We start from the raw sequence: 144,179 nt of genomic DNA on the forward strand, positions 1-144,179 counted from the left end.
TAAAGATAACCCAAGATAATCTCCTTCTTGTGAAATACCTGATTAGAACCTTTATTCCCTATTTGCCATGTAATATAATACATTCACAGGTTCTGGGCTTTAAAGCATGGAGATCTTTGGGAGGCTATTATTTTGTCTACCACACCCTCAATACCTTTTCCTCTGATCGAGATACAAAATGTAATTGTAGGTTTATATTAATTGAGATCCTATAAATACATGAGAATCTGTTAATGTTTTATTAACATGACAACAACTAAATGATAGCAATTGCAGATCTTGTTTCATTATTTGTCCTACAAAGAGGTCCTTTCTCTTCTGTTCTTTTGAAGAAACAGGCTTAGGCACCCATGTTTGTATCACATGATCTTTGTGCATCGCCACAGTGGATTTGACCAGGGGTAGCCGCCTGACCTATGGGGAGTCAATTAATTGGCTTGTCAGCATCACATTACAATTTTTCTTAAGAAATCAAGGTAAGGGGCACAGATAACTATAATTAGTTGTTGCTGCACTGTGGAGCCAAAAAGGATTATAGAATTAGAACTGGAGTTAGCATTATAGTAATTCAATGTCACATGCAAGTTAGAGTTTGGAAGGAGGAAGAGCCAAAGCACATGCAGAGGGGAAGAAGGTCGGCGGAGAAGACAGCTGAGCACCATGTACAGAGAGAAGCTGAGATGTGACACTTTCCAGCCCCCCAAAGAGAGATGCTTCCATTTTTAGTAAATTTCTGTTCCTATAATTTGGGCTATATTTTGGGAAATAATGTTTTGAAAAAGTATTAGAACTAGAACTTGTGATGACAAAGCAAATTAAATTAGTTCTGATGATTTTTATAAGATCACCATAGTTTTCTCTTATCCTTGTAGCCAGGAAAATGGAGAAAAGAAAATAAAAAATAATCTTAAAATCTCATCATATTATTGTTCTTGATCTTCTATATTTTACAAATTACAACACAGAAAGTTCTATAGAGAAGGCAAGTACATCAGTTAGAAATGTTTTTGGCAAAAATTAACAGCAAAACAGGTTTATGGCAGCTACACTCAAAGGACATCTAATTTTACTTAATAAGAAGTCTGGAGGTGACTCCAGGGTTTGTTCTAAGGCTCCATGATATCGTCAAGGACCCCTGACCAAAGAAGAACATTCTCAGCTACTGGCTTCTCATTCTTGTTTTCCTTACTTCATGGTCACAAGATGGCTGCTGCAGCTTTACGTATTTTGGCTTCACATCAGCCTTTCGAGGTAGGATGAAGGTGGGGGTGGAACATAAAGGCATTATCTCTCTGAGGTTCTATCATTTTATCTGAGATGGGAACTCCTCATCCAACTTCCCCTTGCATGTCTTTGGCAGAACAGACTCATATATCCACCTCTCACCCAACACTACCAACGGAGAATGGGGTACCATGATGGTTTAGACCAATTATAATTAATTGTCCGTGACTGGAACAGATGTCTCCCTTCCTGAGAAGAATAGATTTCCACTGGTTGATGTTCTGTTAGCAGGGAAGAAGTGAGGTGACTTTTTGTTTGGTAGACAAACTGTCTGCAGCAAGCAAGCAATGAAATGGCTGAAAGGAGGAAGAAGAGGAGAAATAGGACTTAGGAAACCACGAACGTCTTGGTTTTGCAAGAAAAGAGCGTAGGCTACATCTATTACAGCAACTCTGGCTGAGGCCACAAGAACCACATCAGAAATGCATTTTTCCTGTATTCTAAAGGAATCTTCCAGATTCTGGGTTGAAGGCCTTGCCTGGGATTCACTTGCTGCTCTTTACCTTTAAATGTCATTTGAGAAGTTCCTGGCAAGGGTAAATGGCAGTTAACACCACAAGTTCTAAGGACCCCAAGTGATTCAAAAGAAACACAAAGTCCAGCTCATAACCTCCAAAGTTTCCCTCATAACTACCACTTACTTTAATAATTTTGTTGATTTGTTTTTTAAAATAACAATATCAACTTTTTCAAAGCTTCTATTTTTTTTGCTGTTTTATTTTTGGTGATTGAAACTTTTTTTTGTCTCCTTTTGGGTAAAAAAGTATTACTCATGAAAATTCTCTAGCCTTATATGTCATCCCTGAAACCTAAGATAATATAAAAAAGTAGTTCATCATTGCAGTATACTGAAAGTTAACTCAAACCATGCAAGGGTCCAGGCAAGTCTCTACTCAACTTAAATAGCTAAGTCAGCTTATATAAAACACACAACACACAGTTTGACACATGGTGAGCTCTTCATAAAGTGTTTGTTGTTGTTGTTGTTATAGATCTCAAAACTCTTTTGAAATGAAGAGAGATCGCAGAATTTACACAAAGATAGTATGCTAAAAAGAGAGCAATGGAGAGAAGGGAAGGTAAGAAAACTAACACTTTTAGATCATCCTAGGTGCAGGAAGACGATATACATACATGTGTTATTATATTTAATCTTTACAACCAACCCCATGAGGTAAATATTATTACCATCACTTGACCAATGAGAAAATTGAAGCTCAGAAAGTTGAAGTGACAAATCTAACTCAGGTCTGTCTCAGATGGGTTGTACTCTTCTTAAGAAAACATGCCTGCTCATTTTTTTCTTTTTCGATAGATTTGTAGGACAACATATTTGTTATATGGATAAAAGCTTTAACTGTTCATAAAAAAGAGCACCAATCCACTTGAGCTGGATTGCTATTGATGTATCTAGAGGCAAATGTGGTATTAGCTTTTTTGAAGTTAAAAGGTAAAAAAAAAAAAAAAAAGTAATTACTGTCCTCAGGTAATTTACAGAGAGTGGAGAAACAGAAATGCAAACAAATTATTAATATTCAGTATGATAACTGCTCCAATGGTCACATATTCAAAATAAAGGTAGATTGTGGAAAAGAAAGTCCCTACTAAGAAGGGTATTAGAGAAAGATTTAAGGAGAATATGGTTTTGGTACAAGACACTGGCTTAAGGAAAAATAGGAGTTTGCCAGGCAGATAGTTTGTGGGAAGGCATTCCTGGCAGAGAGGACAGTCTATGAAAAGGTAGGGAGATTTAAGAGAGTTCTGGGAGTTACAAGTAGTTTAGTGTTGATGGCTTGTGAAATTTAAAGGTAAGAGTGGCAGAAAATGAGTCCCTAGAGGAAAGTAATGCCCGACCCTTCTAAAAGTGTTCAGCTTCCATTTTTTTAGGATAAAAATAATAATTATGTAGTAATGTGATATCACTAAATAAGAGGTGACCTGAAAACACAGAGATCCAAAAGTAATTGATATTTTAAATATTCATGTCTGTAAAGATTGGAGATGACCTAAATGTCCACCAAGAGAGGACTAGTTAAATAAATTTTGCATATACGTAAATGAAAAACTATGCAGCTATTTAAAAAATGAGGCAGATTTATAGTGTCCTAGATCAAATTCTCTAGAAAGCAAAGCTAAAAATTTATCTGGGAGGCACAAACCCAGGATGGTGAGGGTGAGGCAAAAGGAAGGTAAGTCAAGGGACAGTGCAATGCAATAGAGTGTGTCATCATGCTGACTAGATCGATATGTTGGAAAGAGATAGTGTTTCACTTAGCAGAGAGATGACAAGTAGGAACCACCTCAGAGTAGTTCACAGAGGAGAAAAAAGGAGGGAGAAGTCCAATGCTTGGCCTCTCCTGTCTCTTCCTTCTAATTGGTGGCGGGTCACACTTGCCAGTTATGTCATCTGGCCCTTAGCAGCACACAGGAAGCTGTGACCCATACCTTCCTGTGTGGTGTTTCATCCAGGTCCCGGAGTAGAGGGGCAGCCAGTTGCGGGAGCAGCACTGGCCAGGTGAGAAAGAAGGAGATTCTTGAGGGAATTTAAAAAGGCATATATTTTTATTGCTATACAAATAATACTGCCTGGCCATAACACCTAGAAGTACTATCACATATTGTATATCAATAAGCTATGTGTTAAGAAAAACATTTCTTATGTTTCTAGACTTGATGGCCACTCTGTGTTGGTATAAAACAAGTTCCAAAATGTGCTCAACATGAAAAAAAAAAAAGTACATATCATTGTGCACAATATGTTAACTTCGGGTAAAATAAAGAATACTCGTATGCTTATTTCTGCATATTATTTCTCTGGAAACAGACACAAGAAACCAATAGCATTATTCGTCTTTGGGAGGACCAGTTGGGTGGCTGGGGGACTGAGTAAGAGAGACAGTCACTTTTACCATATACTTTTTGTGCATTTGTAAGTTTGAACCACGTCAAGGTAAAAACTTACATTATCCTGAGAAAACCATTATTAATGTTAGGAAGATCACACCGGCAGTAGTAAAGAGTATTTTGAAGGAGAGCATTTAATTCACAAATATATATATATGAGCATCAAGATAGCAGGATGGATACTGAAGTGAACATGGCAGATCCTGCCCCTATCCAGACAGAGTTTACAATCAAAGAGAGAGGACAATTAGACAAATGTGAAGGCAACCACAAGGGCTCTGAAACCCTAAGTGACGACAACAAATCCTTGCTCTTGGCACACAATTTTTAGTGCTAAAAAAATGATTTTTGTGGCAAAATCCCTATATAGCAAGCCTCAGTTCCTCTTTTTTAAATTGTTGATGTTGAGCTAGGATGCAGATGCACAAATATTTTCGTAAAGAGCAGATGGTAGGTATTTTAGGCTTTGCAGGCAAGGCAGTCTCCGTCACAACTACTTAATTCTGTTGTTATAGCATGAGGCAGCCACAGCCGATATCTAAGCAAAGGAGCATGGCCGTGGGCCAATAAAACTACTGGAAGTTTTGCAAGTCTATTGGACATTGCAGAAGAACTTTGAATGTCATATAATTTAGAAATGTCATAACATATTCTTCTTCTTTTAATTTTTTTTCAACCCTTTAAAAACACAAAATTCCTTCCCTAACTGTACAGAAATAGGCAGTGGGCCCTATTTCACTGCGGGCCGCAGTATGCACACCCATAAGTTAGACTATTGCTCCCATGTTAAAATTCCAAGTCTGTTCCTGTAAAGTCTCAATATTTCTTCAAACAGTAGCTGGCACTCTGAGCTAGCTCTACTAGCCTACGAAAGGTTTATGATTCTGTTGCTAATTGCTTGATTTGCATTTCATTTTGATTAAACTTTGTGTTTATTCTCCCAGCTCCTGCCACGCTTATTCTTGCTGCATTGTGTGCTGATTTGAAATGGAGTTCTGCACTGCAATAAAGGTCACGAGAGAAGATTTAATTCCTCCATGACTGTTGGTTAATTCATTTCTGGACGTTAGAACCACTTTTTTGAGCCCCATGCCAAATGCCATATGGAATATCATTATGAGCTCCCTAGAGCTTCTGTTATGGCCATCTGTCTGTGACTTCCTGTGTGGTTTCTTTGACAGAGGGGATTCATCAATCCCAAAGGCTTCCATAAATTAAGTTTTAAAAACCCAATTCTAAACATCTGTCTCTGAAATTAGATGTACATTCTCAAGGTTTAAATGCCAGAAGCATATTACTAATGATCTTTATTGTGAAACCACAGTTGAAAATTATGAATGTATTGTAGCCTGTCACCAGGGTAACACCCAGCTATAAGCACTGCCAACCCTACAAAACCTTCCATAAGTAAATCTCTAAAATCTCCCATTATGAGGACTCTCACATGTTAGTCAGAACCTTGGCCTTCTGCCTAAACTAGGCCTCTGTTCTCAAACACATTCAGAATTTTCTAACAGTAGAAATTGTGTTTGTTCATTTTGTTTTTGTGCCCCCAGTATTAAATGCAACACCTGGCACTTAGTAGGAGTTCAATGAATTTGTGTTTATCTGAATCGATATAGAGAATTACACACCATGAGTTTCTAGGTCATATCTTCATGCAATATTAACAACAGGATTTTTACTCAGTGTGACACTGGTGATTGGTTGCAAAGAAAATGAACTGTTATGTTGTCTTGGTGTCTGTATATTTATAAAATGCATATTTGTATTCTGAAGATGAATGAAATACTCAGAATAAAGCATTTTTAGGTCTTCACATAGTGTAGATCCAAGTTAGAAACTTAGAATAACAGAGTTTTTATAATTGTTTTATGACATTTCTCTTAACACTAATTATCAATGAAGTAAGTGGTGAGCTAGATATTTCACACTTATGAAAACTGGCCACCAGACAGTTTAGGGATTTGATAGAATATTTTGAATGTTATTTTGCACATATGGGATAGTCTTGGATCTAGAATCTATTTCTTTTACCCAAAGATAATAAAAATTTAGCTAAAATTTTACAGAATAAATTGTTAAAACTGGCTGTTAATGAACTATTTAAAATGAATTATTTTAGATTAGAGTTAATAAATATCTTGAGTATGTTAAAACTGCTGTACATCTCTATTCCATTTCTGTCAACATATTATGACACTGGTTTGCCTACTCTGAGTGTTAGTGAGATAAAGTATAGCAGTTTAGAATTATCCTCAGTAAGTAGTGCTGTCACCAATCTAACCTACATTAGCTAAATGAACAAGAAAGAAGCAGCTCATTTTTCCCATTAAAAACTTTAAATGTTGACATGCATATAAGTATTCAAAATGCTTTTTTATTTGCATAGAGGTATTTAATAGGAGAAATCATTCTTCATAACTTTTTGGGGCTATAATTGCAGTGAGCAGTGTGTGTGTGGGGGGGTGCTGTGTGCAAACTTTTGGGAGCAGGTAGAAGGATTAGGTTATATATAAACTGAATTCAGTCAAGTGAACCATGTGACATTTTTCACCCCTTGAAGTTGAGGAACCACTGGCACAGAAACTTCAAATAGACTCAGAATGTTTTAAAAAAAAAAAAGAAAGAAAGAAAGAAAAAAATGAAGTACGAAAACCCAGACAGTAGCCCAGTTGGGTCATTTTGTAACCTCAAGCAAGCAAACAACTTCAAAAAGTACATGAAAAGGTAATCACTCTTCCCTTCAAATTAAAATAAAAGACATTTCTTAGTGGGTAAGCGTCTCTCATCCTTGGGAAGATTTAGAATTAAGAAGAGAAATGTTCAAGAGAATGAAGCACTTAAATTTCATATTGTAATGTGGAGGAATTAATACAGATTCAGAAGAAAGACAGAGACACCATCTTTCTCTACCTCTCCCCCTTCTGGTGGAAGAGATTTCCCTTGGCCCCCTGGAGTACTTAAGAGCTTGGCTTCAGATTCAAACGAGCAAGGGTTTTAACTGTGCCAGCATCACTTCCAGAGGCATGATCCGTAATATGTTTTTTGCTTCTCTTGACCTTGGTTTTCTCATTGATGAAGAACTACCCACGTGTAGAATGTTGGTGCAGAGACGTGCTTAATAAAGAGTAGCTGCTTCAGTTATCTATTGCTGAGTAACAAAACACATCAGCCTTTGCAATGTATAACCACAACCTTTTTATTTTGCTCATGGATTCTGTGGACCAGGAATTCTTACAACAAGACCTTTCTTGTGCGTTGAGCATCTTCAGATCATGGCAACTTGGGGTAATCAAGCTTCTTACTGGCAGTTCAGAGCCGTTATCAAAAGCTGCTGTGGCAGTTTTAAAACATGGCCCCAAATTCCAGATACTCCTTCCATCAAGTAATCTTTGATGAGCCTTTGAAGAAAAGAATGCATGAATACTATAAAACCTCCCAAAGTCTGGCATTTACCATGTACTTAATGCAGTAAGAGGAGGAGTAATAGAAGAAATTATCAAAATTTCTTAGGTGGGCAACGTAAAAATTTGTGCTTTAAAGATTTAATAATTTAGGTATGGGTCCCTAATTATTCTTTGCTCGTAGTGATTCTTGGATATGTCCATTCCAAACCTCTCCCTGCCTCTTCCCATCACATAGCTTCTGTCTCCTGGAGCACTTTCTGCATTTGCTCTGGCCACTCCTGCTCCAGCCGGCCCTCTGGCTTTCTGATCTAAAAGACTTCTTACCTACTGCCCTGACTCCTTCTCTGCCTACATACAGTTCATTCAGGCTGTCTGTTTTCTTCTGAGTCCACAATAATGGGAAAAACAGGCTAGAGATTTGTTACAAATGCAAAGAATGATGATATGAGTAAATATTGCTATAACCTTTACCACGAGGTTAGCCGAAGTAAAATTATATTTGTTTGTTAAAACAAAAATATCTTGAAGACACCGAAGACTTAAAAAAGTAGAGTGCTGTCATTTTGCATATGCACACTCGTGTACCTTTACATATGATAGTTCTTTAATGAAGACTGTCATTCATTTTATTATTTTTCTTCTTCCTGGCAGGCATCATTGGCTTATATTGCTAGCTAGTTAACTATGAAAAGGCATTTCTATCTGGTTTATTAAAAGATTGAATAGCTTCAAAGAGTTAAGGCAATTTCCTCTCTGAACCCAGTGTGGGTAGAGGATATTGGGAATGTGAACAAGGTCACAGGCATTTGATGCTGCTGCCTCCTGGTCACCTTGGGAACTCCTGGCTCTGCCTGGCTCATTTTCAGGTGACTATTTGTTGTTTAGCCAGAAGAATCAAGCGGCTAACTGGGTGAGTCTTTACAAACCATTACCACATCTGAGGACTCAGCCCTGTGTACCCAGCATCTATCATCAGGAGATAATTGGCAGTGGGGAGCCTAGAATTCAATGGGAACTTTTCCCTATAGCTTTGCTTTTTTGTGTTCTTTCGGCACGTATCAATTTTTGCCTCTTAGCTTGTTAAGCACCAGCATTGTGAGCCTCCTTTATTTACTTTGTAATTTTTATGGCGATTATAAATGAGCTTCGTAAAACCTCCTCCAATCCTGTAGACTTTTGGCTATTATTTCTGTTTGAGGTTAGGTTTAGGAGCTTCTTCCGCAGACATATTTTACTTTAGAAGTTATTTCGGAATTCCTCTGGAAACCACACGCTGAGTCAGAATGAAACCATTTTAGAACATCTCCCTAAAGTGAACGAGGTCAGAGAGCTAATCCCTCCCAGGGGCTTGAGGATCAAGGTTTGATTACTGTTCAACTCCATATGGGTTTTTGTTCTGCTGAGTGGACTATGCAGGCTGAGGACAAAACTTGAATTGCATAGGGATTTTTAGAAGCTGCCTATATTGGAGTAGGAATAGAAGATTGAGGGGCAATGGAAACAGAGAACAGAAACTTGGTTGAGAGGGCACAGAACAAAGTGTCTGGAAAGAGAACAGAGAGTTAATGGAGAAAGATAATTAAGCTTAGCTGGAAAGTGTAATATAATTTTTATGTAATGCATTTCTTAGAGATATAGGGAAGAAAACCACTATAAATATTTATATTAGTGCATTTAATTAAATAAAGAGGTTCTTTTGACAACCAGTGTATTATTTTGAGTGTTATTCTCATAGGAAAAAAGGGAGCAATCAGTCTTAAATTTTTGTTAAATTTTCAGCTTTGTGTGGAGATATTACAGGCGTAATTTTTTATCTTCTTCATATTTTTGTATTTTCTAAACCCAACATGTATTAATTTTGCAATCAGAAAACTGATGCTATGCTGAACATTCAACTTCCATTTAAGCAGTTGTACGTTCTATCTTGTTTGCAATACTTCCATAAAGATTTCCAATAACATCATAATAAGTGCCTTACCTCTACTGACAGAGCATCTTTCTTCTGAGAAACTTCAACATCGTCTATTTAGACCTTATGAAAATCCTTGTGAGATCATACCTTTGCCTACCACTGAGAGCTGTATAGATCAGAAGATGGAAAGACTGGCAGGTTTCATCCTATTTGATAGACTGGAAAATGTGGCTCTGGAGATCAGCAGTGATTCATCGAGGGCTAAGCAGAGAGTACAAGAGCTGGGATGAATCCCAAGAAGCCCCAAGTTCCAGTTGAATAAGCAGATGTCTAGACACGGTGTCCAGAATGTCCACATCAGTGTAAAGTGAATACTCAGAGACAGCCAGTCAACAAATACTGACACATCTGCAGTATAGTGTGTGACTTATTACAGGGCAATAGTTGAAAATCAATTGCAAGTGGAAAGAGTTGCTCAAAAACATTTTTTTCTGGCTCCTAATATATAATTATATTTATTTGTTGGAAAATCCACCAATTTATTTGTGGTTAGGACATTATAATAAAAGATCCCCATTGTATCTAGGTTGCAGTATATTAATAAATTAGTATCTCTAACAGAGATAATTCCGTATTAATAATTTAAACATTTCTTATGATCTTAACATTTAAAAAATAGATACAAGCTTGATTTCCATGCATGATATAGCAAGGAAACTAAGAATTATTCATTTGAATCCTTGACTATAGTATTTTTGTATTTGATGGTAATTATAATTGTTATTATGCTCTAAGTCCCTTTGTTTTGCTGAGTTAAACAGTTTATATTAGAATTTACCATGGAAAATTAGAGTATAAGTAGGTAAAAATAATTTTCACTGATTCTCAAATTTGAAAATATTCGTAGATCCATCTGATTCTAAACAGATCTTCAGTATATTAAAATTACTTAAAGTTATTTTTCTTATTTTGCAAATATCAGAGCACATCACTGCATTTCTAGGAAATGAAATGTATAGTATGATCATAGTATATTCAGATTTTGGTGGCAGCCTGATTTTGTGCCTATCCTCAAATGATTGACGTCTTTGCAGCACATAAGACTTTTCTTATTAATAACACTGAAAGGTGCCCACAACCAGGCATTGTGGAGACTTGCCAAGTGCAATTTTGAATCGTGTGTATTTTTTTTTGATTCAAGTAGAGTACATTCGGTAGCTCAGCATTTCCCCTTCACTATCAGTGTGACCTTGTCCCCAAAAGCCTCTCATCAATAATTGACACTAGAAAGGGGTGAGATTGATCTAGGGTACGTGGATGATCCTATTCTACCAATTTTATTCTGTAGTTACAGACACTGGAACCAGAAACTACTACACCACCAGGGGTCTCCTTGGTAACATCTTGAGTACTGAAGTTTAAAAGAGCGTGCATTCTTAGAATGGAGTATTAGAGAAAAGAGGAATGGCTCCTTGCAGGCATTGTGACCTACTGAGCCTGTCTGCCCTAGAGGAACACCACAAATCCATAGACAGCAGCACAACTACTAATTAGGCCTAATGTAAGCATCATGGCGCTGAATAATGATCCTAGTTATGTGCTGTCAAGATTTGGGCAAGGCTCAGTAGGGAAGGCTTTGCTCTGTTTCACATGGCATTAGCTGGGGCAGCTCAAACGTGAGCAGGAACATTTGCTCCCAAGACAACTCACTCACATGCTGGCAAGTTGATGTGGACTGTCCGCCTTGGTTCCTACCTATATGTATTCCTCTATATGGATTATATTTCCTCACAGTATAGTGGTTGAGTTCCAAGGGCGAATGTCCTAGGAGAGATGGAAACTGTGTGGGTTTTTACGGTCCATCCTCAGAAGTCCCGTAGCATTGATTCTGCCATATTGTATTAGTCAAATTGTCACAAAGGTCCACCCAGGTTCAAGGGAAGTACATAAATTTGGGGCAGTGGCGAGATTCTGAATGAGCATATGAGATGAGAAATATTATCACAGACATTTCTGGAAAATACAATCTGGTATGCTTTCCTTTTAATCCTCCTAATAGTATCTTGCAGTTAATAAGAGTTCTTGATTTTAGTGAAGTCCAATGTATCAATCATTTTTTTTAATCGCTAATTCTTTGTGCGTGCTAGTTAAGAAAGCTTTGCCTATTTTAAAGTTACATGATTATACTTAATTCTCATCACTATCCTATAAGGTAGGTACTCATGGTACTATGGGCCTCAGTTTTTACAGAAGAGGAAATTGAAGCACAGAGAAGTTAACCACTTGCTCAAAGACTGACTCCAAAGTTCATGTTTTTGTTTTTTAAGCAGGCTCTCTTGGCATCCTAACACTTAGAGTGAACCCCTCTTCCTGCTGAACCTATTCTGATCAGGCCTATCTTGGGACATTTTAGAGCTGACTCTTCTTTTAGCATAGGGATCTCCAACTGGTACCAGTCTGTGACCTGTTAGGAACTGGACCACACAGCAGGAGGTAAACGGTGGTCAAGCAAGCAAAGCTTCGTCTGTATTTGCAGCCACTCCCCAGCGCTAGCATCACTGCCTCAGCTCCACTTCAGATCATTGGGCATTAGAACCTCATAGGAGCACCAGTCCCTGGTGCCAAAAGGGTTGGGGACCTCTGATCTAGAAGCCTATTTACCTATCTATATTTTCCTTCCATGCATCTGAAACAAACACTCCATGGAAAGCAAACTCTCTCTAATTCCTAGGTGATCTTACGAGAAATCATAAAAGAGAAGGCAGTTTCTTGGATACATTGGACTGAAATTAGGTACAAACTCAAAAGGCTTTTGTTTTGTTTTGTACGTTTGCTGTTACTATTATTGTTTGGTTTGGTTTAGGTCTCCAAGTGGAAAAATAGCAGAAGGAAAAAAGAACTGCGTGGTTCTAGTCCAAATGGCCATAAAAGTGGGTCCTATTTTTAGGACCGAATATAAATAGCTAGACGATCTTAAGCCTAACGATGAACAGGTCTGTAGATATAAGATGAATGTAAACTATCTGTTCCATATGCTTCACCAGATTATTGTGAGAATCGAATGAGCTAATGGACAGAAATCAACTCTAAGAGGAGTGACTATAATGCTTCTTCACTCACACTAAAAGCTGCAAATCCCTGCCGAGAGGCAAGCCCGCAGACAGAATAGAGAATGCTACTTTGTTCTTGATGCCATTCATAAGCCAGAGCATATCTTAAGAAAACTTTGTGATCCCAATAATGTCATCATACATAAACACCTATATTTTTATCTCAAATGTGTTACCAGGCATTTGGAAGCCTGCCAGCTTTTTGCAGTTGTTCCTTTCCTCACATGAGCTACTAGGTAATTTAAGTGACTCATTGGTGGAGGGAGGAGGCAACTCAGGACTGTGCTAGTTCATTCTGCATGTTTCCTGTTAATATAGGTAAGAGGTGAGAAGTAGGATCGTGTTTTACAAGATAATCATCCTTTGCCAATTCAGAACAATTTCAGTCCTGAATTAGTGATGGCCTTTAACAAAACAAATAAGTCGTTTCCTTTAACTTCTGGCTTTACTTAAAGTGACAATATGAGAGAATTATTATATTTAATAATTGCTAAATGGCAGACTCAAAAAAAAGAAATCCTGACATCAAAAGAAAGTATAAGCTCTAAACAGGACTGAATTGGAAAACAGGCAATATTTATTGAGTGCTTCCCATCACTGCTTTATGAATAAGATATGATCATTTCTCTAGTCTATCGATATGGAAAATGAGGCCCAGGGAGGTGTGGATATACAGAATTTCAACCAGTGGGCATGGATGCTGGAATCCGCCCTCAGAATCTTATGTTATACCATCTTTCTATAAAATATAAGATTGCATGTTAAAACTGATATTTCAAAATATCAACCTAGAGATAGCTTATTCCTGGCTGATAGCCTGAAAGTTAAATATGAAAAAACCCTCCAGTTCTATAGCAGGAGAGGATGGATGTTTTTTAGGGCTAGGATAGGTGGGTCTGAGAACCAATCACATCTGCAAAGAGGGAGGAGCTAACTCCAAATCTCATCCAATCCTCTCCCTTCCCTAAATCTGGGTAGGTATAATGTCTTTGTTCTTGATGCCACTCTAAAAGCAACTACAGTAAAACAAATATGAGCAAAATGGTAACTGTGCAGGCATTTCAGAGACAGTGTTCATCAGAGGAAAGCAATTCTCCTTAGACCTTGTCAGTGAAGTCACTGAAACATTGCAGATGGAGAGATATTCTACACAATAACATTACAAGGTGATACAATGTGTTACTACTCCAAGGCCAACAAGCTGGTACCCGAATTGCAATGAAACCCAAAAAGGGGTCAGCAAATGGTATAGCACCAAAGCGTTTAAAGGGTGACAAAGATGAGCCTTCGACCACATCTGAAAAAAGGTTCCTTCCATTCTCTAATATAGAAACCTGGGAATGACCATCAGAACCAGACAGTACATTAGTTATGGTGGATGTAAATGTAGCTCCATTCTTATTCCTTTGGAGCTCTTATTTCTTATCAGACTTTCAACTTCCAGAATGTGCAACTCCTCGTCTAAGCCCTAAGGGCTTTCCTGAGTATCCAGAGTTGCTGGAGAATTCTCCACCACCATCAGCAGCACTCCCGCATACACACACTGTCCAACCTGTGGCAGAAGGGAGATGGCGGGTACTAATCCTCCTCCCTCCTCTCTCAACAGGAAACTCAGGTATGCTTTTCACTGTCCCCTAGAGTCCCTAGTCACACTGAGCTCCAGTAACTCTGCAGAAACTTGCCTGGAAACATATAATTTATTGACTTCCTGTGTCACTTCCCTATTCTCCTATCAGCATTTCCTGGGATGAGCTCCCAATTAAACCAGTTGTCTTAGAGTCTGTGTCTAGGGCAAACCAAGAAAAGAAAAATTAAGGTAGCTATGAATAAATCTAACAAAGTTGGACAAAAGCTTCAGAAAGAAAATTATAAAAATTTATTGAAAAACATAAAATAAGGCCTAAATAAATGTAGAGATATATCATATTAATGGCAATGAAGACTTAATATAGTAAAGATGTCAGATTTCCACAAATTTTATCTATAGAAAACTCCAATTCAATCCAAATTCTAATAAGCTTTTCATGGTTTTTGACAACCAGATCTTAAACTTAAATGAAAAAAACAACAAAAACAAATTGATAAGAATAATCATGATATTTCGGAAGGAGAACAAATGTGGATACTTGCTACGATAGATATTAAACTTATTATAAACCTACAATTATGATATTCTATTGCTGGCACAGAGATTGATAGAGACCAGTGGAACAGAATAGAAAGCCCAGGTACAGCTAAAACAAGGATGGAAATGTAACATATGACAGTTGCAGCAAGTTAGATCAGTGAGCAAAGGGGAGTGTATTCCATTAATGGTGCCAGGATATGGTGTATTTCCATATGGGAAAAAGTCAAAGCTGAATCTCTGTTTCATATCAGATATACAAATCAATTTCTGATATATAATAAGCCAAATGTCAAAAGCAAAACTTTAAACATATTAAAAAATATATATAAGGAGATAGTCTAATGATGTGGAACATGAAAAGATACCATAAATAAAAATTTAAAAAGCATACACACCACCAAAAACACAAGAAAATAATAACGAATTAATTATAGTAAAGAAAAATAGTAAAAAGAAGGATAAAAACTGAAAGAATATAAAGCAAAGGGAACTGCTAACACAAAAGTGGTCCAAACTGGTATATCCACTTTGAAAAGTCAGTTGCCATTATTTATAAAGCGGTTGTGACTCCAGATGACATTTTCTGTGCACATGAGCAGAGTGCTGCTTCCTGCACTAACACTGATGTGGAAAAGCAGTGATTATGAAAGATTATTTGGAAGGATGGGTATAAAGTAACAATGTACATCAAACACAGGAGAGCTGCATTTCTCTCAAGTGCCTCAATTATTCTCCGATGTAGAGAAGGCTATCCTTTTTAGAGACCAGGGTTGCTTTTAACTTGCAATCAATCAGCTCATATCTCTCATAAGCCTTGAACTGTGCTGGATGATCAGGGTACAAGAACATATGAGTACGTACCTAAGAGAATTGAAAACATATATTCACACGAAAACATACAAAAATGTTCATAGCAGCTTTAGTTACAGTTGCAAAAAGGTGGAAATGATCCAAATGAACAGCAGCTGAAAAATGAATAAACAGCATGTGGTGTATACATACAGTAGAATATTATTCAGTCATAAAAAGAAATGAATGAACCTTGCTACATGCTGCAACATGGATGAACCTTGAAAACATTATACATCATGAAAGAAGCCAGACACATATTGTATGATTCCACTGATACAAAATGAATGCCCGTAAGAGGCAAATCAACAGAGACAAATTGATTGATTAGTGGTTATCACAGGCTGCAGTAAACAGGGGGTGATGGAAATGACTGCTGTTGGATATAGGCGGTTTCTTTTAGAAGTGATAAAAATGTTTGAGAATTAGTGATGATGCACAGCTTTGTGGATATATTAAAAACTACTAAATTTTATACATTAAAAGATTAATTTTGTGGTATATAAATTATGACTAAAAGAAAAAACCAATACATTCTATTAGGCAGGATAGCAGTCACTGGTGGTGGGTGGGGGGCGGGGACTGGAAGAGAGCATGAAAGGACTTTGGGGTGCTGATCACATTCTATTTCTTGATCTGGGTATTGGTTACATGGCTCAATTCACTTTGAGCTGGAACTGAGAAGTTAAATATACATGTTTGGATATATATTGTTTATAATTGAATTGTTTTCTTCAAAAAGATATGTTCGACTCCTCCTACCACAGGATGTGACCTTATTTAGAAATAGAGTCATTGCAAATGTAATTAGTTAAGATGAGGTCACACTAGAGTAGAGTGAGAACTTAATCCAACATGACTGGCATCCTGGAAGAAGAGAAGACGAGAAACACACAGAGGATACAGCCATGTGCAGATGGAGGCAGGGAGTAGAGTTATGCTCCCACTAACCAAGAAAAGTCTGGGGTTACCAGAAGCTGGACGAGGCAAGAAAGGATTCTCCACTAGAGGCCTGTAAAAAATATGGCCTCGCCAACATCTGTGTATCAGACTTTCAGCCTCCAGAATCATGAGAGAATAAATTTCTGTTGTTTGAAGCCACCAAGTTAGTGGTGCTTTGTTACAGCAGTCCTAGCAAACCTAAACACATATTATGAGTAAAGTCTTTAGTGTTAAAAAAGAAGAAGCATAGAGGGCTTGTTCTTTCATCAAATAGAAGTCGCAGGAAGGCAGTCCTGTGTGAAGGCTTCCCTGGGGGTTGATGCTTGAGCCGAAGTTTGCAGGATTGGCGGGAGTCTGCCAGGTGTGGAAGGAAGAACTGTCACAAGACTCATGCTTCTTAATAGGCAAAGCTATTCTTTTAATGAGGAAGTTTGGTAGAAAACAAACGAAGGAACGAATAATGAATTACGCATTGTGGTAATTACAATGTAGAGCTCACAATTCTGACAGCATCCTCATTTCACTAGACTGATAGGGGCCCTGTCACAGATGTGCACCCTCCTGCAGCCTGGTGTCTGGAGATCACTGATAAAGTGGACAGACCACTTGACAGAGAAGCTCGATCCCTTCGTTCTCACCCATATGCTGTGTGGCTTGGACAAGTCTTCTCACTTCTCTGATTCTCACTTCCTGCACCTGAAAAAAGAGATGGCAGGAAAAGGGTGTATCTAAATTGCATTCTCATTCTAATTTGGTGAAATATGTTGTTATATAAAGAGCTACATAATTTGATCAACTAAAGCAGAATTTATGAGATAGAAGTAAAACAATGAAGTGATTAAGATAATGGTAAATTTCGCAGCACTCCATGCGGACTTTTAAAAGGTGTTTAAATGGAGCTGTTACATTATAAACTATTAAGAAGGGAAGCTGCAGTCTGCTGTCTTATTTTTTGAGATTGGAGAGAGAGTAGTAATTCACTCTGAATGAGAAGAGCGTTTGGCTTGTAGAGATAGCTACATTCTTGCATTTATCTCTTCTGTGGCTGCTGCTGTTTTCATTGCAGTCCTGTTCTTACTGGAATTGCTTTCATTGTTCGTGTATCTTAGGCTAGGGAAATAGAGATGAATGCTCAATGCCTGCCTAGAAAGAAAAATGGAGGGCAGCTGTCATGTAATAAAAAGAACTCTGGACTTAGAGTCAGGGACCTGACTTCAAATCCCACTTCTCCCACCTCTTAGCTGTCTCTGAACCTCACTTTCCAAGTTCATAGTGGGGATGAAAACTCACTCTTCACATTGCATTTGTGAAGATTAAATTTATTCACATATTCATCAAATACTTAAGGAGCACCTATTATCTATCTATCTGTCTGTCTGTCTATCTATCTATCTATCTATCTATCTATCTATCTATCTATCTGTCTGTCTGTCTATGCCCTGCAGTTATAACAATGAAGAAAACAACATAATCCATGGTCCCCAACCTCAAGGAATTTCTAGAGTAGAGGAGAATAACAAGTAAGGAGAAAAACTGAATAACAAGTAAGGAGTGCAAAGAATGTTATTTACTTCCAGCTCCCTAGGGTTAGAAGATGAACAGAAGTCATCTCTTTCTTTAAAACAAAGGTGTTAGGAGGCAGGAAAAGTGTTCAAAGTGGGACAACGTAAGATGATGCTGTGTTGGCTGACTCAGTAGTGAAGGAGTTGGTGATAGGAATCGAATAAGTGTGAATTAGGTAAGATCATATTTCAGAGGCAGTTTTTTTTCCCTGAAATTGTGTAACTTAGTAAGTTTTTTCCTAAACATAGGCATAAGCCAAAAATCTCATTTAATTGCTTTTTCGATGTGAACTAAGAACTAAAAATCAGGGTGATTTTTGTGCTTTCTTTTCGAGAACGTGGAACACTTAGCAATACTCGGGGGTAATTTGTCTTTTAAATCTCTCTAGGGTTCTGAATCATGCCATATTTTATCACATCTCAAGCCACTTCTGAAAATCTGAATGACATAATTGGTCTTTGTCAAACATAATTTCTTAAGCGTCTTTTGATCTTTTGTGGTTATTAAAATCACCATAACTTCTATAAGGTAGGTACAAGTTGTCTAGGTTGTTACATATTATTTTATACTACTATTCATCAAAACCTGTTATCAAGCTAAATAAGGGGCAGAAGAGGGGTGCCTTAGCTAAGAAATTAGGGTTTCAAATGCCAATAGAGAGAATGTGGATTTTGCACTTAAAGCAAAATTTAAGATTTTGGTATACTCCAGATACAATAAATACATTCTTCTTTTTCCCAGTGTGCTGTTCAATATGGTCACCACTAGCCACACGTAGCTATTTAAGTTTGATTTTAAATAATTAAAATGAAATAAATTGTAACATTCAGTTTCTCATTCTCGCTAGCCACATTCAAGTGTTCTATAGCTATATGTGGCTAGTGGCTACATATAACACAGTACAGATATGAAATATTCTTGTCATTACCAAAAGTTCTTTCAGCTAGCATTGCTGTCCAAAGGGCTAGTCAGTAAAAAGAACTACGAAGCATCCTTACACAAGACTGGATGAAATAGGTTTTCCTTTATTTCTGTGTCTAGAGGAACATTAGAAATCCTTAAAGTTACTTCTAGAAATTCATCCTTTAAATGTAGCTATGCAGCTAATGGTTAATGAACAAGACTGCTTCTCATGTCACCATCGTAGGAATTAATATAGACGTCAACAGGAAAAGAATAGTTAATGGTTTACAGTTACTAAAATTATGTGTATACAGATAATTTAATGACATGAGAAAATGCTAATGATACTGGAAAAAAAGACCTACAAATAAATATGATAACAAAATGTACTCAGCATGGTAATTTCTAAGAGATTGGTTTATGGTGGTTTTTATACTTTTCCATATTTGTTTTCAATGAGCATACTACTTACTAAATTTACTTACCAAAAAAATTTTTAAAAAGTACAAATGTTTGAGGTTTGAATAAAATCTAAAGCACAAAGCAAATCATGGGTGGACTCCTTTTCTGGTTCAGGGGTAATTGAAAGGTTGGTGATATTAAAAGCATTTTGAGAGCAATCTGCAGGTCTAGGATCTGTCTTCAGGTTGTGTTTATTCTTGTTACCCACCAGGGATCTAATAAGTGTGATTCAGATAACAAGTATGTGGGCGGGGGACTCAGAAAGGTGATATTAAAGCAAATAGCAACACACCAGGCCATCTGCAGACCACAATAAGAAAATGGTTTCAAACACAGAGAAACCAAAACGTCGTGGCATAAAAAACAAGTTATCTCAAAACCTCGCCTTTATTGAATTAAAGACAATCAAGTCATTTTAAAAATTATTTTCTTTTCTTAATTTTGATGATTTTAAAATTTACCGTCATAACTTTTTACAAGTAATATTGATATAATCAGTTTTCAAGCACTTCTCAATGCTTACCTATTATTTTGCAAATAAATCAAATCAGCCTTGTTGAAATTTTAGCACTTGTATAAATGACCTCACACACTTTACATTTTAGATATATTTGTAACACACATCCACATGTATAAAGATTTCTATAAGGACAAATAAAATATGCACATATATAAGTACTTTAATGCTAGCTGTTATAATAAATCGAACACCATGTAATTTTGCCCAACCTTTTCTTTTCAATGACTTAATCACATATATGGACATTTGTAGTTACCTAGTGAATGTAAAAAAGTAGTCAGTTGCAAACATTATTAATTAGGGGACTGATTTAAAGGTTAAACTCCTAACGAAAATAAGAATACCTTTTGGGAGAACTGACAGTCAATCACTGAATCACCTTTTATTTGGTCGAAACAAGTAGCATTGGCTTTTGAGTTAAAGGGTGGGAAAAAGTACAATTATGCGCTGGGGACAGTTTTTGAGGGTAGGCAGGGAAATGATTGGAAGAGAGTAAATCGAGCAATTCGTGAAGGCACTAAAAGCAAATTTCATCACTTTGCAATGGTGCCCCAAACCATGATGGATGAAATTCCCTACCACGATCCTAAAAATCATCTTTCCTTGGGGCTTCATGTTTGGCTACTCGGAGTGTGCCACAGAGCAGTCAAAGGACCCATCGATTGAGAGCCTGCCAAGTCTCCTCAGGTCATTTGATGATCAAATAATTTTAAGTTTTTATTTTAATCTCCCTGTGGAGATGTTTGTTGCATTTTACAATATTTTGTATCTAAAACAATATTCTAATACCCCCTCTTCCCCCACCATCTCCAATTTAGCTGCCAAACTGCTTAAGAAAAGTCCAGGAACAGAGTTCTCCAAGTGGCATTTTAATCTACTATTTTGCTTCTTTGTGGCCATGACTAGGCTGCTTATCAGTCCTGACAGTCCTCACCTATAAGACAACCAAACGGCACTAAGTTTGCAAATGTCAATTTTAAATATAAAGCTTTAATCAGCAAAATGCAGATGTCAGGAATATTGGAACTAATCTTTTCATTATGTTTCCAACTCAGAAATTATGATATGATTCAATAGAGAAAACATGCGTTATTCATCCGTTTTATACTTCCCTAGAACTTGGCATAATGATCTTGGCTTAGATTGTCATTTAAATTCACGTGGCTTATTGCAGAATTGCTGAATTTATTCATATCACAAAGAAAGTCTAAGATAGTATGTCAACACATTTATTGAGTGCGTAATGAGTCTACAACATTGTGTTCAATACCAGGACTACATTACAGATATAACCAGCTTCGGCGTTTGTAACCTCATACTGTTTTTCTAATAAATTGGATGACACAGTATGGGGACCATCTTCCAATTCCTTGGGGGCGGGGAGGAGAGTGGGAGAGAGAGAGGATCTGGTAAGTGCAGCTATACCTTTGTTTTGGTCCTTGCATCAGTACTGATGATGACTGGACTCTTTGAAAGTTGTGGATGCCTTTCCAGGACTCTTGCAAGCCCTTGCTGGTCTAGACCCTCACTACACTGATGTTGTTCAAGGGTAATAGCTTTCAGTTCATGTTTACACACCCAGACATTATTTTCAAAGTAAGGACACATGGGGCTAGGATCAAGCGGTTTTCAGTCTTGCCTCTCTCCATGAACCCTCTAGGAACCATTGTATGGGGGTTGAATTACCCAGCTGTATTAGTTTCTGGTTGCTGCTGTAACAAGTCACCATAAATTTAGCAACTTACACAATACGAATTTATTATCTTACAGTTTTGTATGGTAGAAGAAGAAAACAGATCTCTCTGCACTAAAATCGAGTGTGAACAGGGCTCACTTTCTTTCTGGAGGCTCTGGGGGAGAATCTGACTCTTTGATCTTTCTAGCTTGTAGCCATCTCCTACATTCTTTGGCTCACAGCCTCCTTCTTCCATCTTTAAAGCCAGCAACGTTGCATCTCTCTGTGTCTTTCTTCCACAGCCGCATGTCCCTCTGATTGATGTTATTGTTCGGCCACCCTCTTTTACTTTTAAGTACCCTTCTGACTACATTGGGGCCACCTGGATAATCCAAGATAATGTCCTTATTTTAAGGTCAGTTGATTGACAACCTTAATTCGATCTGCAACTTTAATTCCTCTTTGCCATGTTACCTAACATATTCACAGGTTCCAGTGATCAGGACATGAACATCTTCAGGAGGCAATTATTCTGCCTGTTACACTAGCGCAAATTCTCTCTCCCCGCAGAGTCATCTTCTCTTTCAGCCTATTTCATTCTTTTTTACCGTGGCAGGTGGGCTCTTAGAGAGCCGCCAATGATCTCTGTCTCCTGGTATTTATCCACTTGTGTAATTCCCTTCCCCTGAGTGTGGATAGAACCTGTGACTTACTTCTAACCAGTAGGATAGCAATGGTAATAGGGTGTCATGCTCATGATTATGTTCTATGAGATTGTAACTTCTATTTTTTAAATAGCCTTTATTTTTTAAGAGTAGTTTTAGGTTCTTAGCAGAGTTGAACAGAAGGTACAAAGACTTCCCATATATCCCCCTGCCCCCATACACTCATAGCCTTCCCCATTGTCAATGTTCCCTCCCATGGTGCCACATTTGTGTCACTTCTGTCTTGATACAGACTCTTTCTATTGCCTCCTTCTTTTGTACACTCAATAACGCAAGCAGCCATGTTGGAGGGGCCCACACGGCAAGGAATTGAGAAAGGTCTCTGGCCAACCTGCCACAAGAAACTGAATTCTACCAGCAACCACGTGGACTGGAAAGTGGATCTTTCCCCAGTCAGGCCTTCAGAGGAGACCCCATCTTGGCTGACACTTTGACTGCAGCCCCCCGAGAGACCCCGAAGCAGAACACTACCACAGGTACGAATTGCTGTTTCAGCTAAGGCATCACAATGTAACCACATTCCGAAGTGATACCACAAGATACCACCTTCCGAAGTGAGGTGTGGGCCGCTGCTTTACCAGTGAGGTAGTCGAAAACCAGTGGCATGACTGAGTTCCTCACCCACACTGGAGGTATAAAAAGGTTGGAATGAATGGAAGAGGAGGAGGGAGGAGTTTTAGAGAGAGTGGCTGGTGTGCTGTGGGCATGAACTCATCGCCCCTCCCCCACCCGCCCACGGACAGGGAAGGGTGCTCCTCCTCCTTTTCTTCAAGGCAAGGGGGACCCTTTGGCAGCATCATGAAGCTTAGTGTGTGTCCTCTTCCTGGTCTCCTTCTTCTCCCTGAAAAGTCTAATCGATGAGGAATGGCATGGTCAGCCGTTTGGAAAGTGGGGAAGGAGAGGCTGTGAGTCCCCGAGTTCTCCTGAGCAGAGAACGTGTTTATGTAGCACAGGCCTGGCAGGGGTTCTTAGGTCCACAAGGGTGGTCTAGACAGGCAAACGGCCCTGGGCAAAAGAAGTTAGAGGTGCCACTGGATGCCTAGAGCTTGAGGAAGACGTGAGGAGACTGCCAGAAAGAGGCCCTCCCTCTCTGAAGAGAATTGAGAGAGATAGATTCCCAGGGGTGCGGGCAGCAGTAGCGGGTGGGGAGTGGCTGGAAGTGTCTTTAAAGAACTCATGAAAATTCATGCAACTGAAAAGTCTGCTTTTAATGCTTTCCATTACCGTTTAGCTCTGACAGCTCTGAGGAGAGTCCTAAAATAGAACTTTCTTGCTCGTACTCTTTCTCCTCTCTCTCAGCCCAAGCCTGTGAAGATACAAAAGTAGTAAGCAAGATGGGGAATGAAGAGCAGGACCTGACAGGAAAGGAGAGAAGAGGATTGGGTTCCCCAGGATACTGACCCTGAGGTGGAGATTTGCATGCAGAAGGCTTATTAGGTAGCGCTCCCAGATTGACTTTGTGTGTGTGTGGCGGGGGTTTGGGGAGTGGGACTGGGCAGTTTTGAACTGGACTGCAGTTGCTACAGAGGCCGCAGACTTTCTCATGGGGAGCTCTAGACCCAGTGGCCCTTTTGCCATTGTCCCTCCGTGGAAGAGGGTGCTCTACATTCCCTTTCTCCCACTAAGCAGTCATTGGGTCAAGGCTGACCCTGGGGAGGTGGCATGACTTTGAGGCAGCTTCCTTTTGCTGAGGGCAATTCCAAAGAGCCACTCAGCTGAGAACCTTCAGGGCCATTCCTCCAGCAGTAGGGGGGACAAATGAGGCAAATGGCTCTGCCCACTGTCACTTCAGTGATGACACTACCTTCCCAGGGGAGGCATCCTCCTACAAGGGCACAAACAAGGGAGAGGAGGTGTTTTTAACTATTGCAAGAGACTAGATTTTTCATTAGTGTCCAGAGTAGCTTTCATTACCTTAAATATTGCAGGAAAATCATGGAATTGCTCTGTTTTTCATCCATAGGCAAAGAAAGAAATAATCCCCACAGGATAAATTTGCAGAAATTTATGTGTATAGCTAACTAACTGGATAAATTTACTTATATCCCCTAAGCCTCAGCTCTAACTGCAGCTGTTTCTAGAAAAGCATCACCAGGGAAGATAATCTTTGCATAGGGAAATTTTCTCAATGGATGTGATTATGTAAAGGCAGGTCCTGGAGTGGCAGTTCTGAGTTTTTATATACGTGTGCACTTTGGATCCATTTGGTGGTTTGGCATAGCCTACGGAAGCTTTTCTCAGAGTCGTATTTTCAAATACATTAAATAAAATACTTAGTGTTATGAAGAAAACCAATTATATTGAAATATTGTTACTGAAATATTTTTTAAGATGTGATATGTGTGCCACTTCACACATTAAGCAAGATTTAAAATAAAGTCTTGTCATTTAAATAAAATCTTGTCATTTAATGTGTAATTTTAAATTTCAAGGTAACTTCAAAATAATACTGGGCATAAGGAATATTTTGAGTACTTGTCCCACTATGATGCAGTATGAAAATGTCTTTGATTTCCACTGGTGCCAGCCAGTACTGCAAGCACTGTGATTTGTTGCCTACATTCACAGTTGAAGAAAATGCTAAATTTCACTTCAAGATTATTGCAAATAAAGATGGAAGGACCTTATACCTGGAACCATCCCCTAAGCTTCCTGCTTCATTTCCCCCACCCCTGGGCTGCTAGGCACAGTTAAAGAGCATTGTTCCATCTTGCAGACTGGCCCATGAAAAATTCATGGGCTCCCACCTCAGCTCTACCCTCTGAAATGCACAGCAGTGCACATACTGGGCTGCTCTCCTGTTCCCTTCAGTGACAATGCAAACCTTTACCGCTCACAGAATCTCTGAGAATCAACAAAAAGTTCCCCTTCCTCCAGTTGGTTGGTTCTGATATTATTGCACAATCTAGAGAGCTCTGCCTGGAGGGAAGGGGAAACAAGAGTCCCGGGGGAAGCATCCCTGGCCGCACACATATATGCCCAAATTCTTACCACCTGTGCACCGACTTTGGGTCCTCGCAGTGTCAGCGGCCTCACATTCTCTGCTATCTCTGTTCCCCATCCCTAGGAAAAGAAAAGCAGGGTTGGAGTCTGGTTGGCATGAGTCAGGCTTCTATGGGTAAGAGAAGAAATCTCAAGTGATGCTCAGAGCATGATGAACATGAGACACAGTTGTGCATGCACATGCGTGTGTGTATGTGTGCATGTATAAACGCACACCATTAAGAATGTACGTGTATACTCTTCCAAGTGTGTGCATGGCCTTATGTGCAGTGTGGCTTTCTATACAGGAGGAGGGTCTCTTCTATTTTTCCAAGATTTGACCAGGAGGCCAGAACCTTTTGCCTCTACATTCTGGATAAATAAATATATGACGTCCTTGTGCAGTACATGACCCAGACACCTGTACTGATTCTCTGACCATGGTGTCTTCAAAACCCTTAGACCATGCTCATCCTTTCCCTGGTCAGAGGATGGCGTTGCCTCCATTAATATAAACCTCCTCAACTTTCTATTTTCTACCTGCAAATATATGCACATCATGCCTTTCTTTGCCTTTTCCCTTCAATTCCAGAGCATGAGGTGTCTGCCTTTTGTGCAAGGTCAACAACTCCTATGCTCTTGACCCCTTCGGAGTCTCCGCTGCACCTTGCTGCGTTAGTCGTCCCCTCTTCACATCTTTTCCTGTTGTCCCATAAAATCAATTCCATTTCATAGGAGCCTTCTCTTGACTCGAATGTCCCCTGCTACTACTTTTTCTCTCTTCTCTCTCAGCCAAGCTTCTGGAAAGAGAACTCTCTATGACCCTTCTCACTTCTTCACCAACTACACTCTCGCCTCCCCCACTATCATTCCCCATAATGTCCTTTCACAAAATCCTCAGTAACCTCCATGTTGCCTAATTTGCTGGGTAACTTTTCAGTTCTAATTTTACCTGACTACTCTGCACATTTGACATTGATGATCACTCTTCTTCCTTCAGGAAACCGTTGACTATATTGGCTTCCATGATATCTCCTCAAAGAGAACCTATCAGTGAGTGTGAGACCCACGTTTAATGTCCCTGTCTAGGAGGAACAGCTATACTCAGAGTCCCTGGCTAGGCAGCCTCATGTTCTCCTGAGACACAGAAACTGAGCCACAGACAGTCCGTGAAGGTCATGCTGAGCAAGGCCTAGGTGGAAAGCAGCCATGGGAGGCCCCGGCCAAGACAAATAAGTAATAAAATAATCAGAAGATGGGAGAGAGAGAGAGGGAGAGAGAGAGTGTGAGACAGAGACAGAGACAGAGACAGAGAGTGAGACAGAGATAGAGACAGAGAGAGACAGACGGAGGGAGATAAAGGGACAGAGGGAGATAGAGAGACAGAGAAGAAGCACGTACTTGCTAAGAAGTAGAAGTGAAAACTACGTGTCAGCCCCCGGAAATGGAGAGAGTCACCTCACTTACTATTTACTATTTACTGTTCTCAGTTCTGAATTGTTTGAGGACTTGAGGCCTGGCCCTTTTTATAGCCGTGAGAGTGCTTTTACTCTTATAATAAATTTACTGTTTATTGAGCTAGTGTTTAGGTTTCTGTTAATTATAATCCAAAGGAAGCTTGTCTAAGACAGACACCATGTACCTAGTATAGTTTTCCTCTTGAAATGTCCATTTGTGGGTTTTATTTGTCCAGAACCACGTGGTTCCTCACTGTAATTCTTTCTTGCTCTTGACTGAGAAAACACATAGCAACGTTTATACACCTGATTTTGAGGCTCTGCCAGAAAATGGTCTGAGTTTCTTAATGTGAAATTTTCAGGAGAACATGTGCCCATGAAATAATATCCAATGTGGTGGGCCAGGGAATGAGGCAGAGATTATGGACACCACTGCTAACCTAACAGCCAAATTCTTCTGACGTCTCTGACCATGTCAGCAAAATAAAGACTTCTCTAATTGCAGCTTCCTGATTTATAAATAAAAAAATCTAATTGCATAATGGAAACTTATCTCACCACCCCGAAAAAGATCTATTTTGGTGATAGAATCATTTATTATAATTTATGGTAATTCTGGGTCATTCGAAGTTCTCAGTTCTTCAAGACTATTATGCTCAGCTGTGACCCACTATTGCTGACCCATTCTCTCCTCTCTCTCATGCACACTCATCACCATGCAGCCTACAGCATGTTAATTCTTTCACTGTATACTCATACACTCTCCTCACCTCTCCATTAATACCCACGCTTCCTTTAGACTCAGCTCAAATTGCACCTTCTCCACGAAGGCTTGCTCAGAGCCTCCAGTGGCAATTCTTATAATCTTCTTGTAATTCCTGCCCAGTGGTTCTCAACTGAAGTCAATTTTGTCTCTCAAGGGACATGCGGTAATGTCTAGAGATACTTTTGGTTGTCACAACTGGTGGGGGTGGGGAGAGTGCTACTTACATGTAGTTGGTAGAGGCCAAGGAATGCTGCTAAACATCTTACAATACACAGAACAGCCGCCCAACAAAGAATTATCCAGCCCGCAATGCAGATGATGTTGAAAAGCCCTACAGCCCAGCCTATCTTTGGCACATGAACCTTATCATCCTAATTATGGTGTAGACTCTTAGGGCTGGATTGAAACCTTTAGAAATCAGTCTGTGGCCCTTTGAATTTTATGGATAAGAAGACTGGCAGAAGAGAAGCTGCTGAAAATCACATTGGCAGGGCTTTATCCCCTGACCCTTGGGCCTTTGATCAGTTCCATTTTACTATGCTCTTATTTCCTTTCTCCTAGGCAGGTTTAAAAAGTTTCTATAAGTAAGGGTAGGATCTTTATTAAATGTGCAGTGACCCTCCCTTCCAACCTCCTACCCTCCGCCCAGTTTTAAGAATACAGTACATACTTGTTGTCAGGTTAAAATAACTTTATATTTTATAAAATAGCATTTTATTCCCCTGCAAATGTATTTTTCTTAAGGAACTGTAAGCTTTTCTCCTGGATATAACCTCTCAAAAGGAAAGATGACTACATCTAAATCACAGAAAGAAAAAATTCTACAGAGACCTTCTGCGGAAGTATTCTCAACATTAATTAGAGTAAATACCAGTCAACCGAGTCTTAAACATTTAAATGATGGTGATGAAAATTACCACTTTGGCAGCATAGAGGAAAACAGGAAAGGTTTCTACTAAGGGAATAATTAAATTCGTAAACAGAAACAAACAAACAAAAAAAGAACAAACAAATCAACAAAATACAGAACTTTTATTTATAGCCCATTCCCAGAAATAAACAAATAATTTACTCTCCTTAGAGGAAAAAACAGGTAAGCAATTGTTGACAGAATTCAAAAAGACTAAGTTAAGTGTGTAAAAACAGAATAAGACTTTATATTGGAAAAGGAGAGCTGATTGGCTAGTATTCTACATTTCAGAGGCAGAATAGTATAAGCAGAAGTTCAAGTGCAGGCCTGGAGCAGGCTGATTCTGGATTTGGGTCCTGGCAGCACTGCAGAGCAGCTGCGTAACTTGGGTAAATGTCTTAATTCCTTAAATCTTAGTCTCCACATCTTTGAAGTGAGGATCAGTAACAATAGTTCCCCAAATATAAAATTGTGATAATTTGATAAAGTAACACATGAAAAGTGCTCACCACAGGATCGAGCTAAATCTAAGGGATAAATAAATGAGAGCTATTGTTGCAATGATTTCTACCTACTATCTTTTAATTTTATTTCTGAAAAAATGGGCAGATCACTTAGTCTTGTGATGTCAATTTTTATTTTCTTGGAAGAAATATGACATTCCCTTCCTAATATGGATAGAACTTCTATGACATCAGAGTCTTCACATTTCAAATAAAAAATAAGCAATAACTTTTAGATACACATATGTGGGGCTTTTAAATTGTGCAAATAAATCTGTAGTGGTAAGTACAGGAAATTAATTTAAGCTTTTTCTCCCTTCCTTTCCTTCCTTCCTTCCTTCCTTCCCTGTCTTCCTTCCTCTCTTTCTCCATGCCTATAACAAGATGCACACATGCACGTATATGGGGTTATGTGATGGTAAAATATCTATAGAGAACATGTCAAACACCTAAATGCTAGAGAAAAGTCTGAGAAGGAAAATTTCAGAACCTTTGGTTCCAATTCTGGCTTATATAAGGTATGAGATATCAGGCAAATCACTTAACAATCTCTCACCTGGAAAGTAAGGGGCTTGGTAGATGATTACTTAGGTTTTCTCCAGTTTTAGTTACCAGATACATATTTTTATTTCTAGAGCCTCGTAAGCAGACACCCAATTTAAATATGTTGTTAAAAATGATTCTGAAATCATTTTTAATAGTAAGTTTGGTCTGTGAGGAAATAGTGAAACGTCATTTGATTTTAAAATAATATTTTACATTTTGAATAGATTAAGCATTTTGTCACATTTTAAGTTCTCAAATGGCTTTATGGGTGTAGTTGCACAGGAACCCATTCTTAGAAGGGCTCCACAATCTGATTTAATGCTCTGTTATTGTCATCTTGAAATTCTTAATAATGTTTGAACAAAAGGCCCAGCATTTTCATTTTATGTTGGGCTCTGCAATTTATGTAACGGGTTCTGGCTATAACTTAGAATTTACAGTGTAATTTCTAGGCTCAGGATTCTCTTCTTTAGTTAAAAACCTACACCAACCTCTTTCCTCTGCAGCCATCCTCAGTTTTTATATTGCTATAAAACTGCTTCACTGGCCAGACTGCAGGATGTGCAGACAACTGTACACAGGATGCACAGCATCCACCTTTGGCTTCAAAGGGCAGAGGCTGCATCTTTTAGCCCCGCCATGTGTACTAGTAGAGCTTCTGTCAGTGGCAATTCCCACTTCAGTGCAAATGTTTGTAAGAGTCTAGTAAACTGCACGGAGTCCTCCTCTGAAAATTGAAGGCTATCAGGCCAAGGAAGAGCCCCATTTTGTGAACACTCCTAGCCTCCATTTCCTGGATTTACTGGTTTTCTTAGCCTTTGCTCAAGGCCTGATCATCCTCTTTCAAGAATCTCTAAAGTGCTGTTAAGAGGGGACTACTCAGAGAAAGACTCTGTGTCCAATCAATGTTTGTGATGATTCAACTTCAAAAACCATTTTTGACCTCTTAGTGCACGCTGTCATTGAGCCAGGCATTGAGGGCACAGCAGTGAGCCGACACAGTGAAGACCAGCTAAATCCAATTCATCGCCATGGCCGAGCCATCGTGGGTTTACGCCCTGGCCTGTGAAATGGGATACTACTCACCTCACAAGGCTGATGTGAGCATACAAGGAGATATGTGACTAGACACTTGAAGAGCTACTTTATGGAAGTATTTGCAAGGTGCAATGTAGGCACATTATTTATTTATTTATTTTTAAAAAAGCAATGTTCCTAGAGGTATGTAGGGGTTTTGTTCCCCAATAGGAGTTGCTTAACTGGAAGCAGAGATAGGAAGAAATTTAAATGATTTGCCTTCTCTCACTTTTCAAACACTGGAACTTGACGTCCAGCGCAGCGCCCCTCCTGGACCAGTCATCGAGCGAATGCCCAACCGAATAGAGATGCCGATGGAGAATAAAGATCGTGCCCACTCCGATGCTGGCCATTGTCTGCACCCCGAGCTTCCTGCCCCGCTCTCTGCTTTCCTCTTCCCACGCTCGCTGGTGCCAGAGCTGGGGAAGACAAGCCTAGGCGACCGTGCCCCGCCCCGGGCCCGCGCTATACTGGCGGTTGCGGTAAAACCGGGCTGGGAAAGGAAGCGGGAGCAGAGAGAAGAGGAGGAGCCAGGCCAGGTGGGCGGGGAGAGGCGGGGCCCGGAGGCCAGGGCGGAAATGGGAGAACACGGCTCATCCCCTGGCGGTTGAAGCTGAGACAGGACTTGGAGAGGAAGCGGGCGCGAAGGGGAGAGGCGGGGACAGGGTCAGGTGGGTGGGTCAGGGAGCGGGGCCACGTGGTAGGCCTCACTCTCCTGCAGGCGGCGCCGGGGTTCGGCGGGGAGGGGCAGGGCGGAGCCGAAGCGGATGGGTGGGGGAAGGACCCACGGCGGGGCGGGGTTCGCAGCGCGCGGGGGCCGAGCCCTGCCGCTCCGCGGTCCGCCTGCTCCAGAGCTGCGCCGCCCGCCAGCACCCGGGACGCGGCGCCCCGGGGGAGGAGGGCGAAGAAACGCGGTGATGGCCCCGCGGGGACTCCCGGGGTCCGCCGTCCTCGCCGCTGCTGTCTTTGTGAGGGGCGCCGTGAGTTCGCCGCTCGTGGCCCCCGGTGAGTACCGTGTCAGGGCCGGGGCGCGCTGGAGGAGGCAAGGGGTCGGGACTGCAGCCCTGCTGCGCCCCGAGCTGCTCTCGTCCTGGCGCAGCTGCGGGGTCCCCGCGCTGAACTTCTGGCTGTCCGGGCCCGGGCGCGGCGCGAGGCGATGCCTCGGGTACCTCCCTTCCCGCCCGCCCGGCTCCCGCCTTCACTCCTCTCGCTGGCTCCTCTGAGGACCTGTTACCCCCAACCCCCACCGCTGGGCTGTCTGGGGTGTAGGGACCCGGCCTGGTCTTGACTTCCTCCAGTGCGCTTCCGCTGGGCACCTCGGAGCCCTGCTAACCCCCTTTCTGACGCCCTTGTCCTCAAAGGCCCCGCGAGCGGAAGATCGTGACACGGGACCGGGTGCGCTGTTGCCGCCCACCCCCCCTTTTATATCTTAAAATCTTGGGGAGTTCAATGTCTTTCCTTTCTAAGTTTCTCTTTATTTTAGTGGTCGATGGATTCTTGTGACAGGTAGGGAATTTCAGATTCCTTCGCACGTATCTTGTATAAACCGGGCTTGTAAAAAGAAGACGCGTTTGTAAATTTACATTTTTCTTTTCTTTGAGTCGATTCCTGTCACCACAAAAGAAACCTGTGGTCACAGCAGGAAGCCACTAGCTGAGATGATGAAGTATCGTCCCCAATGATGAACTTGGGGCAGGAGTTTTTAATTGAAATCTAAGAGGACATGTAACTTTAACAAAAGTCCTTTCTCACACTTGTTTTTATAACCATAAACACCAGGGATTCTTTACCACTGTTCCCCCTCCTTAATTGCCACCTTACTGCAGTAATTTAAAAATAATAATAAACCTGTACCTTCTTGGCCAATTGGGGTTACCAGGGCCTGGAATCTTACGTCAGCAAGCTCTTCTAAGCTTGAGCCGCTCCTCTTCAGGTCCAAATAATAACCAACTGGAAGCTTTCCAACTGTAACTATCTCCTCCATGAAAACACATACACTGCTCTTCACTCCTGAGAAGATTCCAGTCATTTACAGCCTTTAAACTGACTTATCCCTTTGGCCTTCACTTTTTCACAGAAACCAGAACATGTTAGGAAGGGAACAGGATGGATAATACATCTCCTGAGTCTTTATTAGCAGACCTGTATTTCCTTCAGCCATCTCCTCCACCCCCCCACCCCTCCCCGGGGAGATGACAACTAGTGACGTGTATTATTGAATGGGAGATTTTGGTTTTCGGCCTGCGTTTTATTGCTGAGACAGGTAGGTGCATAGTCAGGTTCAAGTTGGACCAGAGGTTGTAGACGATACTTTAGAGGGTTAGTCAGTTGCTCCAGAATTCAAAGAGCTTAAGTTGGGAGAACAATTGTTGAAAATTCAGCACATGATGCATGTAATCAGCCATCAGCTGAAGAAATCCATCCCTAGGGTAAGTTTGTGTGTCCATGGATCTCTCCCAGCTCTCAAGACTGGAATGTGATGAAGAAAGCTTCATCTAATTCACAGTAACCTTTTTGATGAAAGTGAACACTTTAGAAGAATGAGGTATGTGGAAAGGAAAGGGTATAGAGTGCCAGCGTGACATGAAGCCTGTGTGAAGGTGCCTGACCAGTCAACATCTGGTCTCCCCTTGAAGTCTAAGACAGTGTTAATATTTGTAGGGAATGTGTTGGGGAAGTAGGGAGAAAGAAATGGGAAGTAATGCTGAGCATCAGCTGTGTGCAAGCTGTAAGTTGGGCACTTCATGTGCATTTTTCCACTTATTTCTTATAACCCTAGGAAATTTTTATTTCCAGTGAGGCAACTGAGACCCAGAGAGAAACATATTGGCCCAACATCACATGACTAGTATATCAGTCAGCATTTAATCGGAGGAGGAGAACAACTAAGAGGTGTGTGTGTGTGTGTGTGTGTGTGTGTGTGTGTCTCTATATGTATCTTTCTTTATCTTTGATAACCTAGCAGCTTGATTCCAGAGTTCATTCTCTTTGCTTATCAGAAGGTGGGAAGCAGAGAAAAGAATAGATAACTTCACAGATAACTTCACAGCAAGTAGTGGCAATGCCTTTTACTCCCTGCCTAGTAGGAGAATCTCATTAAATTTCTGTCTCTTAGTAACAGCATTTGAAACTATATACCCACAAGCACCAGAAGGGATGATTTTCCACATCTTGGCTTATTTATGTTCTTAAGTTCTCTGGTTACTCAACCTTTGGGCTTATTAGTTTCTCTACCAGACAGTGGGCAGGGCCTTCTACAAAGGAGTGGGCAGAAAAGGCCCAGGGGCTGGTGAATGAAGTGCCCTCCCTGGGCTCTGTGGGCTGCCCTGCAGACTCCCGACTCCTCATTTGGATGCTCAAGATAAGCTTTATTAAATTCTAGGATCCCCTTGTCCAGGTAGCTACCCAACTGTACATTCCTATAATACATAGTAAACAGAATATTTTGAGAATGCACTCCTTGGAGCTTGGGCTTCCATGTGCAAACTTAATTTAAAGAGGAAATGAAAAATTTGAGAAGTGCCTGTCACTCCCTTTCTTCCTCTCCCTCCCCCCACTTCAAAGAAATTAAACAACTATTTGAGAGTTTTAATAGCTGAATTTGAATGAGAGAGGCCAAAGCCCCAGGTGATAAGAGCAAAAATTTCATTGTTTTTTCTAAAGAACTGTTTAAGTCTGATGTTGAAGTTTAATTACATACCGAGAGATTATTTAAAACTGACAAAAATGATTTAAATTGTCATTGGTTCAAACTATTATGTTGAGTGGTTTCTAATTATTTTAGGCCACTTCAGTAATTAGTAAAGATTTGGTGGGCTGCTGAAAGCAGGTGGAACAATGAGTGTGGTGAGTCTACCAAGGACTAAAATGGAACTTGGAGTTAGTTCCTAGTCAACACTCTTCTTTTTTGGAGGAAGGAATGCAGTGCTTATTATACCTGTTTTGTGGCAGAATCTGGTCTATGTATTCAGGTCATTTAATTTTTATAATACCCTGTCCTGTAATAAATACAGGAATAATTTAATTATTCCTGTTTCTATAGATAAGGAACTTGAGCCTGAGAAGTTAGCTTGCAGAAGTCACTCACATGTGTAATTTAGATTTTGACCTTGAGTCAGATCTGTGCAATTCTGAAGCCTGTTCTTATTATCACTAAATCATTTGGTTTTTCTGTCAAGTGAGAAATTTCTTTTGATTCTGTTTATAAAGAACCACTAAGGGTAATGGCAAGATAGAGTGGAAAGAGCATCAGACTCCAAGTCAGAGCCCTGGACTTGAAGTCAAAAGTCAAGAAGAGCCCCTGCCACTTTTGGAATTGTGGCTCTCTCTGCCTCCATTTTCTTACTGTAAAATGGGCATGTGTCAGCTCCTATCTTTATCAGCCTACTGGCTGCTAGTAGGGATCAGATGAGCTATTGTCTTTGAAAGATCTTAGCAAATGGTAAAGTGGCATATATCTTTTATCCTGTGTGTCTTTTTTTTCTGTATTTTTACTCCAAAGTTCCCTTTAGGTTGGACTTATATTACAATTTCAACCGAACTATCTAATAGATGTATACCACTCATACTGTAAGGTTTTAATTCTAGAGGAGTTGATGGTTTTGCAACGATGGGTTCATTGTAAATATTTTAACAGCCCAGAGTGATGCCTCGGATTCATGAGTTTGCTGCTGTTGACTGGGAGTTAAGTAGCCAAGCCTTATTTCTCGTTTTCCCTCAGCCAAAATGTAATGCTGTTGTATTTTTGGAAAATTCCCCACAAGATTTAAAGTTTGGAGAGAAAAGGAGAGAATCAGTCTTGGTCTCATTACTCCAAGGTACTCAGCATTGGTGGTCTATTTCATTCTAGTCTCCTCTCTATATGTTTTACTGGAATAGGATCATAATACAAATATAAATTTTTTTGTGTCCTGTGTTTTTCACCTAACATTGCATATCAGAGTTTCTCTATTTACCTATACGCCAAAAAAAAAAAAAAAAAAAAGGCTGCTTTATGTTCTGTTATATGGATTCATTGCATTTATTTCATTTTGCCTCCATTTTAGGAGATTTCAGTTGTTGCTGATTATTTTCCAATAAAATGTAAAGCTCTTGTTTCAGTGAACATCTATGCATAAAGCTTGTCTAGACCTTGATGACGTCCCAGAAAATGGGTTCCCGAAAAGGCATTTTTGGGGTCAGAGGTACTCATGTTTTTGAGGCATTGATGACATCAATATTGGTGACCTGAAGGTTGTCCCAGTTTATTTTCTCACAGCAATGGTCAAAGGACTCCCTTTTCACATCGTTGCCATTTTCTCTGAAAAATTTATTTGCCAATTTGTAAGGCCATAATTGGTACCTTGATTGTTTTAATTTGTATGTCTTTGATTACTAGTAGGTTGACTATTTTTTCTAATATTTGAGTCATTTTCACATGTCTGTAATCCTTTGTGGACAATTCTGAAATCCAAAAATCTCTGAAAACAAGTTTTTTTTTGAGGGTTTTTGCATACTCCATTGGTGGTAAACCCTAACCTGAACCAATGTGAGATTCTATAGTATATATTTATCTCATTTAGTGTGAATATTGCTAAGTTTTGCTGAAGTTATATTAATGAGTTGATTTCTGAGTGTTACATAATGTGTGCTAAATGCATTACATTAATTTTCTAGAATCACTAAGTCTGAATTTCGAGGCATCTCTGACCTCCTAAGCAAATCTGACCTCCAGGTTTTCAGATAAGGGGTTGTGGCCCTGCATTTCTTTTCCGTGACATATCTCTTCAAGTCTGTGGGCAGCCATATGTAAAACTGCTCAAAATAATAAAATGTCTTATGGAAAAAATAACTCCTTGAATAAGTGGCACTTCATGAAAAGAAGCACTATTTCTGTATTCTAGTGTGGAGTATAGTAAGATAAAGATATGTGGGAAAAGCTGAGGTTTAGTTAATTCTAGGTGTCTATAGGGATGGGTGCCTGTTTTAATGGTAACTTGATGGAGGAGTTGGGCCAAATTTTTCCTCTGCCAGTTATTGACGCAACTCCCTTTGTGAGGGAGAAAAGAAATGGAATCCACCCAAGGGACTTTTGGGAGAGGGAGAGATGGGGAGAGGGTGGCAGATACCCCAGGCAAACTGAGTTCCTGTGCCTAGTCATCTCTCCTTATGGATCCTTTTGCCAAACTAGTTGAATTTTGGGGAACCGGTTTTCTATTCCCGCTTCGAGATATCCCGAGACCCCACCTTCTTGTCTTTGCTCATCCCAAGATCCCAAACCGCTGCCAACTCTTCCTGACTCACCCCATTTTGTTTGTACTTCCCTATGTATAATTGTGTTGTAACCACTAACGCCTGTTGTACAGAGGGAAAAAAATCTTTAAACCATTTTCCTCATTTGTATTATGGAGAAAATATGGTAGAGTTGCCTCATGGATTATTGTTTCAAGGTAAAATATGCAGTGCCTACGGCCATACCAACCTGAACATTCCCAGTCTTGTCTGACCTCAAAAGCTAAGCAAGGTCAGGCCTGGTTAGTAGTTGGATGGGAGATAAAACATGCATGACACAGGTTTTGGCACATAGTAAGTGCTAAAAAAAGTATATTGTTATTATTTTTTCCTTAACCAGATACCAACCACTCATTAACCTGTCACAGGTATCATATGGGACAAGACTCTTAACTGCTCCAGAATTTTCCTTTCCGATCCCCTCTCTCATCTTGCTCTTGAGCCCCAGATGCTGAGGTGGGATGTAATGGGCAGGGGGCTTTGAGGAGGTGGTGTGGGTAGTGCCTCAGATTCTGTGGGGATAAAGAGTAGGGACTAGTGGGCTTGGCAGGGAGTTCTCTTGGGACACAGCGGATATGTGGGGCTGAGCCATTTAGGTATTAAATTTAGGTGAGAAAGGAGAGAAATAAAAAAGGAAAGAAACCATTACCTTTATAAGGATATAAGGTGACATTTTCTTTTGGAAGCATTTTGGAAGATTCATCAATTGGTTTACCTCTAGCCAGTCCACCTGTAGGTATAGTCACAAAGTTTTGAGTTTTTCTTGAAGATTTAATGTAATTATTCTACTGGCATGCTCTTTGATTATCCAAGGTATCTTTTTGAGTATATGCTAATGAGGTGACCTAGGGTGGTACCCGTAGATAGCCTCAAGATGGGGCTAGTCACTCTGAAAATGAAAGTGATTAGAAGGTTGGACCTTTCAGCCTCATCCATTGGGAAGAGGGAGGGTAGGAGGCTGCCAGTTAAGCTCTATAAAAACTCTTGACTAAGACTTGATGTGCTTCCAGCTTGGTGAACATGTGGAGATGAGGGGAGAGTGATACGCTTGCCCAGGAGAGCATAGAAGCTCCTCACCGTTTCCCCATACCTTGCCCTATGCATCGCTTTCCTCTGGCTGTTCTTGAGTTGTAGCATTTTATAGTAAACCAGCAGTCTAGTAAGTAAAATGTTCCCTTGAGTTCAGTGAGGTGCTCTAGCAAATTCATCGAACCTGAAAAGGGGTCTTTGGAACCTGTGATCGATAGCCTGTTGGTCAGAAGCACAGGTGACAACCTAGACTTGGGATTGGCATCTGAAATGTGTGTGATGGGGCAGTCCTGGAGATCTGATTCCTTACTGGGGGGTCTGATGCTGTCTCCAGTAGGTAACATCAGAATCGAGTTGATTGCTTGGTGGTGTTGGAAAAAACACAAATTAAAATGAGAAATAGAATCCTGTAGCCTTAGGGCTGGAAGAAACCTTGATCATCTCCTCAAAGCCTCTTACTTAGTAGATGAGAAACTGAGCTAGCAAAGCCAGGACTTAAGTGGTATTTCTTTAATCTGTCCAGGAACCTTCCCAAGGTGTTAGATAGAGCTGGCTCTCCTGGCAGAGGTCCTTGCCCTCAGTTGCCCTTGGTCCTTATGCCTCCCGGGTCTGGTGTTTTAGGTCCAGATCTAGGGTGAGCAGGCCTTGAGAAGAATACCTTTGGCTAACCAATTTCTGAGACTAATTGTGTTGTTCTTAGTTGTATAATTTTAGAGTCAGAGGGGCTTGGTGGTCAGCTTGTAATTATCCCCTCTCTTTGCATGTGGGGGAACTGAGCTTGAGAGGTTCAGTGGCCTGTGGAAGTCAGGAAGGGCCGCAGAAGTAGCAGAGATGCAGACCATTAGGTTTGGTGAGGGAGGGCCCGTGTGTGTGTTTTGGTCACCGTCCAAGGCTCAGATCCAAGCACAGGACCCGGAACAGAGCAGACACTTAAATATTGGAAGGAAGGAAGCCAGAGCTGGAATCCTGATGTTCTGGCATGGCCTGAGGCTTTTTCTTTATAATAAAGCAAAGAGTTAGGCTTTTTAATATTCAGCCATAAATCTTAGCTGTAGTCTCCTTTCCCTGTCTCTTCCCAAATTGGTGAGAGGCTGCTTTGTCTGCCAGCCTCGATGAGCCATATTGCCCCAAAAGCCTGAGGTGGAAAAGCCTGGTCATGGAGAAATAAAGAATGACCATAAAAAGTAAACAAGTATGCCTTATCAGGTGAGTATAGTATGACATTGATTTGTTTGGAATTGTTAGTGAAAAGGTTTTCAAAACCAAAATTTATTCATGAAGCTCTTTTGAAAGACAAACTAAACTCAGTCGTGTTTCTATAGCCAGTAAGTACTTCAGATGCACCTATTAATTGTATATATATCATATTCCACAATATTTTATACCTTTCCTTTATACCTTTGTTTTAAGGGTTAATTTTTTAATTTATTATTTTTTAATTCAGCGAATATTAGTGGACTGCCTTACTGTGTGCAAGGCACTGGGGTAAAGGGATGTGAACCAATAGACTCAGTGCATGCCTTTAATGGAGCTGACAGGTTATCAGGGAAGATGATTAAACAAGCAATAATGATAAAGTGTCCTGGGTACCTTGATAAAGAAGATTTGGCACAGGGCCAGAGTGCCTAACCTGGGGCACTCTGAGTGCAGGTTGAGCAAGACTTTTTGAAGAAAATGAAATTTAAACTTGTAAAAATGTCAGTGTTAGCCATGTGCAGAAAACTAGCCGTGATGGAGGAGAGGAACAAGAGGCCAGCAAAGCTACAGCAGTGGTTCCCAAACTTGAGCACATCAGGATTAACCAGAGGGCTGGTTAAAACACAGATCTCTGGGCCTCACCCTGGGGTGTTTGAGTCATTAGGTCTGGGAAGTAACTGAGGAATTTGCTTTTCTAGCACATTCCCAGGTGATAGTGCCTGAGGATCTGATGTGAGTGGGGGAGATAAGAGAAGGAAGAAATAGCTGGGTCCTGTTTCTCAAGCGGGAAGTCCCTTCCCTCCTATCCATAGGGGGCTATCCATACCCTGTTCTCCATCCATCCTTTGCGCTGAGATCGAGGGTAACATTTCCAGGAACTCTTTCCTAGGTATTCTCACTGATTTTATTTCCTTCTGTGAATATACATGTGAGTCCATGAATACATGTTGCATCCATTCCATGTCGTTTAATAGATAATTATATGCAGTTATTTCCACTGTGTTTGGTCTAACCAGAGCTCCTTGGGGCAGTGGCACACATAAAACATGCTCGAATATTTCATTGTTTGATCAGATTTACTTCTTGTATAGTTGCATGAGAATCAGATTGCTAAAGTCTCTGTTTTGTAGAACTGAGGAAACAGACTTAGAGAAGACTAGCCAAGACAAAAGAAAAGTGAAATGTCTCACTGAAGTCACAGATGAGGGGAAGCCAAGGCTGGATGGATGCTCATTGTTCTCAAATGTTCTTTGTGTTATGTGAAATTACCTGTAGTCTGTGCTCAGCACCACTGGCAAAAGGAAGGTTTTATATTTATTTATTTTTTTACTTTTTTATTATAGATTCATCTACTTAAAGAGAAAACCAAAGCATCTTATAAATTGAATGTAGATTTTATTTTTAGTAGAAAATGAGCAATTATCCAAGGAATTCTTCAGAAATTGTCCATTTGCTATTAAAGTAAATATTTGAAGGGAGTAATTCAATTTACATGTCATTATGTTTACAAATGATTTTTATAAAATTTTGGCATGAGGTAGATATTAAGGAAAAATCGATTTCAGTTTCCTGAAAAGACGCAAATAAGACAGTTTATGTTATTACCCTTTCTCGACTAGCCAGATGAGTTTAGCCGAGTGGCTGAAAATTTGTACAGAACCTATATATTAAATGCCACGTGTTAAGTAGGGTTAAAAACAAACAAAATTTTTTTCGACACCTGTAACATGCCAAGCCTTCCTCCCCTATGCATATTTACAAACAGGATGTGATTTTCTGAGACTCCTGTTAGGGGTAGAAGTTTGAAGAATTCACTGAGCTTTCTGTCTCACAATATAACTCGGTGACGCTAATTTTCAAATGTTCTAACAGCTCTTCCTAGCTGGAAGTCTCCAACACAATCATGTGAATTATTCACATTATAAAGAACGTCAGCCCGGAATTTCCTGGCATTGGTCAAGTGGCAGATGGCTAATGAACAGGCATCCCTTTGCTTTTCTTTGCATGTTTGTGCTATACGCGTATATGGCCTGAATGCTTCTGCTGCTTCCTCAATTCTTTCCATCCTCCTCCCCCTCTGTTAAAGGCAAAACACAAAACAAAGCAAAAAAGAGATAGAAAAAAAAGAGGCCTTGGACATTGCTTAAAACTAGGGGATAAAGCCAAGAAGCTGGATATTAAAGGTTAAACTCATTTCTCTTACATAGTTGCCAACTCGGTGTTTAAGTAGTCTTTTCAGATAGAACTTGTAGTTATTTCCTATACTCAGCATGTAATTTGTTTAAAAATGAGGGCCTTAATCAGAGTCACCGTTGGGTGTTGGGTAGGTATGTAAAATGAACAACAGATTTGGTTTCTATCCTCCACAAACTTGCAATTGTGAAGGGGAAGATAAGCTATGAGTGAAAATCATGGAATAACGGAGATTGTGTTTTATATAATCAGAAAACTATAGAAAGTGCTGCATGGGATCTCAGAGGAGACCTTTTGATGCTAGGGATGGGAAAGACCGAGCACCCTACAACGTGGTATTTTAAATAGACCTTAAAGGGAGTGTTGAGAAAAAGAACAGCCTATGCAAAGGTGTGGAGGCAGGAAGGGAAAAGTCAGTCGTAGTATCTGTATGGGGGTGGGACGGGAGGGGGAGACTTAAAGAAGGAAAGAGGATTACTTTGCTCGAACCCTATGGTAAAGTAGTTGATCTTTCCCACACTGTTCAGTACTTCTCTTGACATATAAATTAGTAAAGACTCTTGGCTTCGAGTCAGTGTGGTATAATAATATATATATATGTGTATATTTGTGTGTGTATAATATATATAAATATTATATATATTATATGTAACATATAATATATATATCTCCCTGTGTGTGTATAATATATGTATATGAAATCTCTCCCTGGCTCTTGGCACAGAACTCTTAAAACTCTTAGAATTTCCTGAGTGATGGGAGGGTATTCGTTATCCATAAGGAGCCCTTAATGAGTCTTTTTAGACCATACCTCAGGTCATGCTAATGAATGACTCTTGGTGGGCCTCCACATGGCTTTAGGCTATGGGGCTGGTTGCTGGAGGAACCAACTACATGATTAGAGGGTTGCAATTTACAGCCCCAATCCTGATCTGGAGGAAAGGAGAAGGGCTAGGGTGGTGAGTCTGGAGGGAGCATGGAATTCACCACCACCGTCCTACCCACCCCCATCCCCCTGCCCCAACTTTGCCTTCTGCATCCCGTCTATTTGTCTGTTCCTGAACTGTATTCTTTGTAATAAAACAGTAATCCAAAGTATAGCACTTTGCTGAGTTCTGTGAGTCATTATAACAAAGTGTCACACTTGAGGGAGATTGTAAGAATCCCCGCATTTCTGCTTGAGACCCCATTTGCAGCTGGCATCTGAAGTGGGGACAGTCTGTGAAACTGAGACCTTCAAACCTGTGGTGTTTGTACTAATTCTGGGTAGCTAGCGTCAGAACTGAATTGAACTGTGGGACATCTAGTCGGTGATGGAAAAGTGGTTGTTGGAAAAAGGAAACAATCGAGTGTTACCTATTGGGAAAAAACCAACCCATAATAATAAAACATCGTGCCTGGAATAATCTCTTTGAATTTCAAAATTACAGTGGTTTACTACTTAGATAAAGACTCAAAGGCATTTAAAAAATACAGTGAAAAAACATATTGTCAGGTCAGTGCCTCATTATTTATGTATTTGCATTGTTTTACAGTATAATAAAGCAGAAGTTACACTGTGTGGTTTTCTTTGACCCATGTTCCCTATGTTGTAGACCACAGGTTTTATAGCATTGTTTCTGTCTCCACTCAGTGGAAATATCTAGCATGTAAAAATCACGGGTTGCTGTTTTAGTAGCCTTCTTACTAAGGGATTTCCAGTATTCTGGTTTAGCTCTGCAACATTAATATTACTCTTTGGTTGAACCATAACTTACCATTCAGAGATAACTGGTGTAAACATTTTGGTATCTTTTTCTTCAGTAAAACTGAGATCATATTAGCTCAAAATACTGCTTTGTGTTTATTTTTTTCACTTAACATTATTAGTTAATGATTGTTTTGGACAAAGGAATGTGGCAAGTCCGATTCCTTCATACAAAATGTTTCCATTGTTTTAAAAGTCAAAGGGAAGTTTAGGATTTCTGAGAAGTAACTAACAATTTCAGCAGTGTTAAATGTGGAGCAGGATGGCTTTTTGATTTTGCTGCTTATACATGGTAGCAGGATTTTCTTTAAAAAATTAGTACTTTATGCCAAAAAATAGTCAATTATTGGAAAGGGAAGGTGCATTTAAATTATATTCTCTCCAAGTCAATTTATCTAACTAGGAAAAACCCTTCTGTCATTCTAGGTTAATTATTGAATTAGATGAGTACTGATTACCCATAGATTTTCTACTCAAGATTAACTCAATTAGGGATTAATTATGGATGATCCCATTTCATGGAACTTTAATGAATTTCAAAACTGTCGATTCTCACACTTCAGAGGCAATAGAGCAGAGTTTGAGTTTTGAAGCCAGGCCGCCTGGATTAAAATCTCACCTCTGCTACTTGCTAGCTGTGTGACCTGATGCAAGTTACTGACCAATCTGTGCTCTAGTTTTTATATCTGTGAAACAGGGTTGAAAATAATAGTACCTCCCTCAAAGCATTATCGTAAGGGTAAAATAAGTTCATACCTGTAAATTGCTTGGAATAGTAATTATACAAAGTGTGTATCCGTGTGTGACGATTATTAAGAGTATTTTTCTTGCTACCGGTTTTCAGAGTTTTTATTGAGTTTTATGCTAGTGATGTTCACGTTCATTTCTTTCCCTTAAAATCAACTTCTCTATGTCTAGTGTTTTCCTAATTCTACTTAATATTTTGTTTGTTTGTTTGTTTGCCTTTTCCGAAGTGCTCTTTATTGCCTCTCCTCGTCATTCTTTTATTTTGCTCTTTCTCTGACTGCTAGCGGTGACTTCGTGTCAGAGGACTTCACTGGGACAGAGCCTCGGCTCCCCACGTTCACTCGTCTTTGTTTCCCAGTTCCTGTATTCCCAGAAGGCAGGCCACATGCCTGCCTCTCAGGAACCCTGCCTGATCTAACCTGTGACTAATGGGAAAACTGTTTTTAGGACTTTTGTAGCTTCTGTTTAATCCTCATCCACTTCCTGTTCCTGGAAGGAAGAGAAACGCGGGGCTGATGTCAGTGTGTGGGAGCCGCTGCTGGCCAGACTGGCTGCAGGCTGCACAGCCCGAGGAGCAGGGTTGTGGCAGCCCCTCCCTGACTTCCTGGGTTTTGTAATTATTCTTTCCCGGACAGTTAGCACTGCCTCCTCAGTCATTCCCTGCTTGTTGGTTCTGCATCCCCAGTGGAGCTGTAAGCTTTGTGAGCATAGCTATGTTTACACTTCTTACCATTGGTAATCGTCATAGCAATTACAGCTAACATTTATGGAGCACTTTCTCTGTGGTAGGCACTCCAGTACACCCGAGTTCATCTCATTTAACACTCAGAAACAATTCCATTATTACCTTCATCTTAGAGATGAGGAAACCGAGGCACGGGAAGTTAATTGACGTGCTTGCGGTCTCACAGCTAGGAAGCAAGTTGAGTGAACACAGTGCAGCCAGGAGAAAGCTGGCTTGTGCTTTGGCCTCCTTTCTTTTAGGACGCAGGTTTGGTTCAGAGCTTGGACCCTGCTTGTAACAGACCTCGGGTCAGATCCTGGCCATTCCCCCAAGGAGCAGCCTCGGCTTCAACACTTTGTTTTTTGATGTCTCCGTTTCTAGAATAGGTTTAGTAATAACACCTATCTAAAGAGTTGTGATGCTTTTAAAAAAGATAATGCCAGTAAAAACGCCAGGCACATAAATAACGCGTTCACTGCTATCAGCGGTTGGTGGTAGAGTCGTCGAACTTCCCAGAGGCCTTTGCTGTAGGAACGTGAACCCTTCCTGCATCAATCAGTATCTCCCTCTGCCCTGCTGCAGCCGGGTGCCGGCCAGTCTTCCTTGTTGAAGTTCTTGCTGAGCTCTAGCCGGTTCAGTGACACCCTGTTGTCTCACATGGTTAGTTTTTGTTGTCTTCTGCCCGGTGGGAATGACTTGGCTGGACTCCGACCTTGGCAGGTGTGGGTTGCACTCAGAAACCAGGGACCTAGCTCCCTGAGGCCTGGTCTTCCCGCCAACCCTTTCTCTGTGAAGCTCCAGGGAGCCACTGGTTCCTGAGGGAACACCCCCCCACACCCCGCCCCCGGCCCTGAATCTTGCTATTTCTGCCGGAAATAGGCCATCTGGGTTGTCCTGCTCCCATTTGGTGGTTTTTTTCTGGCACTTGCTGTTTAGCTTCCTCCTGTAGTTTAAATAATTTCTAACCTACTCCCTGCTTGTTCTCATGCAAGGAATGTGCACGAACAGATCTGTTAGTAATCAAAACCCTGGGGAAAAAGGGCAGAGCCTTTGATGAGGGTATGCCAGCCCTGCTCCTTCAGGACTTGGCAGTTTCGACTTTGATGGAGTCCCGTGAAAATCCAGTGCAGGGCCAGTTCCCAAAGCTGGGTTTAGGAATGTGCTGCTATTTGTGTCTTTCGTTGGAGCTTTCTGTTGATTTTGATGAGCACAGGGTCTTGCTGGTATATTTACATCTTTCAGAAAGAGCTTACCCAACAAGTGTGTAAAGCTATGGAGTGCATCAGTCATTCAGCTCTGAAAAGAATTTCTTTATGTTTTTAAAAACTGTTGGTATTTGGCTAATGGTGTAAGTACACTGGGCGTTCTGTCCTGTCAAGTAGCAATCCTAACAAAACTGTTTACCGGGTTGCAGTGGTCACTTACCTGGGGGCCCTTCCGGAAGGATAGAATCTGCTTTCGTAGGTTTGATATAGCAACTGTTTAAGGTGCTCCTACTGTACTTCAGGAACCACAACAGGGATTAGAGCTACAATGACGGGACATCCTCCCTTCCACTCCGGGAAACAGGTGAGTGTGACATAAATGGGGCTTTTCCTGAGGGTTCTGTGTTACATTTGGTTTCCAAACTTTGACCACAGAATGCTCCAGTGATGTGTGTTTTAGTGAAATAGGTGGGAAGACGGCATCTCTGAGTTTTAGTTCTGCTCTGTGTTCAAGCCTTTGGCGCCTCTGGGAAATTGTGTTTGGTCCTGGGGTTCCGTGGCCTTAAGCAGTCACTTCAAATGGTGAGTCTGAGACATTGTGGCGAACACTAGGGACTTTCTCTGACTCTGCAAAGGTAGTTTCTACCCCCTGGTTTAAATGAAAACCTACCATGGTAAATATTTAGTTTCTCTCCTTATTTTGAAGTATCTTTCTTTATATTGACATCACCCTAGTTTCAGTCCTTTGTTCTGGTAGCTAGCTACCTGGCGTTCGGCACTGATTCTATTGTCTCCCAATCTTCTGCCTGTCAAAAATGTTTGCTTCTCTTTTGTCTGGCCAAATTCAGTTTTTCTTTTGAAACCTAATAAAGAGTCCCTTTTTTTCCTGGATCACACTAATTATTTCCTTTCTCAACTCTAATGGTACACAAAGAACGAAAGCACAGCTTAAGTATGGGTTGTGCTCCAAACGTTCCTTGTTGAGTAATTGGGTTGGAAATTAAAATGCATTCTTACTAAAAGTCATTATTAGGCTCCCACAAAGTGTATTTTAAAAAAAGATAAAATAAGACTTTGTGAACTTTTATTACATATAAGTTGAAAGAATAGTAAACAGATACCTGTATACTCACCACTTAGATTCAACATTTTGCCATATTCACTTTCTCACCCTGTCTGCCTGCCTGCCTGCCTGCCTGTCTGTCTGTCTGTCTCTATCTGTATACTCTTTTTGCTCAACTATTTGAAATTAAGTTGCAGACGTTGTTACATTTCACTCTTAAATACCTCTTTGTATCTTGTAGGATTAAGGACTTCCTATTATTGTACCTAAGAAAATAAACAAGCCTTTACTACTGTGTAACCCAGTTTCCTTAAATGTCCTCAAAATACCCCTTGCAGCTGTTTAAAAATTTTTATTATTGTTTAAAATTTTGTACCAGGCTCTACTCAAGGTTTACTTTATTGTATTTTTGGTCTAATTAGTTCTAACAAACGCTATTTGAATGCATAGTTCTCCAGGTATGGGGGAAAGGAAGACATTGTCTTGGTTACAGGAAATACTTTGAAACCTTTGAAACCTTCCCTAGTTCCCTCTCCCACTCCCAAGGCCTGGCTCCAAACCCTAGGGTGCTCCTGCTGCCACGGGCCCTCTATTTGGGTCCTTTCCCCCAAGGTGCAGCTGAGCTCACACAGGTATTAGCAAGAACCTCAGAGACAGCTGCATTTTTCAAGGGGCCTCTTAACCAAATGCATCTCTAAATCAGGGGTTCATAGCCAGGCATTGCTGATTTATACACATTTTGCTGGGAAAGGTGTCTGGGCCTCTATCTGTTTCTCAAGTGGTCTTTGCTGCCCGGAATCAGAGTCTTATGCTCCTGTATCATGAGAGCATGTCAAGGACTTTGACAGAATAAAGGTAAGTTAGTGACTGTGCATTAGGAGGGATTCCGTGTCATGGGTGGGTGGACTCTGGGCAGGCAGGTCCTGTCTGGATGTCCCCGTCCTGCCCAGTTGCAGCTGCCCGAGTAGGGGAAGGTGGGGCTGAGCAGCTGTTCATCTGAGAGTTGTTTGGAAGTTGGCAGCTGCCTGAAGTTTCAAAACTTAGCACTTATTTATATACTGACTTACATTGTTTTCTAGTTTCTAAATAAGCCCATGAGTTTTCTCCATACATTTGAAGCTTTTTAAATTTTTCTAGGCAAATGCTATGTCTCAGTAACTGGCACTGCGGGGGATGATCTTCGAAACGCAATGACTTTGGTTACCTATAACCAAAAATAGAAATAATTTGGGGATGATTTTGTTTTGTAGAATTCGCTTTGCTTTCTCCCCTTTTGTTAGTATAGGTAATCGATTTAAACTGCATTTAACCAGTTAATTTAATAAAGTAGGTTGTTTTGCAGGAGCTAGGTCTGGTTATGAGCACTGTCCTGAAACAGGATCTGCCTGGGTTTTCGTCCAGGCTCTTAGCAGTTGTTAACTGTGACCTTGGGCAAGTGATATACCCTCCCAAACCTCTGTTTCTCATTCTCTAAAATAACAGTACCCACTTCATAGTTTTGACTATCTGAAACCCTTGGAACTGTGACTTAAACCCTGGGGCGTCTAATCAAATATATTAATGTTTACCCAGCAAACTCAGTGGAATAGAGGTAAATGGCCTCCCATCAGATCAGGACAGGTTTTGTTACCAATGAGTTTGTCAGATTTGGGTTAGCTATGAAATGAGTTATAATAATTTTAGTTTTCAGAGCTTTTTGGATTTTGCACACAGGAGGGTGGGCTTGTGTTTTTTCTCTGGTAGCATCAACCCAGAGTGAATCGTGGATGGGGCTGGAGAGACCTGGGGAAGTTGTAGAATTTCGAGACCCACGAAGGACATTGGCTCCAGCTTATAATTTTTCATTTGCGCACATCGAGGCCCAGAGAGGTTAAGTGGCTTGTTATCATGGAGGCAGCTGGCAACAAAGCTGGATGAAGAAAAACTCCTTTAGAGAAATGCATGTCCAGCGATCTTAGTAGTCTAAGCCAAAAGTATACTGCTCTCGGGTACTGTGATTTGAATGTTTGCTAAAAAAAAATTAAATAAATAAATAAGAATAAATAAAATAGGCCATTTTTGTGTTTAAAAGCACTTTTCCAACCACTTTTCCAACCAAGGTTGGTGCTGCGGGTTATCGACTTACCAGCCAGGCCCTGTTCCCATCACAGTCATTGGATCACTCTGCTCAGAAACCTTACCTTATGAGATTGGAAACCCTTTCCTGATAAAAAGAGAATAGTTATCAGCACCATCAAAATGCTCTTGGCCTTGGTTGGAACAGAGCTGCCTGAGAGAAGTCACAGGGCCTCCGCTGGAATCTCTGGTTATTACCATCCTTTCTTCCTTGTTATTTTAGCAACCTTCAAGCAACGCCCACTGGGTTTGCGCAATGCCGTGTCTGTGCCATTTCCTCTCAGTTCCTCTGACCGCTAGGATTGGGGATACAAGTATTACTTGGGAGTAAGCTAGAACATGGCTTTTGATTTTGGGGGGATGACTTTTAGTCATTCCTCATACTTCTTCCTCAGTTCCTTGCTGTCTTCAATATTTTTTTAACCTCATGTCTTCTTTTGTGACCTTCTCAACGAGATCTGGGCAAAACACACATATGTAGGGTCTTCAAAAATACAGTGAATTAGCTAATTCACAGTGTTGGTAATTAAATAAACTTGGCTGGGCCAAAGAAGAAACCAATGGATTCTGGTAAATGCTAACGTTCGTTGGACATTTTTTCCTCGTAATGTTGTTGAAGGGAATCACGTTCCTCAGTAAGAGCTGAGAACACCCTGTTTCCATCCTACCCAAAACTGCTCCCTTCGTTGCTCTGGCTCTGCCTACTTTCATTCTGACCCTGATTGCTGGTCCCTCATTGTCCTGAGCTTTCCAGCTCATGTGGCCCTCCTTGCGTGGGTTAGCCCAATTGGAGATTTGGGGTGCACATTCTCAGCTGTGCCCCGAATGCCTTTGCACAGTCTTTTCACTGGGCTCGCCCATTCCTTCAGTGTCTCTGCCAAGGCTATCTGTCTCCACAAGCCCCTCCTCTGCCCTGCTCCCCTTCCCCCCAGTTCTCCACAGATGCTCTCTCTTCTTTGCTAACATAGAGGATAAGGGCACCTGTTCCTTCAGCTTCCATCTGCCCATTCCAGACCTCCCCTGGGGTCTGCTAACTCATAGACCCCAGCCTCAGGAAGAAGTGTCTTTTTTCCCTAATCAAGTGTTTAAATCTGTCTCCATATAGAAATTATCTCCTCAAGCTTCCCCAAGGTTATCACTCCCTGTTCCCTCTCTGTCTCTCCCGTTTGCTCTTTCTGCGTGTAAATACTTTGGTTTCCGCCACTTGAAAACAAACAAACAAAACAATAACAATAACAATAACATCAAAGCTCCAAACAAAATTTCTTCCCCTCCCCCTGAGGGTGACCAACTACCCTATTTGCTCTTTCTTGGATTCTAGAAAGAGAGAACTGAGCTCAGTCTCTATTCCTCAGCCCAGGAGTCTAGTCTATTGAAAACCTGTCTATTGAAAACCTGCCATCTCCAAGTCCACAAGGATCACATCTGCTTTTCCTTCCCGATTTTATTTTTTAAATTCATTTACTCAGGTATGTATTTATTCATTTTAAGGATTTCAAGAAATGACAGGGAAATGGAATGGGAATAAAATACAAAGGGAAAGTTTTTTTAAAAAAATCCAAGTTGCTTTCCTAAATTAGAAACTAAATGTTTCCCCATGTGTTCATAGAAACATCTATCTATCTATCTGGCCTAATTTGTTTGAGTTCTCAGTTCCCTTTCTAAAGATACTTCTTAGGGTCTTTCTTTTTCCTTTTCACTGTAGTAAGAACACTTAACGTGAGATCCATCCTCTTCACAAATTTCGAAGTGCACAATGCCACATTGTTAACTACAGGTGCTATGTCACACAGCAGCTCTTTGGAACTTACTCATTTGGCGTGACTGAAACTTTGTGCCCACATAACAACAACTTCCCATTTCCCCCGTCCGCAGCACTTGGCAACCAGTATTGTATCCTCTGTTTCTCAAAGTTCGGCTATTTTAGTAGCACCTCATATAAGTAGATACGTCGTTCTGTGACTGATTTATTTCACTTAGCACGGTGTGCTCCAGGTTCATCCTGTTGTCACCCATGACAGGATTTCTTCCTTTTTAAAGGCTGAATAGGTTTGGTTTTTGTTTGTTTGTTTGTTTGTTTTAATCCATCCTCCAGATCTTCCAGATGGGCACTTGGGTTATTTCCATTATTTTGGCTTGTGAATAATGCTGTAATGAACATGGACATGCAGCTAGCTCTTCAAGATACTGATTTCAGTTCTTAATTTTTTGAGGAACCTTTATACTTTTTTTCCGCAGTGCCTGTACCATTTTACATTTGCTTCCTATTTTAGTTGCTCTCTCTTGCAGCATTTTACCTAGCTGACTGCTCATTCCTTCTGGAAACTCCTTTCTTTGTGTCCTAGGATGGAGCTCTGGCTTCTCTTCCTCAGCTTCCTCATGGAGTAGATTCCGTTGCTCACTAGATATTTCCATCTGAATGTCCTTCTGTTTACATCTGTCTCTACATGCTCAAAACTGAACTTGTGATCTTGTCCTCTCCATGACAAGTATATTAGTTTGCTAGAGCTGCTGTAACAAAGTACCACAAAGCGAGTGGCTTAAAATAGAGAAATGTATTGTCTTACAGTTCTAGAGGCTAGAAATCCTAGGTCAAGGTTGGCAGAGTTACCTCCTTTTGCGGGATGTGAGAAGAAACCTGTTCTATGCCCCTCTCCTAGCTTCTGGTGGTGTGCTGGCAATCTTTGATATTTTTTGGCTTATAGAAACATCACCTCAATCTCTGCCTTTTAATTTTGTCACCTCACTGAGATTTCACTTACAGCTTTTTCTTTGATTCAGGATGGTTTTGCCTAGACAATGTGTTGTGACTTGCTTTTTTCCCCCTCCCTTACCCTTCCACCTTTGTATGCCTCTTCTCTTAATCACTAAGCCTTAGGATATAAGGTTCTGGCTCGTGTCAAATTCTTTAAGAATAAAGCCTCAGATCTATAATCATGAGGATATTAATTTTCAGGTTGAACTAAGGATAACGTCTTGGCTTTAGGTATGTTTCAGCCCCAGGCCCATCGAAGCAGAACAGCCCCATCAGCCACAGGATCAGATGGGATGACAGGATGATGGGATGACGCCATGGCTGATCCCAGAACTAGACACATGATCAGTTCCCCAGCCCTGTCCAACTGCGCACAACCCCAATTCCCTTAATTTCCATGACTAAAGATTTCACCCTATGTAATATATTCCCTTGAGAAACCCAAGGAGCCAGGTTTTTGAGAGCAATAGCTCACCTGTGTCTCTGAAACTTGCAGCTCTCTAAATAAATACTTACTTTCTTAGCTGCAAAACCAGTACGTATCTCATTGACTTAGATGCATGCAGGCAGACGGCCCCCTTTGCTCCAGTAACGCAGTCATGTGGTGTTTTCCTTGTGTGAATGTCTGTCTGCAGATTTCTCCTTTTTTTAAGGACACCAGTCATGTGGAATTAGGGTCCACCATAATGACTTTATTTTAACTTGATTACCTTTGTAAATATCTTATCTCCTAATGAGGTCACATTCTGAGGTACTTTGGGGTAAGGACCTCAGCATACAAATTGGAGGGGAGGCAAAACTGAACCCATTACACGAAAGAAACTTTTTTCAGATAGTTCCCATTTCAGTGAACGGACCCAATATCTACAATATTGCTCAAAGCAGAAACTTGGGCATCATCTTTATAATGTCACTTACCCTTATATTGACTGGGGTCCAGAGCTTATAAAAATCAGAGGCAAAATTTTGGAATAGGAACCATAGCATCCAACAGGATTACAAAGGGCTCTGTGGCTCCCACATGGCTGACAACCTCTGCTCTCTCTATTTTTCAAGTGTCCACCACCTTGGTACGAAAGTAATATGTATGTACAAATTTTAGAAAATTACAGAAAAGTAACAAAAATTTTTTAATTATCCTATTATTCAGTTACCCAGAATCACTTAATATTTTGATCATTTATGTGTTTTATGCCTTTAGACATTTTTTTTACTAGCTGCGTCATACTGTATGTAGGATTTTGACTCGAACTTTTAAAATTCAGCGATGGATTATAAGTGTTTTCCCGTATCTTTATAACATCTCCATAAATAGTTTTAAATGGTACATATTATTCCATCAAATGGTAGACTATGATTGACTTAGATATTTTCTTATTATCCCATTGTCAAACATACAGATGTTACCATTTTTTTTTACTTTCATAAATAACGCTGCAACAACTTTTGCTATTAATTTGGACTAAAAAAATAATTGGTTCATAATTCAGATATGATTTTTAGATGGGGGTGAAAGAGAAAGATGGACTTAGCACCTTTAAGCAAATTATTAGTGTAAATTGAAGGAAAGCTAAACTTATACAAGTTAGCAAATGTTTTAGGCATTATTTGTGAATAGTTACTTTGTGATTTAAAAATTATCCTTCATTGAATTGCTAAGGTAGATCACTGTAGATTCTTCGGTCAACGTTTTGCCTTTTAGTGATTCTTTATAGTCTACTGGGGCTGTCTAATAGAACTTTTGGAATGGTGGAAATGATCTTAATCTGACCTGTCCGGTGTGGCAGCCAGTTAGCCACATGTTCCTGTTGAACATTCAAAATGCGATTAGTGCAAGGAGCTGAATTTTTAATTTTATCTCATTTTAGTTGACTTAAATTTAAATAGCTCTATGTGGCTAGAGGTTACCATATTGGATAGAATGGTTGTATCAAGACATGACTAAACACTTTCGTAGTGCTTTACCTTTTCCTAGACACTATTTTAAGGGCTTAACATATTAACATATTTAATCTTCACAATGATTCCATGAGATAATCTTCTAGTTACTATTGCTGTGTTACAAATTTACCCCCTAAGTTCAGTGGCTTAAAGCAACAACAATCATTTATTTTGCTTAGGAATTGACTATTTGGGCAGGGTTCATCAGAAACAGCACATCTTTGCTCCATGCAGCATCAACTGAGGCTACGTGGTCTCTTTCTAAGATGACTCAGTTACATGGTTGGCAAGTTGATGACTGTTAGTGGTTTCTCTCCAGGTAGCATGGGCTTCCTAACAGCATGGTGGCTAGGTTCCAAAAGCAAGTGCCCCAAGAGACAGGAAGTGGAAGCCGTCAGCTTCTCAAGGCCAGGGGCTTAGAAACTGACAAATCATCACTTTCAACATATTCTATTAGTCAGGCAAAGCACAGAGTATATATTTAAGGGAGGAGATATAGACCTTACCTCTCCATTGGAGTCGTATCAAAGCATTTGGGGCTGTATTTTAAAATTATCATAGAAAGGTACAGCATTTGGACTCCATTTTACAGGTGAGGAAACAGAACACTGAGCAGTTAAATAACTTGCCCAAGGTGACAAGCCTAGTAAGTGGCCAAGCTGTTGACGCCAGGCAGCTAGCTATGTTGCATCTTTCTGTAAGTCGCGTTTCACTAACTTAGATTTACATCTTCAGTTTGTTCATGGTACGATAATTAAGAGGTTAAATGACTGATACATGTTCATAAATCACAACACTGTAAATATGCGATATTTGCAAGGGTTTGCTAGATGTCCAATGAAATAATAAAGACACATTCGCAACCACCCGATTCAGGAGGAACTCTTTGGCTCTAATTTTGAGCCCCTCTGCTTTCATTCCTGTTTCCTACTGCTCCCCAAAGAGAATTTATTATCATCTTCAGATTGAAACAGACCATGATTCTGAGTAGAACCCTCTCAGTCTTGGTATGCTGCATGCTTCATTGACTCCTAGTGTATGGAATATGTGATATTAAAAGTGAATTAATAAAACTTATTAGAATTATAAAATGAGTCAGAAATGTTTCTGGTTTTTACTAAAAGTAAGGCTTGAGGTGAAACCCTAATTAGGTGATATATTTGCATCTGTTTAGTGTGTATATGTATATTTATTCATTCATTTATTTATTAATTGTTTTAATTCTCGGAAGAGAAATCATTAAAAATGTAGGTTAAAAATACAGGTTACAAAATTGTATAGGTTATAAGAAATTCTAGAGGTTACCTGACAAAATAATGAATGAAGCCTTTTACAAACCTAAGAAACTGGCATTTCCTTTCATGTTCAAGTTCAAGGAGAGTGGATATTATTTCTATGTGAAAAAAAGCTAGACCTTTGTTCTCTGCCCTCTGGTTTGTAAATTAGGCTTCTGCTTGATACTGTTTGCTGCAGTGATGAAATGTGGTAATTTCACATCTGGCATTTGACCCCATGTAATCATAACACAGATTCTTTTTTTTTTTTTTTTTTTTTAACCAAAATACTTTTGGGAGAGCTTAGAATTAAATATGTCTAGCTTTCCAATTTCTGATTTTCTTAAGCAATATATGTGAATCTTCTTGATGTAGAAAACCTCATTTTATTGCTTCAGAATCTGAGTATTCCGAATAATGGGACTTCATTTTGATCAGAGCCCACATTTTTCTTTAGTCCTCATCCTACCTGAACTCCTCCTTCATTTGATAATTCTCTCTTCATTTTTTGTCCATGAACTGGTACTTTGCAGATTTTCCACACCGTCTGCTCTTTTTCTGTTATCTTAGTTGGTTATATCTTAGGTTACTTAGTTCTGCATGTAGGAAGCCTAACTGGCGGCCAGCAGGCCCACCCAGTTACCCAGCCGCCTCTGCTGTAAGTCCATGTGATACTTTGACATGTCTTTTGTCCAAAAGATGCTCCCTGTCCTAGCTGTCCTATTTTTGAAGTCATAAAATAGGTCCCCACTATAATTCTTTCTTCAAATCTGTCATGATCTGCCCATGTGTTGACTTGTTTAGTCGCTCTTTGCAATGCTACCCTGCAAGCTCCAAGATGGTACTGGCCAAGTTATCTTATTCATCACTCTCTACATCTAGCTCCCAACATCGAGCTTTTCATATAATAGACATGCCATAAATGTTAATTTGGATCAGCAAATGAATAAACAAATGCACATGTTTCCATTTTTATGTTTGCACCCTTGGGCCAAAATCTTGATGCCATCGTGGATTTTCCTTTCTTTTTCCTACTCTGGATCTGTCAGTTTACCAAATCCTTCTAGTAAGCTGCATGATGCCCAGTGATATATCACAAATGCCTTGAATAATGCCTGGCATGTAGTGGGCATTTACTGTGTTGCAGAAATGATTCTAAATGTTAACATGTATTAATTTTTTCATCATAACAGCTGTAGAAGAGTGATAGGTACTATTAGTATGCTCATTTCACAATGAAACCGAGGCATCGCGATGTCTTTGTTCATTGTCACAGAGCTGCTAAGTGGTGGAGCCAGGCTTGAACCCCCGTCTCCTGAGCCCGTGCTGTAATACCACCTAATGATTCTGTGTTTACTCTGTGCTGGACACTTCACTGAAACAGTACTTTCATTCCATGTTCTGTAGTTATTCTTACAGGTGAAGAAGCAGAGGATGGCTTAGAGAGGTTTTTAAAAAAATCAGGGTGAAACCCATTTTATGAGCGGCAGCGACAGGATGGCAGTGCGTTAGCTCAAACCTGGCCCTCCCCCTGTGTGCCTGTGCTGCCAGACCCACTGGAGTCTGCGTGGCCTGTGGCTTTGGGAGCAGCCTGGGATTCACTGTGAACATTTCCCAAGGTCGCCAGGTTTTCCCTGCAGACATCTAACGCAGCCACACGCGTTTCTTCCTGTAGACAGTGGTGGCAGCCACACATTGCACTCCAGAACAGAGACGACGCCGTCGCCTACCAACAATGCTGGGAGCGGACACCCAGAATATATCGCGTATGCGCTTGTCCCTGTGTTCTTCATCATGGGTCTCTTTGGCGTCCTCATCTGCCACCTGCTTAAGAAGAAAGGCTATCGTTGTACCACAGAAGCTGAGCAAGACGTGGAGGAGGAAAAGGTTGAAAAGATAGGTAAGTAACTTGGATTCTTTTTGTGAGGGTGTGGGTGGGGACGATTTTTAAATAAGAGACCAGCCATCTCTATGAGGTGTTAACATGTTAACAGCAGATGCTGTGTTGTGGTGTCAGTACAGATTTCACTGTCACCACACCTAGAGTTGGAAGCCAGGCTTACGCTTATTAAGTACCTACCAGGTAATTTACTGTACTTGCTTTGTGGCCTCAGGCAAATTAGAGAAGCTCTGACTCTCTGCTGTGTATAGTTTATTTTAATTTTGATTAATTTAATGCCAACCTAATTAAAATTCTAATTTCATTTATATGAGGACAATAATCTCCACCTAGTAGGATTTTGGGGACATTTAGAGACGGCGCATTTGATGTTTGGCACGGATGGCCACTTAATAAATATCAATCCTTACTATTGTTATTGAGTTAGATTCTAATTGAAATGATGGGAAAATTAAATAGCTCTCACCATTTTGAGTGTACCACTTTTTTTTCCTTAGGTGAGGCAACCCTTGGTTGACCTCACAGATTGCAAGGACCTTGTCAGCTTACAATCCCTTATTTTTTATTTTTTATGCCTACAGCACCTGGTCTTCTAGGTGGTCTCCCATCCAAGTACTAACCAGGCCCAACACTGCTTAGCTTCCGAGATCAGACGGGATCGGGCTTGTTCAGGGTGGCCTGGCTGTAGACTTGGGCGTACTACTTTTGCTGGGGAAGGTCTTATCTTAAATCTATGAGATTGGAGTTTATGTTTATTAAAAAAATGATCGCATGAACAGTGCAGTATAAGAATGACAAAAACTGCTGCCTTAATATTAACTTCAGATGACTCACCTTTTCCTCTTAACATGGAGTTGTTGGAAAAACCTAAGAGGTGAAATTCTGTTTTCTCCACGGATGTTCTTTCCAACCATCCTTTAAGGACATTTCCTGTATTGGGCTTTGGGGGGTAGTAGATAACTCTCCATATCACTTTCAGCTCCTCAAAGGGCAGTTTTTGCAGAAAGCAGACATTTGGAATAGGTCACCCTTTCAGCCAGCCCCAAGGGCAGAATGGAGTCGAGCTTCCTCATTCCTTGCCAGCTTGCCGGCCTGTTGGTATTTCCCACCGTCACTGACCTTTGAGGCAGAGAAGGAACAGGGTTGCAGGATGAGTCATGTGTAAGCTTATGAACAAACCCAAGCTGTCAACAGAAAGCGGAGCCTCCTCCTCTGTAGGTGGCATAGCAGTCAGCATTTGCACTGTCCAACCAAACATGCATATTCATGGAGGAGGAGGCTGACGTGGATGGAGAAGACAGTTTTCCAGATACGGGGGTGGACATCACATACCTTGATTCATTCTCTTCGAAGTAGGCTGGAGTGTTTCAAACTTCCCTCTTCCTTCTTGTTTTATTGAAACAAATTATACAGACCCGTTTCAGAGTAGAGGTTTGATTTTTTTTCAAAGACTTACAAATATAGAATCTCCCAAAGTAAACTGAGTTTGTGGGCAAATAATCATGGCCAAAATTTAGATCATTTGTAAGTATATTTGAAAGGAGGGTCTTATAAATGTGGATGAATAATTACCCAATTTATAAAAGAAATTAATACTCTACATTTATATAGTATATCTGCAATTAAAATAAAATCCAAGAAGAATTTTTTTCTTTTAATTACCTTTCTTCTTCCCATTTCCCCAAAGGGCTTAACAAAATGGTGAGAGAGAAATAATAGCATTATGCATTTATATAGATGCATGAAATTGTTATCTTAGAAAGTAAGTGTGTATTTGGACTTGAAAAGAGAGTGATAGACAGCTCTGATACTTTTTATGCCTGATAGGCCAAGGAAGTCACTGCATGCTATGCAACCGGCAGTCTGGGGCTGAAAGAAGAGGGCCTAGACTCTTAGCACCATATGTGGTCGGCTGAACTTTCTGGAGACTGGTGAGGTCTTGGAATCCAAGACTGAATGTCTCATTGACTTGATACAGGTGACCAGTTGTAACCCATCCTCCTCTCCCTCTCCTTCTCTTTCAGAGTTGAATGACAGTATAAATGAAAACAGTGACACCGTTGGGCAAATTGTCCACTACATCATGAAAAATGAAGGTATGGCTGCTGTAGTGTTTGGAACAATTCAATAGTCATACGTTTTATTAAAAACCTGTTTCAAAGAGTCAGGATTTGTATGGACTTTCCTGTCGATGTTCTGAAGTTATCGGCAGCAACTTTTGCCTGAGCTCACTAATAGCACAGCTTCCAGCATTATTCAACCATAAGTATTTCAAATAAGTGAGTTTTCTAAGTCAGTCTTCGGAAGGTTGCAGAGTCATCCCTGGAGGTGACAGCTTACCTTTAAATCCTGGCCTCACTTCAATATGGGGAAAGTCACATTACCTCAATTTGTCCTCTGTAAAAGGAGGGTAATAATAATATTTACCTCATAGCATTGTTGTGACATACTGCACATAAAATGCTTAGTAAAAGAAGTGCTCAAATATTATCTATTCCCTTTTTTGTGCTTTTAGGAAAACTGTGGTAAAAGACACATAATGTAAAATTTACCATTATACCCACTTTAAAGTGGATAATTCATTGGCATTAAGTACTTTCACAGTGTTATCTCTATCTAGTGCTAGAAACTTTTTATCATCCCAAACTGAAAATCAGTACCCATTCTTTATCCCCTTGCCCCACCCCTATATCCACTGGCCACCACTGCTTTCTGTGTCTATGGGTTTGTCTGTTCTGTGATCTATTCTCAAGTGTTGAAACTTTTGAAAGGTTTATGCTCTATGGAGTTAAGCATTTTTTTTCCCCCTCTCAGAGGTATTCTAAACCCCCATCTTAAATGGAAGATTAATTTAGATAAAATAAGGTCATTGTTCTGAACATGGGTTATTATCTGCAGAGGACGATGCCATGTGGTCAGTGACTTTTGAGGTGCGTGCAACTTCTTGCCCACAAACCCCATAGCCACGATCCCCACACTTTGCATTCTCACGAAAATTTAAAAGAAAACCTTTTCCTTGGGCTCTGCCTTACTCTAGTCAGAGCTAACTCATACATTGTGCACTGATGCAGCTGAGCCTTTTGTCCAGAAGTTGAAATACCTCTGTACTGCCCAGTAAATACCTGCTCCTTCCACCCCTAGCCTTTTTCTACCCCCCATTCTCAGTATCAAGAAGAGCACCCGCCTGGCCCAGGCTGTCAGTCAATGCGTTTGATGTAGAGGAACAGCCATTGCATATGGTTCAGCATAATTTTTTCATTGTTCCTTATAGAGTGTGCTTTATGTATTTGGTACAGATCAAAATGCTTTCTGTGTGTAATCTCCTTTAATCCCCAAAATATCTCTCGAAAGGTGGTATTATCATATCCATTTTACAGAGAGAGGTGTGAAGGCTCCCAGTGCCTGGGGTCACACTCAGCGAGCAGCCCAGGCCTGCTTGGGTCTCTCTCGACTCTGCAACGTCACCTCTCTTCTCTTCTAGTTTGCAGTTTTCAGTTTCTACCGAACGTAAAACAAGATAATAAACTTAATAGAATGGTGTTAAAAATAAGACCAAAGCAGACCAGAACACTTGGATTTTGATCTCTGTCTCCCAGAGACCTTCCTTCAGGGGAAAAAAAAAACTTGACGACACTATTCTTGGGCACTTGATGGTGCGTGTTTCTTTTACGTAAAAAGGTGGTTTTTAATTTACATGGGAAATACGCAGGTATGTTCTTGGCATAAGAGCTTCAGCCATTACAGGAGTGCACAGTGAGGCCTGGCGTGGACGGCCCCTTCATTGCTCCTGTGCCTTGTACATTTAAAACTGCCTTCCATGGCTTTGGGGAGCTGGGAGGCCTTTGGGACTGGGGCTTATGAGAGCTGAAGCAGCTGCTAAATTAGTGAGTGCTGGATGAGGTGTCGAATCAATGGAAATAAGTCAACTGTGGAAACTTTGTGAGGGCTGAAGTATTTATAACTTCATGGTTCTCACTGAATGTCTGCTATGTGCCTGGCCTGTTCTAAGGGCTTTGTAGGAACTGATGACCCTGTGAGTTGGATGCTTTATTCCCATTTTACAGTTGAGAAACTGAGGCCCACAGTGCTTAACTAACTTGCCAAAGTTGCATGGCTGGCGAGTGGAGAGCTGAGGTTGGAACTCTAGCGTCAGACTCTAGAGTCTATACTTAACCACTTGCTGTTACTGCCCCATTTGTGGTAGCACGCAATTGGGTTGGTAAACTTATTCCCTTCAAAGAAGTAAAGCGTACAGACACTATTATAAAACTCAGGAAATGTGAACTCATTAAATTCTCAAAACTACCTTGTGAGGTGGGCCCTGTTGCCACCCCGTTTTGCAGACAAGGCAACAGAGGCCCGGAGGGGAAGAAACTTGCCCATGGTCTCACCCCAGTGTATGGCAGGATGGTGCCAGCAGGGGGCCCTTCTCGTCATTACAGCAGAGGGGGCGCGGTCCGGTCCTTGGAGCATGCGTATCATATAATTTCTTCATTCCCACACTCAAGGGCAGATAGGTCTGTTCTTTTCTTTTTAAATTATGTCCTTTTCCTTTTGGACAGTAGCCTTTTTGTTTCTGCTGCATTGATTACCAGTAGGTACGTTAGAGGAACACCCGAGGCACAGTTTTCATTCTCTCTCTTCTGCTCGCCGGTTCTTTCCCTTCCGTCTGATTCTTTACCCTCTTCTCCTGTCAGTGCCTTCCCCTGTCTCCCTGTGATTTGGCCCGTGAGAATCGGCGGGGATTCTGATCCTCTGTGAAGCCCTTGGTCTTCCGTGGCCACCAGGAGACATCTGATCTCACTGGATATTCCTGTCCTAGCTGTGGCCCTCTCTAGCTTCCAGCCTGCACCAAGACCACAGCTGGGTGATTAGTTACATACTTGGGTCTCTTACCAGTTATAACCTAGCTTTTTCAGTTTGCCTTTGAGACTTAAGTCCTCCATAGCTTTAGCAAACCCATTTTTATTTTTCCTCGGTCTCTGTCATTAAAAGATTCTGAACCTACTGTCAATTTAGTCCTCCCTGTTGATGTTAATTGAACTTTCTTATTCTTTTTAATTGTAAGCATACAATAGAATAACTTCTCTTGTAAAATTGAAAAAAAAGGTATATGATTAAGTACAATCCATCTATCACCATTTTTCCATGTTAATTTAGGTTTTCTTTGCCTATATTTACATATTTTAAAGCATTTTCAATCACGATAGATGACCAATCTGCTTTCCATTTTTAATTTGGCTAATGGAGTAATATTTCACCTCTGTACTCTTGGTGACAGACTTGTTTATGGTTTCAGCATATCATGTCTTGAATGTTGCAAGTCAGGTTAGTTTAGATAAATATCTCTCGAAGAGTAAATTTATCAGGTGACCTGGGCACTGATTATTTTCCTCCTAGTCTCAAGGCTTGGATTAACTACAGTTCTACCTTGAATTTTTCTTTCTAAGTTGGGCTGAATCGAATAGTGTTTCGAGGTCATTGGGGTTTTTCTGCCTTGTGTGGGTATTTGGAAAGTACGTGCAACTCCATAGCTAAGCTCCTCTGCTGGGCCCTTAAACCATCAGATAAAGCAACAGTCAGGAGTATTGTAGTCATTCTCCAAGTATGCCAGATTATTCACACTAGGCAGAGGGATCCCTTTGAGATATTTTTATCTCAATTTATATTATGGCAGAAAGGATTCCTTTATAAACTGTCATTACTGAGTAGGTCTCTGAAACTTGCTGTAATGATTATGCACACATCCAGTGAACTATCGAACTATTGATCATTTGGGTAGCAACGTAGACATTGAAGGAGTTGGAAGAACATCAGGGCAAAAAGCACCCACTCTAGAGTCAGACAGACCAGGGTTTGTGTCCAGGTCTGTCACTAACTATGACTCTGGCCAGTCACTTACCATCTTTAGGCCCCGGTCTCTACGTCTGTAAAATGGGGTGATAATTCTACCTGCTGTTCAGGTTGTCAGGAAAGTCAGGTGTGGTAAGGTCTGTGGAGCTTTTAATCAGTGACTGGAACATAGCAGGCACTCTTGCTTGGTTATGGTGTTAGTAGTTCTTGCTTGGGAGACTTGCCTCAGTTGTAAGGGAGAACTTTGAAGAGAATAGCGAGTGGTAGGAGAAAAAACAGGGAATTTTTGTTGCCTGATTTTGATTGCTTTATGCATATTATCAGGCAGAAATTCAGGAAAGAAGAGACATTTTCTGGAAATTACTGCCCACTAGAAGCCTTCCCCTGCGCTCAACGGGTTTTCTTTGCCCTGTTGCTCACTCTTCCCATTCTCTGCAAACCCAGGAAGGGAGGTATAGTTGACAGAATGTTGAGAAGTGTAGGGGACACCATATTTTATGGTTTATTGGAGTTATTAGTGAGGAGGAGATATATATTCAACAGAACTTAGATTATTGTTCTTTTATAGTAATTTTACAACCAAATTAAAGCATGTGTGTAAGTCCTAACGGTGGTGTTATATTAGAGAGTTTTCTTACCACAGGAAACCAAATCGTTCCCAAGAGACAGATTACTCGCTGGTATAGACTAGAAGTTAGACAAGGGTGTATGCACCTGTGCCTGAGCATGTGTGTGTGTGTGGGTGTGGGTGTGGGTGTGTACCACATACCAAAGAACTTCCTCAGACAGAGTAGGTGTGGATGCTGTTTGCACAGGAACTTGAGTCTACTCTGAAAAACTGTACTCAGGGCGAAAAAAGGGGCTGTTTACTAATTGTTTCTAAGAGATAAGGATGAGGTATAGGAAAACAACAGAGTCTATAGAAAACAAGTTTTAGTGATGATTTTAATGTATTTTAATAATCTTCCTGGGATCATTTTATACTTCTGTGTTTCTAAAGGACGTCATCATTCTGTAAGTGATTTCTGAGATAACTATTCAAATTTCTGTTTTTTGAAAAACTCATTCTTATAAGTGAGTGCTATGACTGTTATCTTTTTCTTTATACCTTTTTTCATGGTTGTTTTTCCTATTTTTTATTTATAGTTTTGAAGCTTGGTAAATGATGACAGGATATTTCAAGTGGCCAACTATTGTGTATTTTCTAAATCCTTTGCCTGGGAGAAATTTTTTTTTCCTGTATCCTTAATATTAGTCAAAAGGCAACACAATTGACATCACTAGAACATACTTCGGTTTGTATATCAGGAAGTACCGTGTGTTTGTCATGTGAAAAAAGACACTGTCAATCCATTTCAGCACTTTCTTTGTCACGGCAAGTCTTATTAGAGCAAAACTTGTGTTTGGAAATGCATTTGTGGATCCTCACAGAGAGTTATGAAGGGAAAGCAAAGACAATATTTCCTTTTGAAAAGGACGGTATGCCGTGTTACCATTTCTTTAAAAACCCCATGCATTTGCAAGGATTGTGTTTGAAAATTAGATTGTGGGGTCAAAAAAACTTAATATTTATATATAAAACACAGCTATACATATAGTACATAAACAGATATGTCATCTATCTGTAGTCTTATAATTTCATGGGAAGGCGATTAGGAAAAAAATACCAAAAAAGGCTACTGGGTGAGGCAATAATGAAAAAAGTTGGGAAACACTGTATCAACCCTTAATTGTTAACACTGCAAAACAGCAGTGTTGGAACCAGAGTTAACTTTCCTCCTCTAGGGACGGCATTTGGAATGTGAACTGTTACGTGTTGGTGTTAACTCTGATGGCAAACAGTGACTTTTTTTTCTTTTGTCTCTAGAGCATTCGTTGTGGTTCGCTGCAAAGAGTAGTAACTTTAAAAAGCAATGGAAAGGTTAGGAGTCAGTAATGACATCGGGCCTTGCAAATTAAACATACAAGAGAAAGGTGAAAATTCACTGTAGGCTTTTGTCCTTGGGAGCTTGGCCACTCTAGAAGAGGGGACAAGAACATTGTGTGCCTGTGCGTGGCGGTGGGTAGGAACCCCAGAAGCTTAGATTCAATTTGCTTTTGTTGACAGCCATGTACAAAATGGATTGTAAGAAAAAAATAATATTAGAAGTCTAATTAAGTCAGTCCATATTAAGTTAACTTGTATGTGTGATGAACACTTGAAATTTCAAGCTGTCTGGCCTGAGCTAAGGTCTTCTGTGTTAAGGAAGCAGAGTTAAGCCGAACGGCCCACCTGGAAAATTATATTATATGCAGGATTATATGTTGGATAAACTTGATACTACTTGGACATCCAGAGTTTAGAGCTTATTATTTGGGCACATAGAAATCATTAGAATACTGGTCTCTTAAGACATATATTTTATTACATACTGAGCAAAACAAGCTCTGCATTCAGAGGAGCAGCAGCATGTAAATCTTCCCTGTGGTTCAGGAGGAGAGAAATGTTACATTGTCATGATGTGTAGGAAGCAAAACTATCTTAGACCTGCTTTCCTCTGTCTAGATCATACTAAATCCCCACGTGATAAAAGTTGTTGGCAGTTGGTGACATCTTGCGAGTTTGCCTTGGGAAAGTACCCCCGCCCCCTTCTCTAGGGCCCCAAGGCCTCATCTGTGAACTGAAGGAACTAAATTTGGTGTTTTTCCAACAGCTTTTCAGTTGTGATAATTCTGTGATTACTCATCTTTTTCATGCCATTTTAACTTTTTTGTTATTTTTTACCTCTTAGCAAACGCTGATGTTTTAAAGGCAATGGTAGCAGATAACAGCCTGTATGATCCTGAAAGGTGAGTGCTTCTCCCTCCATTTCATGGGACATGTTTTTAAGTTGTTTGCTAGAGCAGGTTTCCCAACTTTGGCACTATTGACATTTGGGCCAGATAATCATTTGTCGTGGGGAACTGTCCTGTGCCTTGGAGAATGTTTAACAACATTCTTGGCCTCTGCTCACTGGATGCCAGTGTTCCTCTCTCCTCAAAATGTCTCTGCAGTTGTTAACGTCCCCTGGGGGCAGAGTCACCTGCAGTCTGAACCGTGGTGTTAGAGAATGGCCATGGGAGGAAGTAAGAGCCTGGGTTTGGGGACCTGGGTTGAGTCTTACCTCTGCAACTTATTGGGCATCTCTTCTTGGCGAAGTTAACTGACCACTCTGAACTCAAGTTTCATCACCTATAAGATGTAGATAGCCACTTTACCAACTTTATTGGGTTATTACAAGGAATACAAAATGCCGCAGGCATCGAATGACCTCCATGAACAATGATGAGTAAATGAAAAGCCGGGCTGGTTTTGGGGCACCTGCTAAGTTTTAGTTTTGTATTACCATTTTTAGGTTATGGTTGTTGAGCATCTTAGTCCTTCCTAATCAGTTACAGAACGATGTTGCTATATAATTTTTCATTTCTTCAATAAAGAGCATTTATTCAGTGCCTGCTGTATGCTGGCTGCTATGCTGGAGCTGGGCATTCAGATCCTTGCCATGGAGGACTTGGCCTCGTGGGGTTCGGAGACGTGTGTGAGGCCTTATGGTGGAGAGCATGAGAGTGCTATAGAAGTAGAGACTTGGGCCACTGGAAGCTCATGGAAGGTCCACAGAAGAAGTGCCATCTGTGCCAGGCATGTGACAAGCAGAGACAAGAGGCAGGGGCAGCTTGTAGGCAGAGAAAGACCAGGAGAAAAGGCCCTGGAATGTAAAAGTGTGGGACACACCTGGGAAGGTTCAGTCCGGGGTGAGAATAGCAAGAAGGACCAGGAAGGCCAGTTGGGACCTAGTGACATGGCAGGGAGTGTGGCCCTTTCTCTGCTTTATTCTGCAGGTGGTGCACCCAGCCCATCTCAGTTATTTAATATGTGCTCGTCAGACTGGCCATGTTAGCCTTGCATTTTAGCATGGTGACTCTGCAGGAAGGTTAGTTTAGGAAACTGATGGTGTAGTCACAGGACATACAAGCTGTGACTTCTCCTGCATTCCAGCCCCAAGCACAGACACCTGGTGTTAGCTCACGGTATCTTTGCCTCTGTCACCTTTGGGCATCATGTAATGCCTTCATGGGGTTTTATGCACAGCAGGTGCTTGATAAATGATTGTTGAACAAATGTTGTTAAACTTTTGAATTCGACCTTCTACTGTGTGGTATTAATTTAATATTGTTTTACCTAAAGCTGCTGCTGAGTGTTTTTATTTTAACAATCTAAAGAGCATCCCCTAAAGAGTACCAGGACGCTATTGGTTGAAACTGTCTCCTCAGCCATGGGCTACACTTCTTCCTTAATGTGCAAGCAGGCTGGTTTCAGCAGCATAAAGGCTGGTTTATGCAGTCATAAGACTTCCATGTGCCTCTGAGGCTCTTGGCACAGTCTCAGGTGGCAGAATTTGCTGTGACGCAGCGCCCCACCTACACCCACCTACAGCCACTTACACCACCTCTGAGGGCTGGTTCCTGGTCAGGCTAGCGCTGTCCTGGCTTCATTCCTCCTTTCCTAGTGGACCAGAGCCTTGACATGTGCCTTTGGAGAGTAGCCAACCTCTGCCCTATATGCTTCTGCTTTTTTCGTTTTGGATGGTCTGGCTGTATTTCTTCCAGATTATCAAAGCGATCGCTTTGTTTTTACCACTATCTGATGGTTAAGATCATAGTTTCTAGAATTAAGACTTTCTAGATTTGGAGCTCGGATCCATCACTTATTAGCTCTGTGACCTTGGCAATTTATTAAACTTCTTTGAGCCTCGAATTTTTAAAATGAAGAAATTAATAATACCTACCTTATAAGGTTCTGTAAATATTAATTAAATTAACATACATTAAATGCTTAGACTACTGTTAGCTATTTTGTATTACTGTTTTCAATTCCATCAGCATCTCTTTTGAGCACCACTTTTGATATCTTAACCTAAAAGCTTTCTTCCTTGATGCATTAGTTAGATTGGATCAAATATTCTAAGTAATTTGATAATTTGATTTGAATTTAAGTTTATCAATCCTCCAAGGCATTTCTTTGCTTAGAAATCTAGGCAGGCATTTTGTTTTGTGTGAGAAATTAGTATGGTCGCATGAGAATGGAGATCAGTCATTTATAAGAAACGTACTCCTTTAAAGACAAACAGTGCATCATCATTAGAAGCAGGGGCTTATTTCTAGCCAGTAATTCCATTCTAGAAGTGATAAATCACATTACTGCTGTTTCGAATGAGCTGTCATTGCATAGTCATAAGAGCTGAGTATTTGCTGCCTAAGACCAGTTCACAAAGCACATTTGTTTAAATGAAAGAGGCATTTTTTTTTTCTTTTGATTTAAACCTGCTTCTTACATGGCCGGGGGGAGATTGCTTAGCTGGTGTTTCTTTTAAGTAATCAGTTCTAACATTACCTTTTCTTTCCACCTTAGCCCTGTGACTCCCAGCACTCCTGGGAGCCCACCTGTGAGCCCTGGGCCCTTGTCACCAGGTGGCACTCCAGGGAAGCACATCTGTGGCCACCATCTACACACAGTGGGCGGTGCTGTCGAGAGGGATGTGTGTCATCGGTGTAGGCACAAGCGATGGCACTTCATAAAACCCGCCAGCAAGTCCAAAGAAGGCCGTCCAAGGCGTCAAGGAGAGGTCACTGTCCTGTCAGTGGGCAGGTAAGATCCCTGTGGATGCTTTGGCTTTGTATGACATTGTTGCTGTGGTGTGTGGGTTNCGGCTGATGTCCAAGGGCAGGAGAAGACATGTGTCCCAGCCTGAGCAAAAAGAGCGAATTCACCCTTCCTCTCCCTTTTTTTTTTTATTCAAGCCCTCAGGGGATCAGATGACGCCCCTACATTGGTGAGGGTGACCTTTACTCAGACTACAGATTCAAATGCTAATCTCTCCTGGAAACACCTCAGACACACCCAGAAATAACAGTTTTACCAGTCCAGCTGACAGATAAAATTAACCATCGCACTTGCTGTAATAGCTAAAGCCCAAATATCAACTGTTTACGGAATAGAAGTTTATGTTTCACTTGTGGAAATCAGCAGATCTGTGCGTGGCTCTTCAAGCAGTCATCCAGAGTCCCAGGTCATCCACCTTGTGGCTCTGCCAGGTTCGCTAGCAGAAGGAGAAAGTACATAGAGCATTGTTCATAAGAGGTTTTAGTGAGAAGGGCCTGGAAGTGGCACATTTCATTTTGCTCACGTTCCACTGTCTAGAACTCCATCACTTGGCTTGACCTAACTGCCAGGTGTCTGGGAAATGTGTCCAGCCATGTGCCAGGAAGAAGGAAAGCGATGGAGCTGGTCCACTGCTCTCCAGTCGGTGCCACGTAAGATCCATGTAGAGTCCTGTGACTGCTTCCATGTACTTCACCTCACCTGAGTCCTGGGTTTTCCAGTCCTAAAGTACTATTTATGTGTGATCCATATGATGTGGAGATCTTGCAGTTCAAGCGATGAGTTACTTTGACTACATGTAGAGTGTTTTCGCAGCGGAATGCTTTTGCAGTATCTGCTGTCTTGATTCTGAGTCTCACGCAGGGACTGCATTGCTAATGCTACGTTTAGACAGGCAGAAGAGAGTAATGGTTACGAGCGTGCATGCTGAAGCCAGACTGGGGAGGCACCGAGCAAAAGTTGACAGTACTGCATATGTGACCCTTCTGTCTCTACTGACAAACTGTGGGAAGAGCAGCCTGGACTCATTGCATCTCCCTCGTTTGAGTCTTGGTACCACTACCTAAAAACTCTTGCTTCTCTCCCTGCCTCAGTTCCGGCCTCTATAAAATGGGGATGAAAATAACACTCACCTCATTAAGTTGCTGTGAGTAAATAAGTTGATTTAGGTAAAAGTCTTAGATTAGTTTTTGGCACTTTAATGCACTCAAGAAATGGTGGTTATTATCATCATCATCATTATTATTAGTATTTTAACTCAGTTGATTTTCATCGTGTGTAGCATAAGCAATGAGGAGACTGCAGGGCTGTTTGCCACTTCCAGCAAAACAGTACAACTCATGACCACGCTGCTTTATTAAGAAGCAGAGTCATGGGAATTTATGAATGCTGAATGTAACGAGAACCTGTAGCTTGTTTAGACAAAGCATAGTTTGTTTTAAAAAAAAAAAATCTGCTGAACTGTTCAACTCAGATTCAACATGCCTTTTTTAAATGCCCCAAGTCCAGCTCTCTTTCTTTGGCGTAGAAATACTAGGAGCATTTGACTGTTGGCAGCCTGCTTTTCAGCATGTGCTGCTTGCAGGGTCTTCAGTTTGACAGGGTAGAGCTGTGGTTACACTGTTTCCTTAATCCTCCTTTCTCTTACTTAATCTCTCTCCTCCTGATGGCGCGTAATCTCATTTTGGACAAAGAATTTACTTGAGATCGTTTTAAAGGAACTTAAGGCCAGAACTAGAAAGAAGCTGTTATGAAAGACTTCAGAGATTTCATGATGATGGAGTAGGAAAACAGTCAAATTCAGCAAATTTAACCTCTCTTAATCACTAATGAAAATTTCCTTAACTTTTTTCTTAATCTTTAATGAAAATTAACCCAAATTTGTTAAAAAACAAAAAAACAAAAAACGACAAAAACTGGACACAAAACCTCATTCTGACCAATAACTGATAAAATGCATAGTTGGGGCTCTGTTGGCCGTGTGTGTGTGTGTTTATGTGGAGATTGGATTCTCTGACAGGTATACTTTGTGTAAGTCATATCTGGAGTGAACGTTTTGGTTATGTCATTACGTCCGTCCAATTTGCAAACTAGTCATGCTTTTATCCAGCCTTTTGTGGTTAAAACAACTGATGCTTTAGAAACCACAACTCTGGGGCTGTGTAATACTTGAGTACCATGTTTTTAATGCATTTTCCATGCTCTGTAAAGTATCCAGAGTAGTCCGTGACATGCACCAAGTGAAAATCAGATGGCAGGTTTGCCCGGGGCAGGGGAATTTGCTGGCAAGAGTGCCCCTCTGTCCTAACTTTGGGCTGGGATCCTCTGGGTGGATGATTTTTGATTCACCCATAATTCTTGTTTACTGGAAGCGCAAAACCCATCATATCTCTTCTTTGCCCCTCAGGTTTAGAGTCACGAAAGTGGAACACAAGTCAAATCAGAAGGAGAGGAGAAGTTTGATGTCGGTTAGTGGGACCGAAAGCGTCAATGGAGAGGTCCCTGTGACACCTGTGAAGAGAGAACAAAGTGACACGGAGTAGCAGGTGAGTTGTAGTTTTGGTGACACTGGGGACGGGGTGGTACGTGGTGGCGGAAGGTACTAAGAGCCTCCCCGGGGTGTGTGGAGTATAGCAATGACTTGGCAGGGAACTGAGCCTGCTCTCCTGGAACTGGCAGGACTGGAGGAGACTGAACGTGATTACTCGTCTGTCCAGAGTTTCTTATAAAGAGGCCGCAGATGTGGGCCCCCCCCCCCAGGGGCTTGGCCTGCATGATAACGAGGAGAGGATTACGTATGACATACTCTGGAGTGATGGGGATTGTGCAAACCAGAAACCACATAACCCATCTATAGGGCTTGCATTACCACAAAGCAGAGGCACTTAATGTAAGAGTCTATGCAAAAAAAAATTTAGAAATCTAGACCTTTTAAATGTGAAATCTCCACAGGTTTTTAAATGTTGCAAGCATATTAGATTTCTTTTAAAAACCATGCAGGCCAAATGAAATATAATCTTATTGTCATTTTTGGGTAAACTGTGATTTTTAAAGGCTAGAGCAAGCTTTTTCCATTGAGTTGAAAACCAGTTTTCTTTGATGTGCCATAGTTCTAAAATACTCTCAGTAGGAATATTATTGTTTCCTCCAAATATTTTGAAGCAATTTAAAAGCAAAGCGAAGGCTTCTTGGTTTGGCAGTTTTAATTTTGGGAGCTATTGCTTAAAAGAAAAAAAAAGCCTGTAATAATTTAATATTGGCTTTGCTTTTATCTTACTCTTTTCTTTCTGTCTTGGCTTGAGTAGCATTCATCCTTTTCATGTTTCTTATTATATGTAAAGGGATGAGTGTGAGGACTCAGGAGTGATCATGCTCCAAAAGCTATAAAGGAACCGTCGGAGCCTGAACATTAAGGCCTAAGAGGGGAGGGTGGGTCTCGAGAGAGTGGATGGTGGGGTCCTCGAAGGCCCCTGGAAATAGCAGTGTTAATCTGAGCCCTGAAGTCAGGAAAGCAGGTTTAAATGCCGGTTTGCCACACACTAGCACTGAGGCCTGGGCAAAGTGTTTGGTTTTTCATGCCTCACTGGAAAATGGAAATGGTGCTCCCTGCCTAAGCGGGTGGCATGAGATTTCCATGAGATGGCACATGAGGCCCAGGACCAGACATGTAAGAAACGCTCAGTCAGTGCTGCTGGTTATTAATTGTTCATTCACTTTTGGTTGGTATAGCTGAGTGGGTGAGAGAAGTGGTTTTTGAGTGAAGCTTCTCTGGTTATCCGCCCAGGCTCAGAGGATGACCTGGAAGTAATCTGGAAGAGTGTGCTCCTGATCGTGTAGACACAGGGGGCTCTGATAGCTTTCCAGCACTAGTTACTTCAGTCTTGCCTTCCGAGAGATCTGGCCCCTTCCCCTGAGTTTAGGAGGTGAACAGAGCCTTTCTTTAAAGAAGAGAAACAGAGCAGACCAGTTACACTCTTCTACCATCCTAGGATGCTCATGAAGGGGCAGCCTGGACCCATGAAGGGAGAACGCTTCCACCAGTGATCTAGAACTTCCTGGTCTAATATGGTAGCCTCGAGTCACCTGTGGCTACTTAAATTTAAGTTAATTAAAACTTTAGTTCTGCAGTTGCCCTAATCACATTTCAGATGTTCAGCAGCCACAGAGGGCCACAGGGTCTGCATACTGGACAGTGCAGATGCAAAACATTTCATCACTGCAGAAAGTTTTATTGGAAAGTGTAGATGGTATGTTAGGTGTTAGAATTGGAATCCTGAGTGACCCTGGTAAATTAGAGAAGGATTCAGGTTAAAGTCTGTCTGCAAAGAGAAGCATCTGGCTATTCAAGTCTAAGGTGAGGAAGGCCCAGCCATTTTAGCTGCAAAGAAAGCGTGGGTGGTAGTGACAGTCTGAGTATGAGTCATCAAGCTGGCCCTGTGTTCAGATGGAGATGGAGCAGACCCGGAAGAAGATAATGCTCACTGTCAGGCAGGAAGTGCAAGACTTGGCCGATTAGGGCCCCGCTAATGTCCTTTGGCTGGATTTGGCCACTACTGACCGGAGGGAAGAACTCAAGATTTGGGAAGATTAAAGAATTAGGATTGCTTAGCTGGTTTTCTTGCTCCAAAATCTGTCTTTTGTCTGACTATAGGAATCAGATCTAGTCATCTGAAGTCCTGACCACATCTAACTGGTTTAAATTTGATATTCCTTGCAAAGTACATAGTCATCCACCAGGATTTTATAAAAGAGCATTGAATTTAATTAGAAGACATGCACTTGCACCCTTACTTTACCAGTTGGAACTTGTACTTAACTGCCCCTATTCTCCGTTTCTTTGACTATGAAATAGGATATTAAATTAATGATTAAGGCAAGTGTCAAGGGAGTGTCTGGCATGTATCTGGCTCTCAGTAGAGGGTAGTCATAGTGTGTCATGCCATCCACATCAGCACACGAATGAGCCTTCATCTTGTAATTAATTTTGAAGTTAAAATAAAAATTTTTATTATGGAAATTTTCAAACAAACTGAAACAGAGAGAGGATATTATCATGAATGCTCATGAGTCATCGAGCAATTTAATCATAATGTCTACTGCTTATTGAGTATTTACGATGTACCAGGCATGCTTTGAAAGGCATGTTCCATGTATTAATGGATTTAATCCTCACAGCAGTGACGGGTAGGAACTAGTTAGCATCCCATTTTGCAGATGAAGATCTTAAGCACAGAAAGTTAAGCAACTTGTTTAGAGTTACCAGTAAGCGTGTGATGGCGTTGAGAGTCCAACCCAGGCAGCCTGGCTTCAAGAGTCACAGCCTTTGCCACTCAGCTGGGTCCAGGGAAAGCAGGACATATGGTGAGAGCCTCCTGGGGTTGGCATCTGTTGAGTGGCCATGTCCAATGACCCCGGCAGAGCATGAACTCTAAAAAAGGAGGGAAGGGACTATTCGTTAACATTTTTAAAAAATTATGTATTCATTAAAATTTTTCTTGCTAGCCTTAGATTTCTCATCCCCAGAAGGAGTATGTTTGGGATATTTAACATGACTTGATTTTCCAAATAGAGAAATCCTGAAACTTTTCCTTCTGGGCCCTAATCTCTTGCTCTGGACTGAATCGAAAGATTTACTCTAAAATGTGGCTAATAAAGTACGTAGGACAGGAGTATTATGTGTCTTTTTTAAGTCTAATAGTTTTTAGAGTTGTCGTTTTTTTTTTTTTTTTTTTTTTTGAAAAATGCTTTTGTTTAAATTTGGATTTTTAGCCAAATAGTTTAAACAAGGAGTGCCTTGTTTTACTGTTTTACTGTAGAATTGATTCAGATATTCAGATGCATAGCTACTCATTTGTTAGGTTTCTTTCTTTCTTTTTTTAATTAGGTGGTTGATACTAGGAACTAGACTTAGTGCCCTAAACAGAACATTATCAAAACTCAGGCAGGATTTCTTTCTCTTTTTGAAAAAATTAGTTGTTTGTCTCCTCTTGCCCTTATACTTTTCACCCTTTTCCCTTGGCCTGAGTAGTTAGATCTGACTTGCCCTCTGCCTGATTTATTTTGGCAATGCAGTTAAAATGGTTTCTTTTTTCCACAGAAAATGTGTTTTGATTTCTTCTTAGAAGAATAAGCTTTTGTTCTTCAAAGTTAAATAAATCAAATTGCTTTCAGCATGCATATGCCATTGCCTTGTCTTCATTATCACTGGTCTTTATTTTAAATTGTTTTGTTATTGAAACTGTTCTATTAATTCTTATTTAAGTAATTTATTTTAGTGATTAAAAGCTGAGTTTTAAACTACTTAAGTTTAATTTTAACTGTGCCACTAATTACCAGTGGTTTTAGGCAAGTTATTTAACCCCTCAAAATCTCAGGTTCTTCATCTTTAAAATGAGGTTGTTACTGGAGTTACGTGCCATAATGCATATGAGAAGTCCTTAACTCAGTTCTTGGCACAGAGTTAGTAATTACTAAATATTTAGTATTATCAATAATTTTCATCTTATTCTTGGTGGCCTTAGTTATTTATTAACTCATTCTTCAAGCATCAGCTTTGGGTTCTGTGAATCCCTTTTTCCTTTTTTAGAACATTAGAGCTTTGGTCTCTTACAGCATCTTGGAAATAGATAGTTGGCAAATCCCTTAGGAATTTGGGCGATTTTCCTGTCTATGTTAAGAGGACGGTAGAAATAACCATTCCTCTCTCACTGGAGGTGGAACCAGAATTAGTACAAGGCAGTTGAAAAGTTCTGCTGACTTGTTTCTTTCATTGTAAAGATAAGAGGATGGTTTAAATTAAGAGGTAGGAAGGACTGGGAAGTATTCTGCACTCAACTATGCCACCCTGCTGGGGCTCTGCTCTGCTCCTTTTTGCCAAGACGATTTCATGGGTCATGTGTCTTCCCTCCAGAGCATCTTGACCAATCACAAGGTCAGCTTTGGTGACCTTTGGTGTCATTTTCTCTAACGTTGAGGCAGTACACTTTCTGCTGAACTCTGTGACAGGCAGTGTGACAGAGGGTCCCTGTGGGGCTTCGCGGAAGTTACGATGCTTTATTTGCAGTCACACTTTTATTAACTCTCCAGGGAAGGAGAAGATGGTGAGAAACGGCAGGTACCACTAGTAAGTTTTAATATTTTTCTCTGTAGCTTGTATATTTTTCAGGGGAAAATACATATATTTATATAAAAAGCAAAACGATCTTGAATGGAAACCCCTTCATTTGATTCGCTGGTCTTAAAGGGGTGATAGTGTATAAATTTATAGAAAGAAACTGCAGCCTTGTGAGTTATGGGTGAAGAACCAGGCTCAGAGGGAGTAATTTTTCCCAGTGAGAGGCCGTAGGTGGGGAAGAATCCACACCTTGGAGCTAACATGCTCAGTGGGCTTTGAAGTTCGAGGGAGCTTTGCTTTCTCCAACAAGGGAGAAAAATCCTTATTCAGTTTCGCTCACAGTAGCGATCATTTTGACATCAGCCTTTGCCAGGCAGGGTGATCTTGGTCTCCTGTGGGGACCTTCCGATGTTATTTGTCTGTTAGAGCTGCGTGTTGGATCAGGTCCAAGTTCGTGAGCCATTCTCTTTCCTTACAGGTAGACTATGCTCTGAGATTTCAGAGGAGCTGTGGTTCAGGTCAATTCAGGTACAATTACATCTCGTATTCACTGAGCCCCTACTATGTGCCAGGCCTTAGGGATGCAGCACTGTGGATGGACAGACAAGGGCCATGCTCTCCTGGGGTTTCTGTTCTAGTTTTTATAGTAGACTTTCCTCTCCACGCCCTTGGCTCCCTGGTTTCAGAGTAGGGAGGCCCTACTCTGTTCAAGGTCATGTTGTTCAAGGTCATGCTGGGAGTTAATCCCAGAGCCTGGACTTGGGTTTCCTGATTGTTTAATCTCTTCATTGCTTCCAAGGTATCAAATGTTAAAAGTACTTGAAATTGAATCATTTTTAGAAAATTGAAAAATAAGACATGCACACAGTAACTGTGTAGGTCTTAACAAAATATAAGCTTCACAGTATCTACACCCCTCCTTCTCCACCACACACACATCTCCCAGTCCCCCTTCCCAAGAGGGGCCACATATATTGGGATTCTCTATCTCCTTTCAGGATTATTCTATGCTTATACAACATATATATGTAAGTACACTCCCCTTTTTTTGTTGAAACTGATGACTAATAGAAATTTATAAAAAGAAATGCCCTATTTGTTCTTTGTTTTTGGGAATAGTTCCAAAACATTTATGGATGTAATCTGAGAGTTTTGGGTGGACCTAAAAACATACTTTGCTGTCATCACTGTGATGTTCTAAATTATTTTTCCTCAGCCTTGTTCTGTGCACAGAAGAGAGTATGAAACATATTTGTCAGTATTCCTGGAATTTAGACAACATGGGAACTAAGGTTATTGTTTTGTTTTGTTTGAATTGCCAGCAAAGCAAGCTCTCTTGTCCCTGCACATATCCCCCTAGGCAGAGTCCACCCCAGGGCTCCTCCCTCTTGCTGACCAGCGATTGACCCTCTGACATCTCTGTAGTGATTGTGGTGGCAGTGCGTCGTGGGGGCGACGGTGTGGGCATCCAGGTCAGCCTGCCTGGCGTAGAATCGCTGGTTTTAAACTATTATTGTGTGGCCTTGGTACATTATTGAACTCATAAGCCTCAGTCTTCTCCTAAGAAAATGGGAATCATTATTGATCTGTGGAACCACTGGGAAGATTGAGTTACTGAATCTAGTATGCTTAGCATGGCAGGGCCTGGCCCATGGAAGCACTCTGTAAATGTCCGCTACTGTTCTTAGTAATCAGATGTTTCCTTAACACCCTGTGCTTCGAGGTCTTAGTGCTCATTATCTGTTCACCTGCTTAGGTTTCTAGTGTTTTAAAACATTTCTAATTTTTAAAGGGACCAGATTCTTTTTTCTAGAGAATCCTTTTTAACAAGGATCCAAGACACAGTAGTGCCCCCCTTATCCAAAGTTTCACTTTCCACAGTTTCAATTACCTGCCATCGATCATGGTCCAAAAACACTGAGTGGAAAATTCCAGAAATAAACAATTCACAAATTTTAAATTGTGAGTCTTTCTGAGCAGAGGGATGAAATCTCATGCCGTCTGCTCCATTCCGCCCGGAACATGAACCATCCCTTTGTCTAGCATCTCCACGCTGTATGAGCTCCCCGTCCCCTGGTCACTTAGTGGTTGTCTCGGTTATCAGGTGGACTCTCGCGGTATCCACTGCTTGTGTTCGAGTAACCCTTGTTTATCTCACTGTGCCTAATTTATAAATTAAACTTTATCATAGACAAGTGTGTGTAGGAAAAAACATAGTCCATGGAAATAGAGTTTGGTACTCTCCATGGTTTCAGACGTCTACTGGGGGTCTTGGATAAGGAGGGATGGCTGGATGTGTGGCTTCTGTGGGATCATAACTTAGCAATGAAATCAGGGCTTTATCTTTATCATTAGAATTGTGAGGTAAGCCATAAACTTCCTTTATTCATTCCAGATAAATCTTTTCTGAGGTTCTAAATCTCCATCAGTCTTCTGAGGGAAATGGGCATACGTGGGATTTCTGAATTATCTTTTCAATATATGGAAGTTTTGTTTAATTTCTTCCAGCCTGAGTATTCACTTGTATAAGACTGTGATCACCAAATGTGCCCAAAAGAGAGCGTCAGGCTTGTTAAACATGGCGGGGGTGAGTGGGTCCCATGGCGATGGGAACCGAGAGTGATGGCTTGTGGCCTGATTCCTGCCCGTCCCGTCCAGTGCCGCTAGCTCTCCCCTCGCCTTTCTGCCAGGCCCCTCCTGGTTTCCGACTGCTGTGACCATCTGGAAGGCACCTTTTAACATTAATGTGCTGTGGTAAAGAAATCCTATTTAAAGTCCGTGTTTATCAGTATAGATATGTTCACAACTGTAGAATGAAATGAGAAGAAATGTAACAGTGCGCAAATGCACCGTGACACTCCCAGAATCAAGGCCACAGCTGAAAATTTACAAGCCACAGAGAGTATTGGTGTCTTTTTTTCCCCCCCTGCTTTGTCATCCTGATAAGACAGATATTTACCTGGAAATTGAGAGCTGCTGAGCTGGTAAAATACTGCCTGTTAATAAGTGTGTGTTCGTGGCGAGAGTGAGCCCCGAACTGCAAATCAGTGTTGTTAATAGAGCTTTTAATAGAATTTTAAAAAAGGTTAATTCCCCCTACCCATTTGCTCCCCTGCCTTTTTTTTTTTTTTTTTTTGGCTTAGTTTCTGGTATTAATAGTGAGGGCTTTAAGCAATAATTTGTATTTCTCACTTTTTCTCTCAAAAGCACTGTGTTCAGTGTAGTTTTACAGAAGGCAGCTGTTGAAGAAAGCCAATTGATTGTTTGGATGATGATAATGAATCCCAAGAGCTAATCCTTGAGCGCATACTGACTGCTTGGCTTTATCTCAAGCACTGTTCATATATCATCTTATGTAAAGCCCCTAATAATCCTATGAGGAAGTGCTACAGAGGGCCAAGCTTCAATAGCTAGTCATAGGGGTCTGAATTTGAAAACAGGCCTCTGGCTCCAGACTCCCCCATTCCTAGCCCAGCCCTGGATCTGGCACGCCTGCTCCTTAAAGTTGGTCAAATTTGTGCAAATAACTATACAGAGGAAATTCTATGTTGGAATGAAAACTCTTACTGTGATGAAACGTTACATTCCCAGCCTGACATCCCTCACCCTTGACCTTGGTTTCCTTGATGCAAAGAGGTCTGGGTCTAAGGGAGCAGATGATAACAAGAGGAGATATAAAAATAGTTGAATACCTCTTTTCTAGATAATGGCCTAGTTTGAAGTTTTACTGGGAAAAATCTCTCTTGTTATTTTACTTTTTTCTTAGGACCATTTTTTTAAAAAAAATTCTCCACCTCTGGCCTTTCTACCTTTTTCCCTGCTAGCATCTTCCATATTAACTGACTCTCAATTGAAAGTATTCCCAGACTTGACTATGTTCACTTTTACAGTTCAAATTTGTAGTCTAGCCATGCTAGGCTGTAGCAGTGCAGTGTGGGGAATGACTTATTTCATTTATAATTAATAACTTGATCTGTGCTGCTTTGGGGGACAATGTTTTATTTCCTTTTTAGCTAAGGGTCCTTTACCCAACCTTTTTAGTTCGGTAAATCTCTCTCATAACCACTATGAATATTATAAATTACAGAGTGACAGTAGGATAATATGGATAATAGTAGACTATATATCTTAAAGGATGAGCTACAAAATAGTACAAAGTAATACTTAAGATATCTCTCAACTTTTGCTATTTCTCTATATTTTTGTAATTTAGTTCCATCTCTGTTTTTGGTTAGCATTTATAGACAAACACACTTGTGACAGACAACAGAATGTTTTCTTCTTTAACCTGATGTAGGTTGGCCTGCTTCGTGTGTATGTTTCAACATACACAGGCAGCTCTGGAATTTTAGTCCTGTCTTGGGTTATCTCAGCCTTCAAAACAGGAAAGTAAAAGAGTATCTAACTGTCTGTCACTTAGATGAGACTTGTAAAAAAATCAAAACAAAAGAAGTTTTAGAAAAGAGAGAACTGTTAATACCATGCACAGCCCTTGAGGTACAACGAAGACCCAAGATCGATCATTTCGTCATTATGCTCTTACTTGCTCAGTGAGATCCTGGCCAAGGTGCCCTGTGTGCTCGAGGGAGATCCTTAGTTAACTCTGTTTGGTGTGGCTTGGGAAAAACACCTTACCTGATACTACATATAAGATTCCTTGTGGCTGAGCGTGTTCACTTGCCAGAATGTGGCTGAGGAGTTAGAGAACACTGTCCCAAGAGGTGATACATGACTCACAGGGAGAATGTCCACCCTTAGTCCATTATGGTTCTCAAATTCTATTCTTTCTTCATTTATAAAACCTTGATAATGAGGTCCTTTTGAAGTTGTGGTACTTGAATTTCTTTAGATTGCATTCTAGAAGAAGCATGTAGTGGGGGAAGAATGTTGTAGGATGGGGTTGGACTGGGTGAGGACAGATTATAATTTCTCTGTTTTTAAATATTCAGGCAGATTAATGTGAGATATTATGTTTACCTTCTATAAAGCTTTACCTTTTTTGATTTCTCTTTCAGGAACAACTTTATCTGAAGAGTTCTAAAAGACTGAGAACTTACGAGATACGAAGTTGCCTACGGAATATTTTTTATCTTTTATACGATTTCTCTCGTGGAGTTTGGGATAAAAGCTAAAAGGGAATATTGTTGCTATGCAGGATACAGAATTCAGTTGGCTCTGAAACAAGTTTTGGTTTTAAAAAAGTCTGTTGAAAAATTTATTACATTTCCAGGGAAGAAAAGAGCTAATTTTTTATCTTCCCCACCACTTTCGGCCACTACCCCTGCCCATCCGCCATCCCTGGCCTTAACGTACTCACTACGGTTTTCTCAGTGTGATCACTGTGTTCAGTGGAACTGTTCATGTGCAAGTCTGTGCCGATGCTGTCGAGGTGTGTGTGTGTGTGTGTGTGCACGTGCGCACACTGCTTCTGCTCTCCCAGCCCTTACTCCTATTTTACTACTGGTTGTAAGAAGATCCTCTTACAGTTTAACTGTTACAAAAGATAAAGAGAACTCTTCAGTGGTGAAAGGCCCTTGAAGATAACCTAGTCTGAACTCTTCAGTGGTGAAAGGCCCTTGAAGATAACCTAGTCTGACCCCGAGAAACTGATCCCCCAAGAGATCACAGAGCCAGATGGAGCCAGCTGGCAGATTTTGGATTCTGAGACCAAAAATTCAGTGTCGACGTCTGCTACCACCATGCCACTCTTAGGTCACTTATAAAATATTGCGTTTTTAATTTTTTTTTATTTTAACTTGAACTAAGCAATTCTTTAGTCCGTTGAATAAAGGGGGAAATGATTTAAAGTCATAAAAACAAAGAAAATTCTTGTTGTGACAACCCCAAGGTCAAAACAAAACAAAAACTCTCTACTCCAGAGCAAGATGAGCCTGGCATCTTCTCCAGTGGGTTTTCCTTGGTGCATTTGTTGTTTTCCATCTTGTAACTAATGCTCATTACTTTTAAAAGTTTCTTGGTGGTTATTTACCCTTTGGGCTTGGAAAACTCTGCCTTTTTTTTTTTTTTTTTTTTTTTAATCCTTACACTTTATGAAACACCTGAAAGAATGTCGAGGCAAAGATCATAGTACATTTATGGTCGATCTGGGCCAAGGGGTGAAGGGTCCACTCACAGGGCATCTCTGAGACTTGCTTCCTGGTCATTGTTGCTGTGGTGCCCGGGGCACTTCTTTTATTTCAGAGAGAAAGGGCAGATTTCTCATTTGACTCCCAAAAGATGATTTCCATTAAAATGTACTTTAAAGTATTTACTGTAAATATACTCATTCTGTTCTGTTTCTGGCATCAAACTAAAAGTTTTTAACCTTTTGAATGAATGGTAGGTTTAATTTCATGTGAATTTTTACTGACAACTAATTAAAAGATATATATATATATGTATATGTACACACACACACACACACACACACATACATGGTGGATTGGAGCATAGAGGAAGTCAGTATGGAAATAAATTTCACCAAGATCCAGAAAGTAGCAATAATAGGAATTCTGGGGATGTGTATTAGTGTAAATTATGTATGTGTGTGTGTGTGTGTGTATATATATACATATATATACATATATATGTATATATATACATATATATATATATACATATATATATATTCTAGACCAAAAGTTTTTAGTTAAAAAAAAATCATATTTTTTGTTCATTTAAAAGCTATGCCCCCAAAATAGGGATAAAATTCTTCAGCTTTAATTATTTTTAAATTTTATTCAGGTCAGAGCACTTTTAAAAATAGCAATACAATAGGCAAGAGAATACTCAAAAATATTTAAAATTGTATTTATACCAAGAGTACATTTTAAATGTTTTCTACTACTTGAGCAGTTTTTGTCTGGCTAGCTTCCAAATATGCCAAAAGTTAAGCATTCAATGTTTTCAACACATAAGCTTTTTACTGGTTTCTGTTATTTAATAAGAATTCTTAAGTGTTCCCAAAGCAACTGATGTTTACAGGCTTTGCGTTTTTCCTCCTTCTTCAGAAGGATTGGGGATCCACAACAAACTTACGATATAAAACACTAATGATGGAGTAACTTCTGGTGTAATAAACGAGTTGGCTACCACCTTGATGTAAAAATTTGTAAAGGAAATTTTTCACCCTTTTGAGTGTCAAGTGTGTTTTTAACTGTCTGGTTTGTACTTTTATGACTTTTGTACTACCAAAGCAGAGTTAAAAATAAAAACGTTAAACACAGCATGTTGTTTTTGAATGGTCCAGTTGTTGGCGCTTTGTGCCCTGAAAGTATAAAGTGGTAGCGTAATTTACGGAGCTTAATATTATAGCGCCTAACTTCTTACGGCAGAATTGTGCAGTGATCATCTGGCTGACTTTCCTTGTTGGATTTTCCCCCCAAGGTAACACCATTCCCCACCCTCCATCTCCCAGAATGGAGATAGTTTTGGATGTATAGAAAAGTTGCAAAAGCAGTACAAAGAATTCTTGTATCCCCTTCACCCCATTTCTTCTTATGTTAACATCTTACGTAACCACAGAACAATGATCAAAACTAGAAAATTAACATGGTATGTTATTACTAATTAAGCCACAGTTTTATCCCGATCCCACTAATCGTCTTACTAGTGTCCTTTTCCTGTTCCAGGATACCCTGTTGCATTTAGTACGTTGGCCCCCTTAGTCTCTTCCGATCCGTGGTTGTCCTTCAGTCTTTTCTTGTGCTTCATGATTTTGACACTTTTGTTGTTTACTAGTCAGTTATTTTGTAAAATGCCCTTCGACTGAGGTTTGCCATCTGGGTCTGATCAGATTAAGGTTTTGCATTATGGAAAGGATCTGTAGAGAGGATGTGCCTTCCCCACTGCATCAAATCAGGGGACTATGGTGTCAATATGTATTATTAGTGATGTCAGCCTTGATCGTTGGGTCAAGTTTCATTTGGGTCAAGTCACTCTTTTCCTTTTATAACTAAGTATTTGAGGTGGATACTTTGAGATGAGGCAAATATTCGATTTCTACTTAAACTTTCACCCATTAATTTTACCACCCATATTAGTTTATTAGTGCTCCCATGACAAATTACCACACACTGGGTGGCCTACAACAACAGAAATTCTTCCACAGTTTAGGAGGCTAGACCTGAAATCCGGGTGTCTGCAGGCTTGGTTCATTCTGAAGTCCCCGAGGGAGAGGCTGTCCCCCCACGCTTCCCTCCTAGCTTCTGGGGGACGCTGGCAATCCTCGGTGTTCCTTGCTTTGTCGTCACGTCACGCCAGTCTCTGCCTCTGTCTTCACAGACTTCTCCCCTGTGCGTGCGCCTCTGCTCCCCTTCGCATGAGGACACTAGTCAATGGATTGGGAGCACACTGTATTCTAGGGTGACTTCATCTTATCTTGATTACATTTGCAGAGACCCTAATTCCAAATAAGGTCGCAGGCACAGGAACCCAGAGTCAGGACTTCCACATATCTTTTTAGGGGGTACAGCGCACTACACCATCCATCGGTAGATCTTTCCTGAAGCTGTCTTTACTGTGGTACCAGCTCTGGTTGGTGCCTGTGTCCTTTCAATATGGCTCCATTTTCTTTATTTCTCCCACCCTTCTTTTAATCCTTCCTTCCTCCAGTCCCCCCTTCCTCCTTCCCTTCCTCTCTTCCATTCCCTCTTTTGCTTTCTTATTTTCCGAGACCACCAGATATTCCAGGCTCATCTCATCTTGTGTTTTCCTTGCCTCAGCCCTGGAATCAACTGCTAATCAAGGAGCCCTGGTTCCTTTTATTGGAAGATGGTGTTTAGAAATAAAGATCAGGGCACTAGGTATGCTCATTGGTGCCGGGGCCTCGCTGCTTCCAGGCTCCCCACATGTGTAAGCACACACACACACACACACACACACACACACACATACACACACACACACTCACTCTCACTCACTCATACTCACACACATACACTACTAAGCAGTGTGTGTACACACATTTTCACTTATTCTATATGCATCTTTAAAACAGAGGCATGAGTCCAGACCGATAGCTCTGACCCCCATCTAGCTCCACGGGGCTCATGCTAATCTTCCCACTTTCCTTATTTGTAACCTTTTTCTCCTATGGTCAAGAAACATGGCTCTTATTATCTATAATTTTTTATGTATTTGCTCAACCGTAGCATACATATAAAGTAGTTGAAATATATACCCTTGGGAGAAACAAATTTACCAACTAGTGTTTTGTTCAGTTCTTTTAGTTTTTAGCCTTAGAGTAAAACCAGTCAAAGCCCTGCTTGCCCAGGTTATTTAGGTCAGCTGTTTTGTTCCTCACCCCTTCAGCGTGGTTATGTGATTCAGTTTTAACATAGTCATTTGTCATCATCTGCATTCCATCTTTCCTTCATATCCTGGTTAAAATTTTTTCAATTTACATACAGCAAACTTCACCCTTTGTGGTGCCTCGTTGGACTTTGCTTGTGAATTTTCTTTTTGCCTTGAAAACAAGATGATTAATAACAGCTAATGCTAAGGAAGTGGAAGAGCCAATTTTATAATTTTTAGTTCATGAAAATGAAGACACCCAGAATGTTTGCACGAGGGAAATCATCCCAACTCCCAAGTTTATAGTCAAAATGAGTCACTGAGGGTGACAGTTTTTATTCTTAATGAATCAACCTTTTGACATCTCTAGTACAAGCGTAATGCAGAATGGGTGGGGCCGAGTCCCTATTTTGCTTTGGTGTCTTTCTCAGCTTGTTAGGGAAGCAGTGAGCCATTGACCTGCTGTGGTCGTGTAGCACCTGCAGCCATTCCGTTCTACATGGAGACAAAACACCAGACTTGCAACACTGGCCTGAAGGGTTAGTTCAGCTTCTGCATTTCCTTCCCAAATCTATCTTGACATCTGAGATCTTTCTTCCCCTCTCACTGAGGACAGTGGAATATGGGAGCTAGTAAGTGAGGTCTCATGCTTCAGTGCTGTTTCCAGAGGGCTTGGTTGTAGTCAAAGGGGACTGCGTTTTACACCTGAGGTCTTGGCCAATTCTTGGGGACTCTGACCTTTTGTCTGTGGGGCAGATTGATTCTACCCAGGGCTTCCTTTGTTAATTCTTCACCTTTCCAGGGCCGGTCTTCAGAACTGTTCGCAGATTTCCCCGGGGGTCCTTCATTGTAGCTCCAAATACCTGTAAGGACACTTAACAATTCGTCTCTTGCACTCTGTGTCAAGATTTCCTTGGGGGTCCTTCATTGTAGCTCCAAATACCTGGAAGGACACTTAACGATTCGTCTCTTGCACTCTGTGTCGTTCCAGCTGGTGTCGCTGTCCACGCGATTCCGCTGGTTTCCAGACGTGCGGTAGTCCGCCTCCCAGAGCTGGCACTTCCTCCCTCTGCTGGCCGAATGAGAGAACTGCACGGAACACGGCTTGGCCATTTGCTGTGGTGCTGTATCTAATTTCAGAACCTGGCGCTCAGAAAGTGATCATGATTATTTGCTGAGTGAATAAATAAACAAAAGTCCACCTTTAAAAACAAAAGAATATTATAAGCTATTTTATGGGAGTAAAAATTCAAGTTTGGGTTCTTCCTAACCCATTTTCTGACCCTGGCAGTTTTTAATTTTTTCTCATCAGAAACCCAAGTTTCTTAACTGGGAGCTTGCGACCCTACAGGTGTTACCAGGGATGCCAGTAGAAACGATTGAGCTCCATTTTGAGGAAACCCCATGCCCTGAATCCTGTCATAGAAGTGACGTGACTATGAGAAGCAGTATGGTCCTTAAGCAGTAGCCCAGCCTTTGCTTTTGAGTTTGAATACTGGCTGCCACTCACTGCTGTGTGATATTGGGAAAATTCCTTTATCTTTCTGAACTACAATGTCCTTATCTCAAAGATGACCTATCTCACCGGGTTTTTAAGGGTGAGAAAAGTTATCTGCCTGCCATATTCTGCATGGCTACCTGACCCAGGGCACCGCCATTGTCAACAGCCTTACTTGGTAACTTGGTACAGGGTCTGCGTGCCCCTCCACAGCTGATCAAGATGGCCTGTGAAGTAGCCCCGCACACACAGCTTTGTCCAGGGGTTGAGTCGAGCCAGTAATTTCTTGCTTGGAAGCCGAACCATGGTTAGAGTCCAAAGCTTCATGGAAGAGCCACGGAGAGGAGGAGGGTCAGAGTGTTGAGGAGGCAGAGGCATAGGGGTAGAAAAAGGACTTGAGAATGAAGAGGCAGTGCGTGCCGGGGACAGCTGAGAGTCCATCAGCTCAGCACCTCTCCCTTCTGGATATGATGCCTACTTTCTTCGGAGAACTCTTCCACCCTCTTAGAACCCAGCCACATGCCTTGCTCCCCTGACTGCAGCTGGACACGACTGAGGTGGCACATTACCCACCTGTGACCTTGCCCAGTGGAGCCCCTACCTGGGACGTTTGCCAGCTGGGGCTGGAGAAAGTGGTTTCTCTCTCTGGTGGCTAAAGCGACAGGCTCAGGACTGGTGGGGCCATGTTTCCTGCCACGAAGAGGAAGCCGTTTGAAGAAAGGAAGAGAACATGCCGAGGGAAGAGAGGCAGTTCTGGTTGCTTTCATGCCCCAGGCTTCCTGAGGCTCAGCTGCCCTTCCTGGTTTCATGAACATTCCAAGGACATTCCTCTTTTGTCCTACTTAGTTTGGGTTGAGTTTCTGTCAGTTGCAGCAACAACAACAAAACCCCATGACTAATGCAGTGATTCGCAGAAAAGAAGATACACAAGGAGTTACAGGGCCGCATGGGTAGTGACGCCCTGGCTTCAGCCCTACAGCTGAGATCACCGCAGCCGCCTTGGATCTGTAGCCAGGGGGCCTAGCCATGGCAGGGCTTCTGTTCTGAGACACTCTTGCATACTTTCTCCCCTTCATTGCCTCAGATAACCTCCCTTCCATCATCTTTCTTTAATTTGCCATAAGGCTCATGATTATCCCATGAGAGCACAGCTTTGACATTCAGGTGCCATTGGCCATCCATGACCTTAAATTCTTTGAAGCTCAATCTTCTAACTATAGAGTCAAGATATTATGTGCCTCTTAAGGTGGGTGTGAGGATCGTATGAATTTGGGCATGTAATGCACTTAGCACAGAACTGGGTACTGTCAGGGCTCATTCAGTGTGCTGTCTCAGAGCTGCCAAGTTCTGACTGTCTTTTGTAAAAGAAATGATAGAATGATGGGAGTTTGGCCATTTGAGAGTCAATGTTTGATGTTTCTGCTACATTCACATTGCTTAACATTAGAAGATGGACCTGGGGTAGGGGTGGGGGAAACAGGTACAAGAAAGAACTGTAATTATCTCCTGAGCCCGAGATTCTCCTGGCACCACCCAGGTCACATACCTCAAGTGAGACAATGATCTCACTGTCCTGATGTTGAATGGACCCAGATCTACAAGGAGCAAATTCTTTGTTTATTCAGGCTGTTATTCTGTCTTATTTATCACTCTTATGATAAGATATGAACTTAGTATAGTCATCTCAGTGGGTTTAAAAAGAGGTTGATTATTTTTTATCTGCAAGTTAATCTAGCTCAGAATAAAATGATCTTAGAATTGTAACATTATACCCAAGTTGCAAAATTTATGGGTTTATTATGAATAAATATCTTAATGCTGATCAACTCAAAACACCAAACCAAACCACCCCTCTAAAATAACCAATCCAACCTGCCAAACCTAAGGTTTTGGTCTTACATTACAAATGCATCTTATTTTATAAAAGCTTATTTGGAGGAAAAAAATAGATCACATATTCATTTTAAATGCAATATGACTTAAAATTGTAACTAAACATAAATGACTATGTGTCCTATGAAGGTTACATGATAAAAATAATGAAAATAAATAACAATGAGAATTTTAAATATATTAAATTTGAATGCTCCCAAGATGTATTTTTGTTTTGAGATGATTGTTGATAATGTAGGTAGAAAAGGACTTACCTAGTTTAGAAATTGTTTAATATTAGAAGTGGTTCAGAGAGCTTTTGGTGGTCATAGCAATCAAAATTTGGTTATTAAAAAAAGTATTGCATGCTACTCATAAATGGCGGTCCAATATGAAATGATTTTTATTGAGTAATAAAATCACACCTCACATTTATTATTTACCTCATACTGGATATGTGCTAACCACTTTATACTCTGTATCGATATAAGTTTCACTATAGCCCATTGTGGGGTGTGGCTATCACTTCTGCTTTATAGGTGACAAAACTGAGGAAAAGCATGGATGGCCCACGGCTCCAATTTTTGTAGGATAATAAATTCGTGGTCCTATGATCCTTGCGAAAACACAAGTACCATTAATAGTAGACAATGTCAGAGATTTACAGGCCTTGACTATAATTCTTCAATTCTTTCTTAAAATCTTCCTCGGAACCAGTCTTTCCCAGTTGCCAATATGTGTAACTTCACTTTTCCCAAACTAAATTGTACTTATCTTCATCACTTTTTTCTAAAGTTCTCTCACCTTTCAGATCTCAGAATTCCTTTTGTTGTGATTGTTGAGTTCCCTGAAATAACAGAAACGGAAGCCTTTCTCTACTTAGATATGTCGTATTTTGGTTCAGCCCTTTTTGTCTGATGGCAATGTGTCTGTTGCCATGGAGAAGCTGTATTGTGTTTTCCTTAAAAGGAACAGCCTGTTGTTCAATCTGGATTCAGTTGAGATTCTGCCACTGACTGGTTGTGGGAGCGTGAATGATAGACACAGCTTTTTGAGCCTCCACTTCCCCATTTGTGAATTGGGGTGATCATAACTTATAGGGTCACAGTAGACTTAAGTGAGATGATGCATTATACTAAATGCTTAACAAGTGTTAGTTTTTTTTTAAAAAAGTTAAGCCACATTTGCACTATTAAACACCAAAAACCATAACTTGGTAGGCCCCAGAAATTGTTACTGAATAAGAATTATATATCAATAATTGTACTATTTGGCAAATTATCTTGAAGTGGTGTCTTTGCAAATGTTTTTCTTGTTATGAATTTTTTTCCCCTATAAACTGTTAACAGTTCTAGATTTTCCTCCTGTCTAATGGCTTATATCATGAAAATCTTAGAGCCCATGATCTTTGGCTTCATAAATGATTAATTTAAAACTTCTGATTCTTTTCTAAGCATCAACATTTAAGACAGGGAGAGCATGTTCATTAATGAGAAGAGGCCATTGACCCTCTTGACCTATGAAATCTTCCTTGGTTTATTTAAGTATCAAGGTTTACATGCACTATTCTCCATAGATTTAAAACCATTTTGGAGAAAGAAAAGGATGAAAAAAAATTTTCTTTTACCCTGAAAATAATACTTTTGGAATTTCTTTAAAGGTCGGTAACTGATGTCAAAAGAAATTTTTATGGTTTTGCTTTTTAAAATAGCAAGGTCTAGACTAAACAAATATTCTAATCAGCCTGTCCATCATCTGTCTCACTAATATTAGTTTGGAATGTATAGCTTTGATGAGGGAGGTAAGTATAATTCTTTGTCTCCCTACTTGTCTCTTGTTATATTTTACTCTAATTTTATATTAACTATTCCAAAAATGCTTAAAAGCAGAAAATATAAAATTCTCCTAAAAGTCAAGTTCAAAGGGTGAGGTGAGGGTGAACAGTAGATGAGTGCTACTAGTGTGCATTTCCACGTTTGCTCATATTCTAAGTGTATAACTCACATGCATATGTTTTGCATATGCTGTCAAAAATGTTAGACCGGTATTTGTCTATTTACAAAGTGCTTTTTAAAAATAGTTCATTTGAGCTTCTAAATCAGTAGTTTTCAAAGTAGGTTTCACATAACCCGGGCATGTGGAGAGAAAATATTAAAAACTCTAATATTTAATTGTTATCTCATCTTTATATTGCTCTATTATATTGCTCTATTTATATGACATATGAATACAAGAAGACAGTAAATGTATCTGTAAACATACTTCTATTAGGGGTAAGAGGGCAAAACTTTTCATTGATAACTGGTGGAAGGTCAAAAAGATGGGGCAATTCCTGCTACAGTCTTAGTGTCTCTCCACATGTGCCTGGAGGGTCACTCACATCACCTCTGCAGCTGCTGGCAGCCTGCGCAAGACCTACTGACTTCTAATCTCTGAGAAGTGAGGCCCAGAGGACTTTAAAAAAAAAAAAGTAAAAATCACCTTGAAATTTAAGAACATCTGATCTCAACTTTGGGAGGTAGGAATGACCCTCATTTTACAGATGAAGAAACTGAGGCTTGGAAAAAGTAAGAAACTGAAACCCAAGGTCATACTGTCAGCAAGAGACACAGGGTAATTCCGCCCTGGGTTTATGGGGATGAAAGAGGCGCATGTGTGAAGTGCCAGGCACGGAGGTCATGGCGCTGGGCTGCAGGTGTCTATACAAGCCATCCTCATGTATTTTTCCTACCATTAGGAGCTGAGAGAAAAGCAACATTTGTGTCTCACTGCACAGATATGCATCTTTTCTTTCGTTGTGAGGATTTTAAAGATTGAGTTTAAGATGACTGAAAAATGTGGTCAGCCAAGATTCCCACTGCTTGGCCTCAAACATTGGTTTTCTTAAGTTTCTTGATCTCAGTGTGGGATTAAGGCCCTCAAGGTAATGTGGTCTGATGAGAGACCAAACCTTCGCTGGCTGCTTAAATTCTGCTCTGTCCACAGACCCCTAGAAAACCTCGCTGTTTAAACGGAACGGGGCAGTCTGAGAGTGGAGACCATGAATAATAAATGTAACTTCTTGTGTCTCAAGTTCATATAGACTTGTGCTCCTGCAGCTTGCATTTATGCCTTTATAATATAGCACAATCTCATAATTAGCATTCAGAATCTTAGTTGCACGACGTTTCCTCAACTGTCCTGTGAAGAACCTTGCTCTTTGCTCAAGGAATAATGTATTGAGTTCCCACTTTGTGCCACACACTACCCTAGATCTAGGTAAAAGGCACTTGTTTATTAGTTGCTTTAGTTGGAAAAAAAAATTGCTGATAGCTCCAAGCAACTGACTTCAATCAGCTGTAATCAGCATATTTAATGGTTTTGCCTAAACTGTTGTTTCTTAAAGTAGCTGAGGGTACTTCAAAAGTCAGGCTGTTTAGATATTTCATCTATAACCTTAGACACTAAAGAAACTTACAGAGTTAGTAAGTGAGCAACTTATTTTTTCCATAAATCAACAGGGAAAGCACTTAGCATGAAAAAGCAGATGTCAGCTTATTTCTGTTTCATTATCATTATTTCCCAAGTAGAGGCTTTTAAAATGAATGAGGTTTAATCTGGAGAGGGAAAAATAGAGTCCAAGCCTAAGACCGGAGGCCACGTTCCTGTGTCTGCGCACAGATGACAGAACCAAGGAAGTCAGATTTTTGCTCAATTACTTACGTTTGGTGCCTCCTTCATCCTTCCTAAGGCGTCCCGCTTGGAGACACTGATAGAGGTTTAGAAGAGAAGAGAGAAACTTACTTACCCTTTGGGTCAGAGGCAGAGTGAAGCAGAAAGAGGGAAAAGGTAAATGGCCAAGAACTACTGAGCATGGACGAATGGGTGTGCACTAGGAAACCTCAAATCCTCTTCATTCTTTTGGGGATCTGGTTTGACAGTCGTAACAATTTGCCACTATCTGCCTTAGAAGCCAGAGAAAAATATTTACCTTCATATTTATGATAGTTCAGCTTCCCCCAGTAAAAAGTGAAATGTAACTTCTTAGCTCAAAAACCCAATATGTAATATAGATATAATCTTGAATCAAAATCAAGATTTCACATGATTAATATCCGCATGATACAATTTGCTAAGGACATGGACTGTGATGTCTGCTCCTAATCACAGCCAGTACCTTACATGCAGAGTGCATCTGTGCTTTCAAATTGTCCAGAATGTTTGAAAAGTCTCACAACTGTCAGCATCACTTTTCTGATAAGAGGTGATACCAGGCTCCAGAAAGAAGATGCTACACAGAGCAAGATGCTCAGACAGCTGCTAGACAACCTGGTGGATAAAGCTAACTTCTGGAGTTTCTTTGGAACCTAAAGATATTGACGTTCCTGTGACACCCTTTGGTGGAGTCTGGATATTGGGTAAAGACAAAAGGGGCCAGGATTGATTGAAAAAAACAACAACTTGAAATTCTTGGTCATCTGTTAACCCTTTTGAAGCAATTATTTGCCCCAAAAGAATCATTACCGCTTAGGTGAGCTGTTAATCATGGTGAAATATTTGCAGCAGTCCTGAAATATAAAATGATATATAGATGGGTAAATGCAGAGTGTATTTCTGTGCAAGGGAAAGAGATTTGTCTGCACTAATACCTCACATACACCTCTTGTCTGAATTTTCTTCTTTCATCCTTCTGTTTTAAAGATACCAGCGGGAAGTTGAGATGGCTGTAGAGGTCCAGTCCTCCTTCCCTTGGACCAAAGGCTTAAACCCCTTCTGTGTTAAACTAAATGTGAATACAGTCTTTCAAGCTCTTGTACACTGGCTCTATCCCAGGCTTTTGTGTTTTGAGGACTTGACGTGGTAAGGACTGTAAGCTGACCACTTCAAAACTCAATGTCCACCTCTCCCTTCTGAGTAACAGAATCCTAAACTCATTTGGGAGAGCCATGTACACAACTAGAGAGATAAGTTTTCTTAGCCTTTCTTATCAGCTAGATGTGGCCAAGTGACCAGATGTTGACCAATGAGGTGTGAGTGGAAGGGCTGAATTATACTTCCGGGAGGTCCTTAATAGAGAGAGAGTGAGATCTTCTGACCCTTTATTCTTTTTTCCTACATGGAAAGCAAACCTAATGACTGGAGCCCCAGCAGCCATTTTGAACTTCTTGAGTAACCTTGAGAAAGAAGCCAAGATGACAGAAGGAGCATGTGTCACAGATACCACAGAACAACACCAGCCCGAAATGCTACTGCCAGACTTCTTTTATGTAAGAAGTAAATAAATCTCTATTTTTATGAATCATTTATCATATGCAGTGGAACCTAATCCCAGCAGATACACTTGGAAAATTGTTGGAAGGAAACACTCTGAAATATTAAACATCTGGTGTACTAAATACAATAGCAAACACACCTACAATGCAATTAACAACACCTACAGCACCTGGTCTTCCTAGGTGGTCTCCCATCCAAGTACTAACCAGGCCCAACACTGCTTAGCTTCTGAGATAACAGTTTATCTTTTAAGGGCTCTGAGTAACCTTGTATGTAGAGATGGCTTGTCACCAAACAAACCCAGGGTAACATATGCCTGTTAAGCATTTGTTAGGGTGTCATCCTTAAAGACACTAGAAGCCTCAGAAGTCATGTTTTATGCAGTGATTACAGATACTTCACGGTATTAGAGTTGAGTTGTGCTCAGTACTTGCGTAATCTTGTTTAATCTTTACAAGTATGTACTATTATTATTCTCTTAACAGATGGGCAAATAGAAGGGATACATTACTTGCCCAAGGTCACATGGTAAAGCTAGAAATCAAAACAAGGTCAGATTTCAGGGCCTGTTATGAAACACTATACATCTTCCATATTTTCATTTTTCTAGATAGTCTTGATCATCCTATAAATTCTCCATTGAGCCATGTGGAATGGCTGTCCCTGTTTTTATAAAATGGGAGGCCGAAACCTAGAGAAGGCTTGCTCATCCTTAAGAAACATGGAGTCACGGTGTCAAGAGTTTGGACCCTAGGGACAGAGAGCCAAATCCATTCTTGGCAAACAGACCTAGTCTCTTCCTCAGCTGTGATATATAGTCATCTAGCTCTTCAAATCGAAAGAAACATCAAGGGCCGCTGACACCGGGAATATCAGAACCACCATTGAGAAAAGACAGGCAGCTGCATGTGTTGTAATATTTTAATCAGAATCAGAAATTAAATGGCATAAAACACTCCATATATCTCTTTGCTGTTCCAAATGTCATGAACTTCAAACCCGAATATGAAACAAGCAGTTTTAGGAATTATTTTGGCTGGCTTCCCCAATCCCAAAGGAGATTTAAAAAGTAATAATGTAAAAAAGTTAAGGTCAAGGTGTCTTAATATCACAGCTAATGACTAACCATTTGTTTACTAGCGGCTTCTGCTCCACCCTGAAAGCTGCTGAACTTGCTGTCAAACAAGTGGTTAGTTATTAGTTCCCTGGGTGATTGTCCCTGAAGGTAAGCAATGCTCTGGTGTGGACACAATAGGCACTTTAAGTGGGGGTAGTTACCTCTTCCGGGTTGGGTCCAACGTTTGGCTCTCAAAGGCAAGATAAAGAATTGACAAAGAGAATGTCCTGCGAGTCGATGCTCCGGGATTAAGTGCTGGGATGTCGGAGCATTCTCAAGAACATCTGTGGATTGGTTAATTCTAGACACCGGCTCCGCGGCCTAGTCTGAGTTTTGTTCTCCTGTCCTGAGTGATATAGCCCATCTCCACGGGGATGCTCTCAGTATTTAGCAAGCGGCGCGGCACTGGCTGTCACAACCATCAGCACAGACGCTGGCTGTAAACAACTGGTAAGGCCGCACCGGTGCGTGCTGCCGAGGATGGGCTCAGCGTCTGCGGGCAAACGCATCCAGAAGCGGCCCGCGTGACATTAGCCCCTTCGCCTGAGCAGAGCCGCTCCCCTAATCCGCCTCGTCCACATCTTCTCCCGCAGTCGCCGCTTCTAAAGCCGCGAGGGCTTCGGCCACCGCCGCGTCCTCGTCCGCGGTGTCCGCGCTGCCGCCTCCGGCGGAGCCGCGGGCGTCCTCCCACCCGTTTCTCGAATCGGTCGCAGTCACGGCCTGGGCAGGATCCTCTTCTTTAAAGTAGACACTAAGGACTTCTGTCGCCACGGCCTCGTTTAACGAATCCCAGCTTCGCTGCATGGAGAAGGGCGCATTCCAGCCCTGCTCCCCCACCCCGGGGCGCACTCCCTCCAGCGGCGCCCCCTCGGCATGGCTCTTGACAAGGCAATCCTTTTCTTCACGGTCCACGTGGTCTGCAGCTGCGCCCCAATGTTGCAAGTAGTCCGGGGCTGGTATCTGGAGGACGTGCTCTGGTACTTCCACGGCAGGGCATTCTACCTCGGAAGGGACTCGGGAGTCTCCATTTCGGACGACTCGGGTCTCTCCCGAGGCCTGCAGCTCACAGTCCTGTCCCCTGGCGCCCCCTCCATCGAGGACGGGTTGGGTCGGGTGCATGCTGTTCGAGGTACTGGCCCAGGAACCTCGGCCACCCGGGTAGGGCCCAGGATCCCCCGTGGGCTGCAGAGCGGCAGTGGGGCCAACGCCATTGACGGTGCTGCTAGTCTTCTCCACACAGTGTCCCCCTCCCGAGTCCCCTTGAGGGAGCGGTCCTTGGTGAGACAAGCAGGGTTCCTGCGGACCCGGACCCGCTGTTCTGCTTCTGCTCACAGTCCTCTGCAAGCTCTCACTCTGAAGGTCATTTTTATGCACCAGGACTTCGCTGCTCTGTTTGCCTTTTAACTTAACAGTGCCATCTTCATCTAACTTGTAGCTGTTTACTTCGTTGACATAGCCAGGGGAGGACACTTGAACTGGATCGAAGAGATAGCTGGGGTGAGAATAACGAAGATCAGTCAGGTTAATTATTCATTAACTTTGTTTATTAATAACTCTATTCATCACTAATTTTCATTATTAATACTTTCTGCTACAGGCTCTGTTTCTTCTCTTCTTACTTTCCGTGATTACTCTTTTAAAGCTTATATGTGTGTCTTAATCAAACAGATACAGTTGGTGTAAAAATGTTCTACCACTGGAATTAGATCTTAAGAAAAAATCCAAGAGTTTGGGAAGAAGGTAAAGTACAAAGTGGTTCATGGAATTTAGAAACAAACAAACAAAAAATGAAAGTCCAATAAGAGAGAAATAAGTACCGATGGTACATCCCTTCAATAGAAAATTACACAGTCATCAAAATAATAAATGTCTGGACTAGCATGAAAAATACAGTAAGTGTTGTTTGAATAAAGCCTAAGATCACATTATGATATAAGTGGAGTAATATATATATATGTGTATGTGTGTGAGTATATATATGGATAAAAATATACATATATGTGTATGGAACAGAACTAGAAAAATAAAGATAATTTTATTTGTTAAGGAAGCAAAATCATCAGTTAATTTTTTCCCTTTTATGTACAATTCTATTCTTATTACCCAAAGTTTTATAAAATCAAATCTGCACAAAATTAAAAGCACATGTGTGACCATGGCAATTTATTTTCAGTGATGCCATTTCAGATGCAGTTTAAAATCTAGGCCACATGTCCTCTTATATATCAAAGGAGTTTCAAACTCTTAATTTCCTGGCAATGCTGGTCATGCCCCAAGCTGGATAAAGGCGCTGAACCCATGCAGGGCCTTTAAAAGTGCCTCCGAGTAATTACGAATCCTCCATTCGAGTGAGGTATTTTTTTCAACTTTACCTTTGTATCATTTTACAGCACTTGCACCCCATCTGGATTATTTTTTGTTACCATCTGGAAAAGAAAGTGTAAAAAGGAGAAAACATAGTGAATGACATGTTAATAGAAATTAAGTTTGCTTTATCTTTCCTAGATAGTCAAAGTTAGTAGTCACAATTCTTGGCAAAAAAAGGTAATGTGGGTTGAGGAGGAACTGGAGTGCTTTTGTGTATCAAAAATCAGTGATTCAGAGTTCTCAAACATTCATTGATACTTGTTTCTGTGCCAGACCCTTTCTTCTACCCTGGGAATTATATATGCCATCTTCATTTTGCAAATGAGAAAATACAGGCTGAAGAAGGCTAGGGAGAGAACAGTGGGACTAAAAAGGATCTGTATATATTCCACTCCATTGCCTTCTCCAGGGGACACGGGGACCTAACCGGGGTGCAGCCACTGTGCAGAGCAGGAGGCTTCCTTGCCAGAGAATTATCTACTATCTTAAAGGACATCAGGTAAGGTAGTTGATTTATGTGTTCCACGTTATTGACCTGAGGAGGTGACAGCCGGAGTTATCATCACAAGCTTCACTTGGACTAAATTGTTCCTGCTTTGTCTTTCCTATCATTGGGCCCATCCTGGCTAAATTTCCTGAACCCCGATCGTCTTGAACGTGCCCTCTCCGGCTTCCTGGTGGCCAGTGGACCCCAGTCTGTGCTTTTTCATTTCCCACCTGCCTACTGTCTCCTACCCTTTCCCAAGGTTGCATTTTTTTCCCCCTGATACTTGCCCTCTGAATAAATCTTCTCTTCATGTAAAACTGACCACACTGTTCTGGTCTTTCCTCTGAAAATCCTAAAAATGAGTGTGGAAGAATGTTTAAGTTGTTCCCCATTTCTAATATCTATAACCTTTAAAAAGACAAGCCAATAACATAAACTCAAGCCCCAGGCCCTCTGTCTCTATAAGACGTGTGCACTCGGAAGAGAGAGAAATCGCTCACTGCTGGCTGTGTCACTGCCTCCCCTGTGCTCTCTCCTGCTTTCTTTCGGTCATGGATGAATTTCCCAGGATGCTAGGTCATAAGCTTTTACCCATGGAGACTGGTTGGTTGGGTACAGGGGACTAGGTTTACATTAATAAATCAAATCCACAAGTCACCTCCTGTGGGGAGGGATGAAAAATGTCCCCCCACCCCAAGATATCCATATCCTAATCTCTGAAACTTGTGAACGCTACTTCTTCATACGGCCAAAAAGAAGAAGAAAAAAATTTTTGCAGATGTGATTATAGATTTGAAGATTTGAGATGGGAGGATTTGCCCAGCTCTGCCTCTTACTGGTTGTGTGACTTTGGGCCTCAGCGATTTCACCTGTAAATAGGGATAATGATATACCTAGGACATGGCGTTGTTGGGGACTATGCGACTTAATATTCATAATAAGTGTATACTTATTACTCAGCCCCATTTGGATACAGCATGCTTAAAAAAAAGACAAAAGTCTTGCACCTAAGAAAGATGTATGGTTGCCAAGACATATACATATAAACAAGAGCGTTAATAATACAAACTAATACTTGTTTCTGGCATAAGGGCCAAATGGTGTATTTCTATTAACTGTGGCACAATTGAAAGACATAAACCCCAAGTGCAACAGAAGTTCCACAGACAGGGAAATCATTAGGGCTTAGCCAGTAATCTGCATGTTCAACCTTTGTGTTCTTCAACGTCCCCAACAACACCATGTACTAAGGTATATCATTATCCCCATTCACAGGTTAAATAGCTGAGGCCCAAATTCACACAGCACTCTCGATTAAATTACCCAATTTCCAAAGCCCAGGATTTTGTTTCTAGCCTCTGCTCCTCATTTATGTCCATTCTCTGCTAATAATTCATATATCATCTGGATAAACAGGACATAAAAAGTACCATGTGCATCTCCACCCCTCCCCCTGGTTCCTTTCCCCCTCCACACCCTGCTCTAAAATTCTGCCCCTTCCATGCTGGCAGTACCTTTTGTTTATCTTGGACACTATTTAAAAAAGAAAAAAAAAAAAGAAAAAAAAACACCAACCAGCTAGGAGGATAGGTGCCCAAAAAAAGTCAAAGGAAAAGAAAAAAGGGCTCTAAAGTGTTTGAGAAAGAGAAGTCTGTGGGTCATAATAACATAATTATTATGTTATTATGCAATTGTGAAATAAATATTAATCATTGAAAAACATCAGGTCGGTCAACTTTAAAATGGTGAGTTCAAGAGTTGTACATAGGGAAGATTTTCTTCTTCTGAAAGGAAGGAAGGATGAAAGAGGCATTTCTTGAGTGACGCCTTATGTTCCCAGTGTCACAGAGACTAAGGTCAATGTTGGGGAGCCCTTGCCTGGCTGGAGTTGAAGAGTCTGTCCCCACCCTCTGCTGCTGTGGCTGTGGCCACAACAGCAACATGCACTGAGATGCAATGATGCTGAGATTTAATAGCCCAACTCGAGAGCCACCACTTCTCCATTTCTTATAGAATGTACACTGCATCTGTGGCTTTCAGGCTCCCCTCCCTCTCCCTCAGGAAAACCACAGGATCTATATTTTTCTTCAAAACCATGTAATTGTAAAGGACGTCTTGATGGCTCTCCCCTTTTAGGATCAAGTTTACAGTTTGGCTTCTTCCTCCACTGCTTCCCTTTAAATTAGGGCACACCACACGGGTTTTCTACAGACCTGGCTCCACACCTGAGGGCCATGCTCTGTGCCTCCCCCAAGTTCGGTGGAGACGGCCTCTTCCTGATGACAGGTTCTGCCCTCTCCCACCTGGCTCCATGTTTTCCTTCCCCAGCGACATGCCTTCCCCCAGTGAGACCTGCTCTAGCGTCCAAGGTTGTGTGACCACCGATGAAAAGGGTGGGGACTCATGTATCTACACCCAACCCCTGCCTGCCCGTATCTGCCATTATCCTTCCTGGTACGAAGATATCAAGTTCCTAATATCAAGTTCAATCTATTTGTCTTTTCAGATGTTACTTCCACACCTACATCTTGCTTTTGGTGAGGTGTTCTCCTATTGCCAGGTGTAAAAAGGAAACACTCTTTGTCCAGCATAATACATGGAAAGAGGAAAAAATATATGTTCTTTTGAAGTAAGACTGAGTTCAAAATGGGCAGTCCATCTGCTTTCTCTGCCCCCCCCTCAGTTTGGTGACAGCTAGGTTAAAAGTGAGAAATCAGTTGTCAGGTGTCCTTTATTGCTGAGCAGGGTCAAAATTTGCTTTCTCTTTGGACTATAAAAAGGCAACAGAGAAGCGAAGGGCAGATCCTTCACAACCATCATCTCATTTACACAGGGAAAAGCAAATACCATTAGGGTGGTGAATCCATCACCACTGGCGCCTGCCCCGTCCTGGAGTCCTATGATGGGGGCTAACTCTGTCCTGTGTTTTGTGTTGAAGTTAAACAGTCTCATGCTCGAAGACGGATGTGACACCGTCCCGTCAGTTACTAGTTAAGTCTGCTTGCTGGAAAATCCTGTTTCATGAGAGGGAGAGTGGTGGAGGTGGGAAGAAGCAGGGAGACCAGGAGAGCCAGGAGTTTGCTAACCAGGCAGAGAAATTGACTGAGCATTCACCTGGAAGTCAAGGGTATAGGGAGAGGCTCCGCCCAGCGGGAAAGAGCTGCCTTTGTAGATTAGCTAAGAGTATGAAATCAATGTCCATTTCCTGATTGTCATCATTGTACAGGTATTATATAAGAGAATGCCCTTGTTCTTAGGAAATACATGGTGAAGTATTTAGGAGTAAGGAGCATGGGATCTGTAACTAAGCAAAATAATTCAGGAAAAAAAAAAAGTGTGTGTGTGTGTGTGTGTGTGTGTAAAGAGAAAGGGAAGAACAAAGCCAATGTGGTAAATGTTAACGTTTGGGGACTCAGGGTAGAGAATATATGGGGGCTCTTTGTGCTTCTCTTGCAACTTTTCTGTAAATCTGAAATGATGTCAAAAGTTAAAAGAAAAAAAAAGTGTGAAGGAGCTCATCAAAATCCAGTACGTAGGGAAGACCTTTCCTGGTATTTCATAGATAAATGGATAGAAAAATTAGAAAGTGGTACAGTGCAGCTATTATTAAGGCTGTTGCTATTATCTTCATTATTTCCTGAGTATATGTTTATATTATATATAATTATTCATTTTATATATGTAATATGTTTTCTATTAATATAATCTGTCTTGATAAGTTCTGTTGTTTTCTGAGTCCACTGAATTACACAATAAGAAGCAGCTTGTGATCCACTAGTTTTTACAAAAGGGAACTGGATCCTCTTGATTTGGGCACTGACAATCTCATAGATGTGGTTTTGTTTATTCACCACTAGATGGCAATATAGAGTGGTTATTTAACCTAATTTCAAGAGAGGGACTTGGTATGAGAAAGGCCTCAAGAAACATTAATTAATTAGGGCACAACAGTGTAGGTGTGTTGTCATGGGGGCCAAGTTAGGGAGTAAGTGACGTGGGAAATATTTTGTACAATTATTATTGCCACCTTTAAGTCCTGGTGGCCATGGCTCCACTATATGGCAGGGTCTCCTCCAGTTCTAGCTGGGCGTGAGGTTTATTCTGTAGACTGGCCAGACCACAGTGAAGTCAAAGGCTCCTGCAATTCTACAGAGCCTCTTTTGACAGAATTACTGCTCATCAAACTTCCAAATGCGAGAGTCCGGATTGCTCTCCCACGTGGACAATTTTTCTTCCGAAGAGGCTGGGGGTGAGGATGGAGGGAGGAGCCTGTGGTATGGAAGGGTCCAGTTCCTCCCCCTGGACTCCAAGGGCTGGTCTTGGAGACCCGTCTTCTGGAGGAGGGCATGTGGCCATGAACTAGAAGGTAAAGATAAGCCAGAAAATACACATGTCCCAATTTGAAGGTTTTTGAGGAAGGAGCCCATTATTTTTATTGAAAATAAATTCAGAATTTTGTGTTTAAAAAGGAGACATTTGTGTGAATTATTAGAATTAAACATAAGGCATACAGAAATTGTCAAGTTCTGTCAGTATCTGCTGGTCAACCTTCTAGATGCCTCACCAGCCCCCCTCACGCCCTGCCCCAGATCCTTCTGTACTCGGGAACTGTTTTAGGGAAAGAGTTTAAGAAGCTCTGGCCCTATTCCATGGACTGTAGTTCCTGGGAGTAGGCTTCTTTGTGGAGCAGACTAGATGCATTTCATTACTGAATACAGACTGCGGTGTGCGTGTGGCAGAGGTGTGGATCCTGGTGGACACGCAGATGGGCAGAGGCCAAGGGGTCCATAAGGAATCCACCTGAGTTTGAGTGGGCCCGATCGTCTGCATTTCTAACAAGCTCCCAGCTGGTGCGGCATGCTGGGGGAGCACGTGGGGAACAGCTGCTTTACTGCTGTGAGGAAATCCAGGCAGACCAGGCCTCTCTGCTTTGCTGTGTTGCTGGTTGGTCTAGGAGCTTTACTTAAAGGCGGGAGGAATAATATCCTAAGAACCCTGTGGCTCGTGGAGTTTTTGGCAAAAAGGGAGGTAGCTACCATTACCACTACCTCTTTTGGTGACAAAATAATGGACAAACAAAGCTGGCCAACATGATCATTTGGTTAGAACATAATTTTGGTCAGAAACTAATACCGATAGTCATTGCTCCCAATCTCATCCCTCTCTGGTAGAGTTTTATAATCCTCCTAAGTTTCTAAAAATTTTGTCTGTTTTCCAGAATTTGCTTTTGAACACTTTCTAATTTGTCTATTTTTTTTTTTATCCTTTTCTATGGGGGTTGTTAACAGGGAAAAGTTAAAATAAACCAAGTGTCTAACAATACAGGATTAATCGGAACAACACAAGTGCTTAATAAGTGGGGAGTAGTTGGAACGAACCTGAGACACTGCGCTGGTCCACTGCCCATCTGCTCTTCGGTCTGTCCTGCCTTCCCGTGCTCACTCGGTTTCTCAGGTACCACAATGCTGAGGAATCGCTGACCTCTGGGTCAGGCCCCACCAATGGAAGGTGCTGGCAGAAGACTAGAAAGGGAAGATGGGAGATGCCAGGGTATTTTTCCTTTCTGCTCTCTCTGCTTTGGACAGTATCCTGTCCATTCTGGCAATGGCCACATCTCCTCTACAGCCTAGATGCCCACCAGCTCTGCTCTCCAAGGTGCCAGGGAGAACCATGGTGCCTCACCTTGGCTCCATCTATTGACACAGAGTTCAGTTCTGTGTCTCGCCCTAGGGTGGTAATGTCTTCCTGCTTGGACCATCTCTGTGTTATCTCACCGGCTCATTTGGTTTCCCAGCTCTTTGAACCTGCATAATCCAATCACTATATAACTTCCCCTGCTTTATAGGAGGGGTTCCCCTTCCTGGCTAGCCCTTATCTAATACAAATAATATCTTGGTCAAGGATTTCTGGCTATGTTATCAAATAACATACAACAACAGTATTGGACTCTGTAAAAATAGGTATTGTCTAATCTACATGTTGCTGCTTGCTGCATGCCTGACATAGGACAGGTCACAGGTGGATGGATGTTAACAGTGGTTGGGGAAAGAACTTTAGCCTCTCCATCAATTCTGTCACCTTCTCTTCCCATCCCCAATCAGTCTGTTTGCTTTGCAATGTAACTTCCGGACAAGTCTCCTAGAGACCCTTCTAAGCTCCTAAACCCCTCTTATATAGGTAGATATTCTGAAACTGTCACTGGAGAAAGCATAAGGGACATAAGGACTTTCACCCTATTTTAAGTAATCACATAAAAATATGCAACATCACTAATGAGTGTGAATGATGATGGTTAATAAATAAGTTTAGATGCTCTCGATGTATGCTAAAATATGGAAGGCACTTCTATTATTAGTATAGGCACCAGGCCATGTTACCCCATTCCCAATGATTAATGTAGTGGCAGAAAGCTGACTTTTAATGTGCCCCTAAATGCCTCAGGGAGGCTTCAGTTCAACAGCTTAAAACAAATACCTAAAACTCTTAGAGTTGGTAAGTCAGATATCACCACGTGCTTATCAGTTGCTTCTGAAGTATGTGTTGAGGAAGTCATACAAATTATCACACAGCATGGAAGAGAAAGTGGCTGAGACCATATAGAGAGATGACCTAATCATACCCGTAATCTCATTTAAAATAACAGATTTTTATCAGTGAGATGGAATTAGATGTTTTCTACAAATTCTACTACTTGGGTAGAACCTTGCTCACTGATGAACCAACAGACCATGCCCTTCAAAACTAAACCAAGCGTGCTGTACCGGGGTGATCACTGCAGCACCGAGACTGAGACCCAGCTGAAGATGACCTTCTGGATGGCTTCTAGTTTCTGAGAATATGAACAAGTACACTTTGGGGAATCCACAGATAATACAGACATAGTTTATTTGAGAATATTTTACAAATCTGAAATGAAGATGGTGTGTTTTCACTTAACACGTGTAGTTCTTTGTCTTTTAATGTGAGATCCAGTGGGCTCCCTGCTCTCATACTCTTGGCCACCACGGTAACAGCAACGCCTGACAAATCTCATCTTGACTCAGCTTGTTAGGCTGATGTACTTGACATGGGTTCAAGTTACATTAGAAAGCTCAGCGTCACCAATCTTTTGTAGGGTGTCTGCTTAAAAGCATCGGAGACACCCTTGGCATCAGTGCCTTATAGTTTTTATTTTTATGGCCACGTTACCAGAAGGACTGGTCAAAGAACATGTATAAAATCACAGAGGGAGTCCAGAAGAGCAGGAAGAAAGAACGTAGAAGACAGTCTGTTTACTGTAATTAAAGGAGTTGGCTCTGGAGTCACAGTCTGGATCAGTCCGTTCTAAGCTGGGTGACTGTGAGTAAACTGCTTAACTTCTCTGAATTTCAGTTTTGCCAACCACTAAATGGAGAAAACGGCATCAAATCATGCAGGGTTCCTACAAGGATCACATGACTTAAACATGTGATGTGCCTCGCAAAGTATGTCTGGTAAGTAGTAGGTTCTTAGTAAATGTTGGCTGTCTTCGTGTTCATGGTCATCGTAAGAATATTCTTTGCTAGTCACTTTTAAAAAAACTGTGAATAAAAATGGTTTCTGACCAAATTCTCCCGGGAACCCTGTGGGAATTGGAGTCTGTCTCTCATACAGGATATGTCTCTAATTTGGGGAAATACTCTTATCTAGGAGGTAGGAAAAAACTGGAAGAAACTTAAAACACTTAGAAAAACTTAAGTTCTGACAATGATGAGGAAGTTTTGGAGGAGATGATTTGAGTTTATACAATATGGCCTTATAAGGCTACAAATTATGATAGCTTTAAAAGCATGCACGGCTTAGAGTTAGATACTTGGAATGAAGTAGTTCTGGGTAATTCCTGGATCCCAGAGTGCCTGAACCACAAGGAATCTTAGGGAACATCCGACCTGATCACCTTATTTTATAAATGTGGACTCAAGGATGGAAGCATGAAATAGTCAGAGGACAAGAAAAAACAGATTGTCCCACATTTGTAGCTGACCCCGTGTGCAGAATTGAGACCTTGATATTTTTTTGAATTACAGTAAAAAAAAATTTCTGCACTTGAAAAGATTGAGTAAGGTTCCTTGAGTCCCTGCTGGAGGCAACACTCAGCTAGTTACTAGGACACAAAGGGGCAGAGGATCCCTGCTGTTTGTTAACGCAACAAATATTTCCTGAGCATCTATTATGTGCTAAATTCTGAACTTGACTCCAGGGATCTGGAAAGAGTTAACAGTTCAGCAAGGTAGACAGATGTATAAATAGATGACGGATATAGTGTTATATATACTAGACTGAAACATCGTATAACATGTTACAGAAGGTGAGGTGCGCCTCAATCAACTTGGGTTAGATTAGAAAAGGCTGTGCCCAAAGGTGAGCAGATAACGTGCCGGTGGAGTTCCAGAGCACATTCCAGCGGGAATGCAACGCCAGCTCAGGAATGCAGAAATGCTGCCTCTTACGGTGTCTCTCTTAAGCCCGCCCTTTTCATGTGCACTGCCATTGCCCTGCTCTAAATACAACATCAGCACCTCTTTCTTAACCTGGACTACTGCAATATCCTCCTGTCACCTGTCTCCGCTCGTGTCTTTTCCACACAGAAGTCACGTGATCTTTTCAGGACACAAATCTGAATCATATCGCTCCCCCTGCCTCAAGCTTGTCCAGTGCTCTCAGGATATTTAATAACATAATAATAAAGAAGATGATAAAAGTATCAAACTTACACAAAGCACCCTATATACCAAGTGTTAATCTATGTGCTTTATGTTACAATCAATCCTCATTATTTGTGGACTCTGTATTTGTGAATTCATCTACTTGCTAAAATTTATCTGTAACCCCCCAAATCAATACATGGGGTGCTTTTGAGGTCATTCGTGGACATGTACAGAGAGGTAAAGAATTCGAGTCATTTAATGCACACATTTCTAGCTAAGCTCAAACAAAGCAACATTGTGCCTTCCTGTTTCAGCTCTCATACTGTGAATAAGCGGCTTTTTCATGGTCTATTTAGTGTCACATTTCTGTGCTTTTTATTGGTAATTTTGCCATTTATAAATGGCATAGTATGGAAATGCCAACTAGTGTTCTGAAGAGCAGGAAGGTTATAATATGCTTTACAGAGAAAATTTGTTCAGGAGTGAGTTATAGTGCTGTTAGCCCTGAGTTCAGTATTGATGGATTAACAATGTATTTATTAAATAAGGTGACTTTAAACAGAAACGCACATAAAGAAAGGTGATGTATTGTAAAACAAAGTTATATATTGCTTGAGTGATGAAAATGTGGTGACCAGAGGCTCCCAGGAACCTAACCACTCATTTCTCCTAGGAGTGATGGTTCACTGTTCACTAATTCATTGTTTGAAGTGACTCTATAGAATATAATAGAGTGACTAATGAGAATCAACAGCTATAACTCACTGAAAACCAATAAGAATCTTATAAGATAAAGAACAAAGTCTTTTCTACAGCTTATACAACTCTCTAGTGCATCATCTCTCCTTTTTTCCCTGGCTGCACTGGCTTTCTTTCAAATCTTTAAACTTATGTTTCCTTTAAATTAGGTTTCTTTTAAATTTATGTTTCTTTCCTGGTCAAAAACCTTGTCATAGGCTGTTTCCTTTGCCCTCTCACACCACCTCCAGCCGGGTTAGACCTCAGGTACTGCACACCCGCCTTACCTTTCACCTTGCCTCCTTAGCACAATTTAGACCATTTTATTTAATTGATTGTTGTGATGTCTTTTTTACCTCTTCACCTATGCGGATCCTGTGAGTTCTGGCTCACTGCCCTACCTGACATGTCTGTTCTCAGTAGGTGGAGCAGGAAGAGCTCATGAGGGAGACTAAGAAGCATGTTCAGAGATAAAGGAGGGAAATCGGGCATTGCTCTCAAAGAAACGAGAGAGGAGGGAGTTAGACATGAGAGAGTCTGGCACTAAACAGCGTCAAATGCCATAGAGAAAAGGAAAGGATAGAAAAGTGCACATTGGTTTTAGCGACAAGGAGGTTAATGGTAAGAAGTGAGGGAAAGTTACAGAACCTCGGAGGTGGGTGTTGGGTGCAGCGGGTTGAGGAATGAGTGGTGCACACGAAAAGGAGCATAGAAGACTCTCACTGAGTTTGGAGAGGATGGGGATGAAGAAGGAAGAGGTTATGATATAGGATACAGGACTATAGGATGGTTTTATAGAGAGTGAGGGTTAAATACATTTGAGATGCTGAGAAGAAAAGAAGATAATCGAAAGAAACCGACGATAACGGAGAGACTGAGGGAAAATAGAGGAAATCAAGTCAAGATCACCCATGAAGGTATCACCTTTAGAAAGAAGTGGGGATCCTCACTTCTTCCTTGAAGCCGAGAGGGAAAGAGGCGAGGGCAGGTGGATATATTTCTCGATGCAGGGTGGGAGGCTGGAGGGGTGCAAAGCTTGGCTTTCTTATTGAGATGGTGGGCAGCGCAGTCTGTTGGAGGGGCCAGGGGTAAAAGCTCAAAGTGTCACAGGTTTGAAATAGTGTGTGGCGGAGAAGAGAAACCACTGAAAGGTGGCTGAGCAGTGCTGACGGATGGCTGCAGTCAGAAACCAAAGTTGAGTGATGCCAGTACGCGCAGTCCTTGCAACGTTTTCCTCCCAGCACTGTCCAGCCATCTGGGTAAAGGCTCAGAAATGTGGGTTATTATATGGTCTCAGCTTTAGGTAAAAGACAACAGGGATTGGTTTTAAGGGTGCTGGCAAGGGTGGCTGAAGCAATGGACAGTAATGCATGGTCTCTATCGGATAGGTCTGGCAGTCTGCTGAGAGTTTGCCTAAGGAAAGAAGGGAATCTTAGGGAATGGACGTCCCAATGAGGTTTAAAAAAAGCCAGTGACCCGCATCTTGAACTTGAGAAGTTTGGAGAGCTAAAAGATGGTGTTTTGACATTGGTATATTAAAGTTTACTGTTAATGACATGGCCCTGGATATGTCAATGGAAGTTAATTTAATTGCAGTGGAGGTGAGATAACCGGAGTGTAGAGTCAAGAAGACTTTGATCCTGTGGTATTGAATAATTCGTTTAGCTGAAAAGTCCCCAGATGAAAGCAATAAATAGGGGAAAGGACAGAATAGGTAGATGACATGCACCTCAAAGGTTCATAAGGTTGTGCATGAAGGAGGTAGCTTGACCATCTAATATTTACAAAGGGGAACAAGGACAATGCACATAGTACTTTCAGGATCACACAGGAGGGAATAGGCTGGTTCTATAGGAATAAGATATACAGCTGATTATATCCCAGGTTGAAGATGGAAATGGGAAGGGAATTGGGGAGAAGACCCAGAGAGAAACAAAAGAGAAGAAGGTCTGTAATCCTACAGTTTGGTTCCTAAATTTGAGAGTGTATCAGAATATTCTGGAGGGCTGGCATCACTCCCAGATTTCTGATCTAGGTCTGGGGTGGGGCCCAAGAATCTGCATTTCTAACAAGTTCTCAGGTAAGGCTGCTGATGTTGGTCTTGGGACGATACTCCAAGAATCATTATTCTGGAGGGATGATTTTCATTGGAGGGATGATCTTTATTGGAGAAACCCCAAATTGCCTTGGGAGATAGATTCACTTAAAATCTTTCAGAGTGAAGACTTAGTTGGGTCATGTCTCATCTCACATATTTTAGAATTGTATCCACAAACAACAATAGTAAAGAGGAAAAATAACGGAGTTCCACTCAAACCTGAATAAGCTAGAAAGAAACAGACTTTGAGGATTGCTCTGTCTACTGGCTTTAATGCTTTAAGTAATAAAAACTGTAGTGAAAGACCAAGGAATAGGAAATTTAATAGAAAGTAGAAAGAATAGACTTTTCCCCTAAAGCATTAAGAAAATAACTTACCTATTGTGGAGATTGTCCATGAGTTTTTTTCTCTAGCAGTTTAACTTGTCTTCCTGCAACAATACAAAAGTTGAAAATTGAAGTCTACAAGTGGCCTCCATGTCAAAGACAAGTTGTACCAACAAAGTAACTTTCTGAGGGGCAATGGCAATGCTGTGGGGTAATGGAATTCTCGAACTGGAACAGTTGGCTCAGTTCCTGATACTGAACAATTAAAAATTTACCCAATTTCAGTGTTTCTTCTATAAAATGAGATTTAAATGGCACAGTATGTGAGCTGTTTATCACATACTCAGCTTGTTGGAATTGTTCAATAACCAAAAGCTATGGCTCTGATGGGTAAAATTTCAACTAAGCAGAAAGAAATTCAAGAGATTTGCTTCTTGGAGACAGAATACATAATTTATAAAATAGTTTTGCTTATAATGAAAATAACGATGTATAGAATTTGAAAGTAAAGCAAATGTTTAGATTTTTACCAACTTCTCTGGGATGATTAGAGTAATTCACTCTCTATAGACATAAATTTTTCAAAAAATGCTCTTATCCTACTAGCCACTCCCCTTTTAAAAATCTTTAGGTGGTTCTGCCTTGCCTTCCAAGTCTTTAATGAACTCAGCTAAGCATTTAAGGCCTTCCTCTATATGGCACCAATGGCCTTTCAAGATTATCTCTGAAACTCCTCTAGCCATTCCTATGTCCAGCTAATCTGGATTTTTCACTATTTTCTAAACATGCCTATATTTTCCTGTTTCTATGCCTTTGCACATATTATAATCTCCAGTTGGCATGCCTCCATGCCCATCAACAGTTTGCAAAATTCTACTCATCCTTCAACATATCATTTCCTCTGTGAAGATTTTTTGAAAATCCAAACTAAAGGTAATTACTCTATTCTTTTAATGTTTATAGGATCTTCGACTGCTTCAACTGGCTCTGATCACTTTCTACCTTTCTCATAATTCACTTATATAACATTCCTTCCATTAGACTGTAAATTCTTAATAGGAAAGGGTCATGGCTTTATCATTGTTTATCTACATGTTGTATTTCTTCACACAGTGACTTGCATTTAGGTGGTACTTAGCATGTTTTTTAAAAATCTGACTTAAAAATATCATTGATAATTTTAAGATGCCTAACACCAATGTATTATAAAACAATGTACACATTTTATCAAACCCAAGATGCACATGTATTCATTTACCTCTTAACATCTCTGAAATTAGCATCTATCTTATAATTATTGGCACATCATGGTTAAACTGGCAACATTGTTTTCTTTCTTTTTTTTTTGGTGCATAAGACAATGGTACATGTTATAATTGATGACATCTAACATTCAACGAAATTTGGTATCTTGATCCTATATTATAATTTTTGTTTCAGGAATGAATATATTATGCACAAATTTTATTAAAAATATCTTATATTAAATGAGTGCCTACCTTGGGCACAATTATACAAAGACATAGTTCATTTACCCAACAACTAAGATGAAAATTAACAATATCCAAGGATGGAGCAAGAATGGTAAGAGCTCTAAGCACTTTAAAGATCAGGTAGTAACAAAAAAATAATAACCATAAAATAAGACTTCAAAAGACATTCTGTTTTTTTCCTCAAGCTGACTCTTTGAAATAATAAATTCTTTCAAAATAAAATATTTTTGGCATTCCTGCTTCGTTGGTGCCTTTGGTACATGGGTAATTTGTTGGGCAAGTTAGCACTGATATTACATTGGGTTGTACATGGCGAGGACCCAATAATTGGTAAAAATACTAAGCATCATGGAAGTTGGGGTTCAGGCTGCCAGGAAAGGCTTTATATAAAAATGAAGCTATAAGAGACGGGTAAAAATTAGTTCGGCAAGAAGACAATTTTACTAAAAGCAAAATGGTAGGAAAGAACTTGACTTGTATACGGTAGAGAGACCTATGTCATATATTTGGGGAATGGATATGACATATGTACTAAGGCTCTTGAAAACAGGCCCAGAAGATCAAACATGACATGATTGGCAAAGGGGAGTAGGTTCTTGAGCAGTGAATGACAGTGCGGAGGCAATATATCATCTGCTAGTACTAAGTAGGGGAAATTAAAATGGTTAGGTACAGAGAGACTTGCCAAAAGTTGATCTTTTTAATTAAGTGACAAATGTAAAGAGCCTGGTGTGTGGTGTTATCAAAGAGAATTCAGAGGAAAGAGTAAATTTTGAAATCTAGTTTTTCGAGCTTTCCTCAACTTTTGAGTTAAGCATTAATTTCTACTGTCCCTGATTTCTCTCAGCACATTGGTTTATACATTTATTATGTATAGTGTCTTGGAAAAGTTTTGTTGTCTCACTACCTGTTTCTTATGTGCAAAATGACAATTATAATAGTACTATTTTTCAGAGGATAGTTAGGATTAAATAAAAGAACACAGTAGAGTATTGAGCCCAGTGGTTGGCACAAACTACAATCTCAATGTTAGCTGCGACTTTTTCATTTATCATCTCTGTCATCATCGTTGTCGTCGTCATCATCATCATTTTCGTGATTTTTTTTCCTCTTCATCATCATCATCATCATCATCATCATGTTCTTGATTTTTTTTTCCCTGCTACTATTGGAAGTTCCTTGATTCGAAGGAACTTCTCATTATCTTTGATACTTCAAAAAGAAATCAGGATTTTCACAAATATGTACTAAATTTTAAGGAGGAAAAATGCCAGAAATTCATGAAAGTAAAAATTTGTGTGACAGAAAAAAAAGGAATTATTAAAATTATTCTTATTCTTGGAGGCTGACAGGTGGAAGAATGATGGTTCTGTAAACAGGAAAGCTGAAGGAAAACCACGTGCAGTATTTTAGAGATCCTGGATTCAGCATTCAGCCTCCTGAGTGGACATGATAGATGGGGAGATAATAAGAGAAAGGTGGCAGACAGGACAAGTGCATGCAGCCATCTTCCATTAAAAGGGAAAAAGGGTATAAACTTATAGAGTAACAGGAGATAAAAACCAAAAGCCCATGGATATGAAGTAACCAACCTAGTAAGTCAGCAGCTCAATATAGACTGTAGAATCCTTAATGGTTTTAGGAAAGTAGGAATGAAGAGGGGAGGGCTAAAATCAGGATAATTTGGAAGGTGTTTAAGAAGCAATTAAGCTCTAAAATCCCTCTGCACTCTCCATCTCAACCAAGAATATAAGTTTAGTGTCTAGGAAGGGTAAAAGAGGGTTTCTGGACCAGGAACACAGTAGGGAACACACAGCAAAGGGCAGGGGTACAGAACCCCAAACCGGGTGATTAAGTACATGTGTGCACATGGAATGCCGACACCCTCAGCCTGCTCCCCTCCTTGGCTCTTGGAATGTTGGCTGCCACCTTCTAGTTGTCCTCCAGACATCTGAGGAAAGTCTCTAACATGAAAGAGAGAGATTGAAACCAACCCAAACCAACCCAAACCAATCAACCAACCAACCAACCAACCAACCAACCAACCAACCAAAAAGCCCTTCAAACCAAGAGTAGGGAGAAGAAAACAAAACAACTGACAAAAATAATCTTCATCATGTCACTTGCATCCAAAAAGAACAAAAGACTATTTAAAAAAACAGAGAACAAGAAAAAAGCTCTTTGTTTTAAAAATTAAGACAGAAAAAAATGAACATTTCAATAGAGAATCTAAAAGAGAAAGATGAAGAAATCTCACATAAGTAGCAAAAGATATAAATACATAGAAAATCAAATAGAAAAAATAAAATAAATTAGAGGTCCATTCAGGAGGTCCAATATCCAGACAATAGGAGTTCCAGAGAGAACAAACAAAAGGAGGGGAGAAATTCATCAACAAAATTATTTGAGAAAATTCCAGATGACTGAAGGACATGAGTTTCTAGATGAAAGCACTCTCCAAGTGACCAACCCAATGAATAAAAATAGACTCAAAATCAAAATACATCACTGTGATATTTCGGAACTGGGATAAAAGTGGAGATCCAACAGGCTTCCAAAACAAACAAACAAACAAACAAACAAAACCCGGGTCATTTACAAAGATCTGGAGAGCGGAATGGTTTTGGATTTCTTAAACAAACACACACGAATCATTTTAAACCTGGCCAAACTACCAAGTGAGTGAGAGGGTAGAATAAAGATACTTTCGGATATAAAAAAATTTACCATCCACACACCTTCCCATCCTGGGAAGGAGGCTATTGGAAGACTTAACAAACAAGTGGAGGAAACCAGGAGGGAAGGTGAGGGATATCGCACACTGAGCATTAAACACAGGAGAGAGACCAAAGTGTCCCCCAGGACAACGGCGATGGGTAATCCCAGAACACTAGCAGTGTGCGCAGCTAGAGGACAGCTTGTTCAGGCTGCAGAAGGACAAGAGGCTCTGGGCAGTTTTCTTTTAAGGGGTGAAATTGGTAGAATAATTGAAGTGTCCTAAATAGAAAGATTTATACAATAGGGAAAGAATTTGGGGTCAAATCAGTGGTAAGTATGCAGAACACTAAATAAATGAAAAAAAAAAAAGACCATTTGTTACCTCCAGAAAAGCTGTGAGGAAAGGAAATATAATTCTCTACCTGGCTTGCCCATGAATTGCATTTACATAGGTATAATAAAGACTAGATATTCATCTAACTAAAACTGGGGTGGGGGGGGAGGTCGGTGGGGAGTAGGAATATTCTTTATGTGTAGTGGGCCAGGGGATAGAAGCTAAATCATCTTCTGTAGTTGATGATGTTTAAAACTGGAAAAAAAATCAAGAAATGGCAATAGAAGCATTCATTTAGAGAAACAGATGCAAATAACTGAAACAATCAGCAAAAAGGTGATTTACTTTGAAGAAAGAAAAATGTGCTCACAAGTGAGCAGTCTGGGCTTCATACAAAGATTCAGGAACTGATCTAGTCATCAGAGCAAAGTCATGAAACATAAGCTAGATGATAGCAAAGGAAAACAATGATACTTTTGAAAATGCCAACTGACATCCATTTATTTAACCTACATTAATTAGTTAACATCTAGTACTGTGGGCCAGGCCATGTGCTTATACAAGATCATAGCAGGATAAGACATAACGCTTACAACCAAGTGAGGTAGGCAAAACATAAACAAATAATTATGATCTAGTGATATAATGGAGCTCATAGGCAAAGTATTATGAAAATGCGGGGACTAGCAATCAACATTTCAGAATAGTCTAGAGCTGCGTAGTCCAATATGGTAACTACTAGCCAACTAGCCGCATGAGGCTATTTGAATTTAAATTACTTAAAATTAAATACATTAAAAGTTCAGAGCCTCGGTTATACTAGCCAGCTGCATTTCAAATGCCCCAAAGCCACATGTGGCTAGTGGCTACTATACTGGACAGTGTAGACCTAGGGCATTTTCCTCATTGCAGAAAATTCTATTAGATGGTTGGTCCAGAGGTTCTTAAATGGTGATTTTTTTTTTTTTACAGCATATTCAAGTACATTAAACCCCACAGGGGATCACATTCCATGGGTCTATTAGTAAATAGAGCCTTACAGAGCTATTTGATATTTAACCAGCTAAGTTACCTGCACAAGGAATGGAATTTTTACTCTGTTAGAAATTTAGTTTTTAAGTGGAGCCACCACTAGAGCTAGGAAGAAGTATTTCTTACATCTCCCGATACTGTTTGACCACCCAAAGATGTTGAGGACAAATGCTGTTGGTGACCAGAAGTCTGTGAGTCTTCGGGAAAGCACTTTTGCACAGTGGAAAGAGGGGAGAGTTTTGGAGAACTCAGAAACACCTGAATTTGAATGTTAGCTCCACTACTTACTAGCTGTGTGGTCTTGAGCAAATCTCTCAGCCTCCCCGGGGCCTTCGGTTTTTAGATGTGAAGTGTACAGATAAAGCATGAATCAGGATAAGCAAGTGGCAGAAGCACAGAATGACAGTTGCCATGCCCCTCATTGTTCTTAATCTCCGACATTCAAGAAGTAGGCTGGTAGACAGGGACTTCTCAATGCAAAGAGCCGGCTCTCCTCACTTCTCATTTCTTCTCATCATCTGTTTTCTGGCTTTTCTTAAAGGAGCTATCATTGACCATGAACTGAAGTACTTATCACAGGAAGGGGAATTTCTGTTCAAAGCAGGGCAACGGGAAGAAGTGGGAAGGGCACTGATCAGACTCATTAGCCTCCCAAGGTCTAAAGGGAGTTGAAGGATGTGAGAAAGGTGGCTGCAAGGGAAGGTTTGTGGGTGGTGGAAAAGAAAGCATGGTGGGACATACACCCACAAGGATGGGCTGGGGTCAGGTGGGGTGCGGCGGGGCCAGGAATGCTGTGCTAAGGACCAGACTTGATGAGATTCATTGTTCATAATAACTGGTGACAACATGTTGGACTCACTGGGGGAACAAGTGTGGAAGAAGCCAAGGCGAATTTGAGCCTGCCCATGACTTATCCTCAGATAGGTTTCTACTCAGGAGTTTTTACCATATAGTGGACAGTCCATCCATGTTACCTTCTTTAACTTCCATGAGAAAAACCAAAACAAAAACAAGAAGTTTCTTTCCAAGTGGAGTTAAATTCTAAATATGATAAGCCTGAGCTGGCCCCAATACTGGCTGCAAAAATTAACTTTCCCTTGTAATTTGTAAATGCACTCAGGCTTGTTTTTGGGTTTTCTTTTATGGGTTTTCCCCACCCCCAGCCCCAGGCAGGGCCAATATCTGAAAAGCAAGAAAAGATCTCCAGCTGGGCTCCTTTCTCTCAACAAGCTTTGCAAGCTTCCCAACATCTTCCTTGGCTACAGTTCAGCTGGGGGCCTTCCCTGTATTCCAAGAAGAATTCCTGCCTGCTCACACAGGGGCCCCTTTGTTGTCTGAGGTTATGAGAAGTTAACCACTACTTTGCACAAGGAAATATCTTTTCACTGTGTGAAGGAATGATCAAAGAGGAATGTCATTTAAACCAAGGAAAACAAAACCGTGATTTATATCTAGGATCTCTACAGAGAAAAGAAAGTTCCTGGTTACTCCAGTGAAGCATAGATATCTGCAGTGTAGAGTGCGAAATTCACTCATCTCTTGATAGATTTTAAAGTTTAATCCTCAGTATATGCCAAATTCTACGTCTTTTTTTAAAGTACAAAAACTTTTTCTTTTCCATCTGCTCTGCTGATAAATATCTCCAATCTTTTCCAGATGCTTAAAGACCTTTTTCATTAAAAATGATATCTATATTTGTATGTATACATATTTATATATAACATATATTTTTAAAATAGATATAATAATATACAGGCATACACATATACATATAAGCACACAAAGTTTGGGAAAAAGGGAAAAAGGTCAGCCATAACCATAGCAACCTAATCTTGCGTTAGGTGTTAAATTTTTTCCAAGATTTGTTTTAGTTTGTGTCCATATGCATACCAATTTCACCCAATATTCATGCCCTGTTTTTTTTTTCACTTAACATTATGTCTCCAGTCTTTTCCATGACAATACAAAATATCTATAATGACTTTTAAATGACTGCAAATTATTCCAAGAGTGGCCCTCTTCTCCTTAATTAACTCTCTACAGCTTAACACTCTAGAACTTTCCATTTTTGGCAGTCACCCCCCCTTACAGCTTCCCAATTCAGAGTCTCCATTACTGATTATAAACATTACATAATTGTAATGTGGGAGATAATTTTGATTTTCCTTGCTTTTCTCCATTTTTTTCATTTTCTTCTGACCTAAGCATGACCTATAGGCCCTGGCAGTTAGAGACCAGCCAGGAGGCTGTTTTCTCCATCACAAACCAGGAAATACTGGATCCACAAGGCATAGCTGCTATTCAAATTTGGAATGCCAGGTAAAAGAGCAAGGAAAACCTGTCCAGCAATGGGCTGTCCCAGGTAGAAATCCTCCACAACAGACCACAGTGATCAGACTTGAATTCTTAACTCCTATAAAGTTAACCTTTCTCTGTGCAGCACAAGCTCTTCCCAGGCAGAGGCAGCAAGATGCGTCTCTCACAGCAGCAGGGGCCCTAGGAACAACGGCTGACAACCATCCTGTAAACCTGTCAGTACTCCAAAGCCCTTTGGATATTACCTTTTCTATTTATGAAGTCCTTATTCTGTCTCAATGTCTCACATATTCAGTGTAAGAGATTCGTCTCAGATGTGCAAGCTATATCTTTATTTACCAAAGGCAGGCGAGAGAGAACAGAGGGAGGCCGAACCCAGGACCGAGTGACTGCAGCTGTCGTGTTCTCAGTTCATTTATGCCTGGGAACTCAGGGACGTCAGAGCCATAAGACCCCTCTCAGGGCCCAGGCAGGCAGTGTGGCTACACTCAACAGAATTTCAAACCCAAAACCTGGGGCTCTAGATCTAATGCATGAGTGAGTGAGTGAGTGAGAGTGTGAGTGTGTGAGTATGAGAGTGTCTGCGTGTGTGTGTTGCTAGTGATGGTGGTATCTGACCCTTGAGCATACTCACTATTTCATTTTCTTCCCAGCAACAATACAAAACGAGCATTACTAGCTCCATTTTATGGTTACACAACTAGTAAATAGTAGAACAAGGACTCAGAGTTCAAGCTTTTTCATTTACACCATGGAGTCTTCAATATGACAGGATGTATGCAATCAAGCCTCTCCACTGTGAGGGTAGGCAGGGAAGATGGGATATAGGAGGTCAATTAAACTAAGCTCCCCATTCATAAAGGGCCTCAAATGTAGACTCTTGACAAGTATCTCTAAATATATGCTCAGTGCTACAATGACAGGATTGAAAGAAGATAAAATTCATCACACGGCTTTGAACTTCAGCCATATTCTTCCATAATAAATCACCTGTGGTTTCCTATGAACTAATACTTTATCTCGAGAATAGGAACATTTTATCACCTTTATGCATGTGTGCAATATTGCAATTTGTATATGTAAGCATTTAAAATCTTCAATTTTTTATAATCCTGTTTTGCCATTATTTTACTCCTTTAATATACTGAGAGCCTCAAAAATAACAATGAAAGTATTCCAAACCTCTTTCAACCCCTGAGACACCTTGATCTGATATTACTGTTGCTCTAGAAAAAGCAGGTTGTATGCTGACCACAAGTGTGATGCAAAAGAAAATACTAGGGACAGATTCCTGTGTAATTAGTTTAAGGGAAATTCTTGGTGGGAAGTCTACTCTCACATACCCTTTGTAGAGACTCCACTATTTGTGGTTCTTTAAGTATTTATATCTTAAGAACCATAAAAGCTAATATCTTTTGAATTACATACTTTGTATTAACACAGGTAAGCAATCAGTCGCCAGTAGCTGTATTATGATGCCCCTGGTCCTCTAGCTTCTGGGCCTCTTCTTTATCATGCAGGCAGGCAAGGTCCCTATCATCACAAGGCTGTTACTCTCTGTCTCAAAACAGGCCCACACCACGGGTGACTGAGACTGCATTAACAGGAGGGACTTGAACACATCAATTAAGTTGTCTCTGGCTAAATTTCTCCCATTCTACAGTGAGATTTGTAAGGAGTTTTGACAACCCAGTTAATCTATTAGTTTTAGCAGAGAGAGACAGAACAAATAAATGGCTATTAAACTGATGTGAATGAAGATTAAAATTAGACTCACACCATTTGTGGGATGGGAAGGCCCTGGGAAAATACTAATCTAACCCGCATGTATTACAGACTGGGAACTGAAGCCCTGAAAAGCTAAGTGACTGCCAGTATTATTTTTGCTAAACCATACTGCTGTCCTTGTAGAGATCTAGAGCCAGGGTTAGGCCACCTTTTTTGGTAAATAAAGTTTTACTGGCGCACAGCTTTGCCCGTTCACTTACGTGTTGTCCGTGGCTGCTTTCATGCTACACAGCAGAGCTGAGTGGTGGTGACAGATGCTGTGTGACCTGCAGAGCCTAAAATATTTACTACCTAGCCATCTACAAAAAAAGTGCTGACTCCAGCTCTATATGATGATAAACAAAGTAGGTGAGTTGAAACTAAGGCTTGCCAGCAACCATATGAGTGAACTTGGAAGTGACTCTTTAGAGGCTTGCCAATAGGCACTTGAGAGAGCTTGGAAGCAGACTCTCTAGTTCCAGTCTGGCCTGCAGATGACCACAGCCGCAGTCAACAGGTTGACTACAATATCATGAGAAACTTTGAGCCAGAGGCATCCGTTAAGCTGTACCTGGGTTCCTGACCCACAGAAACAATGAGATAACAAATGAGGTAATTTGTTACACAGCATTAGATATAATACAATTGTGCCCCTTTAGCTGGGCTCACTCTTTCAAGGTAAGTGAAATTCTACCTTCCAGTTCAAAGACCCATTATGATCTGCTCTATGGAGCCTTTTACACCCTGGTCCCCAACTCCAAATGGTCCCAACCATATGGATGATATCAACCATCAAAGCACTGTGCCAAACTGCTCGCTCAGAGTCTATCCCACCACCATGTGGCCAGTTACGTAGATGTCTGGTGCTGTCTTAGTTTTATAAGCATGGAATCTGATTTAGTATCTGTTATTTATAATGGAATACTACTAATAAATACCTATTGAATGTTTACTATATGTCAAGCATTTTACTTGCATTATCTCATTTAACCCTCAGAACAACCTTCTGAGGTAGGTAGTAATTTTAAGCCCATTTAATGGGGGAGGAAGCAGAAGTCAAGGAACTTACCTTATATACTGTAGCTAGCAAGTGGTGCAGCCAAGATCTGACTGACCCTGAAGCTGCCATACGCTACTTCCTGGGACCCGAAGTCCCAGGATATGTGGCTCCTTGGTGCTGCCACTTTTAACTATGGACTCGGCAAAGTCACTTACACACAGGAAACTAATTTCCTTACCCACAAAGTGGCAATGATGATACTACTTTCCTATCTCCAATTTGATCAGTTTTAGTTGAAGAAAAAAAATTTCACCCATTTCTGGCTGTTCTATGTTGGAATATAAATTCCATAAAAAAAGCTACTTAGTGTTCAACCCAGTGCTAAGCACATAGTGGGTACTCAATAAATATTTGTTAACTGACGGGTCCTAAAAATCTGACCTCATACTATTAGAGTCAAGACACTATGGTCTGATTGAAGAAAGCAGAGTTCAAGGAATGGCTTCAAGGTTAATAAGAGATCTGACTCTAGCCAAGGCCCCAACTGTGGCCACACCAGAATGAACTCCCACGACGTTCCCAGAGATAGATGTTTATAACTTAAATTCTCAGACTTTATGGTGCTATAACATCAATGTTGTGTGTTTATCCTCTAAGAAAAGTATTATGTATATATTCTGGTCACACTGTAGCCAATAACTTTGGATTTAAATTGTATATTTCCTGGAGCAGTGATTTTTCGAAGGTTAAAAAAGAAATTGCTACTTCTGTATGAACCACCTATCTCATCTTGTTTCTTTAAATATCACTGAAAAAAAAAAAAAGAAAAACAACAAAAAAAAATCGCTCCCCTCTAAGCAACAATAAAATACTGAAAACTGAAAATTTTGTGTTTCCTTTTAGCATCATTTCTGATGAATTAGGTAAAATGGACATCCCTAGAAAATAGCCACAGGCTTGATATCATAACTAGGAAAAAATTCTGCCTAATAATTACCAGGAAAATGTGCATTGTGAGTCCCACCATTACTTGGCAATCTCTCAACTTTTCTAAGGGAACCCGGAACTCTGTGGATGTGATTCTTCAGTAGATGACTGTTCAAACCTGAGTCAAATAATAACTTTCCCAGTTATTATTTTCATCCCTTCTCTTAAGCATTGCTAATCCTATAAAAAACACTTTTCCAGAAAACATTAGAAGTTGTGCATCCATTCATTCATCTTTTTTCATTAACTAATATTAGATGTCTATCGGAGTAAGATGGGAAGGGCCGTTCTCAAAATTTTGTGCATTAAAGTTTGCTCAAAGAAAGTAAAAAAGGTTGGTCACAGAAAGTTTGCGAATTTATAAGCTAAAATCAACAGAACGGCCCACCTTCTGCAGTGTGGAATGTAATGTGGAAATATAGTGTTGTGGAAACAATCCAAAACCAATTAAAGTAGGTGTGAGTTACTGAGCATATAAAAAGATGCACGACAATCCACAGATCACAAGAGTATTTCTAGAGAGTGGTACAGGGTGGAAGTAAAACAAAACCAGAAATCGATAAGCATTAACCTACTTTTAATTCGTTCAACTAAGTAAATACGAGACTGGTTTAAATGCCCAATTTTTCAATCCTTAATGTTTTCTTAGCTTGATATACTAACTAAAGTGTATTAACTTACTGTTAATACACTTTAGTTAGTATATCAAAGTGTATTAACTTACTGTTCTTTGGTTGCGGGGGAGGGATCCTACTGCTTAAGCAAGAGATGGCTAGAAATGAATCCTATAATCTTCATTAGCGAAAAAAGGTATATGAATACTCAGCAACAGAATGCCTGGCATTTTAGGAGAAACTAGGGTAGTTTGACAGTATTCACTCTTGCCAGTGGACTAATGAAGAAAATTTGACATCAAAAGTTAACATGCATTTAAGCCTATTCCCCCACCCCACCAACAACAGGATAAAAAGCTATGGTCTTATTTCAACTATGTTCAAAATGGTGCCAATGTTTTGGGGGAAGGCATGAATTTTCACTTTGTGGTTCTGGTAGGTTAAAAGTTTGCAGACTAGTCATACCTCACAGGCAGTGATGTGCTGGCAAATGTTTAACAACTGGTTCTACAGAAAAGAAAAAGTTTATTATAAATAAAAAAAAGTGTAGTACAGTTTACAAATTAAAATAAATAATACTCCCTTTTTATTATAAATTCTATATAGACAAATTGATTTTCACAGAACATTTTAACCAAGTTTTGCCAAACTCTTCTATCCACAGTGAATCTGAGGTTGTAACTGACAAACAAGTATAGGTCCAACATGAACGTAGTTGATGTTTTCATTTATATTAACTAGTTAGATGAAAGTGAAACAATAAGCACATATGTTGTAATTTCGCATGAACAAATTTATTGCTGAATCAAATAATAGTTTTTGAATACTGGAAGAAATATTTCCTCAGGAATTTTTTTGTGTTATTCTCGTGTAATGGCTACAGACAGCAAACTTTTATGTTTACTTCGCTTTGGTTTTTTTTTTCATCATATTCTTAAGCACAGTCAAGCAACAAAACATTAAATCAAACCTGATTTATAGCATTAGGCACTTTCCATGGTGTAAATGCGCCTGTCATGGCTGATTGCAAGCTAGTGATTTTAAGTGGCTGAACACGAAGTTGAAAAGAGATGTATAGTTGCTCCCCACTATACAGTATTTCCACCACACAGACACAATAGATGTAAATAACATAGAAAACAGTAAAATATTTAGGAAGGGATGAGTTTTGAGTATTTATTAACTTTATTTTTAATATAATTTGTTTGCCTATACTTTAATAGACTCTAATTTTTAATAGCCCCTCATAAAATTTCTGAAGCTCCAAAATTCCCCAGCCAGTCCTGGCTGGATCCAGTACAAGGTTTCAGGGTTCTGAGCTTGAAGAGCAAAAGCATTTCTCAGACAATTTTCTCTCTGCCACACACTACTAACCTCCAATTAACAGTGACCCTTCCGCCCAACTTCCCCTTCTGGGTTAATCAATCTCGAGGGGGTGGGACATGTGGCATTAAGTTCTCAGTAGAGTATTAATATTTAGTGAGAAAGAAAAAAAAAATTACTTCAGCATAGTCATGTGACGTTGAGGCAGTACTCAGTTTCATCACCTGAGAACGGGGACAATGCTTTTTCTAGGGCTGTTATAAGGATTAAAGGTAATGCAGCAAAACTTCTAAAATAATGCCTAAGATATAGCAGATGTATTTTAGGAATAATTGTTTATCATAATGCAGCAAAATTCCTGAAATAATGACTAAAATACAGCAGATGATAACTGTTTATCATTAGGATAAACAGAATCACCATAAAAGATTCCTGTTCTGGACACATATGGGCCAGTCAGATGAGCTGCTTCCTCTCCAACAGAAAAGTAATTTTCAAATGCGACTGACTAAAGAGTGAGTTTGAGAACAAGTCTAGTCACAATCAGATTTTTTGAGTATATGGAAGATTATTACCTGTCTTCCAAGGATCACTATTTTTATCTCTTCTCAGGAAACAGAATGTGAGAGAGAGAGAGAGAGAGAGAGAGAGAGAGAGAGAGAGAGAGAGATGAATTTGGAGAATTTGTAATGGCAGAGTTATAAACAGTAAACATTTTATGTTGGAATCACAGTCTAGAATTTAGGAAGACTCATTTGCCACCTGTGAAATCAGCACAGACAACAGTCATTTGTGGAGCATGTTGCTTTTGATACTTTCAAAAATATGTTGCCCTACATTTATCCTTACTTTTGAGATTCCGGGCCTCTTTAAAATCCTTTCTTTACCACTTCTTCTTCTTCTTCTTTTTTTTTTTTTTTTTTTTAAGCAGACATTTAAAAAACAATGCAAAACAATACAAACACAAAAAATGCTTACGTTATTTTTTTAATATGTGAAATAGGGGTAATCATACCTATCTCACTGTATTAAATGAACAAAAGGATTCAGTCCATGGAACGTGTCCAGAACACTGCCTGGGGTACACACCTACTAGTAGCACATCACGTTCCCCTCTCCTTTCAAATCAGTTCAAAGTTAACTGGGATGGGAGGAGGGGATCATAGACAGAACATCTATGAAGAGGCCAGCTTCCTCCTGTCTTCTCAATGGTCAAGTAAACAGGCTGAATTGATTCCATTTTTCTCCCTCGAGAAGAAAGTATTTTCTTCTAAAAATAAAAAGAATGGCAGCCCACTTGTGGTAATTATTGACCAGACTGAATCTCAAGGAAGTCAGAGATTCTAAGACCTCATTTATCTTTTCATTTCATATACATTTATAAACCCTATTCTTTACTCTGGATTTCAGGGAATTCAAGGAGTTTCAAGCCATGGCCAATTTCAGCAAATACTAAGTGTTTCAAGCACAGAAGGTATATAATAGAGCCACCAGAAGTCAGCCTAGCCTTAAGTTATAAGATATTTATAACATCAGTAATATATGATCATATGGTTGGGGAGAAAATACAAAGAAAGAAATATATATTTGTCTTAAAGCTAGAAATATAAAAGAAAAGAATTAATGGCTGTAATCTAAAGTAACTAGATCATAATATATTTATATAGCATATTATGAGAGACAATTTGAAGTGTTTCTGGGAAAATCACAGAATTTAGCCTAGAAAACATTTGAAGGTATAAAGACTTTAGGTAACATTGTTAAATTTAGCATCATTCAGATTTTAAGACTTGAGTTCTAGTTGCTGTATCATCACATTTCATAAAACTCAAGCTACATTCTAAACTGAAAAAAAGCACAAAATATGACAAACCAAATGCTAGTTATTAGAAATAAAATCTCAAACCATGAACAACGAACCAGATTACCTAAATTGAATTTTTGCAATAATAAAATGTGCATGTGTGTGTGTGTATACACATTATACATGTGCAAACTTAAGCTACAACAAAGCAGGAAGTTTTTCTCTCCTGCTGGAGTTTACGTAATGTACAATAGGGCTACAACTCTTCATGAGAACAGTTCCTTAAATTGTAGTATTTTTATATTTGAATATGCCATGCTGTAGAGTTCTACATGAATTTGGAAGGAATGCAAAGTAAATTTACACACTCATCTCTGTAATTTAACCGCAAACCCTTCCTTCTCTGGCCTACAGTGGGCGGATTTCCTGCTTAGGAAAACACAGCAGAGAATCGATATGGGCTTCTTCCTCTCTCTGGGAAACTGCAGGAGGAACAGCACTTTTGGTTTGTTGTGTCTTTTCTGAAGCATTTTCTTACCTCGCCGGGCTTGTGATGTCATAAGACCTACACTGGAACTGTTCTTCTGGTTCTTCTTTCTTTCCCCGCAAGAAGTGCCCCAAAAGCTTGCATCCCAAGACTAAAATCCTAGCAGATTCTTAGAACTTTAAACAGTTGTGCAATGGTTAAAAACCAAACAGAGAACCCAGCCTTGGGCCTTGCTGGCTGGGGTGTGGCTGCAGGGGGTGGAGTGCTGAGGGCTATTGCTTAACAAAATCAAATACTCAGCACTAACTGTTGATGAGGTACAGCGATTACACATTAAATAGGAGGAGCTGTACACCTTTCCTCAATGAAGACGTGATGAAAATCCCTTTAGTCAGAGCTCCTCAGGGTCCAATGTTACAGTGCTTTTCAACCATTAGCATTCAAGCGCTATCTTGAGTAAAAACAAACAAACAAACAAACAAACAACCCACTGCTTAACTTCGGTCTCCTAAAGTTGACACCTGACATAATTAAAATCAGTGGGAAATGGAAAAACTCAATATAAAAAATTCTGAAATGAAGCCAAATATCACCATTTCTATCTGCATATTACGGGTCATATTTTATGACTATTCCCCGATGAAGCTTAATGTATGTTAAGAGCAAGGCTGTGAATTGACATTAAAAAAAAAAAAACAAAAACAGCTATACAAAATGTATACCATTTTCATCACTCACTGTAAATTGCACTGAATCATTTCATGAGAGCTAGGCAATTTTTTAATGTCATTAGTATTTTAGTCCATTGAGGCACTTTAGAATTTTGAAGCAAATACAGAATCCTAAGGCTCAAATATTTTGTAAGGTATAGCTGTAAATTTTAATAATTAAAAAGTATTTATTGTACACTCATATGTACCTAGCACTGTGCTAGCCATTGTGGAAAAACTAAAAAGTATATGACTCATACTCTCCAAAAATTTTAATAATCTAATTAAGAAACCAAATCCAACACATGAAGTAATGTGACAATAACTAAACATAAAACAACATGGTATTGGATTCTGGTGTGATGGTAGCTGTCAATCTTCAACTTAGCTCTGTGTGTATCTATTCTTGGGGCTAAGAATTTACAGGTTTCCTTTACTTTTATGTCTATAACTTACTTCACTTCATCATAAACAGCATGATATAAATGTTTAATTTATGAAATCCTAGGGGTAGTCAGAAATTTATACTAGTGACCAACTAGTATTTAGTCAGGGACGTCATACACAGAAGTGGTTACGAAATGCAACTTCAGCTATCCACTTATTAACATATGAATTAATGAATAGCACAAAATATTTTTGGGGGGGGGCATGAAATCAGCGGCTTATTAAGTAGGATAGTGTTAGAAATCCCACTACTTGTGGGATGGATTTGGGGTATGCAGATGGCTTTCCTGGCCTCATATAAGTAAAGAATAAGATTCTAGTATCTACACCCTTAGGTATGGTACACAAAGCTGGATTCCTAGTTCTATGATCTGCCATTGGATTATGTGATTTCTGGTGCCTGATGCTGTCTATAACAGTAACAGAAAACCTATCTATGGAATATTGTCAAGTCTGACTCAAGGATCTTTTCTGTAGGGTGGTGGTAGGAGAACCTTGAGGGATAGAGGATTGCAATTTCAAATTTACAAAACAGATTGATGTACTGCTTTGTGCCTACTTGCTAATAGATGTAGTTTAAAAACATATGTGTGGAATACTTGGTCTGAGACTTGCTTTCATTATATCGTGGCAGGGATGATGCTGAGAGTGGCTAATTCTCACCCACCTCAAGCTTTCCTGTGGCTACCATTATCTACCCTTGATCCAACTTAGCTTGATTTTTTAGATGCTGGGAAGACTTATTTTTAAGTACAACTGGCCCTTACTAACTGGTTGGGTGGCTGGCCATAAATCCTCTAGGTTCAATTTTATTCCCATTAAATTTGGATAACAAATCTTACCTCCTGGGATTTCTATAAAAATTAAATTATGTACATAGCCCAGGTAGCTACATGTTCATTGCTTGTTCCCCTCCCCTGGACTACTGTCCCGCTGTCATACTTTTCCTATCCTAGAAGAAACATACAAATGTTTGCAGCCTTGAAAAGTATAAACCCTATTGTCCAATTTTAGTTTCCTGGGACTGGACACATTTTGGACTTGTACATTTGGTGCCTACAGTTGTTCCATCTTAACTCCGGATGCTGTGAATCTTTAGAGAGGCTGGGATCCTTCGGCCCTTCCCTTCCCTTCCATTTTCTAGCATCCAGAGTCCTTTCTCACCCTCGCCCGCTTCTTGTACCCCCTTGAGCCCATTCACACTTCTTGGACTCTACATGGGCACTTACTGCTTTGGCTTTCCTCACTATCACTTCTGTCATTGCCTTAGATATACTTAGGAAGAGGGTATTTACTTAACCTTCATTTCATTAAAAAATTAAAAAAAAAAACACCTTTCTTCACTAAGCGGTAAAAGATGAGAAACTATTGCAGAATGACTAGTAGGTGTGATAGTCGACCTCTCAGCTGGCCAGCAGATACTCGCCTTCTGGTGTCACAAGCTTGTGTAGTGAGTGCTCTTCCAGCATTGAGCCAGGGCTGGCCTGTGTGGCCAACAGAATATGGCAGAAGTGATAAAGTGTGATTGTCAAAGGGAGGTAAGGAAAGGCATGGCAGTTTCTGTAATGGTCTCTCCACTTGCTCAATCTGGGAGAAGCCAACTGTCATGCTGTGAGTACACTTAAGAGTGGAGAGGTCCCATGGGGAGGAACAAACTTAGGCCACCTTGGAAGTACATCTGCCAGTCCAGTCAAACCTCTATGACTAAAGCCACAGCTGATATCTGACTGTAACCATATAAGAGACCACAGCCAGAAAGGCCTAAGTAGGCCACTGTCAAACTCTTGACCCATAGAAACTACCAGAGATGATGATTACTGTTGTTTTAAGCCACTGAGTTTTGGGGCAACTTGTGCAGCAATAGATAACTAATACATTAAGAATGCATTTACTATTCTCAAATGGCTTCATGATGGAGATGATCTAATGCAGGCAGTCTTTTAAGGAAGTCAACCCACTGTATACATTACTTGTTACTCTTTGCCACTTTCTCTTTTTGAAATATAAATGCTAATATAGCTGTGAGGGAAATACTATAGACTGTGCCTCCCAAAATTCATGTTGAAGCCTAATCCCCACTGTGACCATATTTGGAGGTGGAGCCTGTGAGAGGTAAGGAGGTTTAGATGAGGTCATTAATCCCACCATGACGGGATTAATGTCCTAATAAAAGGAAGCAAACCAAGTTTGCTCTCTATCCCCAAGAAAGGCCATGTGAGCACATAACCAGGAAGAGAGCCCTCGCCAAGAACCTGAATAAGCTGGAACCCTGATCTCAGACTTCCATTCTCCAAAGCCATGAGAAATAAATATTTGTGGTTTAAGCTACCCAGTCTAAGGTGATTTGTTATGGCAGCCCAAACTAAGGCATTTCATATATGTGTATATAACAGACAGGAATATGTTATTTCTGTTTACGTATGGAGGAAAACAAGTCTCTTCTTGGTCTTTGCTATATACCTAATGTTTGTGTCTCCCCAAATTCATATGTTGAAACCTAAACCCCAATGTTATGGTATTAGGAGGTGGGGCCTTTGGGGGGGTGATTGGGTCATAAGGTGGAGCCCTCATGAATGGGAGTAGTGCTCTTATAAAAGAGGCCCCAGAGAGCTCCCTTGACCCTTCCACCAAGTGAGAACAGAGAGAAAAGATGGACATCTTTGGACTAGGAAATGGGCACCCACCAGACACTGAATTTCCCTGTGTCTTGATCTTAGACTTCTCTGCCTCCAGAACTGAGCAATAAATGTGTGTTGTTTATAAGCCACCCGGTGTATGGCATTCTGTTATAGCAGCCTAAATGAATTAATACAGTTTTATAAGAAGACTGAGTGTCAAACTCCAATAACTGCAAAGAACGATCTCATGTCCTGTTAGGTACACAAGGCTAAAAGGTGTGTCAGTGAAGTCACTGTTAGTGACTGTTTTATTGCATAAATAATATATGGTCATTGCAGAAGATTTAGAACATGCAGCTGAAACAAAAATATAATGAATACACTTCAAAGATAGCCATCATTTGTGATTACATCTAGTCTTTTTTTCTACTTAAAATTATACCATGAATATTTTCCATATCACAATAAAGAAGCTCTATATGGCCTGCTACAGTGCCATGGACAAAGCAGATATGCAAGAAATGTTTGTTAAGCCAGAATGATCATTAAAATGATATGCTAAGAAGTGAGTTAAGAAAATTTTATGCTCACAGGTGCATTAGTTCTTTTTATTTTTTGACAAACAGTTTAAAAAATCTTATTTTGGAATCCTGTAATTCATCACTAATTAGAATAATTACATGTACTTGGACCTCTGTGTGGTAATATGTTGGTAAATATCACTTTTTATTTAAATGTGTATTGGTAGAATATCAGGTAAAGATGGTAGATTGAATATACTCATCAATTTTGGACTGTTCCTAAATCTTACTAAAACTAATTATATAAGTATATATATTTACATATGCACATACTTATACACACATCTATATCTTTCCAATAATAGAAGTGGGAGAGGAGACAATAACAGCATTTTGGAAGCTAGAAAGCAGGTGGATGGGGAACTACTCAGTGGACCTGAGAAAGTTGAACTAGAAGCTGGAGTTGAGAAAGAGAAGCACTGCCAATTTATATGCAGCGTCCTTAAAAGACTCCAGGCTTGGCAGCAGCAGGGAAACTGTGGCCAGAATGGCAGGAGGGTTTGAACTGTGTTTAAGAAGCACTGACACACCCCCTCCTTTCTGCTACTGCAAGCAGCCGGGTGACATCACCTCTTCTACCTCAGCAGAAGCCAGAAAGTTTATCCCGTGGTGAGGGCAAAACTTGAGGGTCTCTGAATTAGGAGATATACCAGCAATACTGGGGGTGGGATACTATATATGGATAGGAGGATTAAGTAAATATGCATGCAGCACACTGATTCCTCTAATCTACTTCTCGCCCTTCTCTCTCAAACAAATACTGGCAGCCAGGCCCTTACTCTCCAGGCCAGAGTTTGCAGGAGTTTTCCTAAGGGACCTGACCAACCCACGAGGAAAGCCTAAGAGATACTAACAGTAGAAGTTCCCTAAAAACTGGCTCCGCCAGGTCAGTACAGCAAAAGTCACCATCAATGAGTGTCTCTCCCCGCCCCACCCCTGCCCCCTTCCCACACACCTCCCTTGACAAGTTTGTGTTCAGAACTTCACTTTTTAGTCCCAAATAGCCAGGGAAAATCAAAAACAATCTGGAGAGATCTAGAACTATGGAGGAAAAAGAACATTTCAAAAATTATTATTAAAAACTCAAAGAGATAAGAGAAATACAAGGTATTAAGCAGCAAGAAAATGATTCTGTTAAAGAAAAAGGGCATTCAGAGAACAAAAAAGACCTCTTAGAAATTAAAAACATGACAGCTTAACTAAAAAGAAAATTCCCCCAAACTGGAGGATAGATTTTCTAGACTTAATGGGCCCACTGAGTATCTAGTACAATGGATTTTTAAAAAAACCCACATGGAGGAATATCATTGTGAAATCTCACAACACTAGGATAAAGATGATTTAACCAACTTCCAGAGAAGAAAATAGTTATACATAAAGGGCTGGGAATTAGAACAGTGGCATTCTTTTCAACAGCCATACTGTGAATACAGAGACAATGAAGCAATGTCTTCAAAATTCTGAAGAAAAAAAATTAGAAAGCAATTTTGAGTGAAAATGATTTCCAACATAGAACTCTTTATACAATCACTCATCAATCAAGTGGGGAGGTGGAATACAGACAGTTTTAGACAGGCAAGTATGTACTTAAATAATTTTTACCTCCATATACTTTTTCATAAAAAGCACCTGGAGGATGTGGTCCATGAAAATGAAGGACTCAAACAAGAAAAAGGAAGACAATGAGGTCTAGGAACTAGGAGCTCCAACACACACTAGAGAAGTGGAGGGACGCTTCCGAATGGTGATGACATGAGATCTCGTGCACCGGCAGAGAGGGTGACCAGTCTAGATGAGCAGGCCAGAAGCTTCTGAGAGAGACTTCTACAAAAGCACGAAGTTGACAAAACACCTGCTAGGAAACTGACAGAATCATGGAACATCTTGGGAGAATATTTAGACAACTGGCAAATATTTCAGTACTAGAGGAATGGTAAGTATATAAAGCATACCTACACATAAGAAAAACAAACAGAAAAAATAAACAAACAAGTAAAAAGAAAAAACTTCAGGAATAAGTTGTGCTGGTAAAAAAAAAATAGCTTAATAATATGCACCATTTCTGAATAGCATATATATAGTCATAATAATGTAAACCTTAAATATTTTTCTAATCAAAACAGACAATTATATTGTGAGGATGGGAACTGATTGTGCATAGTGTGAATGAGGAGAATAAAGTTCTAAGTCCTCATCTTCCATAGGGGAAAGTTGACATACAATGTCCCAAACTAAAATACTCTGGAGGTGGCAATGCTTACTGGCCATTAAGGTAAATGGAGGCAAAAATACAGAGTCAAAAGCGGTTTCTTTAGGGAAGAGGAAATGAGAAGCAGGGGAACTTGGACCTGTTCTTTTTCTTAAGAAAACTTATAGAACCAGCAGGTCCTTTAAATTGTATCCTACTATATAATTTTGATGAAAATTAAAAAAAATAACACCTATTTGATTTTGAGAAATAATATTTTGGATGGTCACTTTCCTTTTCTGAGATGCTCAGACTAAATAATTTCTAAGGTCCCATGACCTCTACATGTGTTTGTTTTTTGTATTACTTTGTACAAGTGTCTGTACTTGTGAACACAAACACATGGAGAGCTGATAATCAACAGAACTCCCCAGATTATTTTGATCTTTAAAAATTAATATGTAGGGAATATAGTCAATAATATTATAATAACTAGGTACAGTGCCCAGAGGGTATTCATCAGGAGAATCAATTCATAAATTATATAAATGTCTAACCACTATGCTGTGTACCTGAAACTAATATAAAATAATATTGTAAGTCAACTCTAATTGAAAAATAAAAATTAAAAAAAATTAACATATTAACCACATATCTACAGACACAATCTGATCCTACCGAATGAAGGAGAACAAGGTGGCACAATCGTCTACCGATTTGTAGAGAAACACCAGAGGCTGCATTTCTGTCTTCTTCTGGCCATGTGACAGGAGACCCAAGAAGAGACAAAAGTTCCCTGCTGTTTAGACTCTGGCCTGTGACGCATGGTGATGCTGACCTAAAAGTTAATATTTATCCACCTCAGTGAGTTAAGCTTGGCTGGAGAACTTGATGGGAGAAAGGAAGGAAAGCACTACAAACTCTGGTAGAAATTTGTGCTAAAGTCAACATTCACCTTGGTAGCATAGCCAAGTCACTTGCCTCCTCTCTAACACATGCCAAGGAAGAACATGGCCGGTCCTTTCACAATACCAACACTAAAATGGGGAGGGGCAGATATGGAGCTTTGAGTTAAAGAGAAAAATCCAAATTGTCCAGTTCGAACCTCCCATTACTTCCTAGCTTTGTGATTGTCGGTAAATCACAATTTCTCCATACCCTGAGTTCTTTGTCCTAAATGGAGGATAATACCTATTCCATGTTAGGAGAATATGTGTTAACACCTGTCAAGCACTGAAAACGGTGCCTGATATACCTTTTCTAAAAATAGATGCAAAGAACATAATTGATTTGCAGGAGCCTTGGATTCATATGGCTTGCGTCCCCCCCAGCCCACCCACCCTACCTCCCTTCCTCTCTCTCTCACCTTTTCCTCCACCCCCACCCCCACCCCACCCCGTCATCTCAGTTATGTAACCTGGTCTTCAGAATAATAGAAGATCTAAGAAGGGAGAATTTCCCATGACAAATTTGGTCAAGTCAATCTCAAAAAGTCAAGGAACATATTGTTCACTGACCATAGCATGCTGTTTGGTAAAATCTCAAGTTACATTCATTTGCACTTACATTTTGAATCTGACACTAAAACTCTCTTTTGGTTGCCAGATGTACTTGGCACTTGGATGTATTTTAGCAAACTCTGTGCTAATGCCAAGTCAAGGAGTCCAACGACTGATTTAGGAACACCCTTTCATTCTTTTTTGTTTATTGTTATCTCAAATTTTCAACAAGATATGGCACAGAGAAAGGGCTTGTTGAATTAAATGTTTGTTGAATTAAAAATGGAAACATACATTAGGTATGCTTCTCGTAGTCAAAGTTAAGTAGCCATACATCACAGTGACCTATAATTCTCTTATTTAAGAATGTAGTCATATTTTTCTCATTTTTGTGTATACTAAAACCTTTATAGGTCAAACTACTATATTAAGTGGAATGTTACCATATTATAGTATGCATAATTTACATTTAAAAAATATTAATAAAGACTGTCATTCTAGAGAAGTGGTACTCTGCAGTGGTGAGTTATTTTGCCTAAAAACTTCCAAAGAATATCAACCCCTTATCAGTTATATGCTTTGCAAATATCTTTTCCCATTCCATAGGCTGCCTTTTCACTTTGTTTATTGTTTCCTTTGCTATGCCGAAGCTTTCTACCTTGATGTAGTCCCACTTTGTCTATTTTTGCTTTTGTTCCTTGTGCTTTTGGTGTCCTATGTAAGAAATCACTGCCAAGATCAATGCCATGGTTTTACGCTGTTTTCTTCTTGGAGTTTTACAGTTTCAGGTCTTATGTTTACATCTTTAGTCCACTGTGAGTTGATTTTTGTGTGTGGTGTAAGATGAGGGTCCAATTTCATTCTTTTGCATGTGGATACCCAGTTTTCCCAACACCATTTGTTGAAGAGACTTTCCTTTCCCTATTGTGTATTCTTGGCACCCTTATTGAAGATCAACTGACCTTATAGTATAGACTGAATGTGTCTCCCTAAAATTCATATGTTGAAACCTAATCCACAGTGATGGTATTTGGAGGTGGGGGACTTTGGGAGGTGATCAGATCATGCGGGCAAAGTCCTAATGAATGCGATTAGTGCCCTTATAAAAGAGATCCCAGAAGGCTCCCTCGCCATTTATACCATGTGAGGTCACAGCAGTTCTTTATGCACCAGAAAGTGGGATCTCATCAGATGCCAAATGTCTTAACACCCTGATCTTAGACTTTTGGACCTCTAGAAGTGTGAGAAATAAATTTCTGTTGTTTATAAACCACCCAGACTATGTATTCTGTTATAGCAGTCTGGATGGACTAAGACACCATATATGAATGAGTTTATTTCTGGGCTCTCTATTCTGTTACATTTGTCAATATGTCTGTTTATATCAGCACCATTCTGTTTTAATTATTGTAGCCTTGTAATATATTTTGAAATCAGAAAGTATGATACCTCCAACTTTGTTTTTCTTCCTCAAGATTGCTTTAATTGAGTCGTTTGTGGCTCCATATGAATTTTAGGATATTTTCTTTTTTTGTGTGAAAAACGCCACTGGGATTTTTATAGGTATTGCACAGAATCTATAGATCGCTTTGGGTAATATGGACATTTTAACAATATTAAGTCTTCCAGTCCATGAACATGAGATATTTTTACATTTATTTCTGTTTTTATTTCTTTCATCGATATTTTGTAGTTTTCGGTGTACAAGTCTTTCACCTCCTCAGTTCAATTTATTTCTCAGTATTTTATCCCTTTTGATGCTACTCTACTGAAATTGTTTTCTTAATTTCCTTTTTGAATAGTTGTTAGCATATAGAAATGCAGCTGATTTCTGTATGTTGATTTTGTATCCTGCAACTTTATTGAATTTATTTATGTTCTAAATTTGTGTGTGTGTATGTGTGTGTGTGTAATCTTTAAGCTTTTCTACATATAAGATTCTGTGGATTTTTATGACTATTTCATAAATGGTGCTAGACAACAGGTTATTAAAAAAAACTTAGATCCTGAATTACATTAAATGAGAACAAAAAGGGAAATACAATTTAAAGGGAAATACAATTTAATATTTATCTAATTTAGGAATAAGAAAAGCTTTTTCAGTTATTCACGATCTGGAAGAAACATAAAGTAGAAGGTTAATAGAATATATAAGAAGTCTTCTTATTTTTTCACCTTAGAAGACACCATCAATAAAAATGCAAAGTCCAAATGTAACAATATTTGTGACACAGATAAGCGGTTACTATCCTTAGTTTTAAAAGAGTTCATAATTCATTAGGATATTTATTAAAGACACCAATAAAAAATAACAACACGATCAACCAATTAGAAAAGATTACAACAGACAAGGAACATGAAAAATTACTCAACTAAGAAGTAAATGCAAATAACAGGATAATGCTTTTGCCTAATAAATTCATCTTTTTGTTTTTATGAACAGCCAGTAACAAAATTCCTTTAAAATAGCAATAACTTTTGCTCTAAATATTCTTGGTCTTGAAATTTAAACAAAGAATGTAATTAGAGAATGAGAGAGGTATAAACAAAGATGTTTTAAAAAGGGCATTTCACTTAGTTATTTTTAAGACTGTAGATTTCTATAAACAACTTTAGTGTTCAAAAATAGATATATCTTTAAATTATGACATATCCATAAATTGAAAAAAAGGAAAATAACACTGAAGCAAAAAAAAAAAAAAAAAAAAAAAAAAAAAAGGGTATGAGACCAGGGGATAACAAACAGGCTATGTATATAAAATGTAATATTAATTTTAGCATAAACAAATCACCACGTATGTAATCAAAGGGAACATACTCAAATGAAAACCAAAGTCATCTTGGGGTGGGCACTAGGTGAGCTTATTTATGACTTTTGTCCAAATTGGGCCAGATTTTTTTTAACCATGAAATATATTTATTGGCAATCTTTCCATGGTGGACCTGCTACGTAAAGACAGCACATATCATAAAATGCTGGATGAGAATATTCTTCTAAAGCACCTTTTGGAAAGAATAAACATAATTTTTAAAATCATGTCTATTCTACAGATTCAGCGAATATCTTGGAATACCAGGAGAGTTTTGTTAAATTATCCCTCCACATTTGTCTTTTTATTTATTTATTATTATTATATCTGGGCTAAGTTACTTGACATACAGAAAATCATAATTTTATTTTTTGTTGAAAACTATGCTCTTATTTAAAAATTAAAGGACCATATTACTTTTTCTTTCTCTTTGAATATATTTTTTTCTGATATTAATATCAGCCCTTGATTTCTCTCTGTTGCATTGTTTATCTTATCTTTGCCTCTCTTTTGATTGTTTATTTTCTATGTCACATTATTCTGGGTGAACAGTAACTGACTTTATTTCTTTGCTGACCTAATCTTCTGTCTCTACTTCTTAATAGAGAGGTTTAAACCTTTTATATTAATGCTATGTGCTAAATCTCTTCTGTTGTCTTATTTTATCACTTTCTTAATACCACTGGTTGCTCCCTTTAGTTTCAGCCTTTTGCTTTCAATTTTTGCTTTATTTTTAATTTTCTCTAGCATGTTGCAAAGTATGTTGTGTTTTAAAAATTCTCCTTGTGAAAGAAAATATTCCCTTTTTACTCTCCTCTTTAAAAAGCATATTTACATAAAGTGATACTCAAATAAAGTTTCCACGCAAGGATGACAAGTGTCAAGTGGAAGCATCTTAGACGAATGGGATGGATGGTCACTCTGTCTCTGGGTGACAGGAATAAGGAGGTGAGACTTGGGGGTGGGGAGAAGATTTCACTTTGGTGTATTTTGTAGCTAAGGTGCTTCATGAACATTTAAAGGGATGTGTTCAGTTGGCAAATTGTATATATTGGCCAGAAACTTAGGAGAGCACTTTGGTCTTGATTTAAAGATTTAGTCATCAACAATAAAGCTAATAAATAGGACAATGAGATTGAATAAGAAAATAGGCACAATAAGTATGTAGTGTTAAAGAAAGAAAAGATTGAATTCTGAAGAACACTGCTTAATGTTAAAAAAAAAAAAATTACAAAAGAGATGCAGCCAGAGAAGCAGGAAAAAAATAAGTAAAGAGAGATGATTCCATTCCTTGCCATGTCTTTTCACAAAACTTTCAGGATCAAGTGATTTCTGGCCAAGAAACAAAGCAGAATTATCTCATTCTGCCATGGATTTGGATAAAAACTGGTAATAAAAATCAGGTATAACTCCAAAAGGAAATACTGGAGAAGAACCAAGCTGGGTCTATAAGGAATCACAAATGAGATGGCGCCATATTTATACTTTATCAAGGTCATTAGCATCTTTCTTTATCAAGCTGAAAACATACCACTATCTGGATAGTTGGACAAGTCTTATTGGGAAGATGATTTTTCTCTTGGTTTCAATGCTTCTGTACTAGTAGGTAATAAATATGACACCTTTTATTTGACAAAAACAAAAAATAATAATAATAAAGTAAGTGTGGTAATGGAAGCAGATAAAGTGTTCTAGGGAATAAGGACTGGCCAATCAGTGTTAAATGACGCTCAAGGGTCAAGTAAGAAAAGGACTGTAGATGCCTCTTTGATTTAGCATCAAGAAGTTAATTTGCAGTTTTGGTGAAGTGGTGTCTAGAAAGCTAGATTGCTATGTGTTAACCAGCAGTAGGAGGTGAGGAAGTGAGAATGCTAAGCATACATAACTCTTAGAAAACTGGCTGTGAACGGAACGTGAGAGTTAGTGAGAAAGGAGATAGGACTAAAGGGAGGTTTGCTTAAATTGGGAGAGTTTTTAAGATGTTAGGATATGTTGATAGGAGACAGAGGAAAGGGGATCATCACTTGAGTAAGGTCTGTTGGCAGGCAGGTGGAACAGTTGAAAGATTAGTGAGCCTTAGCTAGGAGATGAGTGAGGAATAAGGTGGACCTGTGCTCAGTATCTTCATTTTATGTCTTCCTGTTCTGCAGAGACTAGAGAGCAAAAAAAGATTTCCCAGACTCTCTTGCAGTGAGGTTCTCATACAGACTTAGATTCAGACAATCTTACGCAAGATGAGAAAGGTGGCAGGAAGTGAGGCAGAGGTTGTATTCTGGCTACTTCTGCTTTTTCTGCCGGCAAGCCCCATGGAGACACACAGGATTTTTCTTTTGTCGTGTTCCAGAGTCCAGGTGCTTTGTGGGTATCAGGAAGCAGAATGTGGAGCATCTGCTTTGCCGACACAGAACCATTAGGCAGGCATGACTCTAGGGCCATCCTGCAGAGGCTCACCAGCTAATTCCAGCTAATGTAGTGTTTCTGAAATTAAAAGTTCCAAGGATCGATTCCAACTCCCCTCTTTTTGGGTTGTGTAAGCAGCAGTGTCCTGGGAGAAGCAGTTCTGTGGTGTTTTTGGTGTTATCGAGTCTGCTATTCCTGCCTTTCCAGGGATGCCTTCAAGTCTTGTATTAAGTTTCATTTTGCTTGAAATAGCTAATGTAATTTCTGTTTTCTGCACGTGAACTCTGACAGAGAGGGACATCTATTCTTGTATCAGAAAGGAAGGGAGAATGGATGGGTGTAGGTATAGATAAATTAGTTTTTTTGGTGATGACAATCTCCTCAAGCCTAGAAAATTTTAAGCTGGGGGTGCAGAACCCCAAAGGGTTCCCGGATAGAATTCAGAGCCTAAGTGACAGCCCCACTGACCCAGATATGGTGGTGGTGACACTGGTGGTGACTTACTTCATTTAGCATAATACTCTCTCGGTTCATCCATGTTGTCACAAATGGTGAGATGTATTATTTTTTATGGTTGAGGTAATATTCTATTGTATATATTTAGCACCTCTTCTTTATCCATTTATCCACTGATGGGCACTTAGGTTGCTTCCAATCTTGGCTATTGTAAATAACACTACAATGAACATAGGGGAGCATGTATCTATTTGAATTAGTGTTTTGAATTTCTTTGAATAAATACCCAGACGTGGAATTGCTGCATCATAAGCTAGTTCTATTTTTAATTTTTTGAGAAACTGCCATACTGTTTCCCATATGGTTCTTGCCCTACTTTAATACTTTAATAAATGGACCTGAAAACGTCACACATATTGTCTCCAGTCCAGTAATAACAACTATCAATCTCCACCTGTGTCACTACCACCATATCTGGGTCACTGGGGCTGTCCCTGGCACTGCACTAATTACTTTACACATGTTATCCTCACATAGAGAAATTAACAGCTTTCTTTGTTTCTAACAAAAATCTCTAGGCTGAGTCATATCTTCAGAACTTCCAGACAGCCAGAAACTAGAACAAACAGATGTCCAAGAGGAAGATATCTGTGACGGTGGGTATTTTTAGCAGAATGTATTATTCAAATAGGTTATGAAGGTATGGGGCAGTGTGTGTGTTGTGTGTATGTTTGGGGGGTAATGAGCTGAAGTAGGAGAAGGAAAATATACTTTAGAAAGAAGATACACACTACAAGCCATAAAAAAGAAGAGTAACTTTAATCCAGTTTCTATAGAGGGAGGAACCTTCTTCCTGTTCTCTTTTCTTAAGCTCATATCCAATGCCTTATGATACTGTCACCTGGCAAAGGGGTGTGACAAAGCTGCAGCATTTGGCACCTCCAGCTCTTTTGTGGCTTTCTTTTCTCGATAAACCTCTGACAAAGGTCAAGTGTTTGAAAGGTTGGGTTTTTCCTTGTTCAGTCTAAGTGTTTCTTGCTCAGAATGATTAAATGTCTCTGAGTGTCAATAAATAAGTGGTTTCAATGAAGCTTTTTTAGAATATATTTCTCTAAAGGCTGCTGGATGGCGTGCCTGGAACTGGTTTTGGTTTTGTGTGAAACTAGTAAACAAACAATGTAATTACCAGGCCTAGTCCCCATGGCTCCTGATACCTGCAGAGACACACACGTTACAAGAAAACAGGCAAAAAAGATCTTCGCCTAAAATCAGGAGTCAGAGGCTCTGAATTTTAACTTTGAGAAAATGCCAAAGTGCTAAAGTGGCAGAAACCGGATCTGAACTACAGAGATCTCAGGAGCACTGGGGCAGCTGTGACAGCACTGCAAAGAATATATGATTTATATAAACATCTGCTAGGGAAAAAGAGACCATAAGCCAGCCTGAACAAAGGCCTATCGGTCTCAAATTAACTTATTCTGAAGTATGGATAGAGGCTGTAGTTCAAACCTGATTCATAAAACAGTGCCTAATACTACAGAAGACTGTACCAGAACGAATTAGCTATAGTAGCCCTACATGGAACAAATTCAGGGAGATCTGGTCAGTTCATTCTTTTTTATAAACCTCCAACCCCCTCTTCCCCAATCCCTTGCTGTTATTAGGGAGAAAATAGTTTTTTTTATAAAGCCAGGTCCAACAGTCCTTTCTTGGGGAGGAGCTAATTGATGTACAAGCCAGCATCTCCTGCCTGTCATACTGGAAAATCATTCAGTTGATGGTACCCAGGTTCCAGAGAGCAGCAGACGGATTTTGAGAGTTAATAGAATTGAAGAGAAAAAGAAGTCCTGGTTTCCTCCTTAATATAAATTGTATACAATCAGCAAATAAGCAGGCAGTTTTTATTGGTTTGTGATTCATTCGAGACTTAATTCCAGTAAAAGACGATGTGATGACATTTAAAAGCTTGGCTGAAACTAGAAACATAGAAAAACTGAAGATATCTTTGGTGAAGATATAAAATATAAAATCACATGCAAAATAATAAAATATTCACTCCTTGGGTGGGTTTTAAGAGTTGCTGACTCAATATGCCCATACTTTTTTGATCATCTGACTACTTTACCAGTCTGACAGTATAGGATAAGTGACAGTCTTATATGCACAGTTTTTTTGTTTTGTTTCAAAGATAGAATGATCTATCAACATAATCTTCTCAGCCATTCTTCTAGGATAGGAAACAGAAAAGTCGAATGCATGCTTTCTGAGCAGAGCATGAAGGATTTGAACTTTAATTCTCATTTTTCTCGAAAACTGCTTCCACCCAGTATCTCCCCCACAAACGCACATAGAAGAGACCTGGCCACGTGGATACTGGACCAGGGACTGCGGTCACAGCATAGTGGAACAGACTAGTGTTCAACTGAGCTTAGGCGCTCTGCTGTTTCAAGGTGAAATGCTGGTCTCATGCAGTTAAAAGAAAAATCCAGATATATGCTCCCTCCTCCACTAACAACTCCATCTTTGGTATCTGGGTATGGGGATGATCAGAGGAATATATTTGCTGCATTCTTCTTATCCTTCACTGGTATTTTATAGAGTTACTAATGACAAATGTGAGTAACAAAAATCTGTCCACAATATTGAGACTTTGCCATGGAAAGTGCTGACGATGGAGACATTTGAGGATGACTCTTCATAACACAAGACCATCAGACCTTGGATGTGGTATAAGGTGTGGATGCTCAATTGGTGTCACTAGCTCTAGAAGAGAAGTTTATATTTCTGGAGTTGTTTTAGGCTGAATTGTGTCCCCCCATCCTCCCCCAATTTGTATGAAGTTGTAATTCTCAGTACCTCAGAATGTGACTGTATTTGGAGAGAGGCCCTTTAAAGAGGTAATTAAGGTAAAATGAGGGCTTTAGGGGGGCCCTGATCCAATCTGACCAGTGTCCTTATTAGAGAGGAGATTAGGACACACAAATAACGCTCAGCCCAAGGAATGACCACGTGAAGAGTCACCAAGAGGTGGCCATGTGCAGGCCAAAGAGAGGCCCTAGGAGAAACCGATCCTGCTGACATCTTGGTCTTGAACTCCTAGTCTCTAGAACTGTGAGAAAATACATTTCAGTTGCTTACGCCAGCCAGTCTGTGGTATTTTATTATGGCGGCTTTAGCAGTGCGATACTGGGTTTTAAAAAAAGTGAAGAATATTTGGAATTGTTCAAAGTAAAAACCCCACTTAGGCTAACTCAGAGTTGTCCTATGTATGTTCCCAGGAAGTTACTAGCTGTTACCAAGAAAAGAAAAGGGGAATTCTGAGCTCAAATGATTTGGGGAAATGCTGGATTAGATAGGTTTCTTGTTATAGAACTCAGAGGCTTCAATGTGCTACTGTACATATCATTAGCATGAGTCATATGGTCTGGGTTGTCATCCTTGATACCTTTCTTTCCCTCAATTTTCATTTCCAATCTACCACCTGATGACTTTATCTTATAAATATTTTTTGAACTAGTTTCCTTCTATCTGAACCCTCGCCGAAACCTGGACTATACCAACATTGCCTGACAATCATTTTCCAAATATTTCTTGGATTAGTTCACTTTTCTCTACTGAGCTGCCATTGACACCTGGACCAAACAAGCTGCAAACCACCCCTGATGGGTCTGCCCACACCCAGTGGGTGCTCTGCACTCAGTTCTCCATAACACAGCTGGAGGAATCTTTTACAGGCACGGGTTGGGTTATGCCAGCTCCTTGATTTTAAAGACATTTCAGTAGCTTCTCATTGCTCCTAAGATGAGAAGACAAAATTCCTAACCATTTCCTCAAATTTACCTTGAGTCGTCCTCCTCTCTGGGTTCCGTGTTCACAGGTCCTCTTTTAATCACACATGGCTTTGCTCCTGTCCACCAAATGGCCTCTGCTCATGCTGCACCCTATTCCTGGTTAACTCCCCCCGTTTTTCCCAGAGATGCCTTCCTTTACTTCCCTTATTGGGCCAAATCCCTCTACTATTGATTCGCACTGCACTTGTCACTACAAATGAAATACTACATTTGTGTGATTTGGTTAATACCTGAATCTCCTTCTTCTAGACTGAAAACAGAGTTTGTGGAACATCTTTTATGAAATACCCAGTTAATTTATTAATTAAGATTTGGAGAGGGCATATCTGAAACACAATGTGAAGAATTCTTATGAAGAAAGAAAATGAGCAGGGTTAGAGAAAGGTTACAACAGTTATTTGCTGTGATTTAGCATACTTTGAAATAAATAACTTATTTGAGAAATTGAATAAAGAAAGGCTATGATATTGGGTCTCAGTTCTGGAGATGTATGTGGATGTTTAACTTTTTTAACTTCTGATTTTGAAAATTTTAAAAACTTTCAATGACTTGAAAGATGCATAGTATAATGAGCAGCCACATTTTTAATATTTGATTTTTGCTCCCCGAAAGCTGGTCTCTTCTACTTTCCTGTGGATAGTAATTCTGATCATGCCTTCAGAGAGATATAAGACTACATATAGATAATTAGATCACGAATGCCCATACTTCAGGAAGTCTAGACATACTAACTGGAAAATAATTAATCAAGAAATATCTGGAGCTCAGCCTTAAATAAGGTACTGTGGGGGATAAAAAGATGTTTATGAGACATAGTTTAAAAAATTTATAACCATTTGAGAAAATAATATTTTCATATGAAAGAATAACCAGCAATAAAAATAACAGATAAGGGTTGATTGAGGGGAAGGCAGAAAGTGCTGAGAGAATTAAGAGGATGAGATTGTTTCTAGTTATACTTCTTCACAGGAATGGATTCCCTATGGAAGGTAGCATGTCTCATTTTCAACTCACTTCAGTGTACTAAGAGACCAATTCCTGAAAATAACTTTATAAGATAAATTATAAATAAGTATTTTTATTGTAAACCAACAGAAGTGTATCAGGTCTGGTTCCTCATTGAAGCAACGTTTACAATTTTTTCAGCTCTTTCCTGAAAGGACAATTGGAGGCTAGTGTATGTATTTGTTCCTTTAAATGCCAGCCATACTTTGGTGGATTTAAGCCAAATAATCAATCCATCTTTTTCTCCTTAACAAAGATTAGGCGACTGTCTTCACTTGATATAGTCAGTCAGCCCCACACTAAGACCAGCTCTGTGGATAGTGAACCAGCTCCTCAGGCTGCAGATCCAAGGCAGCAATTCCCTCAACCCATTATGTCCGGAGGTCCCCATTTAGGCTTAGAGAAACTGATAAAAATATCGGAAGAAAAATATCGTGTAAATGGTGGGTTGGGTTGGAGGAGCCCATTAATGGCAGTGCAGAGCCAGTGGGCGTGTTACGAAATTAATACGAACTGTGATCGCCTTTGGGCAATTCCTAACCTACACTAGACTGGAAATCTGCCTATAGAAAGATAAGATTGTCAGGTCC

The 144,179-nt window shown here is 40.2% G+C and overlaps 2 protein-coding genes, 1 long non-coding RNA gene and 1 pseudogene across 8 annotated transcripts in view; 1 reads left to right on the forward strand and 3 right to left on the reverse strand.

Annotated features, from left to right (window-relative positions):
• Nucleotides 1–7,365: 7,365 nt before the first annotated feature.
• Nucleotides 7,366–9,914, reverse strand: LOC120591191 (uncharacterized). The gene is made up of 2 exons (XR_005649858.1): nt 9,577–9,914; nt 7,366–7,592 (listed from the first exon to the last, which is right to left on the reverse strand). It is a non-coding gene; the product is annotated as an uncharacterized LOC120591191 (long non-coding RNA).
• Nucleotides 9,915–31,428: 21,514 nt separating this feature from the next.
• Nucleotides 31,429–80,522, forward strand: RELL1 (RELT like 1). Its single transcript, XM_039848827.1, has 7 exons — nt 31,429–31,633; nt 56,564–56,788; nt 58,813–58,884; nt 65,413–65,470; nt 68,070–68,306; nt 70,726–70,864; nt 80,448–80,522. The coding sequence occupies exons 1-6, from the start codon at nt 31,546–31,548 to the stop codon at nt 70,859–70,861; spliced, it is 816 nt and encodes a 271-aa protein (XP_039704761.1). The 5' UTR covers nt 31,429–31,545; the 3' UTR covers nt 70,862–70,864; nt 80,448–80,522.
• Nucleotides 57,361–57,478, reverse strand: LOC120591372 (uncharacterized; annotated as a pseudogene).
• Nucleotides 80,523–94,252: 13,730 nt separating the features above from the next.
• Nucleotides 94,253–144,179, reverse strand: part of PGCKA1 (PDCD10 and GCKIII kinases associated 1) — a 69,055-nt gene continuing 19,128 nt past the window's right edge. For 2 of the 6 annotated variants that reach the window (XM_039848828.1, XM_039848829.1), the window contains exons 2-5: nt 109,201–109,253; nt 102,699–102,842; nt 96,839–96,892; nt 94,253–95,958 (exon numbers count right to left, since the gene is read on the reverse strand). In XM_039848828.1, the coding sequence (XP_039704762.1) occupies nt 95,028–95,958; nt 96,839–96,870 (963 nt within the window). In that variant the 5' untranslated portion in view covers nt 96,871–96,892; nt 102,699–102,842; nt 109,201–109,253 and the 3' untranslated portion in view covers nt 94,253–95,027. Of the gene's footprint in view, nt 95,959–96,838; nt 96,893–97,607; nt 97,673–102,698; nt 102,843–109,200; nt 109,254–132,246; nt 132,270–144,179 lie in introns of those variants that run through there. The other 4 variants (XM_039848831.1, XM_039848832.1, XM_039848833.1 and 1 more) reach the window with 3 other exon arrangements.

Source organism: Pteropus medius, unplaced genomic scaffold, assembly GCF_902729225.1.
Source record: "Pteropus medius unplaced genomic scaffold, Ma_sr-lr_union100, whole genome shotgun sequence".
In the NCBI taxonomy this organism is placed as follows: Eukaryota; Metazoa; Chordata; class Mammalia; order Chiroptera; family Pteropodidae; genus Pteropus; species Pteropus medius.

What these genes read in the sequence shown, in the direction of transcription:
- RELL1 (XM_039848827.1), top strand. Translation starts at nt 31,546, where the DNA reads ATGGCCCCGCGGGGACTCCCGGGGTCCGCCGTCCTCGCCGCTGCTGTC. An exon ending in TTCGCCGCTCGTGGCCCCCG is followed by an intron (nt 31,634 to 56,563) that starts GTGAGTACCGTG and finishes TTCTTCCTGTAG; the next exon opens with ACAGTGGTGGCAGCCACACA. An exon ending in CTACATCATGAAAAATGAAG is followed by an intron (nt 58,885 to 65,412) that starts GTATGGCTGCTG and finishes TTTACCTCTTAG; the next exon opens with CAAACGCTGATGTTTTAAAG.